The sequence below is a fragment of the Quercus robur genome, chromosome 3 (assembly GCF_932294415.1).
Source record: "Quercus robur chromosome 3, dhQueRobu3.1, whole genome shotgun sequence".
Classification (NCBI taxonomy): domain Eukaryota; kingdom Viridiplantae; phylum Streptophyta; class Magnoliopsida; order Fagales; family Fagaceae; genus Quercus; species Quercus robur.
Window position 1 is genome coordinate 57,881,367 of NC_065536.1, and position 144,179 is coordinate 58,025,545.

The 144,179-nt window shown below is 33.9% G+C and overlaps 7 protein-coding genes across 15 annotated transcripts in view; 4 read left to right on the plus strand and 3 right to left on the minus strand.

Moving 5' to 3' along the window:
- The window catches only part of LOC126718552 (probable alpha,alpha-trehalose-phosphate synthase [UDP-forming] 10), a 6,305-nt gene extending 2,937 nt beyond the window's left edge, over positions 1 to 3,368 (plus strand). For all 3 annotated transcript variants that reach the window (XM_050420814.1, XM_050420813.1, XM_050420815.1), the window contains 3 exons: positions 83 to 2,143; positions 2,231 to 2,504; positions 2,612 to 3,368. In XM_050420814.1, the coding sequence (XP_050276771.1) occupies positions 168 to 2,143; positions 2,231 to 2,504; positions 2,612 to 2,935 (2,574 nt within the window). In that variant the 5' untranslated portion in view covers positions 83 to 167 and the 3' untranslated portion in view covers positions 2,936 to 3,368. The remainder of the gene's footprint in view (positions 1 to 82; positions 2,144 to 2,230; positions 2,505 to 2,611) is intronic.
- An 11,240-nt stretch (positions 3,369 to 14,608) lies between these two features.
- On the plus strand, positions 14,609 to 18,732 carry LOC126718553 (uncharacterized). 4 transcript variants are annotated; one of them, XM_050420819.1, is made up of 8 exons: positions 14,725 to 14,947; positions 15,070 to 15,150; positions 15,270 to 15,446; positions 16,499 to 16,669; positions 16,847 to 17,059; positions 17,139 to 17,227; positions 17,752 to 18,263; positions 18,338 to 18,732. In XM_050420819.1, the coding sequence occupies exons 1-8, from the start codon at positions 14,860 to 14,862 to the stop codon at positions 18,360 to 18,362; spliced, it is 1,356 nt and encodes a 451-aa protein (XP_050276776.1). In that variant the 5' UTR covers positions 14,725 to 14,859; the 3' UTR covers positions 18,363 to 18,732. The 4 variants fall into 4 exon arrangements, with proteins under 4 accessions (XP_050276777.1, XP_050276776.1, XP_050276775.1 ...); XM_050420818.1 differs by having other exon boundaries at positions 18,343 to 18,732; XM_050420820.1 differs by having other exon boundaries at positions 14,609 to 14,947; positions 17,752 to 18,732.
- Positions 18,733 to 26,677: 7,945 nt separating this feature from the next.
- Positions 26,678 to 30,829, minus strand: LOC126718554 (uncharacterized). Of its 2 annotated transcripts, none has more exons than XM_050420821.1 (6): positions 30,653 to 30,829; positions 30,297 to 30,473; positions 29,759 to 29,935; positions 28,319 to 28,516; positions 27,467 to 27,564; positions 26,678 to 27,387 (listed from the first exon to the last, which is right to left on the minus strand). In XM_050420821.1, exons 1-6 carry the CDS (start codon positions 30,720 to 30,722, stop codon positions 26,911 to 26,913), a joined length of 1,197 nt encoding a protein of 398 aa, XP_050276778.1. In that variant the 5' UTR covers positions 30,723 to 30,829; the 3' UTR covers positions 26,678 to 26,910. The 2 variants fall into 2 exon arrangements, with proteins under 2 accessions (XP_050276778.1, XP_050276779.1); XM_050420822.1 differs by having other exon boundaries at positions 27,083 to 27,391; positions 30,653 to 30,826.
- Positions 30,830 to 36,158: 5,329 nt separating this feature from the next.
- LOC126718555 (AP-1 complex subunit gamma-2-like) lies at positions 36,159 to 58,122 on the plus strand. Of its 2 annotated transcripts, XR_007652991.1 has the most exons (19): positions 36,159 to 36,406; positions 40,066 to 40,368; positions 40,600 to 40,741; positions 41,783 to 41,956; positions 42,618 to 42,797; positions 44,569 to 44,723; positions 47,731 to 47,821; positions 48,336 to 48,499; positions 49,485 to 49,539; positions 52,546 to 52,668; positions 52,852 to 52,947; positions 53,555 to 53,682; positions 54,046 to 54,150; positions 54,279 to 54,538; positions 55,592 to 55,840; positions 55,922 to 56,097; positions 56,364 to 56,468; positions 57,597 to 57,762; positions 57,887 to 58,122. XR_007652991.1 is itself a non-coding variant. In XM_050420823.1 (18 exons), exons 1-18 carry the CDS (start codon positions 36,375 to 36,377, stop codon positions 57,690 to 57,692), a joined length of 2,634 nt encoding a protein of 877 aa, XP_050276780.1. In that variant the 5' UTR covers positions 36,159 to 36,374; the 3' UTR covers positions 57,693 to 58,122. The 2 variants fall into 2 exon arrangements, 1 of the variants encoding a protein (XP_050276780.1); XM_050420823.1 differs by having other exon boundaries at positions 57,597 to 58,122.
- Positions 58,123 to 59,515: 1,393 nt separating this feature from the next.
- Positions 59,516 to 64,273, minus strand: LOC126718556 (RING-H2 finger protein ATL47). 2 transcript variants are annotated; one of them, XM_050420825.1, is made up of 2 exons: positions 62,566 to 64,273; positions 59,516 to 59,534 (listed from the first exon to the last, which is right to left on the minus strand). In XM_050420825.1, exon 1 carries the CDS (start codon positions 63,714 to 63,716, stop codon positions 62,568 to 62,570), a length of 1,149 nt encoding a protein of 382 aa, XP_050276782.1. In that variant the 5' UTR covers positions 63,717 to 64,273; the 3' UTR covers positions 59,516 to 59,534; positions 62,566 to 62,567. The 2 variants fall into 2 exon arrangements, with proteins under 2 accessions (XP_050276782.1, XP_050276781.1); XM_050420824.1 differs by lacking the exon at positions 59,516 to 59,534 and adding an exon at positions 60,039 to 60,229 and having other exon boundaries at positions 62,566 to 64,272.
- A 42,433-nt stretch (positions 64,274 to 106,706) lies between these two features.
- LOC126718558 (threonine--tRNA ligase, mitochondrial 1) lies at positions 106,707 to 118,791 on the plus strand. Its single transcript, XM_050420826.1, has 20 exons — positions 106,707 to 106,998; positions 107,094 to 107,331; positions 107,432 to 107,491; positions 108,987 to 109,076; positions 110,048 to 110,122; positions 110,247 to 110,375; positions 110,455 to 110,544; positions 111,511 to 111,599; positions 111,675 to 111,771; positions 111,849 to 111,935; positions 112,602 to 112,686; positions 113,826 to 113,920; positions 114,246 to 114,278; positions 114,370 to 114,456; positions 115,539 to 115,631; positions 115,867 to 115,959; positions 116,053 to 116,274; positions 117,348 to 117,419; positions 117,681 to 117,752; positions 118,402 to 118,791. Exons 1-20 carry the CDS (start codon positions 106,760 to 106,762, stop codon positions 118,495 to 118,497), a joined length of 2,142 nt encoding a protein of 713 aa, XP_050276783.1. The 5' UTR covers positions 106,707 to 106,759; the 3' UTR covers positions 118,498 to 118,791.
- Positions 118,792 to 129,917: 11,126 nt separating this feature from the next.
- Positions 129,918 to 132,157, minus strand: LOC126718559 (protein RICE SALT SENSITIVE 3). Its single transcript, XM_050420827.1, has 7 exons — positions 131,909 to 132,157; positions 131,742 to 131,792; positions 131,473 to 131,649; positions 131,245 to 131,350; positions 131,068 to 131,109; positions 130,929 to 130,985; positions 129,918 to 130,641 (listed from the first exon to the last, which is right to left on the minus strand). Exons 1-7 carry the CDS (start codon positions 132,043 to 132,045, stop codon positions 130,138 to 130,140), a joined length of 1,074 nt encoding a protein of 357 aa, XP_050276784.1. The 5' UTR covers positions 132,046 to 132,157; the 3' UTR covers positions 129,918 to 130,137.
- Between the last annotated feature and the right edge of the window lie 12,022 nt (positions 132,158 to 144,179).

Sequence of the window (144,179 nt, forward strand, 5' to 3'; positions counted from 1 at the left end):
GCATTCAAATTATTTTGATGCTTTTATGGAGTTACATTTCCAACAATTTATTGATATGGTCAAAACCATTCCTCTTTTATAGGTTTGTGGACAGCTGAGCCAAAAGTTTCTGTTGGGAAGTGTTGTTCTGCATGATTAAGTAGAAAGGACTCTCTCACTTGTCATTAATGGCATCAAGATCATGTTCAAACTTTTTTGATTTGGCTTCTGGAGGCCTATTGGATATTCCTCATACCCCCAGAGTTCTTCCACGGGTAATGACTGTTCCAGGAATCATCTCTGATGTGGATGGTTATGGCAGTACTGATGGGGATTCAGATGTGTGCCATGAGAGGAAAATCATAGTAGCAAATATGCTACCTTTGCATGCCAAAAGGGATGCAGAAACTGGCAAATGGTGCTTCAGTTTGGATGAGGATTCCCCTTATTTACAGTTGAAGGATGGCTTCTCTCCTGAAACAGAGGTACTCTATGTGGGTTCTCTTAAGGTTGAAATAGATGCTACTGAACAAGATGAAGTTGCACAAAAACTGCTGGATGATTTCAAGTGTGTGCCTACATTTCTGCCCCATGAACTTCAGAAGAAGTTTTACCTTTTGTTCTGTAAACAGACACTTTGGCCTCTTTTTCATTATATGCTGCCCATGTGCCCAGACCATGGTGATCGCTTTGACCGCTCGCTTTGGCAGGCCTATGTTTCCGCAAACAAAATATTTGCTGACAAGGTTATGGAAATAATTAATCCTGAGGATGATTGTGTTTGGGTTCATGATTATCACTTAATGGTTTTACCAACATTTTTGAGAAAGCGGTCCACTCGTATCAGGCTTGGATTCTTTCTCCACAGCCCATTTCCATCATCAGAGATATACCGAACTTTGCCAGTTCGGGATGAAATTTTGAGGGGTCTGCTAAATTGTGATCTAATTGGTTTCCATACATTTGATTATGCACGCCACTTCCTCTCATGCTGCAGCAGAATGTTAGGCCTGGACTATGAATCAAAGCGGGGACACATTGGACTTGATTACTATGGCCGCACGGTTTATATTAAAATTCTTCCTGTAGGCGTTCATATGGGACGGCTTGAATCTGTGCTGAATCTTGCTTCAACATCTGCCAAAATTAAAGAAATTCAGGAACAATTTAAGGGGAAAAAGGTGATTCTTGGTGTTGATGACATGGATATATTTAAAGGCATCAGTCTGAAACTTCTTGCCTTAGAACAGCTATTGAAGCACCATACAGAGCTGCAGGGTAAGATTGTTCTGGTTCAAATAGTCAATCCTGCTAGGGGCTCTGGGAAAGATGTCCAGGAAGCAAAGAGAGAGACGTATTTAATCGCCCAAAGGATCAATAAGGATTATGGTTCGCCTAATTATGAGCCGGTGATTCTAATCGACCGTCATGTTCCACGTTTTGAGAAGTCTGCCTATTATGCTGTAGCAGAATGTTGCATAGTGAATGCTGTGAGGGACGGTATGAACTTGGTCCCTTACAAGTATATTGTTTGCAGACAAGGTACTCCAGATATGGATGAAGCTATGGGTAGAAAATCAGATTCTCCTCGAACAAGCATGCTTGTTGTGTCTGAGTTTATTGGCTGCTCACCTTCTTTAAGTGGAGCGATCAGGGTTAACCCTTGGGACATTGATGCTGTGGCTGATGCCTTGGAATCAGCCATCACCATGCGTGATTCTGAGAAGCAGTTGCGGCATGAGAAACACTATCGTTATGTCAGTTCTCATGATGTAGCTTATTGGGCTCGCAGCTTTATGCAGGATTTAGAGAGAGCATGCAAGGATCATTACACTAAACGATGCTGGGGGATTGGCTTGGGTCTAAGATTTAGAGTTGTGTCTCTTTCTCCGGGATTTAGGAAGTTGTCTATTGAACACATCGTTTCAACATATAGAAGAACAAACAGAAGAGCAATATTTCTTGACTATGATGGTACTGTTGTTCCCCAAAACTCTATTATTAAAACCCCCAGCCCTGAAGTCATCTCTGTTCTGAATGTTCTGTGCAATGATCCCAAGAACACTGTATTCATTGTTAGCGGAAGGGGGCAGGATTCTCTGAGTGAGTGGTTTGCTCCATGTGAGATGCTGGGAATAGCAGCTGAACATGGTTACTTCTTGAGGTACGTTAACAATAACATGCTTTGAATGTTCATCTTGCTTATTGACTTACTTTTCTACAGAAGCTAAGGTTCTTTTGCTTGGTGCAGGTGGAATCGATCATCCAAGTGGGAAACCAGTCCAGTGGCTGCCGATCTTGATTGGAAAAATATTGTGGAACCTGTGATGGGATTATATACGGAGGCAACTGATGGCTCGAACATAGAGATTAAAGAGAGTGCTTTGGTATGGCACCATCAAGATGCAGACCCTGACTTTGGATCTTGCCAATCGAAGGAGTTGGTGGATCATCTGGAAAATGTACTTGCTAATGAACCAGCAGTTGTTAACAGGGGAAATCTTATTGTCGAAGTCAAGCCACAGGTATATATTCCTTCCCCAACCCCAAAAAAAGAACTTCCCTTTTTCTTGATTTTTTCTCACATATGAATCTGGGGTGAAATTTCTCATTAATGTTTTGTTGAATATAGGGAGTAAGCAAAGGGTTAGCTGCGGAAAAGGTTCTTTCAAGAATGGTGCACAGTGGGAATGCACCAGATTTTGTGATGTGCATTGGAGATGATAGATCCGATGAAGATATGTTTGAGAGCATATTAAGCACGGTCTCTAGTCCATCCTTGCCTGCAGCTCCAGAGATCTTTGCTTGCACCGTTGGCCAAAAACCAAGCAAGGCTAAGTATTATCTCGAAGATAATACTGAAGTTGTGAAACTACTTCATGGGCTTGCTACTGCTTCAAGCCCAAAGCCGAGGAGTCTTCCCCATATTCAGGTTTCTTTTGAGAGTACCGTTTGAGTTAGAGCCGAGTGACTGGCATGGATATTAGAGTTCCATATACTTGAACCATTGTTTTGTTTATAGGGATTTCTTTCCTGAGAAGCAAGGAAAAAAGTTTTGGCTATTGCTCTTAAAACTTAATCCGACGCATGGTGGGACTTTGCCGATGCGGTTCTCATCCTTGCGAGCTCCTAAACTGGTTTGCTGGGTTAAAGTTGAATCTTGGTGGGCTTGTCAAGGATCACATAGAACTTGCTATACTTTTTCTCTGTATATGGTGTCAAATCTTGTATCTACGCCAGTTGCCCTCAGGATTATACTCAAGTTGTCTATAATGGCTTTTTGTTTTTGTTTTTGTTTTTTTTTTTAAATAGGGCATCATTACCTTGTATAGGCACACTGCTTTTGTCACAATACAAAATTTCAGTTTGATCAGAGATATTTATTGGTATCCTAACGGCTAAACTAATCATTTCAGTATCTTTTTTTTAGTTAAAGTTATTCATTTCAGTATATTTGGTGTATGATCTAAACTCATCTGAGTTAGGTGGCACTGAATTAGCATGTCAGGTAAATACTTGCGTTGATTTTCAATTCTGATTGGTTTTGTTTTGCATTTTTGAGGGAAATTGGTTATGTTTTCTCTAGTAAACTTGGGTGTGTGGTTTACTTTCTGATTTGTTCCAATTCCGCACGAAAAAAACGGTTTATGTATAATCCCTAGAAAGACTACCTAAAGGAAATATATTTGGTTCCTTCTTCTTCTTCTTCTTCTTCTTATGTTGTGTTTTATGTTCCTTGAATCAGTTGAACTAGTTGCAGGGCTACGTATAAACTCACATATAAGAAGGAGAGAGAGGACTTGTGATGGAAAACTCAATAAAACATTACCAAAACATATCAATCCAAAGTAGAGATCCTAAAAACATAAAAATTCAACAACCTAAAGTAGAGTTGCAAGAAATAATGAAAAATTGAGAGAGAGAGAGATGAGGGCGAATAACAAATTTATAGAATGAAAGATGATGAGAAGAATATTATTGTTATTATTATTATTATTATTTGAGAAACAATGAGAAGAATATTCAAAATAAAAGGTATAGTTGTAAACACCTAATTATTCAACTCATGTTACGTAATAGAATAACATTATATCATTATATACTATATTTATAATAAAATAAGAATATAGGATCACATCTAACAATCAAATAAAAATAGATAACAACTTAAAACAACCAAATTAAATCAATTTGCATTATAGCTCAACACAAAAAATTGAACTTAAAGTAGAGATGCAAGATTGAATTAAAAATCCACCAAAAGAAAAAAAAAATATTTAGAAAGAGAGAGATCACTTTTTTGTATGCGAGAGAAGTTCAAAATGAAAATTCATTAACATAAAGTAGAGATGTAAAAAGGAATTATAAATCCACTAAAAGGGCAAAAAATAGAGAGAGAGGTGAATCACCTTCTTTTTTGGGGAAAAATATGGATAGAATGCGAGAGAATAATATATTTATAGTAAAGAAGATGGAAATAGGAAGGATCAAAATAAAATGAAGAGGAATGGAAGGAGGAAGAGTAACGGTATGGTAGGGAGTAATGGGAAGATAAAAAGGTAAAAGAGATGAGAAAAGTTGGAGAAAGTGGAAAAATAATAAATAGAGGAAGAATTAAAAATGAGAGAGTAAGAGTTGAAGATACGTGAATGATGTGGCACAATGAAAAAGTAGCAATATTAAATACTATTCTTTGAATTTTATATATTATTAGTCGCAGATCCAGGCGATACGTGGAAATAAATAATTATATTTTGGTTATGGTATAATATATAATTTGTTCTCCCAAAAACTTAAAACAATTTCTAAAATTATTTTTCATTTATTTATCTCAAAAAATATATCATCATTTTATTATTTGGATTTATTTGATTGATATTATTCATTTTTTAAGCGGTCCATATTTTGATAAATTATGTTATTGTGCGTTATATTTTCCTAATTTGTTTTTCCTGTACAACTAAACTATTTGAGTTTCAAATATATTATTCAAAATTTTCATTCTCTTAAAAAGAGATTATTATATTTTTAAAAAAAATTTATCGTAAGAGTAGCTTCGAACTATTTATTGAATTTCGTTTACTAATATAGATACATGAAATTGGAACTGTATATTTTTTAGATATTCCTAAGAGACTATACCATATTATAATTTTAATATTTAAAATAATATGTAGGAAAAAAGTAGACTTTGTGTCTAAAATTGAACACTTTACCTATCGATATGAGGAAAAAAAAATTTTTTGTATAACATAAAGAGAACATGATCTAAATTTTTATTTATTTTTTTATTTTTTTACTACATACACTTTTATTTATTAAGATTTAATTGCCTTTAATTGGATCTTCATATCGCATTTTTGTTACTATGCTTTTGATGAGCCTTCTCATCCATCACATCATTGGCCACATCATTATTCTTATTTTTTACTTTTAACTTTTTTAAAATATTAAATATATAAATATATTGGCTTTACAAATTTATCTTAGGCAGTTTTAACTTTACATATTCATTTACTTTGATTTTGATGTTATAACTAAATAATAAATCAATGAAAAATAAAAATAAAAATATTGTCTATACATATTCATCTTGGGCGGTTTAATTTTAATAATTTTTTTTTAGGGGGTTTAATTTTAATAGTTGATAGACACATTCAAATACATAGTCAACATTGTATTTTGATATAAATTCAAAATCTCACTTCCAAAATAACTAATTAAGTATTATGTCAAAAAAAAAAAAATCAAACAAAAGCTAAAAGAGGGATAGAGAAGACTTGTGAGTTGTGACGGAAAACTTAAAAAATCCAACACACTACCAAATCATATTAAACCAAAATAGTATTATATAAAAAAATATAATGATTCATCAACTTAAAGTAAAGTTGCAAAAAAAGAATATATATATATATATATATATAGAGAGAGAGAGAGAGAGAAATCACATTTTTTGGGAGAGAAATAGAAAATAAAATGAGAAAAAGAAGTATCAAATAAAAAATATAGTCATAAGTCAAACACCAAATTATTCAAGCCATGTATATAATAGAATAACATTATTTTCTTGTAAACTATATTTATATGCAATAAAATAACATTTAACAATTATAGGAAAAAAGAAGATGATAATAACTTAAAAACACAAAACCAAATTGCAACACAAAGAAAAATTCTAAAGAACACATAAATACATGAATCTAAAATAGAGATACAAAAAATAAAAAAATTCAAACAAAAATAAAACATGAGAGAGAGAGAGAGAGAGAGTAATAACCTTTTTCATGTGAGAAAATATGTATAGATTGGGATAGAGAATATCATATTTATAGTAATAGAATGGGAATAAGAAGAGTCAAAATAAAAGACAGAGAAAGAGATAGATGAAGAGTGACATTAAGGTTGAGAGTAGTGGAGAAATGAAAAGGTAAAAGAAAAATTATGGTTGGAAGTAGTAGAGAGAAGTGAGAGAAATAGGTAGATGATGTAACTGCTGATATGACTCAACAAAAGCGTAACAACAATAAATGCTACACTTCAACTTTTTGATATATATATATATATATATATTTATATTATTACTAGTTGCAAACTCGTGCAATGCACGAAAAAAATTTCGTTTTGTTTTTTTTTTTAAGTGAAAAATGAAAATAGTATGTGAGACTTATAAATGTTAGTCTTAAACCCTTTTGCGAAATATTTTGTAAATAATGTAATGTGTGGTTGAAATTTTTTTATAGTGCTCCTTACAAATAGTTCGTCCTCTATATGTTTTGAATGGCCTCAAGACGAAGCAGATATAAGTAAATCCATCACATGTGTTAGGGGGAAAAACAACTTTAATAACATAAGAAAAATGTGATTTTATCAAGAATTTTCCAACATTACAGTGAAAATGTGACATAATTGTTAATGAAAGAGTTCATCTTTTTACACAAATTGCTCCTCCAAAGCGCATTGAAGTGGACTGAAATGAATTGAGGTGGATTGAAAATGGACCAAAGTAGACCGAAAGGGACTGAAGTGAACTAAAATTGACCAAAGTTGACTGATGTAAACTGAATTGGACCAAAGTGATCGAAAATTGACCAAAATGGACCGAAGTGCTATGCTAATGCGGTTCAATAGGAGCGTGCAACAATAAATACTACGCTTAAGTTTTAAATATTATATAGATGTGTTTGCTGTATCTATAGAAGTGTATCAAATAAGAAATAACTTGGTTGATGTATCTATAGAAGTGTATCAAATGACATGCCCAGGACTTGTCAAAAATGATTTAATAAATTGACCAAGTTTTCTTCTTAACAGGGTTGGAAGATGCTTCTACAACTTATTATATAACAGTTTATAAGACTATTCATGTGTATTAAATCACATGATTCATTAAATTATTTAAACAACTTACATGACTATTAAGTAAGTCATGTGACTAAAAATACAAGTAAATACTTTTAAAGTTGTTATATAGTGGCCATGAGCTAAATGGCTCAATTGGTTGGCTTTTTTTGGTGTGTCCATGACATGTAAGGTTTAAATCTCCCTCCCAATTGTAACTATTGAATTTTTTATACATTAATTATAAAATAAAATAAAAAAAATAAAAAGTTGTTACATAGTGATTTGAAGGAAAATTCTATCTTGAAAAAATTGGGACCAAATATTATTTTCACCTTAGTTTGGTGTTTGTGAGTAGCATTCGGATTCTAATTTCTTAATAAAGTAAATGTTGCTATGTTTTGAACTACATTTGGAGGTTCTTTTACTGAGGTAGGCTTCTTAAATCATTATTATTGGATTCAAAAATAAAATTTGCCATGTTCTAAGTGGATAGGAGATAAGATGCAGAGGGAATCCCATAATAGAGAAAAAGGAGAATGAGATGGTCATCAATATCAGAAGGTTCTCTTTCAAGTTTCAAAACAAACAGCAGACAGAAAAGTAAGCTGTTACATCATTTCCATGAGTGGTTTATTCACACTAGTAATGGAATAGACTTCAAAACATTTCTTTGAAAACATAATGGTTAGAACTTTAATACAATGCCAGTAGATGTTGGTTACTTTATTAAGTTTATTTATAGCTGCAATGTAGTAATTTTAGATGGGCAAAATAAGAAAATTGAAAAAGATTTTTTTGTAGAATAGGACCAATGGGTTACAGAATGTGTAGTTGATTTCTCAATACATCAATTATTGGAGAACACCTGGATCCTTATAGCATGTGCATGGATGAAAACCAACATTCAAATTCATCACAATAATTGGTGTACTTATTTTGGTTTTCAATATTTTCACAAAACAATATATGTAGAAAGCAAACAAATTGCATTTATCTTACTAAAAACAAACAAAACATTATACTGCATAATTCTTCCACTTGAAGACAGACTAGTTAACTAGCCATTTGTTTCCATGGACAGATTCCAAATAAAATAGTTTACTGCTAAGTTGAGCGGGGGGCGTAGTTAGAAATTTATCTTTGGTGGTTTTTTATATATATATATATATATATATATTTTTTTTTTTTTGTATGAAATGTAAAATAGTAATATACAATACTTCATAACTCAGTATGTGCTATAAACAAAAGTGTATTATTTAAAATTAAACAATCATGAGACAAGATTGATAAAACGATTTAATATCTTTAATCAACTATGAAATGAGCGGCAAAGGTCTTGTAGTTGAATTGTCATCTCTCCATGCACAAAATGCTTGGGGGTTTAGGGAGGAAAGGGCTTGAGTTACGGGATTAGCAGTATGTTGTAATTGTCTCTATAAAAAATAAAAAATAAATAAAAAAACTATGAAATGAGCAAAGTTGTAAAACATAAAATAACATAAAAGTTAAACATCTTTTTTCAAAACTATAACCTACACTCTATAAGAGATCTAAAGTCACCAAGTATTGATGACTTTTCAATTTTTCTACTACTTTGTACAAGGAAGCCATAAATGTATTGGGATGAAAATTATAATTTTTCCCCTTTTTTTGTTGAGGTAATTGTTAAAATATCTATGTGTTTATTTTAAAGATGCTGAATGTTTAATTATTGTATTTTGTTGACATATGTATTATGAATTGTATTTTATTTAAATGAAAATTATGTTTATTTTTAGACTTTCTTAAATATATATGTATATTATCAGGTATAGGGGCAAAATAATAAAATTATTTAAAAAAAATCTTCAAATTATTTAAGATATTTTCAAAAAAAAAAAAAATATTTTTTTCAAAAAATTTGGGAGAGCCCAGGCCCCCTCGGCCTTCAAGTGGCTACGCCACTGGAAATGAGATCTATTCACTCAGTTTTCAACCTTAAATCACAATTTTTCTCAATTGTCTCTAATGGAGATTTCATATAATATATATTGATGATGACCCAATTCATTTTGGAGCTATTGGTGTTGTCATGTGGCATGAATGATTAAAGTGCCAACTTGGTATGGGTTGGAAGTTGCCATTGTCAGGCCCAGACTGGCATCAGCAGTCATTATGGTTACTGGAACCGTCCTAAACTCAGACCAGGTCGACTGGTTTGCTGGGTCAGGCCCAGGCCCTGTACAGTCTTCATTTTTTATTACTATAATTTTGTAGGTACAACCTCCTACATACAGTTGCTGACCTTTTCTTCCTCTTCTTCAACAGTTGCTGACCTTTATTTCAGATTCTTTAATTAAATTTAATTATATATAAATTGATGCAGTATTTTTTTTAAAGAATTCTATTTAGGTTTTACTTACTTGTAATTTAGAATATATATTAATAAACTATTTTAAAAAACCTTTTATAGGAAAATAAAAAAGCTATAAACTTTTTTGTCGGTCTTTTCAATTTTCCATAAAAGTTTCTTAAAATTGATGGTTAATATGTACCCTAACGGCATACATTAACCAGACTCATTTTATTTTTGTTATATTAGTTAATATAACTATATATGGTTTAATTTAATAGTCTTATAATTTTGTCTTTATTTGGAAGGACTCGACTTGTCTTTTGCATAAATTTAGGATGGCAATAAATTTTATTTCAATTCCAAAATGTATTGTTGTTTTAACTTTCAATATACTCTTCTCTTACAGAACATGATCCTCTTCGTTTCAAATCATGTCTATTTTTATGATTTAGATTAAAATTTTCAAATTTGAAGTTGTACATACTGTCACATCATTTTTAAAATTTGTAAGGGTAAAATTTAAATCCAGTACCTTAAGTGATTTTGAATTTAACCATCATTTAAAAAGATAACACTATTTGTTTCTTATTAGTAAACTCAATTAATTATTTGAATTCAATTGAGAAACCTAATATACCGTACTGAATTATGAAATGAATGAAATAAATACAGTTTGTTGAAATGAAAAATTGTGGCAGTTAAAATGACAGTGTCAAAATTGAGTTTTAGTAGGAGGGGACAAATCTTACAACCTCTACTGAGTACTGAGTAGTTTTGCTGGTAAGGGGGGAAAAACACAGATCAGTTTTCTGGACCACCCACCATTTTCTGGAAAGATGTAATAAAAGGCGTCTAAATGTATTCTAGATTGCTGGTGAATGGTGCTTTTGCTCTCACTGGCCATCACATTTGTTACCCTTTCACTTCAATGGTAACTTGTTGATTTCTATATGACAAGTTGCTGTCTAGGATACAATTTTTTTAATGGTTAGGAGGCAGTTTGTTGTTGCACATTCAACTTGCTGAATGAAATTCAGGATATAAGTGTATTAGTTATACCATACATACATATTTTAAAAGGTAATATAACCTTTTTTTTCATGAAAACCATCGAGCAACCACTCCAGTAAGGGGTGTGCATTTAATCTACTAACCTGACGAATCCTTCCCAATCTAACTTGATACCTTAGGTTTGTTTTTCACGGTTGATTAATTGGGTTGGTTCTCTCAATCCTAAAAAACTTGGATTGGATTGGGTTTGAATTGACACAATTTTCAATCTAAGTAATTTGATTTGTCAGCCCAACCCATTCTATCAATAGTTTATCATCTATGACTAATACGAAGGAGGAAAAATGAAAACAAAGGGAAAAATTAATTATAATTTTAAAAACAGAACATTTAAGACTAATACTAGGCTTCGTTTGGAAGTTCATAAATGAATGAAATGGAATGTATTTAAGTAAAGGAAAAGAATGGAATGAAATAGAATTAAGTAACCTTGATTGGATGCTTTAAAATAAATGAATGGAAAGAAATAAAAATGAATGGAATGTAAGTAATCTTGTTTGGGAGTAACATGGAAGGAATGAAATGAAATCATTTTATGACAATATTACTATTAGACCCTTTTCTAAAATAAAAGATTGAATATATAGGGGTATTTTGGGAGTTTTAGTAAAAAAAATTCTTAAATCTAATTTCATTTCTTCACATTTCTCCAAATTTAAGGGGGAATGAAAAATTGAGGTTTTAAGGGAATAGAGAGAAATGAGTGTTCCCTCCTACTCATTCCATTCCCTCTCACTTAAACTTCTAAACAAGGGAATGGACTTTCTATTCCCTCCATTAAAACTCCCAAACAAGGGAAGAGAAAAATATTCTAAAATTATTCTTTTCATTCATTTCTATTTCATTTCATTCCCTCCTCCCAAACGAGGCCTAATTGTAATTGTCATCTTTTTTATTTTTATAGTTAAAACATTACTTGAAATTCAGATTCATTTATCCCCTACTCTCAAAGAAATTAATTTCTCCGCATACATCCCTTAATCTCAAACCGTTCTACTCCATTTTGCCTTCTTTATATATAAATATAAAATCCAATTCTTTTCAAGCATAATGGTTGACATCAATTACAGTAAATGAATTAAGCTATAAACTATTAAATTCTAAGATGAAACTAGATGAGTCTGAGCCTCTGAGGTCATACTATAATCAACCCACTTGTAATATATTTGGTTTGGTTTATTTTTTTAGTCAATTACGTATATTCTTTTAAAGTTTCTCTTTTTCTTGTTTCTTGTCTAATCTACTTTTTAAGCAAAATAAAGTATCGAATAAAAAATCTCAAACATATACAGATATACTTTAAAGGAGAATGTACGAATCCCTCACCTGTAATCCTTCCTTGTGGACCTATATATTCCTTTTTGTTCCACTAGGTTCGACTTTTTTTTTTTTTTTTCTTCTCAAAAAATAAAAGGTTCAGCTTATTTTTATCATAAAAGGGAATGTATAATTTTGTTTTGTTTTTTGTTTTTTGTTTTTTTTTAAGATACAAGTGTTAGTGTTATAAATTAAACAAAAGGAAAATTACACTAACTTCCACCAAAGTTTATTGAAATTATACTATCTTTTTCTTTTCTTTTTTTTTTATAGGAATTGAAATTACACTATCATCCTATTGTTTTTGATGATGTCGAAAAATCACCAGTGAGCCACACAGTCTTTGCACGCCCAAAACAGTACCTGCACAACAAAAAGAGAAGACCTAACAGAGAGCACTGGTATGGTACCGGCCAAATACCTTTCGAAGGTTAAGTAGACTGTGCACGCCTAAAACAGTACCTGCACAACAAAAAGAGAAGACCTAACAGAGAGCACTGGTGTGATGCCGGCCAAATACCTTCCGAAGGTCAAGTTAGAACTTTTCACAACTCTAGAATGCCAGAACTGGGGAAAATTATGCGTACCTTAGTTTATGAGGGTTTTGGGTTTTTATAGTAATAGAGGGTTGACTACTCTTCCTTAGTTTAGAAATTTTTTCCTTATAGGAGTCTCCATGAACGTATTTTACGGAACCCTTTCCTTATAGGAGTCCTTTTGATTAGCACTGAACATGGGGTACAAGATATTTCCATATACAGTATGCGTGGGGACCAAGTATGGCCACGTTAGAACCGTCAGTCTCGCGTACCCCCCTTCAACCTATTGGCGTTAGCTTTCCATCTTCCTCGCCAAAGGTGCTCCCGTCAACTTCGAGGTAAACCTGAAGACTTCCCACTGTCATCACTTATCAATGGACACAAGTAAGACCGACGGGTTTGCTTGGAACGTCGCCTTATGCCTTTCCATCGGTGAGTGTTAATTTTACAATTTTATCCTTATTAGTTTCAAATTATTCACATACCTCTCTAATTTTTCAAAATAAAGTACCTCGTGCCGCTTAATATGAAGATTGAAAATAATGGTTAAAAAATCTTATATTTTTGCTTTTACCTTCATTTTTTCAAGCGAAACTATTGCCACCTATATTTTCACTTTCATCCTTTCAATATTTATTCAGAATAATAATGTGTTTGTTTGTTACACAAGAGTTCGAAACGAAAATTATTAAATTTGGGAATTTGTAAAACTTTAATATGCATTTAATAAACTTAATAAGGGCCACATTTCAATAAAACTTGAGAATTCAACTCTCAAATTTTAGTTATAAAATGTTGATTATTTCATATTGTCCTTTTTTTTTTTTTTTTTTGAGAAAGATTTCATATTGTCCTTATAAGTTACCAATGTTATACTTAATTTAACTTCTCATTCAAAAAATAATTATATAATGCTCATTTTAGAAAGAAAAAAATGTCTATACTTCACAAAAAACTAAATTTATCAATGTCTAAGATTTTTTTTTTTTAATTTAAAACAATATTTACAATGGTCAAATTATTTCACACATTAGCTTGATCTTTTATTTTTGTCTTTCTTTCTTGTTATAAGTGAGGGTAAAAATGAAACAAAAAAAACGAGAAGAAGAGTGAGGTAATAGTCGTTATTTTATTTCACTTGGAAATATGAGGGCAAAAGTCGAAATATAAGATTTTAGCTAAATTGCAAGTTAGACCTCTAAAGTTTGGGATGTTTGGATTTTACACCTTAAAGTTTCAGAATTTGGATTTTATTCCTGAAGTTTTATTCCATTTGCATCTGCAACCCTTCTATCCGTATTTTCAATTAAGTGCCACATAAACTTGCTACATGTGTTTTGTTTGTCCAATAAAATGATGTCACATCATTTTTATAGCTTAAAAAAGTAAATAATTAAAAATGACATGACATAATAAAAATGATGTGACATTATTTTATTGGATGAATTAAACACGTGTGACAAAATAAGATATAGAGGTAATCAAGTGTAAACAATTCAAAATAAGAGAAATATCAGTATAATTTGAGTAAAACTCAGTAAAATTTAATTTAATTTTTCCCAAATAAAATAAACTCATCTAAGGTGAGACTCATGGAGAGTTATTATGGTTCATAGCCAGTAAAATTATATTGTTCTATCCTTTACTCTCTATTATTATTATTTTTTTTCCACTCAGGGTTAAAAAATCTAAAAGGAGAATCTTAATCTTAGTGCCTTTAAAAAAGGCCCATGTTTGAAAACCACAGCAGAATATAATATAGGTAAAGTAGTAGATACTATAGATAGAGAATAATAAATGCAGAAACATATATTCAAGACATTAATCACACAAATCAAAAAAAAGAAAAGGAATATATTAATCACAGACTCACAGCACTTGATACTCTCTTACTCTCACACTCTTACTCTCACACTCTCTCAGACTCACTCACTCAGTAGTCCCTATAAGCACTGTCCCCACTCGGCCACACTTGCTTTTCCCCCTTTCTCTTTTTCTCTCTTTTAATTTTTTCCATACTCTTTCTCTCCTTGTCTCTTTCTTCTTTCCAAATCTTTTTTTTCACACTCAAAACGCAGTGCTTTTACTGCTTTTTCATACCACACTGTACAACCTCTCTCTCTCTCTCTCTCTCTCTCTCTCTTCACACTTTCATATCAGACCCAGTGCTGGTTTTGCAGCAGGGTTTCTGGTAATGCTAAGAGCTTAGTAAATCTTTGCGCTTTTTTTATAGCTGTTTTTGTAATCTTGGGTTTCATTTTGAGCACACAAGTAATGGGCAAGAATGTGCTGGTTTTGGGTCTCACCCTTTTGGTTCTATTTGGAGCTGTATCATCAGCTTCTACCTCTGCTTCTCCAGCAAGTGAGTACTGGGTGTAGTTTGTAATGTGTGTTTTGTAAGTGTTTATGAGCTAAAAATGCTTGCTTTTATATGATCTGAATTTGATGTGTAGCTTTTCTTTTTTTTGTGTGTTGTGGGTGCAGAGATTATTCATGGGATTTTCTCAAATGTTGTGTCTTTTTTTATGAAATGGTTGTGGTCACTCAAATCAACGACCAAAACAGGTATGGTATAGATCTCTGGTACTAGGCACATTTTTCTTTGTTTTTCTGATGTGGGTTTTTCTGATTTTGTTTGATGGTAATCTGAAATGGTGGGTTTCATGGGACTTTAATGTGTGCAGCAATTTCTGGGCGTCCAATGATGAAGTTTGAAAGTGGATATACTGTGGAGACTGTGTTTGATGGAAGCAAGCTTGGTATTGAGCCTTACTCGGTTGAGGTGTTGCCCGGTGGAGAGCTTTTGGTTCTGGACTCTGCTAATAGTAACCTCTATAGGATCTCTGCCTCTCTTTCTCTATGTGAGTGTTTGTTTTGTTTTGTTTATGTAATGGATTGGAAATATTGCTTGCCTGGCTCATCTTCTCTTTATTGAGTTCCATTTCTATTTTGTTTTGAAAATTGTTGATTTGGGTTTGTTTGGCTGTTTTCTTTTAAATTTCTGCCTCTATTGGCCATTCTATTCTGAGAAGTGTAATGGGTTTGCTTTCTATGTATAAAATTAACCATAAGCCTTTCTTGTTGATTGTGGTATCTTGCCGCGTATTGTATCAACTTGTGTTTAAATTATTGTCTATTATGTAGAACACATGGTTGGTGAATTAGTTTATTTGGAAGTAGAATGTGTATAATGTGCCAAGTTCCTATTAAAATTACACTCCACTCCACTCTTCCTCAATTTGGTATTTCTATATATTTCTGAAGCCAGTTGTCTCAAGTAATACTTAAAATGCAGTTTCAATTACATTCTTTTTAGCTTCGGGAAGATGTAGCATGGAAGTTTTGTTAGCAAAGAAGAAGTATTTGCTGTGAATGCAATGCTAGCACAGGTTTATATAATCGGAAAATAAATAAAGAATTACATTCTTTTTTGGAGTATTGTAAACTTTCTTATGTAAAATTGGACAAAGTTGACCCTATAATATGTTTCTTATACTATATTTAACTTGTAATCTTGTAATTCCTACACTGTCAGACTACGCCTTAATGTATAAGACTCATACTGCAACTTCTTCAAATTTTATTTTTCTGATATCTTGAGAAAGTGAACAATTGTTAAAGCAAATGGCTATCTGGGATGTCTCATTTTTTTTTGTTGCATAATTAAAATACATAGGAAAACTGCAGACATGACCCCCTAAAGGTTACACTCCATTCTCATACTCTTTTGTTATGATTGACCTTTTCATGTGTGTGCATTTTCTTTACTTATGATCATAAATACATTGGAAAACTGCAGACATGACACCCTAAAGGTTACACTCCATTCTGACATACTCTTTTGTTATGATTTACCTTTTCATGTGTGTGCATTTTCTTTACTTATAGTCATAAATACATTGGAAAACTGCAGACAGCAGACCGAAGCTAGTCACAGGATCCCCTGAAGGTTATTCTGGACACATAGATGGGAGAACTAGAGATGCAAGGATGAACCACCCAAAGGGGCTTACAGTTGATGACAGAGGAAATATTTATATTGCAGACACTATGAATATGGCTATCAGGAAGATAAGTGAAGCTGGTAAATGCTATATGTGTTTGTTGAAGAGTTCCCTCTGCCAAAGTGAAAATTTTCATATCAACTATATATATATGATTTTTTTGTTAATAAAAAATCACTCTAAAACAATTCTTTGTGTTGGTGTTACAGTTGTGAATTTCTATTTGTTTCTAACATGGTTGGAATTTCTACCTGCAGGTGTTACAACAATTGCAGGAGGGAGATTGGGCCGTGGAGGGGGTCATGTCGATGGACCAAGTGAAGATGCAAAATTTTCTGATGACTTTGATGTGGTTTACATTGGTAGCAGTTGCTCCCTACTAGTCATAGACAGAGGAAACCAAGCTATCAGGGAGATCCAACTCCACTTTGATGATTGTGCTTATCAATATGGAAGTGGCTTTCCTCTTGGTAAACAACTTAATTCAAATTGCATCCTTTACATTTTTCTATGCCAATGATCAATATGTACTATTTTTCATCATTACAGGAATTGCAATGCTTGTCGCGGCTGGCTTCTTTGGGTACATGCTGGCATTGCTGCAACGTAGAGTGGGTACAATTTTGTCTTCCCATGATGTGAGTAATCTCTTGCCTTCTGCACTCTACAAGATAAATATCTGGTCATTTGATGTTGTATAACTTATGCTTAGTTATAGAATTACCTACCGGAATTATGTTAGAATTTAGATAAGTCTGAAATGTCATTCAAAAGAGTGAGTTATTCATCAATTCTTTTTCCATGCACGTGTTTGGAAATTGAAAAATCAGATCCAGGAATACTTTTCAGTCTAATCTTATATCTTGTACTGAAGGAATTTTTATAATTGAAAACAAATGTTGTCTGGCAAGCTGTAGCCAAGTTATTCTTTTTTTCCTTTCTTTCTAATGAAGTCATTGCATGAAAAAGCACTGGATATTCACCCTCTGTATTTTGTATTATGTATTAGCCATATGCCAAGAGCAACTTTAACATGAGATCATGCAGATATAATTTTTTGTAGTTCAAAATGCTGCCTATTTGCTGTAGCATGAATAAAATTTCTAGTGTCTTTTATGAAAAAATGAAACCTTCATTCATCTTTTATCTCATGCTTTTAAAGGATCAGGGTCCAACAAAGACAAGCATTCCATCAACCCCGTATCAGAAGCCTCCGAAGTCTGTGAGGCCTCCGTTAATCCCAGCAGAAGATGAACATGAGAAACAAGAAGAAGGCTTCCTTGGATCCATTGGAAAGCTTCTTGTCAACACTTGGGCATCAGTAGTGGAGATTCTGGGAGCAATATTTCCTGTGTTTAGAAAGAAGGAGCCACTAAACTATGAATATCAAAACCTGCAGTATCAGCTGCAACAAAAGCACTCAAATGCTTGGCCCATGCAAGAGAGCTTTGTGATACCTGATGAAGATGAGCCCCCTTCAATTGAAACCAGAACCCCGACTCCGCGTAAAACCTACCCTTTCATGTCCAAGGATGCAGATAAGATACACCAATTGCGTCAAAGTCAAGTTTTCTATAACGGGTGGGACGGCGATCTTCAGCAGCATCAGCATCAGCAGAAACAGCAGCAGCAGCAGCATCAGCATCAGCAGAAACAGCAGCAGCAGCATCATAGGTATTATTCGTCCATCCCACATACTTACTATGAGCAGAGCTTTGAGCAAACCAATGAAGTTGTTTTTGGGGCAGTTCAGGAACAGGATGGAAAGCGTGAATCAGTGGTGATAAAGCCTGTTGATTATGGAAATCCCATGTTTGATCATCACAACATTCGCTCTCGAAGTAATTATATGGGCTATCACTATGGCTATTGATCATATACACATAAAAGATCTCTTAGTTTTGACCTTGTTCCTTATTATTAGTCCTTTAAAATTTAGGTTATAGGTGGTACCAAGATTTTCTTCTTAAAAAAAAAGAAAAAAAAAAAAAAATGAGGAGTGTATGTGGGAAGCTTTGCAAATATGAGATTTACTGTTTCTGGCAAAAAACATCAGAGGCACACTGGCCCTTCTATGAATGGTATTGAAATTGAAGGATGAGCTAAGCTTTTTCCCTATATATTAATTTGCATTGAATATTTACTTCCATAGTTCCATTATCTCTTATTCGGAAAGCCAATGTGTTAAAATAGTTTCTACATTCTTCAAACAAGAGAAACACCATGCACCACAAGAAATTGTGTTGTACTGATGAGAGTGTCTCTAAGTTGTAAACATATCTCTGTGTCATCTACAATTCTACATACATCTGAGCGCACTAATGCCTCCCCAGGGTCCAATAATGTGTATTCTAGGAGATGAGGAGATGGGAGATGAGAGGACATGGAAGAGAAAGGGTGATTGTTGGAAATTTGGAATATGCTATACTAAAGTGATGGCTCAATGCCTCCCCAAGTGCCCAATGACATGTGCCCACGTTTGGAATTTTGGATGGAGACAAATGAATAGGGAATGTTGACATTTAGGAGTGATCACACCATAACGGTCAAATTACCTATTTTTTCAAAAGCTTAAGAGATGGTAAATTTACTTATTTAATCTAACAATAACAATGATGCACCCCTCACACTATATATTTCCCACTTTGACTCCTAGAAAAGTTGGTGGTAACATTTTCCATGCGGTTAGTTTCTCTAGTAGATGGACATGATTCTTACAAAGGGTTTGTTTCTATGGTTACAATCCTTCAAGAGGGTGTAACTCTTCAAGAAAGGGTATGAGGGTGGTTTTGAATAAATTCCAGAACTCCAGGCCATTTCATCCTTGCGCTCTCTCATTTTTAGACAAACTCTTTGCATGTGATTTCTATTTTTACAGGACTTTCATTTCTCTAGGACCAACAGGGAGAGAGGAAGAGTGACTGGGGGAATGTCTCTCTCTCTCTCTCTCTCTCTCTCTCCATTCCAAACATATTCCATTAGACATGTACACATTTCTGGATGAAGAGAAATGAGAGGAAGGGTAGTTGGAATAAACCATAGGCATTCTGTACCAGACGTGCAATTTATATCCAACATTTTTTTTTGAGAAAGAATTTATATCAAACATAACTCTATTACCTCCAACTTGTGCAAAACTTATCCAAAGTGGAGGTCGATCACATTATATTTTTTTACAAAGGATGATCAATGATAATTTTTGAATGCATGATGTCTCTCTTGAAAACACCAAGAGGTCTTAATTGACTTAAGGCTCTTGGCTATAAGGATTTTAACCATATTTAAATTCTTTTATCACAATATAAATTTCAATGAATTTACAAATTCTCCCACCAAATCTCCTTGCTATAGGGTTAGGCTTGACACCAATGCACAAGAGTCAACACGATTCAAACATGTGACAAAATTGGACATGTGTCTGTATTGTGTTAGGCTGTCAACTCTATTGTATTAGAGCACAAGAGGTAAACTAAGTCCTTTACTATAAGAAAATAGAGTACATATCTCTATAGGATCATGTATTCGCTTGTTCCACGTTATAAACCATGCCTCCAATCCTTGAACGGTTTGTTGCTTATGGTGGTGCTTACTACTAGAGCAAGTCACGCAATATTCACAGTCTAATTAAGAACCAAATGACAAAATCCAAAACTAGAGAGAATGGTAGAGAGGAAAATATTTTATTTTCACAAGTTACCCAAACTAGAGAGGTTACACCCTTAAGTAATCCACTCCCATTAATTGTGGCTAGCCAATAGTCATCTCGACTAATGGGTGAACCTGATTTGGGTGGCTCTAGGTATAGTCCAGGGGGCTCAAATGACCCCTCGGAGCTTGGCAAATATATATATCTAATTTTTTAGTTTCTTTCATTTGATCCTCCTAAAATAAAATTTTGAACCTCCTAGATGAAATGAACTTAAATATGATCATCTTGATAATATCTATCTTTTTTTTCTTTTTTTTTTTAAAGGATCAAGATCCTAGTACAAATTGTTTTCTTCTGCCATCAACGTCATTCATAAAACAAAAACATGTTCATTTACGTTGTCAAGGTTTTCTGGCATGAAGAATACTTTGACTTAACAAAATAAGGGATTGAGATAATGTGGGTATTGCACCTAATGCAATTCACCCACTTTCTCTCATAAATTTTTTTACATTTTTTACTTTTTAATTTTAACTTCTTCTTTTTTCTTTTCTTTTTTTTATAAAAATTTTGTCTTTAATCTTTTTTTTAATATATTTTATTTAATGGTTGAAGTTGAAAGTTGCTTTTTCAGCTTTCAATCTCACACGTTGATTATTATTACATGAGGTGCAATATAAGCCACAAAAACAAACCAGAGAAAGATGTCATGCTTCATATATAGCATCAACGTCACGTTGATTATTATTACATGAGGTGCAATATAAGCCACAAAAACAAACCAGAGAAAGATGTCATGCTTCATATATAGCATCAACGTCACATCATTTGAGAATCAGGGAAAAGCATTTTAAAGTCGCTCACTTCGTCACTTTGGTTAGTGAAAAGACACCACATTTGCTGGCTTCAATTAGGAATTTAGGTGCTATCTTTTGCATGGTTGGGCTGTAAGTGATCAAAGATGTATCATTGCATGCATATCTTTGTGGTGCCAAAGACTAATTCAGAACCTAATAGCCAACGAAGCTTTTATCAGGTGCATAATAAAGATTGAGACTATGTTTCTTGCTTTGGTTCGAGCAGCAGCTCATCTTCTTGACAGACTTTGCAAGCTTCCCATGCATATGCAAAAGTCTACTGTGTACATTACGAGGGAAAGTTACTACGGGTCTATTTGGATTGAGTTTATTTTTGCTGAAACTGAAAACTGAAACTAAAAATACTGTAGCGAAATAATTTTTAAACGTGTAAATAGTACTGTGGGATCCATTTTTAATGAAAAAATTGCTGAAAAGTGTAATTTGTAGGACCCGTGAACAGTACACGGGTGCACTATTCATGGAAGACTTAGTCAAATGTTGCGGCTGACAAAAAAAAAAAAGAAAAAAAAAAAAAGGCAAAATGCGAAAGCTGAAACGCAATCGCAGCTTTCAGTTCAATCCAAACACATACTACATTTTGTAGGAAAAAATGAATATTATGAGGAGAGTGTGTACATTTTGTGAGAAAGCTTATACATTATATGGAAAAGTGTGTATATTTTGTGAGAAAGTCTTTACGATTTATACATTATAATTATATATATTTTTTGAAAAATTGGGTACATTGAACATTCAAAATTACGTACATTCTTTGAAAAATTGTATACATTTAATATATAATTTTTTTTTGTTTTATTTAGAAATTATGTGCATTGAATATACAGAACTATGTAAATTCTTTAATTGTTTGGATATTGAATGTGCAAAGATTATACTCTATAATTTGTGCATAATAATGTCTATACATCAAAACATTTTAAACGTTAAACATACAAAATTGTGTACTTCATATGAAAAATGTGAACATTGAATATATAAAATTGTGTATTTTTTTAAAGTATTGCGCTTGATGCAATAACCCTCGTCTTTCTCACAATTTTTTATTTATCTTTTTACTTTTCAACTTTTCATTTTTTTTCAAATATTTAATATTTTTTTCATCTCTCAAACAATTGCACGAGTGAAGTGGAAAGGCCACCTGTGACTGTGCGGTAAAGAGCTAAAAAAATGTGGGGTAATTGGTCTGTAACGAGATACCGTCATAGCACACACCTCACTGCTACCCCCACAATACAAAACCAAAAATATCAATATTATCCATTATTATCACACTGAATCAAATCAAACCGACCTACTACTAATACTAGCTCTAACAAAAGACACAAACACCCCTATATTTCTCCCAAACTCTCCGCCTTTTTTTATGCTACAAATCCCTCAAGACAACGGCATCATTGTCCCATCGCCTAGTTTCGTGTCCTAACGAAACAGAATTTGTTTTTAAAAGTTCCACAAAACTCCAATTGCAGTTTCTTCTTTCACATATTCTCTCTTTGAGTGTTTTTTTTTTTTTTTTTTTTTTTGAAAGTCTCAATTACGTTTTTACGATTACGATTTTCTCTCACTTTCTCCCCACTTCCACAACTCACGTTTGCGTTTGCGTTTGCTTTGTTCTACGTTTTTGGCTTTTTTTTTTTAAGTCCATGCTTGATTGCACCGCTCATGGACATGAATAGTACAATCAGGCTAATGAACAATAAATTCATTAATGAACAGTAATTAAAATTTTTTTTAATTATTTTTAGTTTTCAGCAAAATAATCAGTATCCAAACACATGCTTTCTCTCTCTTTCTCGACCACTCTATTTCGGCCATAGGAGATTTTTTTTTTTTTTTTTTTTTTTTTTGTGTTCTGACTCTCAATTAAACCAGCCCTTTCCTAACATTCAGCAGATCCGAACTGGTACAATAATCTCTTACTTTTCTCAATCGGTTTATGTAATACATAATCAATTAATAGATTTGGTATGGATTTAGCTATCAGTGAGATTGTGTGTAATTGTGATCTTTTTCTTAATAATTGATAGTTTTGGTATGGATTTAGCTATCAGTGAGATTGTGTATAACTTGTGTAATTGTGATCTTTTAGCTATCCCGTACTTGCAGTTACCACTATCTTAAGAAGCTTGGTTGTCCAGCTAATTAATTACATCTTGTAGCCACTCATTCGGCATTCATTTGGTGACCTGAGAAAACTGTGGAAAATATATAGACTACTACTTTAAGAAGAAGTCGGTTCTGGAGCTAGGAAAGCAACTTACCATGGCTTGTTCGAGAGATTGGATGGCCTCCCTCTACCTCCTCTTCTTGTGTATGCTCATCCTGATGTTATGCCGGGGCCGGTGCGGGTCTATTTTAAAATAAAAAATGCAATGGGCCTATAATGGCCCATTTCATTTTTTTTATAAACTATAGTGGCCTATAGTTTATAGGCACCACTTTAGAGTCTATTTTTAAAAAAAAAATGAAATGGGCTTTTAGCAGCGTTTATAAATGCCACAATAGGGTCTATTTTAAAATAATAAAAAATAAAATAGGCATATAGTGGCGTTTATAAACGTCGCTATAGGGTATATTTAAAAAAAATGAAATAGGCCTATAGCCACTATAGTGTTTTTTTTTTTTTTTTTTTACAAATAAAATGGGCCTATAATGGCATTTATAAACTCTGTTATAGGTCAAAATTTTTTTTTTTTATTATTGGCTATAGTGTCGTTTATTGAATATAGGGCCTATTCTTTTTATAAATGAAATGGGCCTATAGGCACTATAGAGTTTTTTTTTTTTTTTTTTTAACAAATGAAATGAATCTATGGTGGCATTTATAAATGCTGTTATAGGTTAAATATAATTTTTTTTATTGGTTATAAGGGTATTTTGAAACTCCACTATAGGTCTATACCTAGTGTAATAGTGTGTGACCTGTGCAATTGTGATCTTTTTCTTAATACTTGATAAGTTGATAGTTTTGGTATGGATTTAGCTATTGTGTGTAACTTGTGTAATTGTGATCTTTTACATGACGGAGGCATGCAACATATGTCTGCATCTTAATTCCGCTGAAAGTGCGGTCTTGATTGTTGTTTCACAAATTTTGGTCTGGAGTTTTTGAATACAATCCATGAAACGGTAATCTATCTACCATGGTTAATTTGGTGGAAGTGAAGGAGAAGCTACGTAATATGGCTGCTAAGCAACGTCCTCGGGCACTCCGTAGGTTGCTTAGAATTGCAACCCGGCCATCCCATACTTGTAGTTACCATTATCTTAAGAAGCTTGGCTGTCCAGCTAATTGCATCTTGTTGCCACTCATTCGGCACTCAGTTGGTGACCTGAGAAAATTGTGGAAAATAGACTACGACTTTAAGATGAAGTCGGTTCTAGAGCTCCTTGGGAGTTAAGGTGAAGATGAAAGGATAGCAACTTACCATGACTTATTCGAGAGATTGGATGGCCTCCCTTTGCCTCCTCTTGTTGTGCCAGGGCTAGTGCATACTCATCCTAAAGTTATGCCGGGGCCGGTGCAACTATGGAGTCTATTTTTTTAATTAAAAAAACGCAATGGGCCTATAGTGGCTCATTGCTTTTTTTTTTTTAATAAACTATAGTGGCCTATAGTTTATAAATGCCTCTATAGGGTCTTTAAAAAATAAAAAATAAATTGAAATGGGCTTATAAGGGCGTTTATAAATGCCACTATAGGATCTATTTTAAAATAATAAAAAATGAAATAGGCCTATAGTGGCATTTATAAACATCACTACAAGGTCTATTTAAAAAAAAAAATGAAATGGACCTATAACTACTAAAGATTTTTTTTTAACTAATGAAATGGGATTATAGTGGCATTTATAAAGGCCATTATAAGGTCTATTTTAAAATAATAAAAAAGAAGTAGGCTTATAGTGGTGTTTATAAACATCACTACAGGGTCTATTTAAAAAAAAAAAAAAAAAAAGAGCCTATACCCACTAAAGAGGTTTTTTTTTTTTTTTTTTTTTTTTTTAATGAAATGAGCCTATAGTGGCGATTATAAACGCTGCTATAGGTAAATTTTTTTTTAAAATATTTGTTGGCTATAGTGTCGTTTATTGACTATAGGGTCTATTCTTTTTTATAAATGAAATAGGCCTATAGTGTTGCTTATTGCTGATTAGGGCCCACCCAAAGAAATACATCTCTTCCAGCCCAATTCAATGCTTCAAGAAATGCAAATCGATTCCTCTAAATCAACATCCCTCTCCAAACCAATGTAGCATCTTGAGGAATTTCAAGGATTGCTATTCTGTAGTCCACACCTGAGCAAAATGCTATCATTATGTGTGGCCCTGTAGCTTATTCTCATGAACTAAACTCAGCCAACCATAAGGCACCTTACTCCTTATGGGCCATGTACATACAATCAGTATTTGTCAGCCTCGAAAACAAACTACAACCACAATTGAAACTACAAGAAAATCTGTAACAAACTCCCAAGATTTCTGGCAGAGGCTCAATAAACTCGATTGACTTTACAAGGAAGGACGACGATAGTTATACAACACTTTCCTTTTACTTTATACAGATGAATACAGTAGCTATCAACACCAATCGCATATTCTGATTCAAACCGCTAGAACTTAAATGATGCCTTGTATGACAAGTGAAGATTCTTCTATAAAATCCGAGTACCTTTGAGGAGGGTTTACACAAGATCGAAATCTGGGTTTCTCAACCTTCTGTGAGGCCTCCCATTTTGAAAAATTGTATATAAGAAATTGTCTACAATATTTGAAAAATTATATATGTTAAATATATATAATTATGTACATTTTTTGAAAGTTTGAATATGAAATGTACAAACTTTACATTCTCATTCTTAATAATTTATGAAGAGAAAAGCTTGTAAATAAAAAAAGTTGTGTACTTTGAATTTACAGAATTGTGTGTAAATTTTTTCGAAAACTGTGTATTTTAAGTGAAATATTATGTATATTGAATACAAAATTGTTTACATTCTTTTAAAAATCGGGTACAATAAATATACAATGAATATACATAATTACGTACATTTTTCCCTCAACTCCTACATTCTGTATATTATGTGAAAAAGTGTGTACATTTTATCAAAATGCCTCTGCATTATATGAGAAAATGTGTATATAATGCAAGCATCTGACATAAAAATCATCCCCTATATAAAATGTGAACTCCATGGAGTACATAGTTGTAAGACCCATATACTGTGAGAAAGGTTATGCACTTACTTATGCATCATATAATTATTATACAAAATAGGGAAACGAGATCTAACACAGTACCGCAAGAGACTAAGTGTTAAATGGGAGTACATTTTCTGGCTCACGGGTTTAAGAAATAGGAGTCCATACTGCAAAATTAATAATCAATTCAACAGCTTGGCTGAAAAAGGATATATCCCCAAAATTCAAATTTGCCAAGTGCACAATTTAATCAATAATGAAACAAACAATTCTACGGTTGATCAATCAGACCAAATCTCTGTTATGAAACCTCAAATATAAAACCACGACATATCTGGCCCAGAGAGAGAGAGAGAATGAAGCATAGGAAAATTAAGTATTGCTGGCAATAGTCATCAACAAGTCACTAGTACTACATACTTATAAACCTCATAATAGAAGAACAATATATAACACGGAAAATGCCTTTTCAACAAGTCACTAGTACTAAATACTTATAAACCTCATAATAGAAGAACAAGTTATATAACAAGGAAATCGCCTTTTGATTACTTGCATCTTTGCTTAACCAAACCTGAAATGGTGGGTTATCAAAAACCCCTCCATTGTTCTTTAGCCGGCTCAGCAACACCCATGATATTAGCCTGTATCATAGCATCTACGTCTCCATGACTGTCAGTCAAAGGGTCATCACTTCCCTCCTTATCATCATCACTGTGGTTGACAATTTTGTCAGCCATGTTTAACAAATCCAGGCCTCCATCAATAGGCATCAGATCCTTCAACTGATCAGCATACATCTCTGACTTTGTTAATTTACAACTACTTAAGTCATCACAATCTATCAAAGATACATTTTCCTTACACGAAATAGGAGATTTTACTTTGTAAATTCTAAACATATGAGAAAGATGAGAGAGGCTCAACCAAAAGAGTCTCCTCAAGAGTGTGAAATACGAGGCTCTAGCAACTGCGCTTCTGATGTCGAAGCAGAGTATCAGTACTTGCTTCCCCAGACGGATTAGGCAATGCATCCATGTCTTGAAACACAGGGGGCTGAAGCCTTTCTGTCTACAAAGTTCAGTTAGAGAAGGTGCAAGCAATTGTTTGTTGTATAAAATATCAGAGAGATGAAAAGACACTTACACGACGAAAGATATAAGGCTGAACTGCAATCCCCACAATCAAGCCAAGTAAACATGAGAGTCCCAGTCCCAGAACCCAAATTGAAACTGCTCCCAATGCTGGAAAATATGTAAATGAAATCTTATTTTCTTATAACAGAATTAGAACCACTATTAAAAAGCTACTAAATACAGGTAAAGAATAAATTTCATGAGGGAAGAGACAAATGCACCAAAAGTCGTCATAATATCTTTTGGGGAGGGGGAGCAAAGATACAACTAATAAAGATAAAACCAAAAGGCACAACAGAACCTCAACCAAAGAAAAGAGAGAACTCCAAATCTGTATGACTAAAATTTGCTCAAATAATGTGAGAAATCCCAATCTGTGACTCGGAAATGGAAAATAGGCAGATATACAAACCCTTACAAAACATCATAAGAAACACTCCAGTGTTTGTAAGGGTTTTGTATAGCACATGTTTCTAGCATAAAACATTTGATGTATCCGGATTTTCTAAAGAAAAGGAAAAAAAAATAGTGTATAGAATTTTTTCTTGATAATCACACACACACACACATACACACAGTAGGTCATGAACCCAAAAATCTCACCCTCCACCTTACTCTTACAAGAGGAAATGTCATTTGAACTAAAACTTATTGGTTTTTTTTAAAGCGTTTAGAAACTTGTGCTATTAAGAGACTCAATATGCAAATATCAGGATTCAGGACCCCTGGCCCAAACCCTTCCAAATCCCCCCCTCCCCTTTCCCCCCAAAAAAAGAAAAAAAAGAAAAAAGAAAAATCATAAATGTAAAATATGTTTCTCATCCATATATTGTGCATACATTAATGATTTTCAAAAGCTCACCAAATTGAGAACCCCTGACACAATCCTCAGCCTTGAGACTAATCTGGCGGACCAATTGATTCCCATGATCTGAAATCAGTAAGGCACATTTTTCAGGAACAAAAGATATCTCAAAATCATCTGAGAATGACGCATTCTTTGCAGGTCCATCTTGATGGCCTGGATTCTTTGAGTATCCTCCAGCAATCGTCTTCACACCTAAACATGTGTCATTAAAAAAACAGAGACTGGAAGTCATAATACACCCATGGAAGATATGCCTACTGTTCTAAATAAACTAGTTCCCTCAGAGAAGATCTTTGAGTAGAATAACTAAGTGTGTCAACATCAGTTTCTGGTACAAAATAGAAAGTTTGAGTACCCACTAATCACTTAATGCAGTGAAAGGTAATTTAAGTGAATAATTAGACCCTGAAGATATACCTGCAGTATGCTTCCAACCTCCTATAGGAGAGAGAATGCAAAAACAGAAAATGAAGCACAAGAAGATATGCTACTAGTCCCTACGTATTTAACTAAAAAAAATCTTCATTTTCCCTTTTTACTACTTTTGCCTGCAGACCACGCCCAACCAAGTTTTCATGCACATACATATATATATATATATATATGTATGTACACTCACATGTATGATGTATATATCTTTGTACACACAGGTGGAAGGAAGGGGAGTGAAATTACCCCTAAAGAAAGGTCTTGCCTTGCCCCAACAAATGCCAAGAGTCATGTTGCCCCATCACCATTACCCACATTAAAATGGTCATTTAAACTTCAAAAAAAAACAGTTAAGAAAAAATAATGGAAAGAATATTTCTAATAACTTCCAGGTATATTATCATATTTTACAATTTTTATAATGATTCGTTCTTAGTTAATGAGTAATTTTTCTATGCAATAAGTTATTCTTTTCTATTTGCTCTTAAGGTTTGACCCAATTACATGTCTAAAAGATTTATAATTATATCAAATATAGATATTTGTTCATGCCCACGATTAATAAATTTAACTACTAAAGGATTATTGAGTTCATATGGAATCCTAGCACAATGAAAACCATATGAAGTCGCAATTGAACCCTAAACGATTCATATCAATGTGAAAAATACATTATGTCTTGTATCAAAATTAAATTGTACTCTTTAATTATTTTGAGTTTATATTTATAATGATCAATGTTTGCTGAATCAATTTTATGTTTCAATTTCCCCCCTCCCCAAACTAAAATTCTGGCTCGCCACTGTTTACACAAATGCAAATGTACATAACATATACATAATCAAACACATATATACATAAGTACATGGTTTATGTATGTATAAAATCACATACTACATGGCCACATGACAAGTCCGCACAAAACCAGTAGATAAAGCTTTAATTAGTTATAATTAAAACAAGAACACCAACAACAACAGCAGAAAGAGAGTTGGGAATTGGGACCTGTATTGCTAATCTTTCGAATGGCATGGTTAGTCTTATCAGCAACATAAACATTTCCTTTTAGATCAACAGCAAAGCTCCGAGGCTTATTGAACCGAGCCGAATCCAATTCCCCATCTGCATACCCGCCATTTCTATCACTAGCTCCAGCTAACCGGTTCACTTTCACCTTACTCTCTGCAATTATCAAACTAAAAGTATAACTCTTGTCCTTGAACTTTTTAAAACCAATCAATTTCTTCCCCAACAAGTATAGTGACACAAAAAAAAAATCCACGATTTTTTTCATAACTATGCATAATAACACTACTTATGTGGTAAATCCACGTAAAAGTGATGAAAAGCCAAACACAAATAGAAACCTTAGCAAATTGTTTTTTTTTTTTTTTTAATATTTATTTTAAAGTTGCATACTTAGCATTGTCAAATATTTAACCGAATCCAATGCAACTTTTTTCACATAATATCATGTTAAATTAGCGATCGAATCATAAGCATACACAAACTTTGGCCAAATAAAGGTTAGTGTTTTTAGAACCTTTGGATGTGGGAAAAGATAGAGTGTAGACGATACTACTGACGGAATCAAGGAGTAGGAGATCGGACGATCCAGGTTTAGGGAGGATCGAGCGTGGGTTGATGCCAAGCTTGTGGCCGTCGATTACTGTGGTTACTGTGTACCCTTCTTCGATTTCCACTAAGTCCCTGGCTAAAACTGAAAATACAGAACAATGTTAAGGGTTATTTCTTACTATTTAATAATAAGAAATTAGCATTAAATTTAAAAGCCGTTGGAAATAGACTATAATAAAAGGAAAAATAAATAAAAAATAAAAAATTTACTGACAAAGTGAAAAACCAGAAATGAGAGTTACTGTTATGGAATTTATTTACCGTGATGATGAAGTGAAGCGAGGTTGAAGAGGAGGAAGAAGAAGAAGGAGGTAGCGAACGCAGAGGCCATGATCGGTAAGCTTTTTGAGAGTTGCGTTTGTGAGTTGTGAGTGGATTGGGAATTTGGAAGTGTGGTTTTTTTTTTTCTTTTTTTACTTGTAATATTGCTCTTTATATTTACTGGCTATTGCAATTGCTACTTGCTTGCGAAGGCAACTTATTAAAGTTTGGTGATGGAACCGTGCACCTTCGATCTACCAACACGTGGCGGGTTAAGTATCGATAACCGTTGGATTAAAAGTTGGAAAGAATCTTCTTTTTGCTAGCTTTTTTATTTTTTATTTTTTTAAGGTCTGAGTACACATTAACCTCCAATTTTGAGGAAATTTTTTATAGAAAATTGAAAAAGCTGTCAAAATAATGAATTATTTTTTCATTTTTTTCATAAAAATTTTCTAAAATAGATTATTAATATATGCCTTAAAGCACACGTTAGTAAATCCCTTTTTAAAAAAAAAAACATTTTATTTACGCCATCATCTCGCAAACGTTTTAGAATTCCAGTGAAAAAAAAAAAAAAAGAGAAAATAGAAAAATTGAGAAATAAAAAGTATTTTAATTTTCATCATTTGCATTTGGACAGGGTGGGGAAAAATGGAGAGATAAAAATAAAATTGATATAAATTTACTCTAATGTCTCTATTACATAACTTTTTATTATATATAAATATTTTTATAAAGGGAAAAAATAATATTTTGGAATAAAATAAGTAATCCAAATGTGGAGCAAAGTACCCAGAATAAGAAAGAAAAAATAAAAGAATTTAAAGTTGAATTTTGTTTAGGAGGAGGGGAAGTGGTAGATGAGCAATTTTCATCCAACCCTTTTTCCTCCCAATTTTCTTTTCAATTTGGGGGCTAAAAAGTGGTGGTCCAGGGGAGAAAACAGTCGAACTCACTCAATTTATCTTCTTCAAAATCACTCTAACCAAATACCCCTCTCATCTAAATTTCTCTTATTTTCTCTTTCTCATTTTCCATCCTCCTTATTTTCACTCCAACCAAACGTAACCTTAAAAATGACACTTATTATTGAGGTTTTATAAATATATCAAAAAATGAAGTTTATTTCCTCCCACAACATTACTTTACTAATGAAATACTCCATTAGTTGAAATTTACTTATCAATTACATTTATAAACTTTTGATAGAAATTCTCATTTCGTGAAACTTCAAGAGAAATTGGTGTATTTTATTTAAATTTTATTTGTTAAGACATGATAGGCTCCGCTCTTTGATGATCTCCCTTTAATTTCATATCAAGAAATCAATTTATTTTTAGAGTAAGTAGAAACTCAATCCAGGTGATAAGAGGAAATATGAATAGGGCCATGGAAATGGCAAGACGCTCTAGGTTGTGGGTAATAAAGTTATCACCATATAATACATGTGTATAGTCCCAAACAACAAAAGATTGAAGACAAGCCTTTACATCCTTAATTTAAATTGGCTAATTCCCACTGAAGTTCACCTTCACTAGCCTCAATAGCTTTCACCACTCCTATGGAGTCCCCTTCAAAGAGCCAACAAAGCAACTTGAGCTTCAACCCAAATAGGAGAGCTAGATGGGAGCTGTTTTGTCCATGAAAAAGGATAATTTACCTCGTGGATCACTGCATACTGTTGCAACATACATTGCACTAAAATCTACAGCAGCATCAAAGCTGAGTATCCACCAACCTACCAGGTGGGACTTGTAAGATCTGTTGATTTGGTGGGCTAATTGAATAAGGCAACTTTGGATTTCTTCAACTAGAATGTGGGTTTTTTTAACATCATACACAATCAATAAGAATTGAAGCAAAAATGAAAATTTTCCACTCGTCATCTCTGCATTGCAAACTTGAGGGGGAGTAAAATCATGCGTAACCATTCATTGCATGGCAAGGGCTTATATGTGATACCCAAAATTATACTGGTTTTATTGTTTGGGTGTGTTGTATGAACGTGTACTAAGTCTCATAATTGATGTTTATTAGGGGATCATAAGTTTATAAATAATTACATGAAACTACAATTACAACTTTACTAATTCTTTTAGGGTGTAAGTGTAGACCTGGCTAGAATGTTCGTGGGTGGATCGTTACACGAAGTGTATTTTATGTGGATAATTAGTCAAACACATGAATGCATTTAAAATTAAACACAATTTTTATTATAAAAATAAAAATAAAAATAATTAGTCAAATTATTAAATAAAAAAAAAAATAGGACATGCATACATATGGATACATTTAAAATTAAACACAATTTTTATCATAAAAATATAAATAATTAGTCAAATTATTTTTTTGAACAAGTAAACATAATTAGTCATATATTAAAATTCTTACTTAAAGTTGATACTACTTATGAAAATTTTTTCTTCTTCTAATTTTTAGTAAGATAGAACGTGTGGTGATCTTTATTGTGTGGTGAGTTTTATTGAGCATATGTAATTGGTTTAAAAAAAAAAAATTATAGTTCATTAATATTAGATTCTTAATATTTTGTACTCATTAATTCACTTGGCACAAAAATTAAAAACACTAAGTAGATACATGACACAAACTTGGATTCTAATTTCAAATTCTAATTAAACTTTCTTTTAGCTTTACCTATATATATAAATATATATATATAGGCAAAACTTAGAGAAAATCCAATTAGATTCTACAACTGAATCCAATTTTGCATCATATGTCATAAATTATTTATTTTTAGAGAGAGTTTTATTTCTTAATTTTGGACAATATACATTTTCTACCTAATAATATTCTTACAATACTTTTTATAAAGTTATAAAAAAAATATAAGAATAACCATCAATAATATTTAAATTATATATATAAGAATTATACTATGCATCTTAATGTATATTTTTAAAATTTATCCATGCATATGCACGGAGTTACAAGCTAATTATTATATATATGTGTGTGTGTGCACGCGTGTGTGTTTCATATACCATATTTGGAGTTCAAGAACCATAACAACATAAACATCAACATCTCTTAGGTAGGGAATAAATAAATTATAAATAGGAAAGGTATAAAAAAAATTAAACTATATATATATAGGCAAAGCTCAAAGAAAATCCAATTAGACTCTACAATTGAATCCAATTTTGCGCCATATGTCCTAAATTATTTATTTTTAGAGAGAGTTTTATTTCTTAATTTTGGAGTCAAATGTGAGATTACATCATAAATATCCATCCAAGTGAGTAATTGCGTACAAAAACCAAAGAGTTTATAATTAATAAATAAATAAATAATTTAAATGGAAAATTTACATTTTCTATCTAATAATATTTTTACACGACTTTTTAAAGAGTAAAAAAAAAAAAATACAAGAATAACTATCAATAATATATATATATATATATATATGTATATGTATGTATGTATGTATGTAGATGTGTGTTTTATATACCATATTTAAATATATTTGGGGTTCAAGAAACATAACAACATAAACATCAACATCTCTTAGGTAGGGAATAAATAAATTATAAATAGGATAGGAATAAAAAAAATTAAATTGTGTGTAAATTAAATTTTATACACACACACATTTAAGCGGGACAGGACAAGATGAGGACAAGCAAAACTTGTCCCTGCCATGTCACCTATTTAAGGCGGGGAAACTTCTATGGGGAAAAGAGGGGTATGATGGGAAATTTCTGTCAACCCTACTCTTAGGGAGCAAAAAATAAAAAATAAATAAAAGAAGAAGAACATTTTAGATCATTGGTGTTTTGAATAATACATGCCTCAGTAATTTATTTTCCAAATTACACAATTGAACGGAATAGAGTTATACACACACATATATATATATATATATATTTTTATTTATTTAAGGATTTGAACATTTGATGCCCATTTCATGATAATTGATGTATATTATCATGCCAAAATACCAATTGAATTTGGTGTAAACAAGTTTTAAACCTAAGTTACTTATTTGATGGCAATACTTTTAACTTTTTTTATTTATGACGTAGAGATTTTACTAGTTTAATTATCCAAATGAATTAAAATTAACTTCATACAATATTTGGAGTAGTAAAATTACTCCGTACATATGGTAGTAAAATTATTCCATACACGTGCTATATAACATATAAGAGTGGACCTCACTTATGGGTTATGTAAATGAAATTTACCCTTTTGTTAGAGTGATGCATATTACACATGAACATAATTTTCCCCCCAAAAAATTTTACGTGGGATCCACTCTCTTGTTAAATGAAGATATTCTTATAGTAAACTTATTAGGGAATTCTTAAAATTATAGTTACTTATTTCAAATTGAATGAATTGGATTTTTCTATGTCATTAATTATTTTAATAGATATAAGCCGAATCAATATAGTGAATTTCAATTTTATAATGGATAAAATTTTAGGAACTTTATTCTGAGTTCTTTTCAAATAAGTCATTCAACTACAAATACCTATTAAGAATTTTAGTGTAACATAACACATTACTATTACTTACATGGGTTTTTGCTCTTTAGGCAATTTTTACTAACAATTGTGTTACGTGGCCCCAAAACAAACATATTAGTTAAGTAGTATCTCGAGTCTCAAAAACTCAACTTCACAAAAGGAATTTGAGTCTTTGAGTTCCAAGAGGTGGCAAAGCTAACATAGAAAAAAAATCCACCTACAACATGAGAACTAAGTAGGCAAACAAGGGTGAGAAGTGAGAACTAAGAAATAACAATAGTAGTATGTGAGGCTAGGCAATTTGCAACTGCAACGATCGATGTGCTCTCTCTCTCTCTCTCGTTTTCTTCTCCTTGTTAGCCATCCTCTTTCTCATAAATTTATGGAACAACTCAGATCTTTTCTCAAAAGTAATAATCCGATTGGGTGATATAAACCTAGCCGGGCTGAATGATTGTTCCTCACAAAATCACTAGGTTTGACTAAGTTTAGGCAAGTTACTTGCAAAACGATCTAATTAAGTACTCGAACCGGTATGTATAATGGGTTTTTGATCGAACCGACTGGTCTGATCCGATTTTAACTACATACTTAACTAATATATTTGCTTCTTGGTGACATAACAAAATTGTCAGCAAAAATTGCCTTTTTTTTTTTTTTTTTTTTTTTGTTGAGAATCCTACCCGTACTTACACTACTGCCAGTCATACACCCCCCAACCATAAGAACTAAAAAAATGTCTGTAACGAAGGGCCCTTTATTAAATGAAAAATGACTCAATCCTCCCCGCGGGTGAGATAGATCTATCCACGGACCAATACAATTGAACCTTTGCTCCACGACAACTCAAACTTTCACGTCCTCCACTCCCTTTCTATCCAATCAGCATCCGCTGTCACCCACCCCATTTCACCGCACCAGGTAATACAATCAAAATGTAGAAAAAGAAAAAGAAAATAAAAAAGAAATGTTTGTTAATTAATTAATTTTCGTTTCTTTCTTTCACATAGGAAAAAAAATACAAAACACGAGCGAACGCACTCATATAATCACCGATTGACGAAGAGTGCTTTGAAACGCAGAGACTGAGACACACTCTCTCTCTTTTCTCAGATCCAAAATCTCTCAGATCTTCGTTTTGGATCCAGCTCGGGGAATCCGAATCCACCAATCGGATCTGACCGACCGACCTTTTCCCCGGAGCTCCATCCATCACGGACCCAATCATGAATCCCTTCTCTTCCGGAACGCGTCTCAGGTAAAAGCTCCGATTCCTTTTGCTATCAGATCAATTTCACATCGAATTTTTGTTTGCGCAAATCGAAAATTAAATTTAAAGCTGATCGTAATTCGAGACGATTTTGATTGAAAATCGCGGTTTATTGTGATTGTTTGTCGTTGTAATTTGAACTGTTTGATTTTGGATAGTTAGAGACTGATATATTTAGTAAGAATTGTTGAAGCAAATGTTGAAATGTGCGAGATTTTGCATTGTATGTATGATCTTGACGCCGTGTGATCTCGTTTATATGCTGAAAAACAACGACTTGGATGTGTAGTAACTGAGAATGAATTGGAATTATTGGGGGCAATGCCTTTTCCTAGTTTAGATTAAAGAAGTGGATGCTCTCTAGTCTCTGGAACTATCTTATGATTCTAGAGAGGGACTGTAAAGTGGTTTCAGGAAATGAATGTATGAAGTTGAATTTTAACACCAAACTCAGCTTGTGTGATATCATTCCTGACAGAAAGTCAATCTTAATTCTTAACCCATGTTAAATCCTATTCCCTTTCTAATTTATTTATACTGGGTCGCACCCTTGAGTTTTGGTTGGAATCGGGTTTAAGTTTAAATCTTCCCGTAATGGCCAGTTTGGATGGAGGGGGAGGGCAGGGGAGTAGAGTAGAGTTGGCCGGAAATTAGCCTCTACACCCCTCCATCCAAATTGGCCATAAAAGTAATTAAAAAAAAGCATTCACTCGGAAGCTTAATCTTTAGGTTTTTATTTTTTTTGTTTGGGTCGAGTAAGTTATATATGTACATATTGGGTTTTGAACCCATGACCTCACTCTCCAGCCATTCTTGTGGAAGGAGGAAGTTCCATTTGAGCTAAAGCTCATTGGCAAGTATAACCTTTAACTTCAAAAAATCTACTTAGTTATTTTACCTAACAATTGAAAATCATATATATATATCTTCTAGCTAATGAGTTGTAGCACTAATGGAACTTCTTCCCCTTGTAAAAGCATGGTGGATGGTAAGTTCATGGGTTCAAGACCCAGTGGGTGGTGTTTAACTTACCAACAAAAAAGAAGATGATATTTTGGAATTGCAATCATTCAAGAGTAGTTCCTATACACTCCTTGTGTATTTGAGTTTCCTCCTGTTTCTAATAAAGTTATTTTTAGCTATTAAAAATGAGGGAAAGATTAAAACTATCTTTTATGTTATGAATTTCCCTTTTTAACCTAGCTAACAAGAACATTGAGGTCGCACTTTTTAACAAGAACGTGGTTTAAGTTATTGAATTTGGAACTGTTACTCTTTGCATCTTTTGATTCATACAATATGGTTGTTAGATTGCCATGCAATAATCAGGTTGTCATGTGTGTGACTTAATTCTACAACTTATATGGGCTTTGAGCCTTTGGCTCAAGTAGTAATGGGTAGGTTAAGATTAGCTTAGGTCTTAGATCCAGAACTTTTCAAGCCGCAGAGGGAGATGAAGGTTAAAAAAAAAGGAAAACAAAAGTTTCTACTATTTGAGAACTTCTGGTTTTAGTTTGTTACAATGCTGAAGTGGCCTGTTTAGTCCTTTGTTTGGCTCCCCTTTCTGATGAAACATGTAAGAGTCTATACCTTTTTCTAACTCTTTATTTATTTTTTTGACAAGTAATGAGGAAATTTTTATTAGATTATCAAAAAAAGAGTCACCTAAGTATAAAGGAAGTATACACTAGGGAAAAGTAACAATCAAACGCACAAATTACAAGCATCCATCAAAGAAAAAACAGAAAAAATAGAATGACTGCCTATTACCTTTTTCTAACTCTTTCATTTTTAATTTTATGGTATTTAATCTTATTTTTTTGATAAGTAATAGTGTTTTATTGAAAAAGAGGAGATACTTTATGCACACAGGTCACAGGGTGTGTACACAAAATATTCCTAAATAACACAAATGCCAATCTTTACATTCAAAGAGATATTGAATCAACAAACTCTAAAATAGAATTCAAACCACCAGGGCCTATGAGTCAGGACCACTTGAGTAATTTTATTTTAATTAATCTTGTTCATAAGAAGTGAATATGTCAATTGACATTGATGCTATTACTGTTTGTGCACTTTGTCTCTATATGTATAGATTTAGGGTCCTTTTGGTTTGGAGAATGGACAAGTGAGAGGATAGAAAATGTAGGAATGATAGGAAAGTGGTAGGATAGAAAATGTTTTAGTCTTCTTTTCCCTCATGTGTAAATGTAGGGAAGGTGTAAAAGTATAAGGATAGAAATGAGATTTTAATAAATTTACTATTATTCTTTTCTTGCATAAGGAGAGGATAGAAAAAATTGTGACTAAAAAAAGGGGTAAAATAGTAAAGTCTGTAAGACACATTTTTTACCCACTTTTCCTTCCAATTTGGGAGAATGGTTTATGGTGTGCTTGAGTAGAAAACTCCACCCACCCCTTTTACCAGCCTTCTCCTTTTTAACTCAACCAAATGGATCATTAGAAATATTTAAGTATTTTAATAAAACAAAACAATATAGGTGACAGATCTGGTTGGAATTGAACCATTGCACCTCGTAAAGTTTTTAATTATGGATAGCCCTTGAGCTTGGTACATACAGGTCACCCATGATCAGGAGCAGCAGACCTGAGTGTGGTATATGTGAGACTATGATAACTTTTGCAGTCAAATGCATCACCTGTGGATAATTTACTGATTTTACCATTTTGAGCGTATCTCATAAAAGCAAAAGGTAGAGGCAATGAGTGGCCCTATTGCTTGTAGTTCCATGAATATGTAATTCAGGGAATTCATTTCCCAGTGGGTTAAGGATGCGGTAAGGAGAACTTCGATGTAGTGTAGATATGATATGAACCCAGCCAAAAGATGCTATCTTTCAAGCAAATTGACTCTTACAAAGGGTATAATAATCCAGCAATGTAAGATTAGAACAAAGAGAAGAAAGGGTGAGTTTGGTTTAGCTTTTTGTAATTGTGCTTTTTGAAAAAAGTGGAGGCTTTAATAATTGCTTAATGAAATTGGTCCTTTTGAAAAAGAAGGGAATTTGTAAGAGTGGTTAAAAAGTGATTTTTGAAAAAGCTGAGTGTTAGTGGCACTTCTCAAAATTGTGGCTTGAGTTGTAAATTACTAAAAAAAACAAAATGTATACATGGGAAATTTTCATTCTTGTGGTTTTACCTTTGTAATAATATAATAAAAGTTGTTATTTATTACTTTTTTTTTTCAAAGAAGATTATTAATGATTTATTGTCAATAGCAAATGACTCTTTAATTTTTCTTGTAATGGAATACACAATAATTATTTTAAAACCCTATAATTTTGATAGTATGAATCTCTACAAAATAAGATTTTATAAAGAGATAGATTGGGTACTTACATCCTTTGGTATGAATAATGCGATTTGTTAAACTTTTAGTTGCTAAGTGGAAAGTCCGTTTTTGTTTTGTTCCATTTGCTTAATTTGTGGTTACTTCTGTTTTTATGATTTTTTTTTTTTTTTGGTGCATAATTCTTCATTCTGTTTGTTCATATAACCCCAATCAAAGAAATACGTAACCTATTGTCTCTATAGTTTCTTTCAGAGGTGACATTTCATCGACCTAACTCACTGGTTTTGAACATGTTAAATTTGTTATGTGATATATACCTATTTTAATGCAGGGACATGATTCGGGCTATACGTGCCTGCAAAACTGCAGCAGAGGAGCGTGGTGTTGTAAGAAAAGAGTGTGCTGCTATTCGTGCCGCCATTAATGAAAATGATAATGATTATAGGCACCGTAACCTTGCAAAGCTTATGTTCATTCACATGCTTGGCTACCCCACACATTTTGGTCAAATGGAGTGCCTGAAGTTGATTGCTTCTTCTGAATTTCCAGAGAAAAGAATAGGATATCTTGGCCTTATGTTGCTTCTTGATGAAAGACAAGAAGTTCTAATGTTGGTCACAAACTCGCTAAAACAGTATCCGACTGTTGTTGTTTTTGTTGGGTTTTTTTTGGTAAACCCTCATTTTTTCTTTCAGTTTTATCATTATCCCACATTAAGTTTAGTTAATTTTCTGTGTTTTATTGTTATCACCTATTTTTTAAAGGTTTATTTTATTGCGACTTTTTCACTGATGTGGTGTTTATACAAGAAAAGGGAAAAAGAAAAATATCCATACAGTGTTGTGCGACCTTAACCTATGTGCAGAGATCTCAATCATTCAAATCAGTATATTGTGGGACTTGCCCTTTGTGCTTTGGGAAATATTTGTTCAGCTGAGATGGCTCGTGATCTTGCACCAGAAGTAGAAAGATTGCTGCAATTTCGAGATCCAAATACACGGAAAAAAGTGAGTCTTTTTTTTTTTTTTTTTTTTTTCCCTTAATTTTGGGCCCTTTATGTTCTGGAGAATATGTTTCTAAGATGTCTGAATTAGACCCATAAGTTTGGCTTTCACCTGTGAGGAATAGATGGAAAAAGGGAAGGAAGATCATCCCACTTTATGGCTGTGTTAAAGCATGGTAACTAAATATTGATTGTATTAATACAAGGAGTAGTAAAATCTGCATTCTGTAAATGCTGTGACTAAGAAATGAAAATCAGTCATTTGCAACAATACTCAACTTTTTGACAAGGTTAACTCCACTTCTTCGTGCAGATTGAGATGTTAGTTCTGCTGAACTTGTGTCTATTTCTTGTTTGTTTGCTAATTTTTCTGAATTCCAAATATTACTCCTTCCACATAGCTCAACTAAGTTATAACTAAGAAAGAAATTTTCTAACATATAATCATTTCAAAACAGAAAAGAAAAAAAGGGGAAAATTTAGGTATATAGTATCCTTAAGTTGTTTTAGTGACTCAAGGCAAGTCTGCTGTTTTAGTCTCTGGCAAATTCTTAGTCATTGCCATTTATTCGTACAAGTACATGTTACTTGGAAAGATATCTGTGCTAAATCTGTCTTTTTTATTTTAGTTCTGTAGGATGATGGAATACTCACCGTGAAAGAATCTGGTCCTCATATTTCAATTATGAAATTAATTTTCATCAAAATGGCCCATTTTCAAATTGTTTTAGACTGACGGTGTGTGGTTTTCTCTTGTTAGAAGCTTTGCTAACCTGGTGTACTGCCAGATACGATCATTTTGTTCAGTAAAAGGTTGAGTCCAACATATTAGTCAATCCTAGATGTGTTCAACTTACCGTGATTTTATTTGTTGAGAAACTACTTTAAGTGTTGCAATTTAATATTTGGAGTTTCTTGACAAACATTTACATTTGAACTTTAATTTGCAATGTCCGATAATCTGATGTTAATCATTATTTGGTCAACTTGATTATTTTTAATCTTTCGTTCTTGTAAACTTGACCATGCACCATGTTGTATATAGGCAGCATTGTGTGCTATAAGGATTATAAGGAAAGTACCAGACCTGGCGGAAAATTTTATAAATCCTGCTGCAGCCTTACTTAAAGAAAAGCACCATGGAGTTTTAATAACTGGAGTTCAACTTTGTACAGATCTATGCAAAGCCAGTGCGGATGCCCTTGAATATTTCAGAGAGGTAACTTGACCATGGCCCATCCAATATGTTTCTCCTTACTGTTAATAGGACAGAAGCATTCTGTGTGGCACGAATTGTACTGCTGTAGCTGATTTTTTAGTTTCTATTTCTTTTAGCTCTTGATCTTCTTGTATTTGTTTCATTGTTCAAAGTGTTCACCATCGTGAACATGATGTTCAATTTTTTTAATAAAAGTCTTATTACCTATCAAAAAAAAAAAAAGTGTGGCACATGATTTAATGCGCAATTGTAAAGTTTTGTTTTTTGAGTTATTTTATTTTATTTTATTTTATTTCACTACATGAGTAGCTGCTGTTTTCATTCTTATTGGATAATCCATGCTGGAATACATATCTGGATAATTTCACGTATTATAGTCCTCAAGCAAGATTAAAGTGCTGTGTTTTGGAATACATAATGCATGGTTGAGAAACCATTGTCTCTTCTATATGTATTTGTTTTTCTTGATGACCTGATGTTACCATTCATTATATGACACTCTGAATTTATGCACAAGGTGCTACACGTTAAATCCTTATTGTGAATTTGGTTTGTATATTTTAGGAATGCAGGTTTTAATATTTTATGGTTTTATTTTACAGAAATTTTATTCAGATTGTTTGTTTATTGTAACAAGAAATGGTTTATACCATTATTGTAGAAATGCACAGAGGGTTTGGTTAAAACACTCAAGGATGTCGCAAACAGTCCATATGCACCTGAGTATGACATTGCTGGCATCACCGACCCTTTCCTCCATATCAGATTGCTTAAGCTCTTGCGTGTGTTAGGCCAAGGAGATGCAGATGCCAGTGACTTGATGAATGACATACTTGCTCAGGTAAGTTGTCACTTAAATTTTATCTCATGCTATCATTTAAAAAAAACTATCAGTCAAGATTTACAGATTATTGACAATTTGCGTTGCAGTATTGTTTACCTTACCAATCGGTATGTTTTGTGAGTTTGTATTTTATGGGTAGTAGATATTATGTCAAAGATGATACACTAAATTTTTGCCTACAGTAGATTTGGATCTTCAGTTTTTTTTCTTAAAAAAGGTAAAACTATGCAATTTTTGAGATGGTGTTTTGTTGGTAGAAAGCAGGCAAAGCCGTATAAGATGCCAAATTACAGAATCATAATGTAAGTATAGTTAAGAAGGAAGAATATTCTGTGGTTATGCTAGAGGCTAAGGTCCTTTGGGTGGTTGATCGTGATTTTGAGAACATGAAGGATTTAGTGGTTGTGGGGGGTCATTTGTGATGCCTTTGCCTCAGCAGTCTTAGACTCTTAGGAGCGTTTGGCCTTCATTTGAATATCTTCTATAACTTATGGGAGATCTAAAGGGGTTGAAAGGAAATTAAGGCTTCAATGTGTATAGGGTAGGCTTGTGATTATGATGAAATTAAATTTCATGTTTAGGAAGGGATGAGGTAGGAAATCTGCAAAATAGGACTTTACAAATGAGGTCAATCTGATGCCATGTCATTTTGCCTTTAGTTATGCATGCTTGTCTGGGCTTCCATTTTGGTTTCATGGTGGCATGTATGTTTGTTGATAGTGTAGTTGTCAACCTGTCATTGATGGGAGAATGTTAGAACAAGAGGGAGATGCTTTAGAATAAATGGATCCTAAGAAAAGTAGGACATGCATGATTATAATTAGAATAGAAATAGTACTTGAGATTGACCCCCCAGGGAAGCACAGTTGGTTGGGGACCATGCTTTAGGAAGTGGAGGTCACTGGTTTGAAACTTTCATTTGGCACAAATTATTGCCTAAGCAAAATGGATTTTCTTAATGTATATCGGTTGTTTAGAGATGAGGATTTTACAAGAGAGTTGGCATAAAGTAGGCTTTTATTTTATATAGTACTTTGGAAAATTTATTCATGATGTTTGATTGGACTTTTTTATCTGATGGTTTTTGGACCAATTGGCATCTTCTCTTCATAAAACATGGGGTGAAAAAGTTAGGAGTTAAATCTTTTATGGATGAGTGAGTTATCTATTAGAAATTTTCATAGGATTTCTTATTTATCAAAAAAAAAAAAAATCATAGGATTTCTTTTTCTTTTTAAGTTTCTTTTATACAGACAGTGAGTAATGACTGGGTCCATAAACTCCAGTTTTTCTAAGACCATCTTTAAGATTATATGCTTATGTCACCTGTATCATGCGTCTACAAATGTAAATGTATCTATGTATGTTTATGTTGAGTTGACTGATTAGGATTAGATGACTATGCAGAATTAAATGCTAAGCATGTCTTTGACCCAAAAAAGGGACAAAAAAAGGTGCAACATATGTCTTCAAAACCTTGCAATTGTGCCCTCCTTCCACGTGTAAATTTTGCGTGCTATAATTTTATTCCTATCCCTAAATCTAATTCTTTGATTCCAGTCATATAATTTGAAGGACCCCTTTGTTGTGATTCCTTGTAACCTTGTCAAAGTGGATTTACGAGATTTGTTGCTTTTACATTAAACCCTTTTGGACAGTTGCAATTGTGCATTATTCTTGAAACTCATCTAGCTTCATCATGACTTGACAAAATATGATAAAGTTTACTCTTTTATCTTTATTGTTTAACATGGCATATTTTTCCTAGGTGGCAACGAAAACTGAGTCAAACAAGAATGCTGGCAATGCAATTCTATATGAATGCGTTGAAACTATCATGAGCATTGAAGATAATGGTGGCTTACGTGTGCTTGCGATCAATATCTTGGGAAGATTCTTGTCAAATCGTGACAACAATATCAGGTTTTCTCTCATATTTTAACCTGGGCTACCTTTGTGGTCAATTATAGATTCAGAAACAATTTCAAATCATGAATTTATCAACCAAAAAAAAAAAAGTACTTAAAAAAAAAAAATTTTTTTCAGGTTTTACCTGATTTTTTTTGCCACTAACGTATGTATCTTTTTCTTTTTCATATTATGTATTATCTGATCCTGATTTTTTTTTTAAATTTTAATTTAAAATTTTAAAGATGTATATCTATATATATATATATATATATATTTATATGTTATTTTTAAAGTATAAGTAAAGAATTCATTAGGGCGCTCATATCAGTCGGTGTATAATAGAAAAAAGTGTAAAATTTACACATTTTTTGCATAAAAATGACCCACATCCGTTAGTGTTTAATTGTGTAAATTAACAAGTTTGCTATAGTAACCATGTAAATTTACACTGACACTATTTATTTTGCATTTAGTTTTTTATTATTTTTTTAAGTATCCCGAGGATGAAAGAAGAGAGTGAATAGTGGTTGTTATATGTGAAGAAAGAGAAAAAATAAAAAAAAATTCAAGAAAAATTGATATTTTAATGAAATGTAGTGTAAATAGATAATATGATGTGGAGTATTTTGAGAAGTATGTAAAATAGAAAAAAAAAATGTTCTTATGCTAAAGTAGACATGAATTTTTGCACGAGCTGATGCAAATGCTCCTAAAATATGCAAAAACCCATATACAAGAGAAGTATACAAGAGATACACCACAATTATTATCTAAAATTACAAAGATCTATCATTTCAAATAAATTAGAAAAGGTACGCATTTGGAGAATACTATTTCTGAGTATTAGTTCCAAATGGAGATGTGATGTTCCCTGGAAAGACATTTGGAAGCCTAAGCTCCCAAAAAGAGTTGCATTCTTCTTGTTGACAGCAGCTTTGGGGAGAATTTTTACAATTAACAACTTGAAAAAAAGGAATATTATTGTGGTAGAATGGTGTTGTATGTGTAAAAGGAGTGGGAAGACAATTGATCATTACATATTAAAAAAAAGGAGTGGGAAGACAGCTAATCGTTTACTCTTATATATATATATATATATATACATAAAGAACAGTTGATCATGTACTTCTTCATTGTTCTATTTCTAGAGTCATGGGCTATGTTTTTCAACATCTTTGGAGCTAAGTGGGTTATGCCTATAAAGGTAATAGATTTAACAGCTTTGTTAGCTTGTTAGCGAGGCTGTTTTGGATGACTTCTGAATGTAGGAATCTAGAAGGTGATTCCTCATTATTTAATATGGTACGTTTGGAGAGAGGAATGCTAGAAGCTTCGGAATTGTGAATGACCAATTTTAGATCTTCAATTGTTGTTTCTTAGATCCTTGTTTGAATGAATGATAGTGTCAGAATTATATTCATTTTCAAATTTATTAGATTTGATTAGAGCTTAATTGTTGGTGTACCTATTTAATACTTCCTATGTACTTGGGCTACAAAAAAAGAAGGAAAGATGTCCTGATGCTGATGACCACTCATATAAGGGTCTAAGAAATGTGGACTAAACCAAGCTTTCTTGACCTTCAAAACACCAAGCATTGCTTTCCTGAGGCAATGAGGGATCGCATTCCAAATGCCTATGCTACGATGTCTACCAAAGAGAGCTTTTCAACAAGCTTGTAAACTAATTAATTTGCTAGGCATTACCCACTGAATACTGAAAAGGCTCAAAACCAAGGACCAAATTGCGCTAGCAAACTCACAATGAAAAGGAAGTGATCAGTCTTCTCCTCTCTGTTCTTCACATACAACACCAATCAACCACAAAGACACAGTGCTTCCTAAGATATTCTATAGTGTCTACCAATGAGAGCTTTTCAACAAGCTAGTAAACCAATTACATTGCTAGGCATTACCCACTGAATACTGAAAAGGCTAAAAGACAAGGACCAAAGTGCCCTAGCAAACTCACAATGAAAAGCAAGTGATCAGTTGTCTCCTCACTCTTCTTCATACACAACACCAATCAACCACAAAGATACGGTGCTTCCTAAGATATTCTATAGTAAGGATTCTCCCTGAAGCCGCCATTCAAATGAAAAGTGCCACTCTAGCTAGAATCTTAGGTATGTTGATGTCTCTAAACGAGTTGTGGGATCTATTATTTACCAATGTATTCTTTCACATAAACATTATGCACATAAAAGTCATGGGTAGCTGATTAGTAATTTAAACCATTGTTTGAGGTTGTAGAAATTCATGCTAGTGTGATAGTCTTATGTTTTTTATCAAATGGTAATTGCAAGTTTTACAATGAAGGTGATCCTTGACATCCTAAATCTCTCCCCTCCAATTACTCAAGGAGATCGCCTATTATGTGCCTCTCATATGCATATGAACTAGAAGGAAGATTTGGGGTGTCCATTTGAAGGTCAAGAAAATGAAAAATCTAGCAAAGATGTCAATTCCTATCCAGTATATAATTCCTGTTCTACTATAACTTGCTGGAAATAATTTAGTTGTCTCTACAAGTACTAAACAAATATCTATAGATGACAATTAATCTATGTCGGATATTACATCCCTAAAAAATAACAGAATTGACATTAGATGTATTTGTAGAGAGTATGTATCCCTTTTTCCGGCTTCAATTACTGCTTAGGCAGTCACCAAGGTCTACTCGACTGCGTTAGTATCTGGCAATTCTCTCTTTGAAATTTCTGACCACCTAAAAGTTCTTCACTGTTTGTCTTATAAGCCATTTTGGGTAAGTGTGTCATAAGCTGTCCATTGACTCTGTGCAGACTCTTGTTTTGTTTTGTTTTTTTGGTTTTATTATCCTGGCATTTTTGAAAGCTGAGACTAAATTATATTCTATTATTCTTCAAGCCAGTAGCTGTTTTAGTCCTTGAAAGAAATTATTTTCTTTGCTTAATATTCCAGATGCTTTGTCCTCTTCTCCATCCCTCTGTCAACTACTTACTGAGCTATATTGTAAAAGTAAAACTTTTGTTTTTCAGATATGTTGCACTAAACATGCTGATGAAGGCTATAACCGTAGATGCTCAAGCAGTGCAGAGGCATCGGGCAACAATCTTGGAATGTGTTAAGGTATTACATGGGCTACTTATGTTTTTTTGCTTGATATTAATGAAAAAGTTGGGTTCGAGCATTAGCCTAGCTGTATTGGCATCCTTTGTGGTGCCCCATGTCTGGGGTTCAAACCCCACCTTCCCCCTCCCGCACCATTTACTTTAGCAATAAAAAATAATAATAAAAAAAAAAAGTTGTTGATATATTGTTGCAACCTTCTTCTTTCTTTTTCTTCATGATTGAAATTTACACAATTGCTTTTTATGTAGTCTTTTTGCCCATGATATTCTAGTTGTCTAGGTGCCGCTGCTCTAGGGGAATGTGATTCAATCCTCTTCCTGTGCACTTGCTGAGCAGAAAATATTACTGTTTTAAGCATTATTTTTGACTTTGCTCTCATAAATATTGTGACTTTGGATTGAAAATGCAGTGTAGAATTGATGCATTTCCTTGTCGTTTGACTCTTCTGTACTGTTACTGACAAAAACTGAGTCTTCTAGTGTACTATGTCATTTGATCGTTCCCCTTTCAGGATTCAGATGCTTCAATTAGGAAAAGGGCTCTTGAACTTGTTTATCTTCTAATAAATGAGAGCAATGTGAAACCTTTAACAAAAGAGCTGATTGATTATCTGGAAGTAAGTGATCAGGAATTCAAGGGAGACCTTACTGCGAAAATTTGCTCCTTAATTGCAAAGTAAGTTACGTGGTCAAGTGAATTTAAAATTATTGAGACAAGAATTTAAAATTAAAGTCTTCCTTTTTTTTTCTATCTTCCTTTGAGATGCCAGATAATGTTTTCCTCGTATCTGCTGTATGATTTGTAACAAACATGAATATTGATTCTAAAAGAAAAAACAAAAGTTACGCTGCTACTAGTGGTAAGAGTAGGACTTGCATTCATATGGTAATATCTGTAGCCTCTAGATGTAGTTGTTCACTTATCAAATCTTGCAGTCGCCAATACCATTATATATCCTTTACTTTTGAAGCAACTTAAGCAGCTGATTCTCCATCCAAGCAAGGCAGTTCTGCAAGGAGGGGGAAGTAAATCAGTCTCCTTATTGTTTTTAGATTACTAGTGTTTATGTTTTTGTGAGCTTTTGCACTTCCTAATTGCTTTTGCTTTTGGGATTGTTGTTTCTAAGATGGTATCAGAGCCTTGTTTATCTAAAAGGTCCTCACTTCAAGTCTTGATGATCTCCATTCTTTTAATTTCTTCTATTTTGCACTTGTAATGCCCAAGCGGCCAGTTAGTTGTTATTTGGTGGGCCTACATGAAAGGGGGAGCTTGATATTTGTTGTTGGCCCACTTTCTAATAGCTTACTATTTGGGACTGATGTTTTTCAACTTAGGTATTCGGTTCAGTTTTTTTTTTTTTTTTGGGGGGGGTGGGTTTGGGGGGTGGTTTTACATGGAAGAGTCTCTCTTTCAATAAAATTGATTACTAATCCAAAATTATTTTAATCTTGTTTTTGTGGGGTATCTGTATGTTTATATATATGCTTCCGTGTAGTTATATATGCATGCAATTTTGTATGTGCACGTGTTCATACTCCATTTTTGGGTCATGATATGGATCCATACAGTTGGATTAGTTGAGCATGGTCCACTTCATTAATTAATTGGAATTTCATCCTGCAATGTATAGTCAGTTAACATTCACTTTTTGGTGCTTTAGGTTTTCACCAGAGAAGATATGGTACATTGATCAGATGCTCAAGGTTCTCTCTGAGGTATGCATCTTAATAACATACTCTTTGTCTATTTTAATATATTTTATGCTTTGATGTTTTGCTGGAAAATTTCATCATGTTGATGAGTCCGTGTCACTAGTCACTACCCAAGGTTGATTTCTGCTGTATCAATAAATGTCTAAACCCCATTTTGATTTAATGATATTTGACTGTTGATAAATTATTGAGTTTCCTAAAAGCTTAGGCTGTTAGGAAATAATGAATTTAATTGATTTTTTAATAAAATTATTCGATAGTTGGGGGATGGGGGATTTGAACCTTGGATGTCTCTGTTGGAAATACCAAGAGATGCTAGTTGAGTTACAAGGCTCTTGGCTAATCATTTAACCATTATTCTAACACCCCACTCAAGTGTGGGCCCAAACTTCCTTTTAATAAGTGGGGCCCATCATGTGAGATTTATAACTTTTTAAATGGAAGGTAGAACTTTCAAGATCACCTATTTTGATACCATGATAAATTACCAATTTTCCCAAAAGGTCAATGTTAGGAAATGATGAATTCAGTCATTTAACTATTAATTTAATTATTATTTTAACAACTGTATTTATAATTCTATGAAGGTATTAATGAACTGTTTGGAGAATAGTTAGACCGATGTTATTGTGTGATTTTGCTTCCACTTAGGGTCATATGTACTATTAAGTTATGGGCTACCATTTTCTCTTTTAACCTTCTGTGATTACTTGCCCTTCTTAAGTTATAGTTGCTGCTTTGTGTAATGTGGATTAGGGGTGATCACTGGTCGGTTGGGCTTGGGTTTGGGGTCAACTTGTCATTCGAACTGACTCTTTTGGGTGAAGGATGCCTTCACTAGTTGTCGATTGAAGGGTTGAGAGAATCCATCTGCAAATCACTTTTGGGTGGGTGGTCGGGTGGCTTTTCTCATCTTGTATGATTGCTTCACAAATAGAGAAGCATTAATGGAGTCCTTATTGGTGAGACTTACTGAGGGGAAGAGGAGGATTTGGGCAGGTCTTGAATGATTGGGAATTAGAATTGGTAGCCTTGTTTCTCCATCCTCTTTATTCTAATATTCCTCATATAGAGGTTTGTGCTTGTGATAGAATGAGGTGGAGGTTGAGGAGGAGTGGGGAATTTGATCTTCGTTCTTTCTATACAGATCTAAGGGGCTCATGTGCGGTACTCTCCCTTGGAAAGGCTTTTGGGGTGTTAAAGGCCCCACGGTGAATTTCCTTCTTTGTTTGGATGGCAGCATGGGGGAAGAACCTCACTTGGGAGAACCTACATTAGTAGGCTGGTGTTGTATGTGCCAGTGTAGTGGGGAGATGATGAATCGTATATTTCTATATTGCACTATTGCATTTGATATGTGGAGCTTTGTTTTTAGATCCTTTGGGATTCAGTGGGTGTTATTGGGTGTTACTACAACAGGGACGGACCCAAGATTTTAAGCTAGCGGGGGCTGGAGTATAAAGAAAAAAAAAACTCCAAGCATCCATATAGTATTAAAAATTACACAAAATCATTGTTTCTAAATACATTAAGATACAATCATTTACTAACAAAAACAAAAGCAAAAACAAAATAATGGTTTTATTTAATACTAGGCTGACTAGGATTTTTTTTGCTGAAGTTAGAACATTCGTAGTGGTGGTGTTAAAAATTTTAGCTTTTAGCATCTCAAAAAACTACTTTATTTACTTTACCACCTCACTTTACAATACACTCAATATCAAATGTTCTATTTTTTTATCTCTTCATTTAAAATAATAAAGGAAGAGAGAGAATTTGAGTTTTTTAATTGAAGGAAGAGATATAATCTTAATAAAATATTGTATTCTATTTTTAACAACTTGTTACAATCAACTAGTATTTATACCAGTTTACTGTAGTTGTAAAAAATTTAGCTTTAGCTTCTCCAATAACACATGATTTTTTGGTTCTTTCGTGGTAAAATATATATATATATATATATGTATATATTTTGCTAAAATATAATCACCATTGTGAATGTTTTTATTGTTTTTGTTAAGTTTTTGGGTTTGATAGTTGTTATTTGGGTTAGGCATAGTTCTGATATATGGGATTTGGTCCTAGGCTGTTTAATGTGGACTATTTGGTCTGAACGGAATCGGCGGGCCTTTGAGGATGAGGAGAAAACTGTGGTTCAGTTATTAGAGTTTTGCCAGAGGACCCTCTTTGATTGGTCTCGTTGTTAGGTTTTCTCGGATTGTTTTTCCCTTAACGGATTTTATTTCTTCTATTCGAATAGTTTAGGGGCTGCTTTTTGTCTTGCTGTTTCGTTTTTCCTTTGTTCACTACCGTGAACTCTTTGTGTTTCTCTTGCTTTTCTTTTATTAATAATATTCTCTTCTTACTTATCAAAAAAAAAAATATTTGGGTTAGGTTAGCTAGGTTGATTGGGGAGAAGGGGGCCTAAGGTTTTGGAAGGGGGCCCAACTACAAAAATGAAATATAGAATAACTCTTAAAAAAAAAAAAATTGGACCCGGGGGTGCCGGGCCCTTTTGGGCCCCACCTGGGTCTGTCTCTGCTACAAAAGGTCACTGACCTTTTGTTGGATGGAGAAATTGGGTTGGTAAGTTTTTTGTTGGATATTTGGAACATATTTTCTTTATGTTTGACATGAACGGGAACACATTCAACGTATATTCAAGAAAGCGGAAAGTACAGGGACTCAATTATCAGCTACATTTACTAGTTCTTTATTTGATTGGTCTCATGCATGTGGTTTCACTAATAGTAATTCCATCATGGTCTCGTGCATGGGGTTTCTATATAGAATATGATCTCGTTATAATTCTTTAGGTTTCTTTGCATCCATTGTACATGTAGTAGTGTTTTTCTAATAAATTTATCTTTACCTATCAACAAAAGAAAAAAAGAGTAAAGAAAGTACCACATCTGACATCTGTTAATCTTTTCATTTGTATTTTTCTCAGCATTCTCAATTATATATTTTGTTTTTAGGAGGTACTTATCTTTATGCTATGCTTAGTAGGCTGGAAATTTTGTTAAAGATGAAGTCTGGCATGCCCTTATTGTTGTGATAAGCAATGCTTCTGACCTCCATGGATATACTGTGAGGGCATTATACAGAGCACTCCAAACATCAGTTGAACAGGTACTTGGCTTTTCTTTTTTGGTTTTTGAGTGTTAAGTGCTCAATATACTTTTCAAAAATGGAAAGAAAAAAGGGGATAAGATAAATGCTCAATATGGAGCTCTATCATCTTGAGTATTTAAGCTTACATACCATTTATAACATTTTTTCTTCATGAGGGGATTGTTTCAATATTTTCATCAGGAAAGTCTTGTGCGAGTGGCTGTTTGGTGCATTGGAGAATATGGTGACATGTTGGTCAAGAATGTTGGAATGCTTGATATAGAGGATCCAATAACTGTGAGTTCAACCTCTTCCATATGTTTGTTTGTATGAACTTCCAGTGGTCATCTTAGTTTTTTTATTTCAGAACTTAGAAAGTAGGATAAAGCATATCTGTAGATAATGTCTTTAACAAATAAGCACCCATGTCTTATGCAATGTTGTTCGAATAAGTCATTCTTTTTTCTTTGTTCTTTTTGTTTATTTTTGCCTTTTGGGGGCAGGGATTGGGTTGTCTTTCTTATGCAGCATGTTGCTGAGACATGGGCAAAATAGTTTCAGTTTTTCTTTCTTATGGCTCTTCCCAAAAAGTTTCAGCAACTGAAGTATCTTTTGCTTGTCCCCCTATTGTTTTCTGTAATTATACAGGTTCAAATTGAAATTATAAGTAAAATAGTTTCATAGACCAATGTATAATTAGTCGTCCAGATTCCACTAGGTCATCTGCTTAATGACAAACTTGTGGGCTAAAACTCACAATAAGGCTGTCAAGTGACCTCTGCTTTTAGTATAAAATTGATCCTGTAACTACAGCATCTGAGTAACAATGTGCAACAAATGGATGTTTAGACCCTTTAGTTTGTCATCCTTTTTTCTTCCGTTTAACTGGAGTTCATCTAAACAGGTAACAGAATCTGATGCTGTGGACATCATAGAACTTGCTATTAAGCGCCATACATCAGACCTCACCACAAAAGCAATGTCTTTGATTGCTCTGCTAAAGCTCTCTTCCCGTTTTCCTTCTTGTTCAGAGTACGTGATGCATTGTCAAATTCTCTTTTCACTTTAATTACATTTATTTTCTGCCATACTTTAGATATATTTTTGTCTAGTGCCCTACTGTTTTATCAGAGGTATTTAAATCTAGTAACATGCCTAGTGTGCATAGCTGAATTGGGTTTTCTCTCTCTGTTGCTGAACTTAATATGAACTATTAGCTATTCATATTGCTGGCTAGGTATGCAGTTGGTCTTGTGATTTGATTATGTTTGAATGTGTGTGTGGTACAGACACACGTGAAATGTATGTGAAATATTTCTTTTATTGATTTGTGGATCTGTTAGGAAATCATCTTATGGTGTGGAAGTGTGATTGTTCTCTAAATAATGTCTATAGGAGGATCCAAGATATCATCATTCAAAACAGAGGAAACCTTGTGCTTGAATTGCAGCAGAGATCCATCGAATTCAATTCCATTATTCAGAAGCATCAGAATATTAGGTATGCAGTCTAATGTTTTTGGGATTTAAATCATTAAGTGCTTCAGTTACTTTCTTCACCCCTCCTTCCCTTGGGAAGGATTCCCTTAATTTAGCAAATTTGTGTATTAGATAGATGAATTTGTGCAGGTCTGCACTGGTGGAAAGGATGCCTGTTTTGGATGAGGCAACTTTCATTGGAAGGAGGGCTGGTTCAATGCCAGCAACAGTTTCAACTTCCAGTGGCGCGTCACTTAATCTTCCAAATGGAGTTGCTAAACCTTCTGCGGCTCCTCTTGTAGATTTACTTGATCTAAGTTTAGATGACGCTCCTGCACCTAGCTCTTCTGGTGGTGATTTTCTTCAGGATCTCCTTGGTGTTGATTTGTCGCCAGCATCAAATCAATCTGGTTAGTATTGGAATGTATTATGGCATAATTTGTCATTATTGAATTATTCTATTTTTCTAAGCATTTGCTCTCTCTCTCTCTCTCTCTCTCGGCTTGACCATATGCTTATTCTTATAAACCTTTTGGCCTTCAAAGCATTAGGGTAGAAGTCAGTATTTTCCAAGATCTGTAAAATTTTCCTTTATGCATGATTAAGTGATGTCCTTTGATGTATCATTTCTGGAGGCCCATTGTTGATGATCATTCTGGAGCATTAGCCAAGGTTTAACCCAGTTCCTATTGGTCAGATTTGAGTGGACTCTGAACCATGCCCACTCATCTACCTGAAAAAAATAATATATAACGGAATATTATGTTAAATATAATTATAAATACTGCTCCCTCTGTTCCAAATTTTGTTCATGTTTAGAAAAATCCAACTTTTTGACGGAATATCATTTTATGCTTCGTCTTTCAAATATAAAGATATGCTTCCAAAACTACTGTCTTTAACGTAAACTACTGTGAAAGAGGGGCATTGACTTTTTATCTAAAGTAAAGGATAAGTTAGGAAAGTTAATATTGTGTATAAACATTTAGATTATATGATAGGTTGTTGCCTGTGAAATTTTCTAGAATCTTTAACTAACCTTTGTTTCTTGGAAAGCATTATGTTTGGTCAATTCCAATTTCAATGACTAGGTTGTTTTCATAATTATTTAAGTTCTTCAGTCTTTTCTCCATATGAGAACATTTGAAACAAGAATACTAGATTGTACCAGAGAATTTACTGGCACCATGCTTGTGATCACACAATGTATATTTGTTTCTCTGTAAAAATAATTTCTTTTTTACTTAAACAAGAAGGCAAGAGAAAATTTGTGTAGGATCCTCTTGCAGAGTCTGCATCTTAAATGTGACTTAAAGTTTCTATTTGTGCTCTGTTTCTTAATTTGACTTATAATGGTCTTCTGTTGTATAAGGATATAGATATATACAGACAAACGTATGCATTTGTGTGCATGTGAGAATACACATCTTATCTGCCAGGAATTTATCTTTCTGCAATTTCAGGTACAAATCAGGCTTCAAAAACCGGCACAGATGTTCTACTGGATCTTTTGTCTATTGAAACACCTCCTGTTCAAAGTAGTTCATCCCCACCTGATGTATTATCTAGCATTCAACATAACAAATCTCCAGTTGCATCATTGGAGGAACTTGCATTGCCATCTTCACTTTCTGGACAAGCCACTACTCCTGTAGCAGCTGCTCCTATGATGGATTTGTTGGATGGCTTTGTCTCCAATCCACCAAAGCCTGGTAAAATTTGGTCTCACTTGGAGTTCTTTTTAGGAAAATATAGTTTTTGTCAAAAGTAGTGACAGCCTTTTTCTTGAACAGAAAACAATGGTTCAGTTTATCCATCTGTTGTTGCATTTGAGAGCGGCGCCTTGAGAATAACGTTTGACTTCTCTAAGCCTCCTGGAAACCCACAAACAACATCGATCCAGGCTACTTTTACAAATTTGTCACCAAGTGTCTATTCAGATTTTATTTTCCAGGCAGCAGTTCCAAAGGTAGGACCAGATAACAGGCTATAGAATATTTTGTGTTATACTATTTTTTTGATATGTGTCAACTTATCATTGGACTTTCCCACCCTCTTTCAGAGATATTTTGCTTGCTTTTTTAAATCAATTCTCATGCAGCCTTTTGTTTTCTTTTGTGATATTGTTGTCTGTCAATGTAGATCCATAACTCATGTTCTCTGGTTGATTTAGGTCTATTTTCTCCATGTTTCCTTCGAGATGTAGTCCTGACATTTGTCATTTTAAATTCACAGTTTCTTCAACTGCACCTTGATCCCGCTAGCAGCAATACTCTCCCTGCAACTGGTAATGGGTCTATCACACAAAATTTGAGAGTTACCAACAGCCAACATGGAAAGGTATTTGCAAGTCTAGAACCTGGACTACATGACAATGCATATTATTCTTCAGTTTGCTGTCTGAATAACCTACTATTTTCTTAACCATTCTCTAATTTTTTAGATTTAAAAATTTTAAAAAAATAAATAAATAAATAAAAGTGTTTGTGCATTTGTTATCAAAGTGGTTCACTAAAACAAAAACAGTGCTTCAACGATCAATAAAAATCTTGGTGATCATTTCTATCCTTAAATGAAATAATTTCTTTTATTCAATATTTAAGCTTCCTTGAGTACAAGGATATTTGAACAAGAGGTTAAGAGCTAATTAGATCTACTGGTAGATTTGTACTTCACTGATTTAGAGAGATTGTTAGGAGCTGAGTCAATGTATAAGAGGCAGGCATTTAAGGGCCTAATTAGATCTACTGGTACAGTGATTCATGATGGCTGTTGTTTTCTATTTGTTTTAATGGATGAAGTGGAGTTTTTTACTTCATTATCATCTAGATTAACAACTTACTAAAACTTGAAGCCTTACTTTTATCATTTATGTTGTCTCATCATAGGTGCTTCTTGGATGTAGATACCATCAAAGTAAATAATTGTACTGTGGGTTTATATGTTTAACAGAAAATATACCGAAAATTGGCCACAATTATAAAATTCACATTATAGTTTGTGGTTTACCAAAGAAGACAAAACAACCAACAATGTTAGTGAAATTTGTGACTGGTGATAAGGAAATCATTTTTTTTTTTTTTTAAATAAAACCACTCTCTAACAGGGCCTTTTTTTTTTTTTTTTCTGAGGCAGCTTTGAATATGTCATTTCAACTTGTAAATTGACTAAAATTGTGATGTAAATGCCAACCTGTCATGTAATGTTTGAGATGAATTAATAAAGTAGGTCCTTATTGCTTTAGGGTAATTTTCTGGAAGAGTTGTAAGTATTTGTTTATATAATTTAGTAAGCTCTACTCAAAAAAGACATTCCCTACTACTTGGTGTTGGATACATGACCTTTTTTATGTAGTCCAGGAACCTATGGCTTATGTTGTTCGGCTGAATCATGACAGAAATTTTATGACCTTTTTTTCTTTCTTTTGGGTGAGATACTAGATAGTTACAAAATTCATTTCATTTTCAGAAATCTCTTGTGATGCGAATAAGAATAGCTTACAAGATCAACGACAAAGATGTACTGGAGGAAGGACAAATTAGCAATTTCCCTCGTGGTTTGTGAGGTTGGTTGTCCTTTGGATGTGTTAAAGATGGTAGTGCACTATCACCGATCTTTCTTGCTGCATGGGGTGGTATGATTTATAGCATTTTGGACTGATTTTGCTTTAGTTTGGAATATGTCCGAAGGCTTTTACACTTTCACTTCTTCTTTTTTTCTTTTCTTTTTTCCCTTTTAAAATTTTCTTCCTCTTGTAGGTGTTCTGTGTACATTATTACATTATATTCCTGTTAGGGATTCTTGTAATTGAATTTTTGCCCTAGAGGCACAGATTGGAGGGAGCTCATGTGTCATATTGAGTACTTGAGGTGCTGTTGTTATTTTGTAGTTTGAATTTACTCACAAAGCCTTATTGTTTGAGATCCAAGTCTCTTGACTTTAAACAGTGATTAGTATATTTCAATATGATTTTTATGTAATATTTCTTCATCAATATCAGTGAAATATCAGCTTCTAATATTTTTAGTGATAGGGAAAGATCAGCTTTGTTTGTTTGGTATATTGTGAATTTTCTTGACTCTAGCTATTATGATGATTATTTCTATTCTAACTATTTGTTTAGGTGACAATTTGGTGTTTTTTTCTTCTTCCTTTGAGGACAATTTAACTAACATAAACGTTATTGTGAGAGTTGGCCTTGTCATCCTCACATTTTTCAACTCTCTTCGGTTGTCCAACTGGCGAAAAGTCATCTCAAAGTTCATATTTGATCACCGGTCAAATTTAGCGAAGCTCTAGCAATCATATATATACACAGTCAAACCTTTTCATCCATCGATGCATGCCAGTTATTACGAAACTTTGGCTGTGATATAATAATAATAATATGGTCATAAATAAAAAATAAAAAATAAAAAAACGTTCTATTTTAATGATAAGTCTTTCATTGGTTTTCGCATTAGACCACAGGTTAACCTTTTTATTTTTTGCTGGGAAAGATCATAGATTTGACCTAAACTACGCTGAGCTTTGCAACACTCATGATTCATGAATAGCGAAAAAAGGAACCTCCTATCTTATTTTTTTGAAACCCAGATGGGGAAACTCATGAAAGCGATGTAGCTTCTGTTAATGCCTTGGATACCACCCTTAAATCAATCAATGAATGCCAAGTTTCACTGTTTGATACTGTGACTCTCTCTCTCTCTCTGTGTGACTGTGTGGACTGTGGAGGCATAATATTGCATAATTACATCGGCTTGATAAAGATGGTTACATTTAAAAAAGCATGACTTTATATAGAGAGCCCGTGTGAGCGGGTCTTGCGGAGTCGGTATTTATTATGATCTCACATTTACCAACTACCAGTATATGACTCTGACTTTATAGCTTACTTTCTGTCACTTTTGCTTAGCTCCAGTATCTGATTCTGAAGGATTTGGCATGTGAGTGACCAACTCCTCTCAAACCCAGTTTCTATTCTTATTATTAGACCCTCCCTTTATCTCTCATATGCCCCACAACTTAAAATCATGTATTAAGGAAGTCGATTAAAGTTGGGGGTGAAAAAACAATAGAAAAAGAAAATTTTCTCATTGAACAGGGAAAGATATTGCCAAAAGAACCATACACCATTTTGCCCAATCATTTCCCTAATCCAATGCACAAAGGAAGTGGTATAGTTTTATTCTTATTTACCGTTACAAGTGCAAGAACTGTGGTGTGGCCTTTCTTAAAAGGTCATCTTTTTTCGATTGGATTTAGGTCCTAAAAGAAAATGTTACACTATGTGAAATGCCATCATAAGATATGGGGAACACACTCTGTGAACCCCACTAGCACCATCTTTTGTCAACGTTTGAAATAATAGCTCTTCATAACAAGGCTCCCTTGAACAACTTTTCGCTGATCCCACCCCATCATGTATCCAACCAAAAAAAGTGGGGCTCCATTAGAAGATCAAAAGAAAAGAAAAGAATTTTATTTTTGAAAAAAGCAAAAAAAGTTCTAGAGAAACCCAAAGCATCCAAAAAGCAACATGTGATTTGACTCCCAAAGTAAAATTCTATTCTCATAAAATTTTGCATGTAACAAAAACTCCTTTGTCTGTCGAAGAAGGGGAATAGAAATGATCACAGATATTGTGATGGTCCCCACATTCCCAAACAAAATTACAAAATTTGCTAATAGCTACCATCCCAAGAAACTATTATGAAACTTGTGTTTCCGTATGGAATTAATGAATTGTAGTGGTGTTATTGATGTTAATTTGAGTTATTAAACATATTCATCGATTTAACAAGGACATTTGAGGTATTAAAATAGTTTTTACTAGCAATTTTTATGATATTGATTACATCAAGTTTCGCATTACATTACTATTATACATATAATTTTGAAGATCACTATTAAATACTACATATACAATATCAATTTACAATTATTGTCTGTGAAATTCAACTTAATACAACACAAAATAAAATAATAAATTGATCAAATAGTATCTCCTAAATTGAATGAGGATAGGTACATGGGATCGTTCAGCTCAATTATAGTTTGTTACGTCCAATATCTTCGCATACAAAATATCTGAATAGAAACTGTATAAAAAATATGCTCATTAGTTCAAAAAAAAAAAATAAATAATAATAGCAAAAATTTAAACAATTTAATTTGTATGGAAAGCTAACAAAAGCAAAATGCAATTTCGATTCTAATTGAATTTTTTCTAAACTTTGGCTTGTATATATATAACCTAATTAGTAATGGACTATACATAGTCATAGTATATTACATAAATGACTTATAAATTTGAATTGTTTTTAGTTACATGATTAGTTTTTTTTATGGTTTACTTATATTGAACTCCGTTTTCTACACTAAATTAAATCATTTGACACAAAAATTTAAAAAACTTAGATTAGATGGGACACATGATATAAAATTAAATTCTAATTTTTACACTGAATTAACTCACTTAGTACAAAATTTTAAAATTTAGATTAAATAGGACACGTGGCACAAAATTTGACTGTAATTGTATTCAAGTTTGAAACCTAATTGGATTTTCTCGTCTTTACCTATTAATATATATATATATGTCAAAGATGTCAAGGGATACGGAGTTTAGAAACTAATTTAAGAAATATTTTATGAAAAAAAAAAAAGGAGCAACTTATTGTTGACGGCTTTATATATTTGTTATAAAAATTATGTCAAAATTTTTTGAAAAAAATTTATTAATAATTCCTTTAAAGACATCCATTTATTATATATTTGTAAATGCTTGATCTATGGTCAAATTACAAAAAAAAAAAAAAAAAAAAAAAAGGGGGAAAAATGTAATCAAGAAGGGCGGTTCAAATGGGGAAGCGTGCAAAGCTACTATAATGTTGTTGGAGAAATTAAGCTAATTCTAGTCGCACAAAAGTTATGACTTGTGTTTTCTCACCCCAAAAAAAAAAAAAAAAAAAAAAAAGTTGTGACTTGTGAATACACGTGAAGCTCAACCATAGCAGCTTGTTGGTCCCATCTCAAACAAGGAGAAAAATTAGCACAAGTTGAAGGAAAAAAAAAAAAGGGTGAGGACTGATGCATTAGCAACATGGTATAAAGTTGAAAACAGGAAGTATCAACCACCCACCGTTATGATTTGTGAATTTGGAATTTGGCTACAATACTAGTTTATTTGTTGATAGTTTAATTAAGATATAATTATAATTTTAAAAATATGAGATATAAAGAAAATTATACATAACCAAAATAAATTTAAAAACTAAATAAAAAATTAATGTCAAACATATACTTAAAAGTTAGTTAGTAGAATTCACATCCACAAGTGGAAAAGCAAAAAAAAAAACATTTTGTATCACCAAAGAGTCATTCTATATATTTTATAATAACAACTTTAACAACACACCCTACATTTTACTTTCATTAAAATAATATTATATTTTATACATACCAACAAAAAAGAAAACCATGTTTTTGTACTTTTTGGTGACAGTAGAGGGAGAATAAAAAGCTTTTAAATGTTGCTACAGTGAAAATGTACGTTTACATTTTTTTCAAGATGCCTCACCCAACGTGGGAATCTATTTGTGGATTTGGTGTTAATAAAAGCGAAAATGGATAGAATGCATTTTTCAATTTGTATCACTGGATGCTAATGATCTTCTGAGTTTGTCACATCTCAACGACAAAGTGATGTCAATTCAACTACGGATTTTATTTTTATTTGTATGTATGTAGGTAGGGTAAGATTCAAACGCAAGTATTTTAATCAAAGATTTAAGATTTATTCAGTTGAACTAATTGAAACACACACCATTAAGATTTACAACTCTTTTTGCTTGAAACCCCATACATTGGTTTGCCAATGAATAGAGAAGTTTCTATGATCACATCTTGACTGAATAAACTAAATGACTCCCCCATAAAGAGGAGGAATTTAAAAAATAAAACAAAACTTATGTCTAATTCCATAAGTTTATTCCAATAGTTTTTTCAATTATATTCAAATGCATGGCTGTATTAAGTCTAATTGTTATTAAAAAGGGAAACACTGTTAGTTGATCGTGAATGCAACAATGTCTATGAATAGAATTGGATACCCAATATTCCTAAATTTTGCCCCAAAAAGAAAAAGTAATAAGGAAGAGGAAAGCATCAAATTGTAGATGTATGGAGTAAGGAATTTTACTGAAAAGATAAAGTGCAAGAGCCATTTGCCATAAAGTTAAAAAAAAAATGAGTACCATTCACATAAGTTAGCATTTAGGTAAGGAATTAACCATTCATTAATAAGAAAAGAAGAAAATTCAGCAAAAAAAATAAAGAAAGAAGAAAAGGAAAAAGCTGAGAGAAAAAGCTTTTGAGAAATGAATCCATTGGCAATTTGACATAATGAAAAAAAAGTACAAAGCACATTGAATACCTTCATGATGAACCCTGTGGTCTATCAGACCATGGCAAACCCACAGTAAGAGAAGATGTACCAGTACCACCCATATGTGTTTCTGCAGAACTTGTGAATTTACTCTTCTTGGACCATTGCCAGATCTTAGAAACAGAAAAACTATCACCTTTACTTCCAATGTTAATCTTCTTCCCCTCACCATCCCCATCAATTGTGGGAGTCCCATTTTGTTCACCTCTCCCTTTCACAATTCTCATGCTACCACCAACTCTATTGGGACATAGAGCAACTTGCAGCTCTGAATCAGCGACCACATATTGATATGATCCCAATGAGTAACATCTTCTTGCATCCAAACTACTACTACTGGTCTCTCCCATTCCTTTCTCTACTACAACTCCTACTCCTTCATCATTTGAGCTTCTAAATTTGCCAAGTCTCACCGAAAATACCCTCTTTTCACTAATAATGGCATTTTCTGCAGGCTTTTGACCAGAAACGAACCCACTTGCCCCATTGCTTGAAAATTCATCTTCTTCCCTTGGGTCCTCAAAACAAAAAACTGGGTTTTCAATGGAAAGCCCAGCAAGCCCAGGTGTGTAAAGGTTCCCTCTACAAAGAGGGCAAGTTGAATTAGATAGTAACCATGTGTCTATACAATCAATATGAAAAGCATGGCTACACATTGGAAGCAACCTCAACTTGTCTTGTTCTGTAAACTCACAAAGACAAACTGCACAATCAAATGGCTCTTTCAGACCCATTATTTCTTTATAGAGGAAAACTGGGAGAGCATCTATGAAAGCTTGATCTAGGCCAGAATCATGAAGTTGAAAGAGTTGTTGCAATTGTCTCTGAAAAGAATCAGACTCAGAAATTTCTGGGTGTCTGTTTGATTCACTGTTTGATGATGAAGATCTATGCTTTGTGAGAAATCTAATAAGCAAGTGAAGTAGACCAGATATGAAAAAGATGACAGCTAGAATAATTATGATAAAAAGGATTGCTGGGCTTATTTTACTTCCAGATGATGATGATGGGCTTGGTTGTTTCTGGTAATCAGTATTATACGGCAATGAAGGAGAAGAAGAAGGTGAAAGTAGATGAGAAAGAGGAGGGCTGGTGAGAAAACCATTTCTCAGTCTGACTTGAGATTGAACCAAAGACATTTTAGGATATTGGCATACTAAATTCACCACCACTTTTCTCTGCTGAATTGCAACAAACACTCAGTTATCAATATGTGTTTAAGTGTTGTGTAACCCTCAAGAAACAATTTATCCTTGCTTCCTTTGACACCAAAGAATCAAACCCCAACTCATGTAATGTGGTAAACAAGCAAATAGTCACTTTTACTTCTTGCACTCCCACAAGAAACCCAAACACACAGTTTGGTCAAATAATATGCAGAAAGAATCTACTTTTATTTTGACTCAGATTTGTAAAACCAAACTGGTTAAAAGGACAATATTTTACTGTTACCAGAAACTCCACCTCTTATCTTTTGCATTGGCAAGAAAGAAGAGAAAGAATATTGAAAAAGAAACAGCCTTTCATAGATGTCTAAGTTGCAGTTTACCTACCTCAGCTCTGTGAAAAACCTGCCATTAAGGGTGCCATTTTCCATGTGCTTGGCGAGTCTTGTCTTGGACAGTGTTTGTTGCAGTGAGAACAGAAAAAAAATGAAAAAAAAAAACCCTGATAAAAAAAATGGTACCCTCTTTTCAGGGGTTTAAATTTCTTTTTATAATGGAAGGTACAGACTACAGAGGTCATAGGGAATGAGAAAAAGGTCGCATCTTTAAAAAAAATACAAAGAACCACAGACAGGGGCAAAATTGTCATTTAGAATGACAGGGCCAAATCTTTATAGGTGTCACGACTATCCTTTTCATTGGTAGATTAGGCGTGCACACACTTATATTTTTTTGCCTTACAAATGTTAACAGTTAGATCAAATAATAAAGGCAAAATGGGTAAATATTTTTTATTTTGAAGTATGTAGTAAAATACTTGTTTGTCTAAAATATCTAACAAAATATTCTTGCTCATGGAAATCGATATTTCTGAGGTTGAGTTTTAGGTGAAACTGGACATCAATAATGTTAAGTTTAGTAACGTTGAGTTTCATGTATATTGTCAAAATATACATTAGTTCTACTTAAAAAAAAAACACATCTATATATAATATAAAACCAAAATATTTGACTTTTTGTTGACCGCTCATTATTACGCCACATGGTTACATAAATTAATGTCATGTATATATTTAAAAATACCTAACAGTTGTGACTTTTCATTTTCAATAAGTTCATTTTCAGTCAATAGGCATTTTTTGGTATATCCAATATGAAGTATTATGACTTTTCAATAGACACATTTTTATTCAATGGGCACATTTTCAGCCAATAGACACATTTTCGGGGTCAATAAGCACCTTTTGATATATCCAATATGAAGGGTTGTGACCTTTCAATAGATACATTTTGGTAGACACATTTTTATTCAATATGAACATTTTTAGTCAATAGGCACATTTTCGACCAATTGACATTTTTGACATATATATCACAACCTATCTTATATATATCTATATATAAAACACAAACCAAACTAAAGACACAACATTCTGTCTGTTTTTTATTCCCACAAAAAACTAATAAATAAAACAACATTACTTTCTTTTGCTTAACTAATAAAACTTTCTGTTATTTCGTTCAATATATATATATATATATATATTTTTTTTTTTAAATTTTATGCATTTTTGCTAACTACTCCAACTCAAAAATAATGGTTTTTTTTTTTTTTTTTCCTGAAACTCATTCAGTAGATATTCCTGTACATCGCACGGATTAGCGATTAGTAGAATTAGATTTTGAGGATATAGAGTTTTACACAGAACTCGACATTGTTAAATTTGAGTTCTAAAATAGTGGCATTTTGCCATATACTTTGGAAAGATGGGTGTAGCTACATACTTAAAAATAAATGACATTTAGTCATTTTCTCTATATAAAAATTGGGTCAATTGACGAGTACCTAAGAACATTTGAAAATATATTATTTTAAAAAAGTTTAAAACTATTTTAATGGCAAATATATATAAATATATATATATATATATATATAAAGTATTAAAAAAGAAGAGTCAAATGCTTTTTTTTTCTTTTCCTTAAAAAGGTTTCTAAAAGTATTTTATAAACTAAGAATCTTAGGACATCTGTTAATTTTTTCTATAATAATAATAACTTTCTTAAAAAAGATAATAATAATAATAATAAATAATGATGGTGGTTAATGAGTTTCAAGTGTACTAATTAAGGTTGATTTTTTTTTTTTTTGTTTTTTTTTTTGTTTTTTTTTTTTTTTATTGCAATGAATTATGTTGGAGACAAGTAACTTTCAGTTAAATGGGTATTTTTTTATTAGCTTTTTCTTTTCTTTTTTATTATCTTTTTCTAACTTCCAATGCAATGGGATATTGGGTTCTACTCTTCTATGTTATTCATAGGCTGTCTCATTATCATAGAGATAATGGTCTACTTCTTCAAATTTACTGTGCAATGCATATTGTTATTGATCAAGAGAAAAATAATGGTTGATCCTCCTGGTTCCTAGCATTCATATTAGTTTGGCTAAAATACCATAAACCCCAAAATTTGGCCAATGAACCCAAAAAAAAAAAAAAAAAAAAAAAAAAAAAAAAAAAAACTCACAAACTCATATATTCATTATGCAAAAATAGATTTTGCTACGATACTTGTCCAAATTTAGGAGGTGCTATAGCTTATGCAAAACAAACTTATATTATTTCTTTACTTTACCAAGATAAAAGAAGGTAATGGATGTTGGTTGTTGACTTGTGATGAGAGATAAATGATTTAAAAAATCAAAAAATTTTGATATTTTAATAAAATAAAATATATAAAATATAATAAATAATATGATGAAAGTATTTTGAAAAATGGTTAGTTGAAATAGAATAAATAATTCTTATTCTAAAATTTAAAAAAAAATTATTTTTATATAAACTGGCGTGAATACTCTTAAGGGGTGCACCTGGACATCGGTTAACATGCTCCCAATAATAATAATAATAATCATAATAATCAATTAATCACCTTAATTACAATTATTACATATTTGCACAATTATTGTACTTTCAACTACTAGGGACATTAGCCAGGTCATGGAGTGTTGTTAGTAGACTACACTTTGTTGCAAGTATTGGACAATATTGGGTTAGGAATACATGGCCCAATAGTAATTTGGTCCATGGATCCTTGGGGTGTTAGAAAAGGCCGAATTTTTTTTTTTTTTTTTTTTGAAAGCCGAAAAGGCCGAAAATTTGATGTAGTGCTATTTTATGAAACACAAGCCAAGACTCAATAGGCACAAAGGCTTTGAGAAGATTTTTGTGTTTTTTTTTTTTCCTTGGGTTATTAATTAATTAATGAGCAAGAAGTTGAAAATTGACTTTGTCATGAAAAAATATTTTATGTTTGGTAGAGCAAAAACAATTTTTATTTTAATTAGGTTCTTAGTTAGATGTTTGGTAGACACAAATAAATCAATAAGTCAACAAATAATTATCGCCAAGACTCAATAGGCACAAAGGCTTTGAGAAGATTTTTGTGTTTTTTTTTTTTCCTTGGGTTATTAATTAATTAATGAGCAAGAAGTTGAAAATTGACTTTGTCATGAAAAAATATTTTATGTTTGGTAGAGCAAAAACAATTTTTTTTTTAATTAGGTTCTTAGTTAGATGTTTGGTAGACACAAATAAATCAATAAGTCAACAAATAATTATCTATATGGCGGTGACCTTTGGCAACCAAAGTAAGAAAAAGAAGGTGATAACTAGTAACGAGGGAGGTGGCCAATTAATCAGCAACTAACAACTACTTGGGTGGTATCAACTATCAACGATGTTGCTGTAAAGTGAGAGTTTGGATTTATTTTATCTTTTACGTTTTCAATTTATTTGCGTATACATATTTTTATTTTTAAGTCAACTGTAATATTGTCAACCTTCAATAAATAAATAAATAATTTTTTAATAAAAAAAAAACCAAATTCAAATGCACATATTTAATTTTATCAATCAAATAAATATTTTATTTTTTAATGCTTCGGTTATATGCCTTAAAGAAAAGTGAAAAAGAAAAAGAAAAAAAAGCATGGATCTACGGTTTAGCAGTAAATCCAAGACTAAATGTGTTTAGCAACATTAGACAAGAATATCTAGCAATAAATAAAGAGTAAAATATAAAGGGAGAAAAATTGGTGCACACCAACAAAGATACAAAATAACCAATCTTTTTATCTTCTTTGCTGAATAAATGTGAGGGATTCAAGAAGTCAAGCTCACGTATCAAAAAAAAAAAAAAAAAAAGAAGTCAAGCTCAAGAATTCACACCAATAGGCATGATTCGCAGCAACTACAAGTGGACACTCTGTTCCTTGTCACATTAGAAATGCACAAATGAAAATATAAGAGAAATATATATATATCATAAATGTGAAATTGTCTCTTATAAGAGAAAGGGTACTCAAATAATGTTGTTAAATAAAAGGAAACTTGGTTTCAGACTTTGCTGGATTAGAGAAACCTTGTTGTTGGAAATTTTGGAGTGGAATTAGCTTGGGATGTTTTGGTTACAGAGAGTTAATGTTTAAGTTATCAATTTATCGTTCATTTTTCTTCTCCTTGCCTTCATCTATATATGCCCAAAACATTTGTGGTATTTAGCATTGATTTTTTTTTTAATATATAAAAAGGCTTGTAAAGAGTGATTTTATCATAACCCAACAATATTAAATAATAGGTTTTTTTTTAATACTTTTTGCATGGGGAAGTGGGATTTCTGGGTGTTTGAGCCAATCATATTTCGCGTTCAATAGGGAATGTTAATTTGTTTATCTAACTACTTAAGAATGTGATTTAGTGGTAAGAAACTCTTGTGAACCATTATAATTTATACTCGTGAGTCTAAAGTTGTGGGTTCGAATAACCCAGATAATCTCATGTTATAAGTCATAACATGAGAGTATAATTGTAATCAAGCCAACATTAAATGCAACTTTGAAGTTGCAGGTGTGAGCTTTCTCTCTTTTTTTTTTTTTTCATCATCACCCCTATAGGCCATGGAGCTGCATTGAGTTACTCAGCTTATTGCATTGTGTACTTGCCATGGACTCTCATGAGCATGCAAGTATTCTAAGCTTATCAACAACACCACTCATGGAATGGATCAATGGAACTTTAAGACAATTTGTCAAAATGTCATTTTATTCCTCCGAACCACAACTCACATTTCTTCCTAAAATACAAGAGTTTGATACATGTGTTTAATATGGCCCGTTTGAACACTCAGTACAAAAACTACAAATCAACTCTGAATTCAAGATGATGCCCTCTTAGATTGGAACTTACTAGGTATGTGTAGAAGGATTGGGCAGTCTAAATTGGCCAATTGATGTGATTGTGCAAGAATTGGAGCAATCTAGGGAGAGAAAGTATATATATTTTTCTTTAGAGATGAAAGTTGAGCTTTAAGGGAAGAGTAACCCAAAAACCTTCACTTCATAATATATGTGCTAGTTGAAATTGAAATTGTTTCAATATGTTTTGGATTAACTTAATTAAATTTAAAATCTTAATTTTCACTTTTATAATCTATATACAAATTTTTAATGTATTTTGTAAACAAAATTAGCCAATGAATACATTTGCCACTCCCTAGCTAACCGACCCTAAACGTACCCTTTGAAATTAAGTCAACAAATTTTGTCATTTTCAACCATAAAATTCAACATTCTAGACCAGCTTTCCATTGAAAACTTGTCAATGAGCTTCGAAAATTCCAGCTTTTATGGGTGGGAAAGCACATATCCATTGAGAAAAGAAGTAGAAGAAAGAAGAGAAGGAAGGAATCTACGTACATAAGCAACCAGAAAGGGCTCATGGTTTGATGGTCCAATGCGTGAGATTTCCGACCATGAAATTTTGAAGAAAAGGTATCAACATGTGCTGTGCAGCAGGAGTTTCAAAGATTGGGCCCATATCCACTAAAAGCTTTTCCATACAAGTCGTATGACATGGAAGCAACGGTCCACTTCAGTTTTTGTAAAAAAAATTCTATATATTTTAGTATAATAACTTATTTTTCCTATTTTTATCTAATTATTTTTCAAAATATACGCATCAAATTATCTATTTTAAACTCCATTTTATTGAAATATCAAACATTATTTATTTATTTTTAATTGTTTCTCTTTCCACACATCACAACCATTATTCTCAATTTCTCACTCTCTCTCTCCATTTAATTTTTGAGGTCAGTTGACCAAATTTTGACCCTCGTGTCATTTTACCATAGCTAATGTGAGTGTTTAGATTCATTTGTTATTTGAAAACTTTTTTTTTTCCTGCTTCGGTTAACCAAGTCAAAGGCTCACAATTTGGCGGTGTTGGCTGCCTTTTCGGTAGAGAGATGGTCGGAGAATATATTATCTATTTTTTTCTTGATTAATGAATCTTAATTTAGCAAAAAAATTTAAATAAAAAATGAAGAAGTAGAAGCAACGGTTGTGATTAGTTTCCATAGCCATTGGATCTTAGTGTGAAGCTAGAAAACCAATATTAAGGCATGCACAATTAGAAAATAGTTATAACTTCTCTTCAATTTCATGCAGGCATGCATACATATATATATATATATATATATATGGGTTGGGGTAATGTATATCTTTAAAGCACACATTAATCATCTATTTTAGGAAAGTTTTTATAAACAATTAAAAAAATTGTCAAAACAATCAATCACTTTTACATTTTTCTATAAAAAGTTTCTTAAAATGGTTTACTACTGTATGCTCTAAGGGTATAAGTTACTAGTGACAGCTTTTTCAATTTTTAATAAAAATTTTCTTATAATGGATTGTTAATATATGCCCTAATATACATTAACCGGACCCAGGATTTTACTAACGTATGCTCTTAAAACATATGTTAGTAAACTATTTTAGGAAAATTTTTGACAGTTTTTTCAATTTTTGATAAATTTTTTTTTTTAAAATGCATACATTAACCGGACCCATATATATATATATATATATATATAATTAAGTGTCTGCCATATGTGTCCTAATTTGGCTAATACTGCATGTACTTTAAGATTAGCTCAAAAGACAAAAAAGAGAGAGATTCAGTAAGGAAAACCTGGTCTTGATAGCTGGGTATGACATTTTGAAATTTTGTAAGTATATGGCCGACGAAGTCGAAGATAATAAAGCTTTGAAAGGATGGTGGGTCATTGGTTTCACGTTCTTTGGTCCAAAGAATGGTTTAGAAATATTTTTAAAACCAGTACAAATTAACTAAGTCATTTTTGGCTTGAGCTGTTGTTCTTTTGAATTTATGTGACAAATAGTGACTGGTCCTCCTTCCTGCGTACAGGTAGTCTCTGCGAGCTTGATTTCGATTAGACTCTTTGTTTTCAGTGCTCAGCTTTCGTGGTGTGGCCAAAAAATATGATTCTTTCTTTGTACTAATGCAATTTCTGGTACATGTAGACATGGAACCATTTAGTCCACATGAAAGTCACAAAGTAGAGATGAATTTTGGGATTCAGGCTAGCTCAATTATTATTCTTTGTCATTGGAAAAACATAAAAAGAGGTATATAGAAAACATTTTCATTTATTCCATTTTTAGTGTTCCACAATCCACGTTATCTTATGTTTTTATTTTTTTGTGTTCCACAATCCATTTAGACATTGTACCAGTTAGTTCACATGAAAGTCACAAAGTAGAGATGAATTTTGGGATTCAGGCTCAATTATTATTCTTGTCTTTGGAAAAACATAAAAAGAGGTACATAGAAATCATTTGTTCCATTCTTAGTGTTCCACCATCCACATTATGTTATATTTTTATTTTTTTGGTAAAATATAAAGTGAAACACTGGGTATACGATTTCTATTCAGAATGTTGAAACAATCGATTGAGCGAGAGAGTACAGCTTACCATCCAAATTCTAAATGAAAATGATGAAAAATAGAACTATATATGCGTACTCACCCAAAAAGCAAAATAGGACATGCTCAAGGGTTTACAAAAATAAGAAAACATAGCAAATTAAGAAACTCTTTTTTAGAAAAGTGGGAAAGAGACTCGTGAAATGTGAAAACGCAACCCACAACTTAGCAAATAAATGTACAGAACTAGTTTTGAGGTGTGAACTGTGAAGTGGGTTCTTGACTTATACATATGTGCACATCTATCAACTTCATTTATCATGTGAAATTCAGTTGAATACTTCCAATTTTCATATAAACCAAAACATTTGGAAGACAAGTATATATCAGTATCACATTCACATTCACATGTATCATTTTCATTAAATCAGTACCCTTCTGACATTGCTTTTTTCACGAGTGCCTTTAACTTCAGGTCGGTCCAATTCGATCCTCCAATAGAATTTCTTTCAGTAAAACCTGGTCCAACTTGGTAGGAATTTATTGCTCCAACCGACAATCCTGTTTTCCCCACTTTGCCAACACATGTTTAGGAATATTGCTTAAGTTGAATTTAAAGAGCAGCTAAGATTAATTCATCTTCTTGGTCAAGTCTAGTAATGTGGAATATTGTATCAGCTAAATTAGGTTGTGTTGGAAAATTTGAGCTATCTCATCCAACTCATTTTACTATTTGCATAGATTCTAATCTTTAAGAAAACCAAGTGGGAATATAAGAGATCCATGGAATTGGAGAGAGAGAGAGAGAGAGAGAGAGCAACTTCCCAACTGCTTTCGATTTTTCTCTTACAAGTTGCATATTAAATGTACAGGCTAGTCTTTATTCTTGACCATGTGCATTGACTGGCGGACAATTAATATGGACAAAACTCAATTTTTGATAGAACATAAATTTTTTTTATTCAAATTTTCAAATTTAATCTAAGTGTATATGTGTGACTTTTCAAAAAAAAAAAAAGTGTATGTGTGTAAGAAACTCTTTTCCAGAGACTTGAACTCCAATTCTTGTGATTTCCACTCCACAAGAATTTTGTATGTGTGGAGTGACTATCGTGTCAATGATGCGTAATGAATGGACAAAACCTAATTACAATTGCCCTCGTAGCATTTGTTAATGGACAATTTTAAGAAAGTTTAATTTGACATAATTTTTATGAGAAATAAAAAAAATTGTCAAAATAATCAGCTACTTTTTTCTTTTTCCATTAAAAGTTTATAAAAATATTTCTTGAACTAATACTCTTAGCAATTGTATCTCAAATTACCTAATTGAATTCAATTATGTGATTGCATTGATTAATGCAATACAATTTTTTTTTTTTTAATAATTGAATTCAACTATGTAGTTCATTAGTCATTTTAAACATATGGTTGAATTTAATTGGAAAACATAAAGTGTAAAATTTTAGCAGTATGTTGTAATTATCTTTATAAAAAAAAAAGTTTTGTCCATATTAAATAGCCTCAAAATTTTGTTTTACAGCTTTGGCCCCTTGGACAAGAGTATAAGCCATTCAGGTTCTTTTATTGATCTTCTCAAAAAAAAAAAAAAAAAAAAAAGAAGGTTCTTTTATTGGTGTTTTAAGTTTGACAGAAATTTTATGGAACTCTCTGCAGTGCAAAATGATGGTTTGAGCCTGCATTCATTTTAATTCCTTACTTTTTCCGCCATTACCAAAATCTTCCATTCTTTTATTTCATTTTATTTTATTTTTTGAAGAGAAGAAAGGGGGACCATAGTGCATAAGCAGAAACTTGTATATGGTACCAAGGAAGATATAAGTCTGAGAAATGATGAAGGCATTAAAAATCCTACACCACTCATTGTTTTCCAAATTTAAATTATTAAGGCATGGCAGTAGCAGTGAATTTCATGTGATTGTTTTTAAAATTTGTTTATATATATTGAATCTTTTATCTTTCTTCTTCTTCATTTTTCCCCCTAGCTAGCTAGAGTAGCAAAAAAATTAAAATTAAAAAAAAAAAAAAAAAGTTTGGAGGAAAAAATTTAAGCAAAAATGCAGGATCATTTTCCAAAAGCAAATCTATAATATGTAGATGGTGTAAATATGACTCACACATTTATAATGTGAACGTATGTATAAAAGACTTAGCATCATTATCACCCCACCCCCCCCCCCCCCCCCCCAAAAAAAAAAAAAAAAAACTTTGCATTCATGTCATTCATACTGTATTTATGTTGAGTATTCTTTAGTAAATTAAAAGATAAGTCCTTACCCCAAGAAGTTAAGAAGCTGTTTAAAATAAAATGGTAAGTCTCAAAAGGTGTTGCCTATGGCCAAAAATGTTCATTGAAAATCAAAGAGAGAGAAAGAGAGAGAGAGGGGACAAAATTATAGGACCAAGTATCAAACTTTAAAAAACCCTAAAAGAAAAACTTTAACTTTCTCTTGCGGTTGAAGACAAATGAAAAGGAACAAACAAACCATAGAAAAAGAGAGAGCTAGATAAAGAAGGAATGCAGGAAAAGAAATGAAACTTAATTACAATTACCCTTCCCTTGAATTTGGAACTTTCTAAATTCTCAAAGCTTTCAATATTGTAATAGCATAGAAAAGTAAGATACTCAACTCAGCAGAATATATATAGAAACTACTCAATAAGCCAACAGAATTTTCAAGAACTTACATATAACCCAAAAATAAATAAATAAAAAAGAGAGAGGAACTTACATTATAACCAATACAGAAGCCATAATAAGCTAGTCTATAACTTATAACATAAGATATAACATATAAACTCATGGTTTGGAAATCTTGGAAAGAGTTTGCAAAACATCTACTTGCAACCTCAAATGTAGTATGTAATCTGCAGTCCTAAGAAAAAGCCGATCCGGGTTCAAGCCTTCCCCGCCTGGAACCAGCCTTTGCAGCTTCTTCACCTTCATTTTCACCGCCCCGCGAGCCGCTTGTCTCCGCCTTCTCCTACATTTCACCTTAGCAAACTCTTTGCAACCATTAGAGCACATTGTTAAGAACAAAAGAAAGAGGCCAAGATCCTTTCTAAAGAGAAAGAAAGAAAGAAAAAATTTTAAATTAATAATGGATGATATAATGTTCAAAGTTATAAAGAGAAAATGAGAAATGAGAGAGCTATAAATAATGAAAAGGGTAGGGTGTGGGAGTTGGAGTTATAGGACGGACGAGGCCATGTGAGCCGAGCTATATATTTTTGTTGCTTTGGCTTTTGGACAATTGGACGTGTACCCCATTGAGGCTATAGTGAGTAATAAAAAACAAAAACACACTCATTTCCACCCTATTTCGTATCTTGTTAACTTGTGAGTTTGACCCATCAACAAAAAAGAAACGCTGAATTAATATATAATTAGAAATATATAAAAATATTATGTCTACAATATTTTCACAACAAATTTTAAGTGGTAAGTTGTTATTTGCAGTTTCTGGTAGGCCAAAAAGTAATTTCAGTAATAAATTCAAATTAAAACCAATAACAATTTATTACCTGTAATTTGTTGTGAAAATATTGTGAGCATAGTAGCACTTTTCTAAAAATAAAGATATGATTTTAAGATAGTTTTAGGGCCCGTTTGGTAGAGGAGTTTGAGTAGTATTGTTTGTAGTTTTTCGAAATACGTGTAGATGAAAAAGTGTATAAAAAAGTGTATAATATTGTTTAAAAATTGAAAATGAGTGTTTGAAATACCCTCCCAAACGGGCTCTTAATATCACTTTCATGAAAAATTGTATAAAAAAAAAAAGTCAATTTTTTTCTTTTTTCACAAAAACATTTCTAAAACAATCCATTAACTTTTTTCTTAAAAATAATTTAAAATTTTCACTCAACAAGTTCAAGTTTATTATGGTGGGTGTCGTCTTTAGAGAGAGTTGGACTTGGTGGGTGGCCCATATTGATTACCTATTGTGGGCCCAAGCACGTGTCTGACAGCTTGCTCCTACGCTCACGCCAGCCACTACTTCTTCTGTTACATTTACACTTTACAGTATCTCTCCTCGTAATCCCCGAATCCCGACACTTTGCCCTCTCCCACACGTCCTGATCCCATCATCTAAGTCTTCTCTTGTCATCAGACGGCTATTGATCAATCACATTTCTGAGGTTTTTTTTCACTTGGTCCCACTAGTACACGAGGGTTTCATCTTTCACCAATACTATAAACACACTCAATTTTACATGGATTGTGTCTACAAAAAAAAATAGTCGGTATAAAAAGTTAGGTGGTGTTCATCACTCACAGTCGTATAAAATTAACAATTTTTAAAATTAGTCGTATAAAATTAACAATTTTTAAAATTAGACGTGTCCGTGAATGCATATGTATAAGCTTATAGACGTGGTATTGGTGATGTCCAACGAGGTTGCTAGAGTGGGGAGACAGCTTGGTTGCCACTTCGTGGGTGATGTGTGATCAAATCTTTGAGAATGGCCCACTAACTAGAAGGGAAAGGTTTTGACTATTTGATTCGTATGATATGTTTCTGTAGAGCCTTAAATAGTTTCCTCTATACTCTATAGATAGTCCATTAAATATGTATACTTAATTATTAAAGTTATTAGTATTTGTTTCAAAAAAAAAACAAAGTTATTAGTATTCTATATCATGTTTTGGCAATACATGTATTGTTTGTGTTAGAATTTTGGTTGGTGATGATTGAACAAATTAACATGTACTGTATTGTAGAGTTTATTGTTTTATTTTTCCTATTTTGGTTTGTAGTAATTGAACTCACCCATGATTGTAATTTTATAATTATATAATATAATTGAAAAAGACGTGCAGTATGGGCAATTTTTTCCTAATAGTCCAATGATATAAATAACGAGGAAAGATTATTTATAAATATTATATGTATTATTAGGATAATTGTTTTTTGGATATCCCAGACTCCTGTACTCTAATTGCTATGGGGATCTTAGTTTTTGTTCATATCTCGACACGCATGGTTGAATATATCTTGATAGGTCAAGATGACTTTTTAATTGAAATTTGTTAAGTAATTATATGGTTGTTCAAGCATGGCTTATTTATTTATTTAATCCCTCAAGTATGATTAATTCTATTTAATGTAAAATGGTTATAACTTCAGGCAATCAATATTTTCTGAATCTAGACTCATGGCTTTGTTGAGACTTGTCGATGATTCCATGATCAGTCCCTTAATCGAATCAAACACACGATTTTCTGTTGTTGGATAGGTCAAACCAAATCATTCCTGGCTGTTGAAAAATGGGTACAAACATGTTTCAGACTCAATAGTTTATCAAATAATATAATCATGTGAGGATCATATCAAGTATCACAAGTCACAACTTTCAATTAGGTAGCTAGCTAACGTGCTGATTGCTATATACTTGATTTGTCGAAGTAAGATATGGTACTATTCACCACCAATGCGTACAAATGATCCCACAAAAATAAATGAATTTTTTTCTTAAAATCCTCCATTCTCCGATGATATCTACTAATCCTTGTTAAAACATGCTCATAATAATATTAGGGAACAATTAGTCTATTACAAAGAAGGTCGGCTTTATCATTAGCTAGCAAACTTTCCGCCACAGGTGGTGGGTCATTCAAAAAATAAAGAAGTTTATTATAAGATCAGCTCCCATTTTAGTTAGATTATCAACACAGTTGTTAGCTTCCTTTTATATATGCGCTCTTGTGCAATTAGAGAAGGCCCTTGTCAGGTTCCTGCAATCACTTTAGAGGGGTTCTAACATAAGGTTTATAATTGACAAATCTTGAGCTACTACTTTTTGATGCCTAATATATCAAGGCATTTATTTATCACTATTTGATTGTGAGATAGGAAATTACTTGGAGTGGCATTATCTAGAAGTTTGATCTCTTCCTACTACATAGGTAAGTAACCATAATTAGTGGAAATATACAATTGATTCCTAAAATTTGAGATAAGTTTTATTAGAAGTCTTCGAAAATTTATTATTATTTTTTTGCCTCAAATTATAAACATACCAAGTCAATGCCAAGAATTTTATAATTCAACTAGCACATGTTATTGTTTTTAACAGAAATGTTTAGGGTTCAAATTCTCTTTTAGAGTGTGTTTGGACAGCACTTATTTACTGAAAACTGAAAATTTATTACTAAAAACACTGTAACAAAATAATTTTTAAATGTATAAATAGTGCTGTGAGATTCAAATTTACCTAAAAATCCGTATTTTGCTGAGTTTGGTGGAAAAATAAACAGTACTCATAGGACCCACTAAAAAATGCAAAACACGCAAATTGGGCAAAACATCCAATCCAAATGCAGGCTTATTGATCATTACAACAATCAAATTATAAAAATAATAAATAAATGAATAAATAAAATGTACATGTTAGCTTTTTCTTTTTCTTTTTTTTTTCCACATAAAGAATTTGATCTATAAAAACAATGCTACAAAATGACTACTTTGATACATTTACAAATTTTTATTTATTTTAAATTTGTACTAAACTTTTCAAATTTTATGATATGTACACTCATATATGTGTATATATATATATATATATATATGGCTTTTTCAATTAGACTCATCAAAGAAGAAAATATATGATGACATCTCCGTATATTTCTTGACAATCATTTAAAAGGTAGAAACTTTCAAAGCCAAGGATGGTAAACCCTAATGAACAATCACACAGAAGCTATAGCACAAGTGTGTATAATAGATATTAGCAGAAGCAAGGTGTTATATATAGAATGTATGAACAGCAAGGCGGTCCCCTACGTACCTTTCAACATATATGCCTCTCAGAAAGTTCCAGGGGTTCACGAGGACATTAAAAACCCCATGCCCATGTGAGGTATGATAATGCCTCTGATAGATGTGTAAAATCACATAATAACATCAAAAAAAATTGACATGTATATATATGTACACATGTACGTTGTAGATATGAACATTAATGCCGCATTTTACCATTCAGAGGCTAGAGCAATGGTGTGTGTTAGCTTTGCTGGCTATATCTAGCTGGTATGTGTTCGTATATATTTGTACATTTGCATGATACATAGCTCGTGGGTTGAGTTAATGCACACAGAAAAAGGTTGAAGAAGATAGCTAGAACTCACGTGCATATACTGGCACCTGTGGCGTAGGGCTTTCATATGCAATTATTGCAAGAATTTTTTTTTAAAAAAATTTGAATTTCTAATCAGATTTTGGTTTCATTTCCTTAATTTGCAGGGTTTGTATGGCTTTTTGATTAGTCAAAAAATAGCTGTTATATGACAGAATATCGATTAGAGTTTGTGTAAGAATGTTTTTGCTTGGAAATTAAAGCTTCTGGAGCCTTTAAGTTTGGTTGGGAATTTGTAAAATTGAATAAGCTAATTATCAATAATAGATCTTCAATCTCTTGTTCTCTACTTTATAATGGATTACAGATCTCTACTTTGTGGATTCAAAGGTATTTTAAAGTCTAGTTAATTATAATGCACTAACTCTTCCTACCTAGTACCCTACTTCAAATGGGTATGACTAGCTAGGTCTAGTGAGAAGAAGTTGATAAAACCATTTGTTGCAATCAAGATTTTGAACCAGATCTAGAAAGTTATAAAATCCTACTAACTCATTTCAAAGATGGTTATAAAATCCAACTAATTCATTTTTAAATGAGCGGATTAAATTTTAGCATGTCATCAACATTCACAAAAAGTCAACTATCATCATTTTGGTATTTATTTAAATAGGTATAAGAAACCTTGACTAGCCTGGTCTAGCATTGAGGAAGCTGATAAAGACCACCTTGTTCCAATCAATAGACGTAGGCCAATTGAACTTGGTGTAGTTAGTTATAAAATATTACCAATTTCTTTAGAAATAAGTGGATTAAATTTTACCATGTCATCATTTTTTTTTTTTTTTAAAGTTGACCATCACCATTTTGGTACCTATTTAAATTATTGATGATATTAAAAAAAAAAAAATCCTTTAGTCATTTCAAAAATGGATTAATAAGATTTTAAAAACTTTATTGGAGGAGTTACCATAAGAATTCTAGAGAGTACTAATACTAAGAGAAATAATGTATTGAATAAAAAGACAAGAAAAATGGAAGTAACCTACATGATTGAGTTTCCCGTTTTTTTTTTTTTTTTTTGAAAACTATGCATCAACATATGTTTGATTATATAATGATTGAGATTTCAAATTTCACTATCAATTGTCAATTTTTTTTTTTTTTTTTTGAGTATGTAGCATTTCTATGTAAATTTATGGTAGTTTAGAGTTTAGTCATTTACCAACTCTTGATATTCCATCAAGCCACAGTCACAATATTTACTTGTTCCACCATACAGTGATGGACAATAACCTTAAACCTATTATCCTTGTCTTAATTAACCAAATTCAAGCTCGCCCACCTAAATGAACAATCATGTAGCTAATTGGACCAGAAAAGAAAAGCATAACTAATGGAATACATTTAATATGCCATTAATTCATAACCATTCCCAACGGTCATTCATGAATTCCAAAGATCCTGTGGCTGTTATGAATAGTATAATTCCGGCATTCCAATTATAGAATGAAACATTTATAAAGGCAACGGTCACTTAAAGTGCCTTTATATATAAAGGCAGCATTGCCCCATTTGCTAGATATATGAGAAAGATCTCACTCTCTAAATTCATACACAATTATCTAAGTTTTAAGAAGTTTATGACTTAAAAATCAGAGACAATTAAGCTGATACTACACCGGTGCCCTTCAACAGACTTTCTTTATTGCAAAACTTCCAACACTTTGTGTTTGGACGAGTAGCTCACTCAGAATTTTTGCATCAGTTTCAAACATATTATTTTTGTTAACTAATTTAATTACATATTTGAAATTTATTACTCTAACGAACTCAGTACATTAAAAAACAGAGTCTTGAAAACACTCGTACGTGGAGGGACACTTGGTGAAAGCGTGTCCCGGAGGCTACCCTGGCTCATATGGCATATGGCCATCAAATTAGATATTGGCTGGTCATGTTAAGTCAATTTCTATGGCAGTTTCAAGTGCCGGTGGGCTTTATGCATTGTCTCCTTCGTGGCTGTCACATTTAGTTCTTGAAGCATGAATCAAATGCATACAATAAGAAAGGACAATGACTTGATAGTTGATACTTCCATTATGCAGAAACAAGCTATGATCAACTTGTTTGTAGGGGTTTCTAATATGAAGATATGATCATATGATATGAGGGCCCTTAGGTCCAATAGCCTGCAATGGTAGATTGCACCCTACACCCCATACCGTGCATGTGATTTGCCAACTCATTGATCTCGACCATTCATTAGATTGACATGGTCACATAAATTTGGTTTGTAGTCATCATAAAATTCTAGGATAAGCCACTATTTCAGGTTTCGCTGTTTCAGTCTCTTTAATTACCAATATTTTTTTTCCCTCTGATCTTTTTCTGGTTTAGTCTCTCTTTTTAAGTTTAATAGGATAGAGGGAGTTTTGGGCTTTACCTTATAATGCAACCACATCGAGCACAGGCCTGGCCTGGACTTAATTGCTACTAATATAATCTAACAACTAAAGATGTTACAGCTTTTCCAGCTTTCTATGGTCTCCCCAAGTTGGAAGCAGCTTTGCTTTTCATAATACACAGAAAGTGATATATGTAGGTTCCATTCTCAAATCTTAATGTCTAAATAATCTCTTTTCTTGGGAATACGTGTGAGAGTAAAGTTCAACATTGAATAAAAATGATAAGAGATGGTGATTAATATAACATAGCCCCTAACTTTCTGTTATACTAATCACTAAATTGGAGTCTCTCTAAGATGTTCTCTCCCAAACATGTTCTCTTAGCTAGAACCAAGTATTTAGAATGGATCAAAAATCAAACTCTGCCTTTTCTTCAAATGGTGATGATATATAAGAATGGGAAGTCTGCATATAGATATGAAGAATTAGTTAATTTCTGAATTTATTAGCATAAGTGGAGCTAGGCTATTTTGATGAAGAATTTACGCATGTATAAGCATGAGTAGGGGGGTAAAAATACATCTTAATTGAAAAGTATGACCCACAATTTTGTTGGGATTTGGTGAAGAATAAAATCACTAACTCTGGTTTTTCCCCATGGACATGATAGTGGTAGGCTTATCAGTGAAAGTTATAACATTGGAAGTGAAAAGTAATAGATTTACCCCAAGTTAGAAAATTTTATTAAGCATTGGCAGTAGCATTTAATAAGTAGCTCCCACTTCTCCACATGCACTTTTCCCTCTCTTTTGTAAAAGCCTAGGATCATGGTTGAGCTGTGTATATATGCTGCATAATTGGTTCGTACTAATCAAAGTGAGGTGTTATTGTGGGGATATCAACATTATTATCAGTTAAAAAAACAGAAGCCTTCTTTCTTCTTTTCAAGATGAATAGTGACAAAGAACAGATATGGTTTATACTTTATACGTCCCATAAATAATGAGAAGCAACCTCATTATATATGCTGAATTACTTTTCATAATATACAAAGGAGAGGTATATATAGATATTCTAATATACATAATCATGATATTTGTACCATATCTCTTATATAATTTATTGATGGAAGATATTTCTCTCATTATTCAACAGTTTCCTGCCACGATATTAGCTAGTTGCCGTAACCAATGCTTTTATGCATGATAAGTAATGCACATTCTTTTGTCTCTTGCCACCAAATACGAAAATGAAACCCCATGTTTGCCAACGAAACGAGAAAGAAATGGACAGTGAGACCTTTGTGGAATGTAAACGGTATAGCAAATAGATCGAATTTAATTAATTAATTAGTACTTCCAAACTCCCTACACTTGGGGATTATATATTACTATCAAATAACAAACACCATTTTATAAAATATAAACCAGTCAATAATCCACGCATTAGTGACCAAGAGTCTTATAGTTCAACCGACATCTTTTATTATTTTCAATAGAGACGTTTAGGATTCAAATTTCTTCTTATTTTCTGTTATGACTTTTGAATCATCAGACAAATTTGATAACGAGTGCACATACATATGAAATGAGTGAGGAGAGTTGTGCTCTTTTCTTGTCTAGGTAGCTAGGAAAGAGCACGTTGATGGTGGGAGGCCAAAGTGGTGAGAAGCAAGCAGAGATAGAGTGATATGTGTTGAAATAAGTGTCATGTGGTTCCGTTTTGTTCTTAGCTGGACCCTTGGTGGTGGTGGGAACGGAACGCACATGGTTGCACATGTTCACAAGTTTTTTTTTTTTCTTTTTAGTTTTAACCATTACAACACAGTCCCACACCCAACTTGCTGGTTTTGCATTTGTGATGCCCTAACAGCAAAGTTATTATAACAGGTCCCCACGTAGCCCCTACTATATATTATTATTCCCATTCTTGTTGTGATTTCGTACCCTTGTTCTTTGTGAGCATTTGTAGAAATGAAGTACTACCTAATCAGAATTTTGCTAATGGTTACATAATATTGAATAGCTTACTCGACCAACAACCATGCTCCAATAAAGCTCATTAGTTCCAATCTTTCTCTTTTCATCTTCTTTGAGACCATTCACTCGAAAAAGAAAGAGAAATGTGACCTGCTTATTAACATCGTCCATTAATTTTGTCATCATGATTGAATTAAAATTTTAGTCATATTGCAACTAGATCATCTTAACTAGCGGTTAGAGACAATTCAAGATAGTCAAGGGCTCAAGATATGTAGTTTAACTTGTACTTCTTAGTATTTCTAATAGAATCGTTTTGAATTCAAATTCTCTCATATTTCCTATTATAACTATTGAATTATTCAAAAAAAAAAAGGGCAAAAAAATTGTGGAATATGTACTATTATGGAATTAGTGCTTTAATTCCCCTCTTTTTTTACTCAGATGCTCTTATAGCAAGTCTTTTTGTCCATTATTCTTTGGCAATCCACTACTTTTAACTAGTTGGTTGGGGCATGATTGAAAAGTTTTTTTTAGCTATTCGTTATTTTTCTTTTGATCTTGTTGGATGTTGATTGGATTTATAAACGAGATAGCTAGGGAGGGAAGTACTTTCTCACAACGCCGTGATTCTAATCTTAGAGTAATTTTTAGATACTTCCGGAATACAAAGAATAAGGCATCTTCCTCTCACATTCATGGTGGGGTTTACTCATTAAATTTATAGTAGGATCCATCATGAATGTAAGAAGAATGAGCATCATTTCTTCATACTCTGAGAATATTTAATAATTTTCCCTAATCTTGGAGAAAAACTCTTTTACATAATTTACTGTGTTTTTTTTAAGAGCAAAATTTATTGTGTTTTAATATGACGTTTTTAGTTTATAAAAACATTCTGTGCGAATTAGGGTCTGTTTGGTATGTGTGTTTAAAGAACATTTTTCAATTTTTTTAGAAATACGGGTGAGTGAAAAAGTGTATAAAAATACATATAATGCTATTTAAAAACTAAAAACATGTATTTAATACATGTACCAAACGAGCCTTTAATATCACCTTTTAACCTTTACTTTCTTTTGTCACACACAGATTATATACCCACTGAATAAAGTGGCATCTTCTAAAGTTCAATCGCTTTCGCTAAAAGGCAAAAACGAAATACGGTCACGATGATAGATAGGGCCGTTGGGGGTGACAGAGTTGTTTGAATCACTGGAGCCATGATTTGGGCTTTCTGGACCTAAGAAAGGAACTCATAATTTACTTTGCTATTCGGTTTACCAATTGTCGCCCATTCAAAGAGTAACAAGCGATCAATGGCTGAAATATTCTTTAACATGTAGGGCCATTTACAGTCCAGCAAGTTCGGGCTCGTTTTGCAAAAACAAGAAGGTTGAATTATGGGCTTAGCACGATGGGAAAATGATTCTTTCTATTTCAAAACGATCCATTTGGTCTATTTCATAGGCCAATTATATTTTACTACAAATTTAAAAGAGTAGCATGCCATGTTATTTAAAATTTTAAATGATGTAATAGTTTGTACATGGTTAGATTCAAAAAATCTATTTTGAATCATGAAATGGGTGAAATAAACAGTTTTTGAAATGGTGAGGAATGCGATGACGGTTGTGTTAAACTCATGTGTTAGAGCTTGTTTGAATATTGATACTAAACATACATTTTTTTTAATGATAATAAAGATAATTTTATTTTATACACACACATATGCACACATGATTGAATTTCAACCTATGATATTCGTTTCATTATGATTACTTGTTATTACAGATCACAACATCAATCGATTTTCAGTGTAAGCAAAATTTGAATCTTAAATCTCCTATTCAACAACAAGAGATTTTACTAGTTGAGCTAATAAAAACCTACAAAAATACTTTTTTGTTTTGTTTTTTTGTTTTAATGAGACCACAAAGATACTTTTATTACATACATCAGTTACAACTTTCAACATTTATTTGCTTGAAAGAGAGTAGCCTTATCAACATAGTTAAAACCAGTTCTGAACAATGCTAGGGACACATTCATTCTTACACCCAATTTTATACCCTTCTTATATGTCAACTGTTGATTGAATTTTAACATTTTCAAGTGTTGGAGTATGTGTGTTTCAAACTCTTAAATTATGCTTGTGTCCCACATTGATTAGAGATGAGTTTGCATATATGTTTATAAACCTTTGCACCTCTTAAGTGATAGCTTGAAAGACAATAGGCTAAGAGTTGAAGTTGGGCTTGTGTTGGACTTAAGCTTGTCTCTCTTGGGCCTCATTCCATTTCCTTATCTTTTGCTTTCAGCCCATCTTAGTTCTGCCCGTTGGGCATTAAATGTGTAGCCCGTTGGCTTGCACAGTGACTATTACATGCAGCCCTTCAGCCCTCACATTAGTTAGTATATAAAACCCTATATTCCTCTCTTCAGCTCTTAAGTTTTTCAGCTACAGCAGCCACCTCTTCCCTCTGTTTTTGCTCTGTTTTCTTGCTCATCTCCACTAAAAATTTCAGCATCAATTTTTAGTTTTAAGGAAAGGCAAATTAAGGTTGTTCCTAGTTCTTCTTGCTTGAGTGTGTGATCAACTTGAAGAAATTACTATAGTCTAATCTTGGGGGGTTGTTCGGCCAAGAGAGCCATTCACATCGAGTTCTACTCCGGGTGGCACAAATCAACCTTTAAAAACAACGCATTTGCGTGATTCTATAGTTTGTGAGATCTTTCTAACTCTATCTATTTATTTTTGTCATTGCTAATTTTTTAGGATTTGTATTGTTGAATCAAAACTTGTTTATTTAGCCATATTTTCCAACAATTTTAAAGGTTGATTTTTGTGTTTTAAAAATGAAGAAACAAGTTGTTGATTCTTTTAAGGTCATTTCAGAAATTACAAACCTTGAGGCTTGTGATGGAAATAATTTTAAACGTTGGAAAGAAAGGGTTTTGCCCATCTTGGAATTTACCGAACTTGACCGGGTTCTTTATGAGCCTAAACCCGAAGAAGATCCTAAAAATATAGCAAAATGGGAAAAAACAAATAAATTCTGTGTTCATACTATTAAATGTGGTTTATCTAACAAGTTGTTTAATAATTATTGTCATTTTACTTATGCTAAAGATTTATGGGATGAACTTAATGGTCGTTATGGGTTTGACGATGATGGTGCTAAAAAATTTGCTACGGCTAAATTTATGTCTTTTCAAATGGTTGAGGAAAAAAGTGTTTTTAGCCAAAAAATTGAAGATTTTCAAAAATTAGTATTCGACCTAGCTAAAGAGGGTGATGTTTTACCCGAGAGGTTTGTGGCTCATGGCCTAGTGTTTAAGTTGCCGGACTCTTGGAAAGAGTATAAACACCGGTATAGCCACTATAGAACCTATTCAAATCTTCAACAAACTATCGTTGAAATTCAAATTGAAGAAATGAATAGGATGTTGGAAAAAGTTTCTAGAGCTAAGGAATTTACGTCCAAGGCTAATGTTGTAGAGGAAGGAACCTTTAGACCTCCACAACATAATAAGAAACATGATTTTAAGGGAAAAGGAAAATTTTATAATAAAAATGGCCCAAATCCTCAAATCCAAAAGAAAAAGGGTAATTGTTTTATTTGTGGCAAGGTAGGTCATTATGCGGCAACATGTAGGGCGAGGGGCAACTTCAACAACAATAAGAACAACAACAAAGGCTCTACATCAAATAAGGCAAATGTGGTGCAAACTAAAGAGATCATTGCGGCAGTGGTGTGAGAGGCACACTTGGTGACAAAAGTGAAGGGGTGGGTAGTTGACTCGGCTTGCACAAGACACATTGGTGCATTCAAAGAAGAGTTTATCTCCTACACTCCTATGGTGGAAGGCACCGAATGTGTCTATGTTGGAGACAATAGGTCCGTGCCGGTGAGTGGTAAAGGGAAGATACTCTTGAAGCTAACTTCTGATAAAACCTTTTCACTCAATAATGTCCTTCATGTACCTCACTTTCGACACAATCTCATTTCGGTACATTTGCTTGGTAAGGCCGGTATTAAAGTTTTATTTGATGGTGGCATAGTTACTTTAACTAAGAATGAAGTCTTTGCTGGTAAAGGCTATGATGATGAAGGTCTCTTTGTACTTAATGTTGATCAAGTTATTAATGAAAAATGTTCATCTTCTTGTGCTTACTTAGTTGATTCCATTGATGTTTGGCATGGTAGACTTGAACATGTTAATTTTGGCTATATAAAGAAAATGAAAGAATGTGGAATTATTAACTCACTAAGTGAAGCTAATATGGAAAAATGTGAAATTTGTGCCGAAACTAAAATCACCAAGAAACCTTGTAAATCCATAACAAGAGAAATCGAGCTTCTTGGATTGGTACATAGTGACTTGGGTGATTTAAAATACACTATGACTAGAGGTGGTAAAAGATTTTATGTGATCTTTGTTGATGACCACTCTAGATTTACTAAACTTTATTTACTAAGAACCAAAGATGAAGCTTTGGAGATGTTTATAAAGTATAAAAGTGAAGTTGAGAACCAAAAGAATAAAATGATTAAAAGACTTAGAACCAATAGAGGTGGTGAATATAAGTTTAATCCTTTTAAGGAATTTTGTGAACAAAATGGCATAATACATGAAGTAACTCCACCTTATTCATCGGAATCTAATAGAATAGCCGAAAGGAAAAATATAACTCTTAAAGAGATGATGAATGCTATGCCTGTTAGTTCCGGGCTATCTTCCAACATATGGGAGGAGGCCATTCTTTCGGCTTGCCATATTCAAAATAAAGTACCTCATAAGAAAACCGATAAAACTCCTTATGAACTTTGGGAAGGGCGTAAGCCTAACTTGGAATATCTAAAAGTGTAAGGGTGTTTGGCCAAGGTCATGCTACCCGAGCCTAAAAGGAGAAAGCTTGGTTTTAGAACATGTGATTGTGTGTTTATTGGCTATGCTTGTAATAGTTCATGCTACAGATTTCTTGTCATCAAAAGTGATATATTAGAATCATACACTATTATTGAATCCAAAAATGCCATATTCTTTGAGCATGTGTTTCCTTTGAAAAATAAGGAAAAAGAATTGTATGATTCTATTAAAATTTCTAATGACTTTGTTGATGATGTGCAAGAAATAAGAAGGAGCAAGCGAGCTAGGAAGGAAAAGGATTACGGTAAAGATTTCCTTGCCTATGTCGTTGAAAATGAACCTGTAAGTTACTATGATGCAATTAAATCCATAGATGCACCTTTTTGGTTGGAAGCAATTAATAATGAATTAGAATCTATTATGTCTAATCATTCTTGGGAATTAGTTGAGCTTCCACCTAAGGTTAAACTTATTGGTTGCAAATGGGTGTTTAAAAGGAAATTAAAACCGGATGGTACAATTGATAAGTTTAAAACTCGTTTAGTAGCCAAGGGCTATAAGCAAAAACATAATGTGAATTATTTTGATACTTATTCTCCGGTTACTAGAATTGCATCTATTAGAATTTTATTTGCTATTACTTCTATTTTCAAACTTGTAGTACATCAAATGGATGTTAAAACTGCTTTTTTAAATGGTAATTTAGAAGAAGAGATTTATATGGAGCAACCCGAGGGTTATGTAGTTTTTGGACAATAACATAAAATTTGTAAGTTAGTTAAATCTTTATATGGTTTAAAACAAACACCTAAACAATGGCATGAAAAATTTGATAAAGTTATGCTTACACATGGGTATGTGATTAATGGTGCCGATAAGTGCATATATAGCAAGTTTATTAATAATGAAGGTGTTATTATATGTTTATATGTTGATGACTTGCTTATATTTGGAACTAGTCTTGATGTTGTGCATGATGCTAAACACTTTCTTACCTCTAATTTTGATATGAAAGATTTGGATGAGGCAAATATAATTTTGGGCATCAAGATCCTTAGGGATAATGATTGCATTACACTATCACAATCTCACTATGTAGAGAAAATTTTTAAAAAGTTTAAACACTTTGATATGTCACCTATGTCTACTCCTTTTGACTCAAAGGTGCACTTGTTTAAAAATCGTAGTGATAGTGTTTCACAAGATAAATGGCATGAAAAATTTGATAATGTTATGCTTAGAGCATCTGCAGCCCAAATGCTATATGACATATGTTGAGATATTTTAGCATTTCAGCCTTCAAATGTTGCTCCAGTCGGACTTGCAAAATGTGTCAATTGTAAAAAATTTTACAATACTGCTACAGTACCATCTTATTTGTAAGATGGTACTGTAGCAACATTGTATAATTATAAATTATTATTATATTATCTGATTCTTCCCTCTCTTCCTTTCTCATTTTGTCATTTCCCTCTCTCTTGTCTTCTTCTCTCTTGTTTGTTCTCTCCTTTTCAGACCCAAAACTATGGTGGACATGAATGCCATCAGCAAACCACCATGGCCGGACTCATTGTCACAGGCCCCACCGTCAAGGCCACCGCAAGCCACCTGACCAAGCCTCTCTCTTCTCTCTCATCCCCTCTCTCTCTCTCGCCATGGCTGCCAACGCCAAGCTTCTCGTCTTCTCCGTGGATCGTGGTGGATCGTCTTCTCATTGGATCGTCTTCTCTGAGTTCTAGATTGGGTTTTTTTTTTTTTTTTTTTTTTTGTGGGTTCATGGTGGTGGAGTTGGGGGTTGTCGTGGTTTGGTTTGATTTTGATTTTAATTTTGTGGGTTACCGTGGTTGCCGGAGTTTGTGGCTGGGGTTTCAAGTAATGGTTTGGGTATGTTCTAGTAGCAGGTGGTTGTGATTTGGGTCTTGGGTTTTGGGTTTTTGTTTTTATTTGGGTTTAGGAATATATTATTATATTGTGTGAAAATATTATTTTAATGAGTAGAATAGGAAAATAAAAGTTGGGATGTTGGAGGTATTGTAAAATTGTATTGTATAATTGATAAAGTGACTTTTTGGGATGGTTAAATAGGATGAGATGAGAATTCCGGCTGCGGATGCTCTTACACATGGGTATGTGATCAATGATGCCGATAAATGCTGTAGGGACACAATTATTCACGACCCAAGAATAACATTGGGCTCGTATGTAAAGGGCCTGAACAATATAATTTGTAGAGTGTGGGTTTAAAAGGCTTGGCCTTGGTCACTGGACAGCAGTGTAATCGTGGTTTTTTTTTTTATGGAAACTCATATGAAGATGGGCCTGGCGTGAAGGACAAAACCTTTCTTCAGTGTGACCTATAGGGTTTTTGTCCTCGGACTCCGTCCGAGGAGCTTATTGTTCTTCCCCTTCTCCATTTTTTAGGACCTCTCCCTCTGGGGGGGGGGGGGGGGGAGCCCCCTCCTCCTTGATTCTTCTTCCCTTTTATACTAGTATTTACTTCCCTTTCAATGTTCACGTATAAGTTTTACTTTCTGGGATGGAGACTTGTCCTATTAGCCCATACCTAAAGTGATTGGGAGTAGACGTAAAAGTTGACTAGTATGGTGAAGAGCATGGGCCTGTCAGACGTAGAGTTCTTTATTACAGTATTGGCAGCTTTTTCACTTGTCTTGTCCCTGCATTAAACTCGTCCTTCTTCTTTAGGTGTCTTGTGGAATGCCGAGCATGAGATCGTCCTCAACCACATCCTTGGGCCTTTTTGGGGCTTTCATTACGCGTTCTCGGCAATAGGTCTCCTCGGCCTGGGCCTTGGGCCCTAATATAAAGTGGGCTGGGACCACAAATTCCCCGGCCCCACAATAGCCCCTCAAAATCCTACTGCCCGACCTCGTGGTTGGGGAGGAGGGTTTTGGTGATGTTAGGCCCAAACCATGGCTTGCCCAGTTCTGCACTTCATTAATGTTGGGGTTTATCCATTTGTATGGGAGGCGCGCCGGATTATGAGACATCCTTCTAGATTTACTCACGCGGCGTCCTCGATGTTTCAGTGCTCGAGGCGCGCCATTAATATGTCCCCTTCACGAGGCTATCTAAACTTTATGGTTGCAGACGGCGCTGGGAGTTGAGCAAAATCCGTCTCGTCTGTAGCATTTCTTGGGAACATGCGTGGATTAAATGCCTCCAACTTGCCTTCTATATAGAAAGCAGGATAGGAGGTTACTCCCTTCACGTACAAAATCCTCTGTCCCCTTCAAATTCTCAACCCTTCAGCTGTGCTCCTAGTCTTCGTCTCCAGCGCAGTCAAGCCTTAGAGTAATATGTTCGAGGCACGAGTGGGGGTGAAGGAACCACACCCGCTCCAGAGGCACTGGGTCTTTCCGAGTCTCAGGATGGCTCGGTCAGGGCAGGAGAGACAGAGACTCAAGACTGTTCTCCGTTTTCACAAGGTGGGAGCGATTCCTCCGCCTCTTTCAGTCAAAATCCGAAGTAGGTACTGGTCGCGTCAGATTTTTGGTGCGACAGCAGTGAGATTTTCTGTCATCAGCATTATCCGCTCCATCACGAGCGCTGCTAATATGAAGGCTCATCAACTTCCTGGGTGGCCACCTACAAACACCCCGCTCCCTGCACCTTTTCTTCAAAGGTGTTAATCCCATGTCAAGTTCTTTTGCTGCCTGAGTTATGGGCATGGAAAAGTATTGAGAAATGGTTTCCTTAGACAACATCTTAGAACTGCTGCATCTCTCTTCTCTGCACCTCTTCTTCAGCTTCTTCCTCTCTCCTTTGTATCTTTTCTTTTTGTTTATGTGGTTAGCCTTTAGTATAGGTTTACTTGAGCTCCTTCATTGTACGTTGTACCATTTCTTTGTCTTAATAAAAGATAATTCTGTTTCCTTCTAAATATTTTTCTTTTTTGCAGTAATTATTTCGTGAATGGATGTATTTCATGTATATTTTTCTTTAATAATGCTTAGGGCAGAAAACCTTGTAACAAAAAGCTATTAATCTGAACTTATTGAGACTATCAAATATAATAATACCAACCAATAGGGGACTAAACTTATGAGACTAACCGAGACAACAACTGAGTGTTTTGTAATGCGCATGAGGTAGTCATCCGAGAATGAGAAACCCAAAATAAGCCATCCGAGAGGGTTGCCGAGTAGTGGGGAACTTTGGCCGTATTTTGATAACACCTTTTTCTTTTAAGTAGTTGGTTTCCCCATAGGCTTGAGTCCGAAGACCATACAAGGCCTTGGTTCTGTCCAAAACTTATATTTTTTCTTTTAAGTAGTTGGTTTCCCCATAGGCTTGAGTTCGAGGACTATACAAGGCCTTGGTTCTGTCCAAAACTTGTAGTTTTTCTTTTAAGTAGTTGGTTTCCCCATAGGCTTGAGTCCGAGGACCATACAAGGCCTTAGTTCTGTCCAAAACTTGTACTTTTTCTTTTAAGTAGTTGGTTTCCCCATATGCTTGAGTCCGAGGACCATACAAGGCCTTGGTTCTGTCCAAAACTTGTATTTTTTCTTTTAAGTAGTTGGTTTCCCCATAGGCTTAAGTCTGAGGACCATACAAGGCCTTGGTTCTGTCCAAAACTTGTACTTTTTCTTTTAAGTAGTTGGTTTCCCCATAGGCTTGAGTCCGAGGACCACACAAGGCCTTGGTTCTGTCCAAAACTTGTATTTTTTCTTTTTAAGTAGTTGGTTTCCCCATATGCTTGAGTTCGAGGACCATACAAGGCCTTGGTTCTGTCCAAAACTTGTACTTTTTCTTTTAAGTAGTTGGTTTCCCCATAGGCTTGAGTCCGAGGACCATACAAGACCTTGGTTCTGTCCAAAACTTGTATTTTTTCTTTTAAGTAGTTGGTTTCCCCATAGGCTTAAGTCCGAAGACCATACAAGGCCTTGGTTCTGTCCAAAACTTGTACCTTTTCTTTTAAGTAGTTGGTTTCCCCATAGGCTTGAGTCCGAGGACCATACAAGGCCTTGGTTCTGTCCAAAACTTGTATTTTTTCTTTTAAGTAGTTGGTTTCCCCATAGGCTTAAGTCCGAGGACCATACAAGGTCTTGGTTCTATCCAAAACTTGTACCTTTTCTTTTAAGTAGTTGGTTTCCCCATATGCTTGAGTCCGAGGACCATACAAGGCCTTGGTTCTGTCCAAAACTTGTAATTTTTCTTTTATATCGGTTTCTTTTATTTTCGAAGATTAGCCCCTTGTCCAAGGTGGGGGGCGTTAGCTTGATGTTGGAAACCCCTGGAGCTGCCTGCACCATTGGCATTGCGAGGCGTAGCCCCTAGCGGAAATTTATGTCGGGACAACAACAGCATGTTGCTGGAAATGGAGGAGCTTTCGCAGACCCTCGTTCGACAGAGGCTTGACTCCGCCACCACCTGTGTCAACGCGCAAGCCTCCCCATAGACGGCACCAATTGTAGGGACATGATTATTCACGACCCAAGAATAACATTGGGCTCGTATGTAAAGGGCCCGAACAATATAATTTGTAGAGTGTGGGCTTGAAAGGCTTGGCCTTGGTCACTGGACAGCAGTGTAATCGTGGTTTTTTTTATGGAAACTCATATGAAGATGGGCCTGGCGTGAATGACAAAACCGTTCTTCAGTGTGACCTATAGGGTTTTTGTCCTCAGATGGAGTTCGAGGAGCTTATTGTTTTTCCCCTTCTCCATTTTTTAGGACCTCTCCCTCTTGGGGGGGGGGGGGGGGAGCCCCCTCCTCCTTGGTTCTTCTTCCCTTTTATACTAGTATTTACTTTCCTTTCAATGTCCACGTATAAGTTTTACTTTCTGGGATGAAGACTTGTCCTATCAGCCCATACCTAAAGTGGTTGGGAGTAGACATAAAAGTTGACTAGCATGGTGAAGAGTATGGGCCTGTTAGACGCAGAGTTCTTTATTACAGTATTGACAGCTTTTTCACTTGTTTTGTCCCTGCATTAAACTCGTCTTTCTTCTTTAGGTGTCTTGTGGGATGTTGAGCGTGAGATCGTCCTCGGCCACATCCTTGGGCCTTTTTGGGGCTTTCATTACGCGTCCTCGGCAATAGGTCTCCTCGGCCTGAGCCTTGGGCCCTAATATAAAGTGGGCCGGGACCACAAATTCCCCGGCCCCACAAATGCATATATAGCAAGTTTATTAATAATGAAGGTGTTATTATATGTTTATATGTTGATGACTTGCTTATATTTGGAACTAGCCTTGATGTTGTGCATGATGTTAAACATTTTCTTACCTCTAATTTTGATATGAAAGATTTGAGTGAGGCAAATATAATCTTGGGCATCAAGATTCTTAGGGATAATGATTGCATTACACTATCACAATCTCACTATGTAGAGAAAATTCTTAAAAAGTTTGAACACTTTGATATGTCACCTATGTCTACTCCTTTTGACTTAAAGGTGCACTTGTTTAAAAATCGTGGTGATAGTGTTTCACAAGATAAATATGCACAAATCATTGGTAGTTTGATATTTTTGACAAACTGTACTCGCCCAGATATTGCATATGCTGTTGGTAGATTAAGTAGATATACTCATAATCCTAGTATTGAACATTGGGATGCAATATCTAGATTGTTGAGATATTTAAAGGGTACTTTTGATTATGGTTTGTCATATTGTGGTTATCTTGCTATATTAGAAGGATATTGTGATACTAATTGGATCTCTGATACAGATGAGGTAAAGCCCACTAATGAATATGTGTTCACACTAGCTGGAGGGGCTGTCTCTTGGAAATCGTCTAAGCAGACTTGCATAGTGAGATCCACCATGGAATCAGAGTTAGTAGCCTTAGAAAAGGCTAGGTCCAAAGTTGAGTGGCTTAGGAGTTTGTTAATTGATATACCATTGTATACTAACTCTATTGCCTCTATTTGCATGCATTGTGATTGCCAGATTACCATAGCACGTGCTAAGAACAAAATTTATAATGGGAAAAGTCGACATATCCGATGAAGGCACAATATTATGAGGCAACTCATTGATAATGGTGTAATGTCCTTGGACTTTGTGAGGTCAGAAAGGAATTTGGCCTATCCTTTGACCAAGCCACTAGTAAGAAGGCTGGTGAGTGAGACATCGAGGGGGATAGGATTGATGCCCAAATTGTGACACTATGGCCAATACCCAACCTCTATGATGGATGATTCCACGCCTGGGGTTAAATGGGTAGAGGTCATCTGTGGTCCATATGGGCACTGTCAGTTATTATGTATTCCGCTATCTCATTGAGGAGATTAGTGATGAGTCCATCCCTATGGTGTGAGACAGTGCTAAGTTGCAAATTGTTGGAGGTTGAGCTCTAGCTCTTAATGGATCCATAGTCCCTACCTGTTGGGATGGGGTGTACTGCACACACTCTTGATGGATGCCACCTATGTGGGAGTGGAAGTTGTGCCGCTTCCTATGAGACTTGGGTAGGTTTCTAGAGCTCTCATGAAACCCAATGGCGGATGGCCTGTGTAAGGCGCCAACCCGCTTATGGAACAATCTTGGTAAAGAAAGGTATGTGGGTGGTAAGTTTGGTTATCTAATAGCTTGGTTAAAAGAGTCTAACTCTGCCATTGTCTAGTGGTTCCTACTTATTTACCCTAAGTATGGTTAAAATCTTAAGGTTCCATATTGATGCATGCCTTCTTGAGTTTATTTTCTTTCCTAGTTTAGTGTTTGTAACATGTGGGGGATTGTTGGAGTATGTGTGTTTCAAACTCTTAAACTATGCTTGTGTCCCACATTAGTTAGAGATGAGTTTGCATATATGTTTATAAACATTTGCACCTCTTAACTGATAGTTTGAAAGTCAATAGGCTAAGGGTTGAAGTTGGGCTTGGGTTAGACTTAAGCTTGTCTCTCTTAGGCCTCATTCCATTTTCTTATCTTTTGCTTTCAGCCCATCTTAGTTCTGCCCGTTGGGCATTAAATGAGCAGCCCATTGGGGCATTAAATGTGCAGCCCGTTGGCTTGCACAGTGACTATTACATGCAGCCCTTCAGCCTTCACATTAGTTAGTATATAAAACCCTATATTCCCCTATTTAGTTCTTAAGTTTTTCAGCTACAGCAGTCACCTCTTCCCTTTGTTTTTGCTCTGTCTTTTTGCTCATCTCCACTAAAAATTTCAGCATCAATTTTTAGTTTTAAGGAAAGGCAATTTAAGGTTGTTCCTAGTTCTTCTTACTTGAGTGTGTGATTAACTTGAAGAAATTACTATAATCTAATCTTGGGGGGTTGTTTGGCTAAGAGAGCCATTTACACCGAGTTCTACTCCAGGTGGCACGAATCAACCTTTAAAGACAATGCATTTGCGTGATTCTATAGTTTGTGAGATATTTCTAACTCTATCTATTTATTTTTGTCATTGCTAATTTTTTAGGGTTTGTATTGTTGAATCAAAACTTGTTTATTTAGCCATATTTTCCAACATCAAGTACATGTAGTAGACCTATGTAAAAGTGTTGAAATCCAACTAGGAATTAACACATAAATAGAATGTAAATTTGAGTGTAGAGAGGGTGTCCCTAACATTACTCTCACAAATGGCATGTCATTCCACTAAGCAATCCAAAATTCACACACCCCTATAGGTTTATATCATTCCACCTCCACCCTGTCCCTATCATCATTCATCAGAATTAGCACTGCAAGGTGACCCAAAATGTGGAAACAGATGAAATCACTATCAAAATGTCGCAAATCCCCACAAGAAGCCACAATTTCCCACCATTAAAACCACGGTCAAAATGTTGCAAATTGATTCATGAACTTAAACCCCCACTATGTAAAGTGTTTATTTTTTTTGTTTGTGTTTGTGTTGACTTGTTGTAGCTTTTGGTTTTGAGAATTCCATACCAAATACTCATATCCAGCCCTCAAATAGGGTTTAGAAATGACGGGTAATTTTTGTCAAACAATTCCTACAAAAAAAAAAAAAAAAACTCTATTTGGCTAAACAATAGATGATGTTACCATTTTAGTCTAATTGCTAGCTTTTTTAGTGACTGTTTAACAGGAAAAAAAAAAATTGTTAGTTTATCTGTTTGATTTAATAGTTGTAGGGGCCTTACTAATGAAGGAAAAACTAGAGTCGATAACACATCTATTTCAAATTTTTTTGCTGGAATAGTTTGGTTTGGAATTAGGCATGATATGAGGTGGGATGAACACCAAGCTAATTCAAGCAAAGAATGAAAATTTTGTTTTAGAGCCCTATGTATGTTCTAAATGTCCTGGCATCACTTGAAAAAATATATATATTTAGAACCCTCTGTGTTTTATTCAACAAAATTATTATTAGGGATAATTATACTTTACCCACCTGTGGTTTGCCTCTAATTCTATGTGCCTACCTGTGGTTTCAATTTTGACACTTTACCCACCTGTGATTCTCACCGTGAGTGTGCCGTAACCCACCTCTCCGCTTTCCGTTACTCTAACACAGAATAAGTAAAAAACAAACCCCAAAACAGATCAAAACACTCTCACTCAAATCTGGAACATGAAGGACATGAAGAACATACCAAAAATCTGAAAAATTACAGGAAGTTGAACCCAAAATAAAACATCTAAATCATCAATAATAAAACATCTAAATCATCCAAAATAACCAATAAAGCTATAAACTTCACAATCAAAGCCACCTTTTGCGTCGAATCACAACTAGCACACCCCAACGACTATTTGGTTTGTTTCCTGTGGCCATGAGTGACTCCAAATCCAATCAATCATTCATCACCTTCACCGGCCACTCCCTGAACTTCTTCCCGATCCAAACCCAAGAACAGATCTCCATCCAATTCCCGCAACCAAACATGTCATCTTCATTCGGATTCAACAGCGACGAAACCGCACCCTTCTTCAGGTTCCTGGGAGTGGTGTGGGTCAATTGCTTGGAGTTCGGCGTGGGTTTCATTGCCTGTCGTCGACCAATCAATTCTGTTCTTCGTGGGTCTGAGTATGTAAAATTTTTGCTTTGTGGGTCTGAGTTTGTGAAATTTTTTTGTTCATCGTGGGTCTGGGTTTGTGAAATTTGTTCTTGGTGGTTCAGCAGTTGTGGTGGCTATGGCAGTGGGTTATGGTGGCTGGTGGCAGGGGCTAGGCTTCTACCCCTGATGCTCGCTGCGCCACCTTTTTTTTACTTAGAATCTGTACTCTCTCTCTCTCTCTCTGCTTAGTGTTTTTTTTTTTTTTGGTGCAAGACATTTGGTTACTTTGAATTCTCAGTAGAGTTTGAATCGTTGAAATTTGATTGCTTGTTGTGGGTCAAATTTGATTGCTTGTTGAGTTTTGGGTCAAATAAATGTGAAGTTTTGATTTTGGTTGAGTTTCACCATATGGGTATTTGTGCTTCGTGTTTGATTGCTGTAAATTTGTTATCTTCTTATGTTTTTATGGGGTTTGGGCAACTGGGTTTTCTGTCATGGGTTTAGTTTTTGGGTATGTTCTTCTACTTTTCTTCAGACTCACTAAACCCAGAACATGATTGTGGGTTTAGTTTGGGTACAATTAGTTTGAACATGAAAAACAGAAAAATCTGGGTTTAGTTTTTAGTTAATCTTCATGTTTTGGGTTTAGTGAACCAACTCAAGTTTCAAAATTTGGGTATGTTCATCATGTTCTTCGTGTTTAAGATTTGAGTGAGTGCGTTTTGATCTGTTTGAGCTTTTGTTTTTTACATAATATGTGTTAGAGTAACGGTGAGGGAGAGGTGGGTTACGGCACACTCACGGTGAGAATCACAGGTGGGCAAAGAGTCAAAATTGAAACCACGGGTAGGCACATAAAATTAGAGGCAAACCACAAGTGGGTAAAGTGTAATTATTCCTTATTATTAAAACATCGCGTTATTAAGCAATCCACACAAATTTATATTTCACCACAATTATAAACACCAAATCTTGAAATAAATAAATATAAAAAGTAATAAAGCACAAGACAATACATAGGATTTGGTATTGAAGTGGAAAACTTAAGAAAAACCTCTTTAATGGAAAACCACCCTAGAGAACAGTCCTGTGGAAAGTTCATTGAGGAAGAACAATTATAATAATCTAGTAATAAGACTCTTGTACGACTAGAATAGACCCTTTATCGTAACCTCTTCAAACATCTTGCTTGCTTTCTTATCAAAGCAGTCGTAGAATCTCTAAAATCTTCATTCAGCAAATTTCCTCTTCGTGCACACATTGTTTGCACGAACTAGAACCTTTGGCACTCCATAAAAATATCCTTAAAGATTTTGCTGCAGTGAACCTCGCTAGATAAAAAGATATAAGTAGTTTTCAAAGAAAGGTATAAGGCGCTATGTGTTATCAAGAACATACACTTTTCTTTTTATTTTTGCTTTGGGTACAAGGATCAATTTTCTTTATTTATGCTAAGGTAGAAAGGAACAAATTAAAGTTAGATATGTTTAGATTTAGTGTTGCCTCTTTATTCACTCTAAAATTCTTGCAACAAGTGGTTTGTACAAGTTTATAAAGCAGGGTTAAAACCTGATAAAAGCCATTTTTTTCTAGTAAAATTTTGAATGATGAACTCGACATTTTTGCTTGAGTGAAAAATGAGCAAACTTTCTGCTCAATCTAGCATTATTGACTTTAATGATTTGCTCAAGCTCGTTTGATTTTGTGTGAGTGAAGTATGTTTTTTGCTCGAGCTAACCTCCTAGAGATTGCATAGTTGTTTCAACTTCAAACAATCATACTTTTCTTATTTCAAATCTAAATTAGGTAAAATTTGTGTCCATTTTTAAGATTCAAGTGTCAATTTTCCAAAGGAACAAGTTTCACTGATAAATTTATTATGATGCAAAAGATACGGAGTAGACAAAAGATCATGATATATATATATATATATATATATATATATATATATAATGAAATACTAATTTTGAGTAGTTCAAAACTTTGTCCTTCTTGAGCATCTTTAAACCCAAGCTCAGCCTCAATACAATATTATTGAGAACCAAATTTTGACATGATTTGACACTACGATTTGCCTAACAAAGAGCTAGAATATGTTCTTAAAATCATCAATGAGACTAGCGGGCAAAAAGAAAAGGAGGAATTTACTTTACTAGCAATAGTTCATAGTTGCATGCAGATGCAGTACGGAATTGGGATTTCGATTGATAAGTATAGAGACTCGATCATATTTACAAGTATCCCTCTTATTATAAAAGTAAAAGAGTCCAATAATGTGAAACACATTATGAAAATTGATAAGTTAAATAAATAGTAAAATAGATATATATGAACAAACACACAAGGGTCTTATATGAAAAAAATACACCATGCATGTGTGGGATCCATCTCTATGTGAGAGAGAGAAAACATGTATTTGATGCATGGTATACCTCCTCTATATATGACCTATATTGTTTAGTTATGTTATTTGGCTTTGTGATTTAGAGGAAAAAAAAAAAAAACCCACTATTGTTTGTTGGGTCCAAGTCCAACATCAAGATTTCTCCAACTCAAAAAGTCAGAACGCATTCCATTAGACCTATGCTTAATGCCCACGCCACATAATTTCTTGGAATCCAAGCTAATAACAACTAAAAAAAACTCCCCTCTTTCTATGAGGGTGGTTTCTCAAAAAAAAAAAAAAAAAACTAAAAAAAACTAAATTTAGGTTAAGTTGGCAAACGTGTACAATACCCAATATTGTATTAAGTTATCCACAATTAAAGTCTTTTTTTTATCTACCATTAACAATATGTCATGTTAGTAAAGATGAGTGTTACTTTTACAACAATTTTACAACATTTTAACAACAAATTCTATGTGGTACAACCTAGAATCTTGTAGTTGAATTGATATCTCCACATATACAAAGTGCTTTGGGGTCTAGGGATAAAAAGTTCGATGTGTGGGGTTAGTAATTACATATTGTAATTGCTCTTAAAAAAAAAAAAAAACCCTAGGTGGTACTAAATCCACAACTAAATTTAATTTTTGGCCCATTAGTAGCTGACAACAATAATTGACACTTAAGATTTGTTATGAAATTCTATGTGGTACTGTGGGCACGATTGTCCGGAAGTCTGAGACGGAGATGCATGGAGGGAGTTTCATGAGGGTAAGAGTCAATGTGGATGTGACTCGTCCACTAAGTCGAGGAAGAATGGTATCAGTCGGCCAAGGTAGAGAAAAGTGGGTCTCTTTCAAGTATGAGCGCCTACCTAATATTTGCTATTGGTGCGGCTGTCTTAATCACGATGATAGGGATTGTGAGGTGTGGCTTGATAGTGAAGGCTCCCTAAAAGCTGAAGAACAGAAATTTGGCCCTTGGCTTCGTGCTCCACCTGTAAGACGAGTACAAAAAAACGTTATCACAGTGCCTGGAATTTTTCACAACAAGAAAGGGAGCTCGTCTACTCCAAGAGCTCCGGTGCAGTCAAGGCAAGTCCCGGCAAAGTCCACGGTGTCCTCGGCAGCTCCCACAACTCCAGCTGACGTGGACCAATGCAGTGTGGATCAATCAATGGGCCATTTAAGTGGATCGGTTACAACTGATGCACTTAAGTCTCCCACGGTTTTTGAGCAGGAAAATATTCAGGCTGGTCCGTTGGAGAATGAATTAGAGAAAGTGGCAGGTGAAGTAAAGAGGGTTGATAAGCCATCTGTAGGGGAACGGTCAGCTAGCTTATCAGAAATTAATTCACATTTATTCCCTTCTAATAATGACCCGGATCAAGTGATGAAATTAAGGGAATCGGTGCAAAAGGAAACTTTCCTTTCTGAGCTTGCTGAAATGAATGTGGGGCTATCTAAATTAAAGGCCGGTCCAAATACAGCTACTGACTCATTGATTGCAGTAACTCCAATCAAGGTGCACGTGAATTGTGAGGAAGTAAAGGAGGCGGCTAGGGTTTCTCAAGTCTTAGAGGGTGTCAATTATGCATTCCCACGTGCAGAAAGTAATGAAGCACAGAATAGTTCATCTCCACGACAACAAAGGTCATGGAAAAGGTTGAACAAAGCAGGCGGACCCAGCAAGCAGACCGGAAAATCCAGCACCACTGAGTCTGTGCTATCAACCAAAAGAGAGTGTGAGGATCTATCCAATCCCAATGGTTTACCAAGTAAAAAACGCGCGGTTTCTATTGAGATTATTTCTTCAGAGTTGGCGGAGGCTGATGCTCAGCCCCGCCCTACACAATGAGTCTCTTAGTTTGGAACTGTCGTGGGCTTGGGAACCCACGTACAGTGAGAGAGCTTGGAGATTACATCCGGGCAAAAGATCCTGCTGTTGTGTTTTTAGCCGAGACATGGACAGACGATGCAAGGCTAGATGAAGTATTACGAAATTTTAGTTTCAGAAATAAATGGTCAGTTCCTAGTGGCCATAGAGGTGGTGGTTTGGTGTTGCTGTGGAAGGAAGATCTTCGAGTCTCAGTGGAAGATTCATCAAAGTATTGTATTGATGCACTTATTGAGAAAAACACACCTCAAGAATGGCGGTTCACAGGTTTCTATGGCGAACTAGTGACACATAGAAGGCATGAGGCATGGACAAAGCTTCGAACCCTTAATGATAAGCCACACATTCCGTGGCTGTGTGCAGGGGACTTCAATGAAATCACAAGACAGGAAGAAAAGAGAGGAGGTGTACGACGGGATAACAGTCAAATGCAAGCTTTTCGGGATATTATAGATGAGTGCAGTTTTATGGACTTGGGTTTTGTTGGCCCAAATTTCACTTGGGCAAAGCATTACAATGATGGACATTCGATTTGGGAAAGACTAGACCGTGGATTAGCAACAAATCCGTGGTTCTTGCGGTTTCCAGGCACTAAAGTGCACCATCTACCTTGTCTTTCCTCAGATCATTGCCCATTGTTTATCAACCCTTCAGGCATTGAAATTCCATCTTTTAAAAAACCCTTCAGGTTTGAGGAGATGTGGCTAGCAGATAGTAGGTGTGGGGAGGTGGTTGAAGCAGCATGGAGGTCATGTGTATCCTTAGATCCTAATAAGGAAATCCTTGAAAAAATAGAAAAATGTGGCAAAGACCTTACATGGTGGAATTACAATGTATTTGGAAATGTGAGGAGGGAGCTAAAAAAGAAGAGAGATATGCTAGTTGAAGAGGAAGCAGTTGCTTTGAGAACTGGAAGCAATGTACGGATCAAACAATTGCAAAAAGAAATAAATGAGTTACTGGACCGAGAAACAAGGATGTGGAATCAACGCTCTCGAATTCTTTGGCTAAAAAATGGAGATGGAAATACAAAATTTTCCCATAGTCGAGCCTCTCACCGGTTTAGGAAAAATGTGATATTGGGGCTGAATGATAGTCATGGAGTTTGGAAGGATGGTCCAAGTGAAGTAGCAGCTATCCTCATTCACTACTACAGTGAATTGTTCACTACCTCAAATCCGCCCACTCAACATGAAGCTCTAAGCCACATTCCTCAAGTGATCACCGAGGATATGAACAGTGAATTGACTAGTAGTTTTGAGGAGTGGGAAGTACACCAAGCATTGAAACAAATGGCACCTATGAAGGCACCAGGACCAGATGGAATGCCCCCCATGTTTTTTCAGCATTTTTGGCCCATGATTGAAGGTGATGTTACTCACTCGGTGCTATCCTGGTTAAATTCAGGTACTATCCCACACCCACTGAATCACACTTTCATTACTTTAATCCCAAAAAAGAAAAACCCAAACGTAGTGTCAGATTATCGTCCCATTAGTTTATGCAATGTGCTTTACAAAATTTTTGCCAAAGTCCTTGCCAATAGACTAAAAAAATTCCTCAATTCAGTTATAAATGAAAACCAATCTGCTTTTACAAAAGGCCGCCTCATATCAGATAATATCCTTATTGCCTTCGAAACTTTACATTGCATGAAAAATTATAATTCAAGTGCACCGGGTTTTATGGTTGAAGCTTGACATGAGTAAAGCCTATGATAGGGTTGAATGGGTGTTTTTAGAAAATGTGATGAGAAAAATGGGATTTTCAGAAAGGTGGATTGGGCTTATTATGGTGTGTGTGCGATCAGTCACCTATTCTATACTTGTGAACGGAGAACCAAAGGGTATGATTCACCCCTCAAGAGGGCTTAGACAAGGAGATCCTCTCTCTCCTTTTCTCTTTCTCCTTTGCACCGAGGGCCTTCACGGCCTTATAAATAAAGCAGCAATAAACGGTGACATCCACAGATTCAGCTTGTGCAAAAGAGGACCCAAACTAACACATTTATTTTTGCAGATGATAGCCTTCTATTTTGTAGGGCCAACTCTGAAGAATGCAGTAAAGTATTGGAGTTGCTATCAGCATATGAAGAGGTCTCTGGCCAAAAATTGAATAGGGAGAAGACAGCCTTATTCTTCAGCAAAGCAGTTACAGAAGCAAACCGCCAAATTATCAAAGGCATTCTGGGAGTCCGTGAAATCCATCACTATGAAAAATACTTAGGGCTGCCGTCTTTGACTGGAAGGGGAAAAAAGGCAAGCTTTAATTACATCAAAGAGAGAGTTTGGAGGAAGTTGCAAGGATGGGAAGGAAAACTCCTTTCCCAAGCCGGAAGGGAGGTGCTCATTAAGGCAGTCATTCAAGCAATACCTACATATGCAATGGGTTGCTTCAAGCTACCTTTGGGGTTGTGCAATGAACTTGAGGTGATGGTTAGGAAGTTTTGGTGGGGACAACGAGGGGAGAAGAGAAAGGTTCATTGGCTAAAATGGGATGAATTGAAAAAAGTTAAAAAGGAAGGGGGTATGGGCTTTCGTGATCTAGCCTTACACAATGACTCCCTCTTGGCCAAACAAGCGTGGAGGTTGTTGGAGGATAAAACTTCCCTATTTTACAAGGTTTTCAAACCTCGTTTCTTCCCTAATTGCACAATTATGGAGGCGCCACAATCTAGCCGAGGTTCTTATGCTTGGAAAAGCTTACTTCAAGGAAGAGATGTGATTAAAAGGGGTGCAAGTTGGAGAATAGGCGATGGGCAGAAGGTTAAGGTGTGGCAACATGTTTGGTTACCATCCATACCACCGGTTACAATTTCATCACCCGTTCTTGAAGGTTGGGAGGAAGCCACAGTGGACAAACTCATCAAAGAAGATTCAAGGACTTGGGATGAGGATCTTATCGATGGCCTTTTTGTTCCTGGGGAAGCTGCCATCATAAAATCAATCCCGCTCTCAAGATTCCCCACTGAAGATAAACTGTTTTGGCCATGGACTCAAACAGGGAAGTACAGCTGCAAATCGGGTTACAGATTTTTAAAGAGTGAAGATGAAGTTTCAGGGGAGACGGGTGCACTGGCAGAGGACAGAACTTTCTGGCGCAACATTTGGGACTTGCGTGTTCCTAATAAGATAAAAAATTTCCTGTGGAGAGCATGTCGTGAGGCAGTCCCAACAAAAGCAAACTTGAAGCGACGCCATATTCTGGAAAACGGAAGGTGCGAACGTTGTATGATGGAGGATGAAACCACATTACACGTTCTGTGGTCTTGCAGCAAAAACAAATCTGCCTGGACGTCATCAGAGTGGAATGGCTGCCAGAACATAAACCCGGTAAACTTTAAGGAGCTATTATCGTGGATTTTTAAAAATCATGGTAACCCGGAGCTCTTTGCAATGGTGACGTGGAGCTTATGGAACCAGAGGAATCAGGTTCGGCTCCGTAAGCCTTGCTGCCCATCGGACTTGATTGAAGCACAGGCGAAGGAAAAATTGGAGGAGTTCATGGCTACACTCCCAGACAAACCAGCAACCTTACCTCGACAGAGAACGCACTGGAAACCACCTGGTGCGGGAAGCTTCAAAATAAATTTCGACGGCGCAATCTTCAAGCAGGAAAACAAGAGTGGGATTGGGGTGGTTATTCGTGATCATACAGGGGCTGTTATGGCCTCTCTCGCTCAAACCGTTGCACCTGCCATGCAGCCCATCGAGATTGAGGCAGTAGCTGTGGCTCGGGCGCTGGAGTTTGGGGAAGAAATTGGCATAACAGAGGCTGTACTTGAAGGTGACTCAGAGCTGGTTATGAACTCACTTAAAGGAGGAGGACACTCAATAGCTTCAGTGGAGCCGTTACTGCATGATGCCATGGTTTTCTCTAGCCGTTATGAAAAATTGCTATACTCTCATTGTAGAAGAGATGGTAATAGATTAGCACATAGTCTAGCAAGACATTCTATTAATGTCTCAAGCTATGTAGTTTGGATGGAGGGAGTCCCCGATACACTAGACACAATTGTTCAACAAGATGTAGCCAATTTGGCAAGCTATTTTTAATAAAGTATCAATCTGGTTTCTCAAAAAAAAAAAAAAAAAAATTTACAACTAAAATTACTTTTTTGTCTATCAGTAATAGTCAATAATAACCGGCCATTTAAGATTTGTTGTGAAATCCTAGGTGGTACCAAATACACAACTAAAATTACTATTTTACCCATCAGTAACGATCAATAACAACAAATTAATTAAAATTTGTTATGAAAATATTGTGAAAATAACATTTATATATCATTTCTTAGTCAACAAATGTCAATTTTTTTGTCTTGAATATTAAATTTGGTCTTAATTTAAATGAAAATAGAAGATAAAATGCTATATTCACAAAATTTTCACAATAAATTTTGAGTGACGGATTGTTACGGGTTATTATTGGTGGATAAATAAATAATTTTAGTAGTAAGTTTAAATTAAAATTAATAAAAGCTTAACACCTATGATTTAACAAGAAAATATTGTGAAAATATAATTATAAATTATATATTTTTTTGGGTAATAAAATATTAAGACGAATTTACCGTAAAGCCCATAGAACACAAAAACCTCCAATCTCCAAACAACGCAAAGGCAAAACCCAAAAACCTCCCCATATGCTATGCGGCTCTAAACTCAGGGCTGCACTTTCCTCTCATCTCCGCCGCCACTCCTCAGCTTTCTCTCTTCCTCTCCGCCGTTTCTCTTCCACGGTCGCCGCCACCATGGCCTCCAATAATCAACCCAAAGACGAATCCTACCTGAACCAAGTCATCCCCAAGCGCATCCAGCTCTTCCAATCCATCCAAGCCAAACTCCTCACCGAACGCCTCTCTCTCTCCTCCGATCCCATCAAGTACATCTCTCCAAAAAAACCCTAACCCTAACCCTAGAATTTTTCACTCACTCAATTCTGATTTGAAATTTTCTTGTTTTTTTTTTTTTTTGAAGGATTACGTTGCCGGATGGGACTGTGAAGGAAGGGAAGAAGTGGGTGACATCGCCATTGGACGTTGCGAGAGAGATTTCGAAGAGTTTGGCTGCCAACGCTTTGATTTCTGAGGTCAATGGGGTTCTCTGGGACATGTCTAGGCCTTTGGAGTCTGATTGTGAGCTCAAGCTCTTCACTTTTGAATCCGACGAAGGCCGTGACACTTTCTGGCACTCCAGCGCTCACATTCTCGGCCAGGTATGACCTCTGCATTGTCGATTTTTTGCATTTGGGTTTTTTTTTTTTTTTTTTTTTTCTGAAGAGAAAGTTTGAATCTTTGGCTTAATTTTGGATGCAGTCGCTTGAGCAAGAGTATGGGTGCAAGTTGTGTATTGGACCCTGTACTACAAGGGGAGAGGTAAATTTTTGCTATGATTTTTGTGAATCAAAATGTTGTTTTGGAAAGTTTTGGTTATTGTTTGTTTTTTGTAGATGTGGGGAAAAGTGTTGTGGTTTTTTGGTGTTTTAGTTTGAATTGAGTGAATTACTTATACCATGATTGAAGATTTTATTTTTGAGCAATAATATGTGTATGTTTGATAATGTTTAGCTAATGGTTGTTGTGTTTAGTATGCTAATCACCATTATTAATTTTAAGTTTCCTTGGAACCCTCTTGTTGTGGAATCTAACTTGTATTTGGATATTTGCACTTTGCACGGTGATCAAGATTTGATCATCTTTGTTCTCCGGTTCAGCCCGTGATTGGTCTGATTTACAAGTCTCAGCTGGTGGCTTGTTGTTGCTGCAATGGTCATGTTTGATATAATTCCACTTTTCTCTTATGGATTTTTGACTTAATTGTAGTTATTTGGTCATTATGGGTGATAGCAACCAAGCCTTACCTCCCAAATTTTTTAAGTAGGCATGGAACCTTTTTTTTTGCGTAGGTAATAAGACTTTTATTGAAAAAATTGAACATTATGTTCACAAAGGTGAACACTTTGAACAAGAAACAAATACAACAAGTTCTAGAACTAAAGCTAACAGATTGTAAGAATTCAGAAATTGAAATACAATGCGTAAAACCCCAAATATGAGCCCGTTGAAACAAAGAGAAGAGATTTTCAGAGGTCTAAGGGTCTCTCATAGTCTTCAAAGGTGCGGGTTTATGTTCTTGCCAAACTAATCACATTAAACATGCTTGGACCATATTCCATCTGGTTGACAGGTGCTTTCCAAACCAGTTTCTCCCAGCAAAGAGAAGAGCTAACCATCTTCGGCATTGCCCACTGAATCCTGAACACCTCAAAAACTTTAATAGATAGATTAACTAGGGTTAGTCAGACGTATTCCTTCCTGCCAATCTATTCTATCTGAAGTTAGACTTCAATTAATTTCTTAATTGAAACGTCATTTTTTACTATGCTTAGACCATTCTCGATGACATAGAATAAAATCCTTCATTGTTTGATTGGCTCGACTAGACTAGAGTCTCCTATTTGATAGGTATTGGTAGACATTCAGATTGACATGACTACAGGAAAATACTTAAGTATTTGCAATCAAAATATGGCTAACAGAGGTTAATGATTCCTATGTCTATAATGATGTTTTATTAGCATTCTTTTTGTTATTATCATTTAAAAAAAATTAGAAACATATGACTTTAGATGGCTACATGTGACAACTGAATAAGAGTTACAGCATGAGGTACTTATTGAGCGACAAACATGTAATAACTGTTTCTGTACATTTAAAAAAAAAAAACTGTTTGAAGGTATTTTACTGCTCATTTTTGTTTTTATAATCATGTGGAATTGTATATGTTTTGTATATCTTGTTTCTTTGTGTAACTATGTTACAAGTAGTTACAATTTAAGTTTTCTTATGAATTAGTGCAATGCTATGACAGGGTTTCTATTATGATGCATTTTATGGTGATTTGGGCTTGAATGATGATCACTTCAAGAAAATTGAATCAGGGGCAATGAAGGCTGTTACGGTATTTTTGATTCTTTTGTCCAAAATATGATGTATACTCCATTTATATACTTTTTATTTTTGCGTCTGTTAACATTTATGGAACTGTTGCTCCTGCTCTTGATGAACAGAAATACTTTTTTCTATTTTATTCTTGATATATCTACAATATAAGTGAAGAAATTTGTTAAAGGTAAATGGCTAAAAATTATCATATAGTCGAGAGGGAGGCAAAGGATTGACCTTGACTAAGCTTGAGTCCCTCCACTCCAAAACTGTTGGATGCTGCACATGCACAGCCCACACCTTTTAGCCCTATGTTGGAAATGCTTTTGATGCTGATTACTATTATAAATGTAATTTAAATAATGGTGGTGGCATAGTTTTTCATGCCTCCCATTGCTTTTTCACCTGATTCAAGGAGTGTGATGGACATAATAGCTAAATTTATCATACAATGAAATTTCCCAAAGTTGCAATGTGTTGGGTTACTTAAGCATGGACTGAACCTGATGATCTAATCACAGAAACCTTTTAAAGAAGTAGTGGTGCAAAATATTAGAAATTATGAGGTGAAGGCCAACCATCTTAGAAAAAAGTGGTGTTTTGGATACCAAAATCAAAGCCAAAATTTTTTCTGGTAAGCTTTGGTTCTGAACAATTTAAGACTAAGTTGAAATACTAGTCAAAAGATGTTATATTACCAATGCTAATTATTAGAAAAGCAAATTACATTAGAATGCTGAATAGCTTAAAAAAAATCAGGTTTGGTTTTGTTTATGAAATGTCGAAATTAAATGTAAATCAGTCTACTGCACTCCAGGTGGGTTGCCTCTTGGCATGGTCATACTTGTGCCATCTTTGATGAACTGATGAACAGTGGGACTGTCACTGCTCACCAGTCTTGTCACACACATGCTAGTACCTCTCTCTCCTCATTAAGAAGGATGCATATTGATGACAGTAAATCATATGGGCCTTTTAATGTTTCAGGAGAAACAGCCTTTTGAGCGCATTGAAGTATCAAGGGATGAGGCACTTGAAATGTTTTCTGACAATAATTTTAAGGCAAGTGAATCTGTCAATTTTTTCACCATAAACACCCATATTATGATTAGCTAGTTTTCCTATTTGCATTTCATGATTATACAATTCTCACATGGATTGTTTTTTCTTCCATTGATTTAATCAGATTGAAATCATCAAAGATTTGCCTGCAGACAAGACAATAACGGTATATAGATGTGGGCCCTTGGTTGATTTGTGTCGTGGACCACATATACCAAACACATCCTTTGTCAAAGCATTGGCTTGCTTGAAGGTGATATGATTCATTATGTGTTAGTGCTATGCTTGTAGATACATGCATGCAATATTTTTCTAATATACTGGAATTCCAGGCTTCATCAGCTTACTGGAGGGGGAATAAAGACCGTGAGAGTTTACAGAGGGTCTATGGAATTTCTTATCCTGATCAAAAACGCCTGAAGGTGGATTCTTTTAAGGCCTTTTCGTAAATGTGGTTTTTTTTTTCCCATTTGCCTATGATATAAAGCTGCTTTGTCTAGGCTGCTGAGTATATAGTTGTCTTTACATTTTCTTTAATTTTAGAGTGTATGATACATTTGATTGGGTTAAATATCTAAGACATTCTTGTTTCAATTTGAAGGTATTCTAGTAGTGATGTTCAAATTTTGGTTGGCCAACATTTTGTATCCATTGATATTGTCACTTTAGTGTTGAGGCTTTTTGTACACCATTTTGTGTTATAATATTACTATTAAAATTGGTGGGCCCCAAATTTTATCCAAAAAAGCAGATGTACCTTTGCATGTGCCAAGGATTAAAAGTTCCTTTTAGACACCACTGCATTAGTTCATCACATCTTTTACATTGTACTCATGTTTGAAACTTCAATATGATTAGAGACATGATTGATTAGGTAGGAATGTCTTTGTTAAACCATCTTGGATATATGAATAGGTGAGTGTCTTACTGAAACCAACAAAGATTTGCAATTTTGCATTTGTGGGAAATTTGAAGAAACCATTTGTGGAAAACGAACAGAAAATGAAATTCAATTAATCTGAGTGGTTAACTATATTGTCAGTAATTTATGGGGTATATTATTGACCTAGGGACTGAGACCTGATGAAACTAAACAAAATGCGATGCACCTCATTTTGCATAGAATGTGTGAGAGAATAGTGCATTAAATGTGGAAAATTCCATCTTTCATTCAAAAAACAACTATTCCATGTCTAAATTTATTGTACTTTTCTACACTGTGTTACTTATTATAAAAAAAAAAAAAAAATCTAAACTGTCATGGTCAATAACTATAGCTGTGGTAGAGGAATTAATGTATAGAGGGAAGTCCTGTATCAAGATGATGGAAGTGGTGTTTATCTATATCAATATGCAACTTTTTTACTGAACATTAATCTTTTGTGCAGGAATACTTGCATAATCTGGAAGAAGCAAAGAAATATGACCATAGATTGTTGGGTACAAAGCAAGACCTTTTCTTTTGTCACCCACTCAGGTACAGTACCGATTGATATTCTTGGTTTGGTTGTTGTGATCATGATTGCTCATGATAGTCTTTTGTGAATTTCAGCCCAGGAAGTTGGTTCTTCCTACCGCATGGGACACGAATATACAACAAATTGGTGGACTTTATAAAAAGTCAATATAGGGAGAGAGGATACCAAGAGGTTGGTTCATATTGAAGGATTATTTTCATGATAATTGACTATTATAAATGCGTATGTAATTCACTTGATTTTGGCAGGTTGTGTCACCAAATATGTACAATATGCAACTTTGGGAAACATCTGGTCATGCTGCAAATTACAAGGAGAATATGTTTTTAATTGAGGTGAGGTTTGTTTGTTTGTTGTCTGACCAAAACAAATCATCATCTCTCTCCTTATTAGGGATTATCAGGAATAGGGAAGCAAAGACTAGCAGGGCAAAAAGAAAAAAAAAAGATTAATAAGGAAGGAATTCTGTAATTTGCATGTGTTTTTTCCAATGGGTTTAGTGAAAAGAAATTTTGCCCCCCCTTCCCTTTTCCCCACAACACACACACACTATCTGCCCAGTAGTCTGGGCACCTACACTTGTCTTGTTGATTAACATTATGATGACTAAATCTTGTCTCAACTATGTATCATTTTGGAAAGTGGGTATATGTGATAGCCAATGAGCTCTAGCTTAAATGACACCTCCTCCCCTTATAAGAGCAAGGTGGAGGGTGAGATTGTGGTTCATGACCCACCACGTGTATTGTACCGCACAAGAAATGTGGGAATGTGATGACATGGAAGAAAGAAGGACATTGAATGATTTTAAAGTGATTAGGAAAATAGAATATAATGTATTTATTTGAGTATGCAAGTTGCTTTTTTGTAAGAAAGGGGGATTATATTTACAAATTTCTTGTAACTTTTAACATTATTAAATATTGATTGCTAGAGAAAAAATATTATAGTTAACCATATCCCATGCTCTTTGATATGATGATATTGTGTTTCTTGTACAGATAGAAAAACAAGAGTTTGGACTGAAACCAATGAATTGCCCTGGGCACTGTTTAATGTTTCAACATAGAGTTCGTTCATATAGAGGTAAATTCATTTGCACCGATATCAATATCTACTGTAGCATCTTGTGTTTTTCCTCTTGTGGACGCTTCATCTATGAGCAAAGTTACCATCTGTTTCCGGATTTTGTTGAGCTTTGAGATTAAGTTTTAAGTTGCTGATTGATTGAAACAGTCTTAGTCAATGAGATATAAGTTGGTCGTTTACAACTACATAACTAAGTGAACATGGCTGCCGACCACTATAATTTTTAAATGCGATTCAATTTAGTCATGTGGGGTGTTCTTTGCATGCATGATGAGTTGAGTTGTAAAAGGCTAATATTATAACCATCTTGCCTAAAGGTGAGCCTTGAAGCTTTTAGAACTATGAATCAATTATCCTTCTGTTTTCCAATTTTAATAAATTACAATTACTTTTATAAAAAATTCTATTATCCTTCTGTTTAATGTCATGTTACTATGTAAATGGGAAATTATTTTTACATATATAAAAATGTGAAATGGGAAAGTCGTACTTTATTGGTTGGTTGAATATGATTGGCCTTATGAGGATTGGTTGGTAAAAATTGGCCTGTACCATAATTGTGGAATCATATGATTAAACTCAATAAAAGTGATGATATTTGTAGTTCATGCCTTTTCTGTTATAGCTGCTCCCATACATCCTCTTGGTACAGTTTCATATGACAGTAGCTGTAAGGATACGTATTAAAGAAACATAGACACTTATGAATATGTATATACAAGGCAGAAGTAATACAATTTAGTCAATGTATATTATATTATTGTTTTTTTATATATATAGTAAATTACTGATTGTCCCAAATTCTTTAGCTTTTAGGATATGGTGAATATAATTATTTAACCATTATTCTAACGTTGCCCTTCACGTGTAGGCCCATGCTCCCCCTTAATAAGTGGGGTGCAACATGTGTGTTTTAACTTTTTAATGGGAGGTAGTGAGATAGGTTTTGAACTTAGGACCACTTGCTCTAATACCATGATAAATTTAGGATGTTATGAATTTTATCATTTAACCATTATTCTAACAATTACCTTAAAAGTTTGTGATCCTATTTTTTTTCTCTCTTTAAGCCCATCCAACTGTTCGTTACCTTTATCTTGCTTCTTTGGATATTCATGATCCTGATTGTTTTGCAGAACTTCCTCTTCGGCTTGCTGATTTTGGGGTTCTTCACCGAAATGAGGCCAGTGGTGCACTCACTGGATTGACTCGTGTCAGGAGATTTCAGCAGGTACTTAATGTGGTTGTTTATCAACATTGTATTCTTGGATGATAAATATACTAGCCTGGTCCACTCTATATGATTTGGGCCTTTCTGTGCTTTTTTTACCAAAATTTTTTTTCTGACACTTTTTTGTTAATTTAGGGTTTTCGTTCTAATCATGAACCCTTTTATATATGGGCTTGGAAGTGCCCTTGTCCAAGAATTTATCTTTTATTGGACAGTCATCCTAGTTGAACATTTTATATTAGTAATTTGTATCCTTAATCATCATTTGAGGAGACTGGTAAAATCTGCTGTAATGTAACAAATTTTACTTCAATTATTGGTACAGGATGATGCTCATATCTTCTGCCGGGAATCCCAGGTGATTTTTAATTTTAATTGACTTGTGAGAGGGCTGTCAAATCTCTTTTTTCTGCCAATACCTATTATTTTTGACGTTTTCCATTTTACAGATAAAAGATGAAGTGCGGGGTGTCCTAGAATTCATCAAATATGTGTATGGTATATTTGGGTTCACCTTTGACTTGAAGCTATCCACAGTATGTTATTTGCTCCTTGTTCATGCTTCTAGTATAGAACTTTTTTTTTTTTTTTTTTTAATTTTTAATTTTTTACATTGTTTTTAACTTGAGTTTAATATGCTGCAATGATTTCCCCTTGATTAGTGGTTTGTTCTCTTATCAGTGTTGACTTTGTGTAATATCCTTTCTGAAGTTCACAAGACATTTAAGTAAATGTTTCTGTGGCCTTCAAAAACCAACTAGGAGTTTCTCGTTAATGAATCTTTTCTCAATAATGATTGGCTGGTGGATACAATGTTCTTTGATTGAATTTGAATAGTTTATAATTTCAACAATGGTTTACTACCTGTAAGAAAAAGATCTCTATTATCACAAATCTTTTTATAAAGTTGCTAGTCAAGAATTATTGTTCAAAATATAAGCACAGTATTTCTTGCTGGGATATAGCAAATTTCTTCAAAATATGAATGAAACTTTAAATTTCGAAGGGTTTTCTTTTGAGGAGGAACTTTATACATGTACCACCTTTCAATGAATTTGTAATGAACTAGATGCAGATTGTGCATCAAAGGTTTCTTGTTTCTCAATGGAGCAGCACCACTAATATGAAAATCTTTTCTTGTCTGTCTAGCCATAATTTGAATTTTTTGTTGGACGCCTCTTTTTATTTGCTTTTCTGTAAGTTTCTATGCCTGCAGTTCTTTTACTTGATGATTAGAAGTCCTTGATTTTTAACCCAAAGGTTGGGATATGCACGGTTCATCGGGTGTGGATATATGGCTATGTGATGCTTTATCTGTTAGGTGCGAGATATGGTGGCAGTTTATTTTGTTGCATGTACTCTTTCTCCTTTGAAACTCTCTTCCTCTGGGTCTGTGTGGATGTGTATAGTGCAGATGACTTTATTTGTTTGGTGTGGATATATGGCTATGTGATGCTTTATCTGTGAGGTGCGAGATATCTTGGCAGTTTATTTTTGTTGCATGTACTCTTTCTCCTTTGAAACTCTCTTCCTCTGGGTTTGTGCGTAGATGTGTATAGTGGAGATGACTTTATTTATACTATGATTGACAATATCTCTATTGGTATCAATCCTGTAGAGGCCTGAGAAATACTTAGGAGACTTGGCTACATGGGAGAAAGCTGAGACTGCTCTTGGAGAAGCATTGGATGAGTTTGGGAAGCCATGGCAGGTAGTTTTCTACTTACACTATAAATGCACCTAAGCATCTAGCTGCTCTTTTTTGGTGTTTTCAAATATAACATGACTAATTTTCATTCACAAAAACCGTACTATAGAACATCTGATCTGTTACAGATTTGACGTTGGTTATTATCTCTTGATCTTTGTTTTAAGCATACCCTTCATATCCCCCTTTTCTGTTCACTTTAACTCTGAATGCTTATGCTGTGAGTCATGTTGTGCAGAAAAATGAAGGAGACGGTGCATTTTATGGTCCAAAGATAGATATTAGTGTATCTGATGCATTGAATAGGAAATTCCAGTGTGCAACATTACAGGTTTATGGTGTTCACTTTTATTTGTATTGTCTTTCCTGCAGCTATGTTATAATGCAGAATTATCACTAAATAGATGAATGTCTATGTTTGCAGCTTGACTTCCAGCTTCCTGCTCGTTTTGAATTGTATTACTCTGCAGAGGATGAAGCCAAGAGGGAGACACCTGTTATGATACACAGAGCCATTCTAGGGTCTGTTGAGCGTATGTTTGCTATATTGTTGGAGCACTACAAAGGAAAATGGCCTTTCTGGCTTAGTCCACGCCAAGCAATTGTTTGCCCTGTGTCAGAGAAATCTCAGCCATATGCACTAAAGGTAGTTTTTCTGTATTCTTTTCAGTAGTAATTATTTTTTTGGATATTTTGTGTAGTGGTTGAATACCCATGCGAACAAGCTGGGTTGTGCTTAGTGGTGATGAGCTCAGACTCAAGTTATCACATCTGTCCATATTGTCAGTCCTTGTTAGAAAACCCCCTTTTTCTGTTTTTATTTTATTTTATGGAACATCATATAATACGTTGTCTTTTAGTTAAAAAAGTTCAAGTTTCCAAAAGTACCCTCATTAATTTAAATTCTAGTGGAAGAATGGTCTTGACTTTTTTTGAATAAAGTAAATGGTAAGTTAGGAAATCACTTATTGTCTTTTGAAAGAGGACTACATTTTGGAACATCCCAAAATGGAATAGGGGTTCAATAATTTGTGATGGAAGTAGAATTTAGACTGCTATTTTGCACCTTTTAATGGTCCAATCTCATATCAAACTTGAGTTGCTGGAAATCTTATGGTAGAAGGTCCAGTTGAGTTAAGTAGTATGTTGCTTTAGTTTTGTTCATGTGCCCTACAAATGAGCAGTAGGTTGCTGGATTATGATTGAGATCAGACGCAAAAACTGTGAATGGCTGAGATTTAAAGTTGAAAAAAGCAACTTTAAATCTCAGCCATTATAAAAAAAAGTGAAAAAAAGTAAAAATTTAAAGTTAAAAATGAGAATGGTAAAAAAAATTGTGAGGGGGATGGAGGTAATTGCACTGCGATCCAAACCCGCTGGATCATATGGATGTTAAATAATATTGATCTCTGGGCTATTTTGTTTTCCATGTTTGTCAGAGATCTTGAAATGACAGTCTGGGTTAGTTTGTTATGGATTTCCTCAGTTTTTTGGCAGTAGGTTTAATTATTTTTCGGTCTATTATAGTGTGTCCACATTACTAAGGGTAATGGCTTTCAGAAAAAAACTTGCTACTTGGTTATATTAAGTAGCTGTGTTATATTTAATATTTAGAGTTGTAAATTGTTCACTTGCTTGAGTGGGAGATGCACTCATGAGTAAAATATTTGAGGCTCTCTTTTGCTTTTATCTATAATTTCTTTTGTTGTGTTTCTGCAGGTGCAAGATGAGATATTTAAAGCTGGTTATCATGTTGATGTTGATACAACTGATAGAAAGATCCAGAAAAAGGTGCAACTAATCTCCTGTCTTGCTTTGTTTTATTTATTTATTTGGATTCCTATATCCAACAACTGTTTTGCCTGTAAATGGTGTTTGCTTAAAATTTTTACTAGCTTTGTTTTCCCTTCTTAGCTTCCCTATTATGGTTTTGAGTGGGGCCTGCCTTAAAAAAAAAAAACCGCCTATTTTATTTTACTTGTTTGCTTCTCTACAATGAGGGTAAAAGTAAGAGAATGCTATTCATTTACTGATAGTTTTGGTTTCCTGCAGGTACGAGAAGCTCAGTTAGCGCAGTACAACTATATATTGGTTGTTGGTGAGGATGAAGCCAACAATGGAAAGGTTCCTACCCATACACTTATCATGTTATTTTTTGTAATTTACCCTATTGATAGTTGTGATCTGAAAAGATTTTGCCATGAAAATCAGTCTGTGTAACATGTTGGTGCGTGCATATGCTTGGGCTTTTTATATGAATTTTGTGTTAATTCTGGACTAATAAAAGAAGAAGATCAGAAGAAAGTTGTGGGGATTCCATTATGTAAGCTCTTGGTAAATTACCTGTAATTTGAACTAGAGCAGTCCTCTTATGGAATTTCTAATAAAAAAAATTATACTTGCTAAAAAGTGTCAAATCACAAGATTAGAAATCTGCAAATCTGATAAATTATCCATTGCCCATTTTCCTGTGAAGCTATGATACAAATACAATTCAATTGTATTTTGATTCCCATGATTTGCTGTAAACATCATTAGGTCATGAGGCTTTAAATTTTTCAGGGTTTACCAATTTGTAATATAACTAAATTTGACTTTTTTTTTTGGTGTTTTGAGGGGGGGGGGGGGGGGGGGGAGCAGTTTGCCATTGTATATCAAGAAATGGCTTATAGTTTACCACACTGAGCACACCCACTGTGTTTGCTAAATGGTTTATTATCATTAGTCATGCTGGGTTTCAGGTAGCATATTAATCATTGTATCGTTTTTCCAGGTGAGCGTACGAGTGAGAGACAAGGCAGATCACTCAGCAATGAGCATTGAACACCTACTGAAACACTTCGTGGAAGAAGTTGCAGCATTCCATTAGGTTTTTGTTTATCATACTATTATTAACAGTTACATTTATCCTCATTCTTATTGGTACCATGCCCCTGTACTATTATTTATATTTTGTTGCTTAGTATAGATTGTTCCTTTGGGCTTTAGTCTCTCCATTAAACCAAAGGGAAAAAAAAAGAAAAAGAAAAGAGAAGCAAAGGGTATGTAAATCATTTTTGCTGTCTTGCTTCCAGTTTATGCATGTGGCTGCGGCAATGTTTTAAATCTTTTCTTGTGATATTCAGTTTTTCTATTGTAATGGAATATTTTAATAGCAGTTTAATTTTGTTTGTACTTGTATATATAACGAAAACACAACAATCCCTTCGTTATATACATACTATAGGTTCATATAATCTCTTTTCAAAGTCAAATATTGGGTAATCCTAACATCATCCCCCAAAAGGAAAAATCATCATTAAAGGTGTTAGTATCGTACAAAATATTTCTTATTGTAAGGACATATTAGAAGTGTTAATGAATCGTACCGAATATTAGTGTGTATACTATCATATGGTATAATTGGACATATCGTACAATATAGAGACAAGGGGGTTTAAAATGAGGGTTTTTTTTTTTTTTTTTTTTTTTTTTTTTTTTTTTTTTTTTTTTTTTTTTTTGGAGTCTACAAGTTGTTAGGCTTGTTTAATAAGCTAGAATGTCCCTGATTTTATTATTTGAGTCCAACAAATTATTGGGTTACTTAATCGAATTCTTTTCCCCTCTTTTCTCTTTCTTCTACGAAGTTTGGATTATACACTTGATTTTTATATTTACAAATTTCTTTTCTATGCTATGAATAATGTATTAATTGTCAATATAATTATTTTTTATTTTTGTTATTATTGTTGAGTCTAAGAAGCCGGAATAAGAAAATATAGTAAATCTCGACGAAGAAACAACTTCGTAAAATGATGAGCATTATGATAACATTTATTGAGATAGAGTTGACCAGGTAAGGAGATGAATATGATAAAAAAATTATTATTTTGGCCTTATTTTGAAATAAGGGAAATAAGCAAAACTAAGTGAGAAGAGAATAAGGAATATATATATATATATATATATATATTTATAACCTTAGGATGCTTGTACAGTAGGTTATAATAATGAGCACAATTATGAATATATATCCTCCTTACAAATTTTATACATTCTAGACTTTCATATTCCAAGTAACCTTTTCATTGTTCAAATTTTACACATTTCAATAAGACTTTATTTATAATAGGTTCATATATTATGTATTATCACTTTTAAGTTTAATAAATTTGAATGTATATGTTATAAACATGTGTTAATTTAATTAATTTATTTTTTTAAAGAAAATGTTAATTTAATTAATTAATTTTTTAAAGAAAATGTTAATTTAATTTAATTAAATTAACAAAGCTAATGTTAATTTAATTTATTTAGTTAGTTTTGTTGAATATTATGACATAAGTAATGATTAAATTAGTCATTAATTAAATATATTTTAAACTTATAATGAATATTTTATATGTATATCTATAATATACAACTATGATTAAAGGGTTATAAAACCTTGTAACGTAATAACACAATCAAACACCAAAAAGGTATACTACAAAAAGAGGTATGGAGAAATCTGAAATTAAATAATCAATATTTATCTATATAGGTGAAGTTGAGAGAAATTCAAATTAGAATTCTAAATTAGAGTTTTAATTTTGTGTCATGTGTCATAAATTATTTATTCTTAAAAAGTTTTATTTCTTAATTTTAGAATCAAATATGAGATCACACCATAAATATTCATCAAAGTGAGTTATTAAGTACAAAAATTAAAGAGTCTAGAATAAATGAATCGTAAAAAACAAAAAGTGCTTCACAATAATTAAAAAAAAAAAGAGAACAATTTACATTTAATACCTAACAATATCTTTAGAATTTTCTTTTTAAAAAGTTAATAAAATATAAAAATGACTATCAATAGTATTTTTTTTTTTGTGGAAACAACTATCAATAGCATTTAAATTATATACATGTATACATATGAATTATATTATGTATCTTATTGTATATCTTTAAGTATATTTATGTATATGTATGAAGTTACAAGTTAGTTATATATAAAAGCAAAAATCTCATGTGAGAGAGTATTAAATTCTGCCATATGACGCATTTCTTGAAATTTTCCTTATTTAAACTTTTACCTTAACAAAGTTTGCATTATATTAAAGGCAAAACTACACTATTGGTCCATGAAGTTTGTCCTGTGTGTGCAATTGGTTCCTTAAGTTTGAAGTGAGCATAATTGGTCCCTCAAGTTTTAAAACTGAGTTGTATTAGTCTTTTTACTAACTATTATTAGTGTGTTGCTTACGTGACTAATAGAATAATAATTTGACATTTTTTTTTAATGATGTGGCATATTTTTAATTAAAAAATTAAAAAAATAGTTTCCAAGTTAGATGAAATTGAAATCATATTGACTTGCATAACCACTGAACCGCTACCGCCTCCCTCTGCTGGCGATGGTTGCCTCTTGCCTCCTAGCGGCGCTTCCTTCTCGGCCACTTTTGTGTCTTCGTGCTAGCACAGCCACCGATACCTCGTCCTCGCTGCTCCTCCTCCCCTTATCGAAAACCCTCTCAGGTATTGCTGTTTTTTGTCTTCGTCGGTGTGTTGTCATATTGTTGGGTGGGTGTTCAATGCATATAAGGAGCGCTTCTATTTATTGCTTGCATCTTTCTTTTTAAAATCTTGTTAGGAAAAATGGTTTTGACGAATTATGAGCATCTGCATTTGCTTTTTGTTTCAGATTCTTGTACCTATTGCTAATGGCACTGAGGAAATGGAAGCTGTGATGATCATTGATATTCTTCGACGAGCGAAAGCAAATGTTGTGGTGGCCTCTGTTGAGGATAAACTAGAAATTCTTGCTTCTCATAACGTAAAACTAGTGGCAGATGTGCTCCTTGATGAGGCCGCTAATCTTTCATATAATCTAATAGTCTTGCCAGTAAGTTGGGGGATTTAGCTTCTAATTGGCGATAAACAATTGTTTAGCATAACTACATTGTGCATATTTGTAGGCTGGACTTGGTGGTGCCCAAGCATTTGCAAATTCTGAAAAACTGATGAACCTGCTAAAGCAGCAGAGGGAATCAGTGAATTTTTAATTTGGTATCAGTGAATTTTTTTCTCACGTGTAAATTTAGTTTGTAATTGATTAATTAAAAACATGCCACGCTATTAAAAAAAATATCAAGTCATTGTTCCGTTAGTCACGTAAGTAACACCGTTAACAGCAGTTAGTAAAAGGATCAATACAACTCAGTTTTAAAACTTAAGGGACTAATTGTACTCGCTTCAAACTTAAGGAACCAATTGCGCACATAGGGTAAACTTAATAGACCAATATATTAGTTTCGCCTATATTAAAGTAGTAGTGCATTGAATTAGTCAATGGAGTAAATGCATATATTAATTATTTATAATTGTGCATTAATTATTTTTATTAGTGGGATTTATATTATTACTTTTATAAAATTTATATAATAAGAAAAAGGTTTTATTTGGAATAATAATAATAATAATTGAAATATGATATTTTTTATTTTTATTTTTAATGTTATATTAAAAGGATTATTTTATGCAATTATTCTTCGTGTTAATAGGACGACATTCTTCTTCATGTAACATATTAAAAAGAATATTCCATGCAATTAAAAAGATTATTAATAGGAAACATATATTAATTATTTTAAGCGGTGCATTAATTATGTAATTATAATGAAATTTTGATGTCAGTTTTATAAGATTTATATGAGAAACAATTGATTTGAAATATGACATTCTTGATCAAATATCGTTACTTTTGCAACAGTTAAAACATAGTTCAACAAAAGAAGGAGAAAAATTTAATAGCTTACAATTAAGAATGTAAAAAAAATTATTGAAGAATATTGCATTTTTATTTATTAAAATGATATTTGCATTCTTAGGTAGGCATGAAACATGCCTATTTATATTAGTCTATATATCATTCAATTTTCAAATTTGTTAATATATATATAGTATGATCAAATCACTACACTATTCTTATTGTCTTTCTATTTTGCTTATAAAAATAGAATGCTAAATATTACAAATTCTTACAAGAAATATTGAAGGAAACTAATAACAAAATGTACCACAAAATAGCCTATGATCATATGCTTCTGTTTGGCATTTTAGATTGTATAAGAAAGAGTTTCTAGTTAATCCCTCACTACTCGCTTTACCTGGTTGCTTAAAAAAGAGTCATTGTTGTATGGTTTAAAGTTTTAATTCTGCCAATAGGTTAATTTGAAAAATTCCAAGGCTTTGGGTGCAAGTATTGGCTAAATCAAGAATAGTGTTTTTGGTAACAAAATAAAATATTTTCTAGTTATTATAATAAAAATAAAAATTGGGGCATAAGAAAAAAAATAAAATCAGAGAACATTAATAAGACTGAGATGTTAACAAAATTTGAAAAAAATAAAAACTTACGAATTTGGTATAGATCTGGTGGATCTCTGGCACCGCTTTGAATTTAAGATGCCTACAGTGCAAGGGATTTGCCTAAAGAGACCTTTGGAGGTGCAATTTTTATATAATTATGTAGGTAGAGGTGAGGAAAAGTATTCAATGCAATTCACTAAGATTATGAAAGACATATTGTTATGGCAATAGAGCCAAAGAAATGAGAGGCAGTTAGAGAAGCTTCTTTGAGATAGAAATCTCCATTGGTGCTTGATCATTAGCTAGGAATGAGTCTTGCTAAGTATCCCAGAAAGAGAAAGATGATGATATAATCGCATCTAGGATAGTGAAAGAAGTTGGAAAGAGAAGTTGACAAAAGACCAATTATTGGTAGGAAAGGGCAACATATTTAATGCAAAGTTCTTAATCATGGAAAGTAATGGTCTATATATGAGATTTACAAGGGCTAGATTAGGGATGGCAATGGGGCGGGGCGGGGCCGAAGGATGGGGTCTTCGTCTCTGCCCCGCATGGTTTTGTCTTGCCCCATCCCCGCCCCGCCCTACATGACAGGGAATACTTTCTCACCCCATCCCCACCTCTTGAGGCCCCGCAAAGCTCCACCCCACCCCGTAAAACTCTACTTTTTGTTAATTTGCTCTACAACTAGTACAATTTTTTTAATGAAACTTATTTCATTTATAAAAATATACTTGAAATTACAAATTTATCCCATTAAATCAAATAAGTTTTTAGAAAAAATTGAATAATATATTTAAGTGTTTAACAAGACAATCATAAAAATAAAATAAAAATCTCATAGTATAATACATAACAAAATAAAGATAGAGAATCACATTGGGTAGAATAAAATATGCTAATATTAATATGTTAGTTTAAATAGTAGGGTTTTAGGGTATGAAAAATTTACTATTATAACCCTTAGTAATGCGGGGCGGGACGAGGATGGGGAGGGGCGGGGCGGGGCGGGGAAAACCCGCGCGGGGAGGGACAGGTTAAACGGGGCGGGAAAAAATTGCCATTCCTAGGCAGATACATATGTAGTGTGATAACGGAAAAGCCAATTTTTAGGAAAAATCGGAAGAAATTATGGCAACCATATTTGGAGGAGATAACTTTGAAGGAGGGCGACACTAAATCAAAACAATGGAAAGAACAAATGAAATACTAATGATGTATCACAACCGTGATCTATCCCTCAACATTTGGTGCCACAAAGTGGAGGTTGAAGAATATTAGTTTGTTGATTTTTTCCTTGATAATGAATAGAGGTCATACAAATTAAGTGGGAAGATATCAACAATCTTACTATTTAACATATTTTAATATTTTGTTTGTATTTTCCTATTATATAATCAATGAATTATAATATCTGATATTTAATAATAAAAACATCCCTCAATTTAGTAATAGTTTATTAATAAATAATCTCCTAAACTAGATTTTGACTAAAATTTCTTGTAGTCAAATAAGAGATTTGAGGCTTGAACTGCTTACAACAAAAACTAATTAGTGTTTTTGGTATAATAATAAAAAAAATCATCATGGAGTGGATATAATAGGTTGAATTTTTTTTTTTAAAATAAAAAAAAATCTAGATTTTGACAACTATCAAGGGTATGTTATACACTATAAGAAACCAGAACATATATAACTTGTAAATTATCCAGGGCATCCTCATTTGAATTTCGTTTCTCTTCTTTACATAAGTCCTTGTAAACTTTAATTAATCATTGCGACACCATCAATATTAAAGAACTTATTCATTTGGAGTAAGGTTTCACATCCCCTCGATTGACTGATTACTCAGTGCAATGTCGCATCCGTTTGTAATTATGTGAGTCGTTACTCATTATTGTGTGATATGCTTGCCTCCTGTTATGCTGTGCTAGACATTATTACCTTATGATTTCATTCTTCAAAGTTCAAACTCAGACAAGAGTTGGGGTAATGCATCAACAAGTTCCACTTTCGTATGCAGTTTTTATGGGATCAATTAACTCAGAGCCAGTGATGGAGCCAAAATTTTACTATATACTATGTTAACTTCCTACTATGTATAGTAGAATAAATAGTACCAGAAAAATTTAATGAAAATTAAGTATTTTATAACCCTAATATATGTAATACAATATGAAAGTTCAAAAACGTGTACAAAAACACTTTTGAACGTTTAGACCCCCAAAAACCAACTTAACCAACACAAGCAATATGTCAAACAACAAGTGTGCGGAAACTTAACATATGCTATAATATGAAATTGGTTAAACAACTATCTAAGCCATAACAAAATAAACCAAAGCAGATAATGTAAAGGCAGAGATAGAGAGGAAGGAAGATACAAACACAAAGATAACACCCGATGTGTTATCGAAGAGGAAACCAAAGACCTCGGCGAAAAACCTCTCCGCCGCCCTCCAAGTGGTAATCAATTCACTAGAAAATACAATTGGGATACAAGGACAGCAATAGACCCTCCAAGCCTAATCTACCCAGTGCACCTAAGCCCTCCAAGCTTCTTGCTCCAACGAGGTTGCGCCGAACCTTTTTCTTTTCTAGCTTTCCAGATTCCGCTACTACACCGTAGCATCAACTAATGAAGATTGGCTCCTTCCTAACTGCTTCCCATAACTCCAAACGACTGTCTCACAGAGATGATAATGGTGAGAACCAGGTTTGGTATAATGCCTCTCAAGGATTTGACAATGGAGAGGAAGAGAGTGAGGGAATTTGATGAGACTCTAAGGTAGAGATTGTGGGTGAAACAATCTGGTTTTTCTTTAGGGTTTCTCTCTCAAAATTCTCTCTGGAAGCTCTCTTTCAATCGTGGGTTAAAAGGGTATTTATACTGGAGTGAAGAGGAATGCGAAACGTCAGGTTTTTCCAAAACAGGGGTGGCTCGCGGCTTGACTAAGTCGCGAGATCCAGTCGCGAGTTAACCGTATGGCCAGTTGTCCTGTTTTGTCCTGTAGTGCTCCAGCTAGCATGACTGTTCATCTTCCAGCATGCTTGGCACGTGTGCATCTTCTGGCGGGTTGAAGCCGCGAGTCCACCCGCGAGTCCCAGCCGCGACACTCTGTTTTCTTGCACACTCTTGAGCAATCTTCACTCTATCTCACTCACTACCCTTACAACAATCCCACCTAAATACAGGGTTACTAAATGCTGAATTACAAGCAAATTTGGCACGGAATAAAGCCAATTAGATGGTTGAATAAATTCAACCTTACACAATATATATAAATATATATATATATATATATATATATATTACACTTGATAAATTATATAAATATTGACCAAAAAAAAAATTGGAATTTTTAACTTGTTTTTAATTAATAATATTTAGGCATTAGAAAAGTATAGAAATAAACAATAATTAAAAAGCTAAGGATCTTAATTAAAATTACAAATCATAAAGTGCATGCACTTATAAAACCCTTATTTGTTTATAAGAAAACCAAACTACATTAATCTTAACTTGTTTCATCTTAATATTTTAATTGATCAAAAATTAATATATAGAATAAGATTGTGAGTCCATTTGTCATTATAGGAGAAGGTTTATGACTCTTACAAAATTTTTTCAACTTTAGGGGGTCATGGGAGGACTCTTATCTTTAGTAATTTCATCATTAAGATATAAGATATAAAATTTATAGGATATTTAAAAAAATAATAATAATTTGCCCCGGTAGATCCACCATTGCTTTGAGCCATCATGGGCATGCCCTTCAGAGGCTAAGAAATTTCACGAGTATCAAGAAAACTTCATCTTAATTAGTTCTTGAAGGGTCTTTGTGACAACTTTGAGTTCATTCGTAAACAGTTACTTCATCTTTCTCTTTTGACCCAATGAGCTTGTTTAGGAGAAGACTAGTTTATAATTTACATACATATATTGTTCATAGGATAGTCACACCATCTCCACCTGCTCACTCATCCGGGCCTCCTAGACAAAATGGACATATTCCTATTTGGCTCTAAGTGATCCAACTCTAGCACTGGTCACCTTTTTTACTCTAGCACCTATGATTGTCTCCTTTAGTCCTTTGCAGTTGAGGCCTATTCAAACCTTTGCCTTATCCAACACCTCCATTGAAGCTTCTTCTTCCATCAAACCTGCATTCTCAGTAGCTGAACTAGAGACACTTCTCAATCGGGTCTCATTCGGTTCTCAAGGTGAATCCTCTTCTACCCTCTAAATTACTAAACTTGGTTTTTGAACTCTTATTTTTCATACGATGGATTTTGTAAGCTCTAGGCATTTCCTCCTCAACATCAATTCCTATCTACTGCCATAATAGGAGTGCAATTTAAATTGTCGCACAATGAAATCTTCCATGAATGAACCCAATCACATGTAGATCAATTGTCACATTGTTCGTCACTAATTGTTTTGGGGGCACCTTGCAATTGAATCTATTTCATTTTATGATCAGGTGGCTAACATCTTTACGAAGTTTCAAACATTTGGCCGCTTGTATTGAAACTCAAATTGGTCTTTCTTGGTGTCTAGATTCAATGTTCTAGTACGACTGTGTGCACTACACCTATACTTTGCGCTGAAATTGTACTTTGTACCATTAGACCTTGGACTTTTTAGTATTAGATGTGTAATAAAAGTAATATAATATGTTCATCTTTTCATTTATAAACTTTTTATTTTTATTTTTTATCTTTTTGGTAAGTAAGGTCATGAATATTAAGTGTGTTTCGAATTTTAGTTAATTTTTTTTCATGAAATCTACATATTAAAGCACACTTTTGACCCTCAAAGACTAGAGTTATTTTCATTTTGAGCCTTCATGTTTGATTTCGTTTCATATTGGCCATCCCATCTATCTTTGTTAGTAATCTAGCGTTAAGGACAGATAGGTGCTTAATAATCTGGCCCTTAATTAACTGTTAGACTACCAACAAAGATGGATAGCATGACTAATATAAAAATGGAATTAAATATAGAGGGTTAAAATTTTAAAACGTAAAAGATAAAATAAAAATAGTACCAAACTTTAAGAACCAAAAATGTATTTTAATCAAATCTACATGAAAGAATTTCTAGTTAACATGCAAGAGAAAAGGGTTTTCTAGTTAATCAAATCTACATTGTTGCACTTTTTAGTATTATAGCTTTAAAAGGAATTAGTATGCCCGTAAAATGTACGGATTAATTAAAATTTATATATAAATAAAAATATAAATTTTGTGTAAAATAAAAAAAATATTTTACTGATATCACTCAAATTATCTTAATATTTAGTTAATCACTTGAAATTTTAATAGAATTTTCACTTAGAGTAAATTATTTGTCTTAATAATTAATGAATTACATGAAAAAAAAAATGTTAATTTTACATGTAATAAGTAGATATATTGAGCCATTAGATATAAGAATGACATGTAGTATGCAAGTTTTACTTTATTAGAACACAATACTATGATATATAATCAAAATAAATTTTAAATTATTTGAAATTTTTTGTACCAGAATTTTAGTTGAAGTAAAAATTTTATATTTTTTTGAAAATTAGATAATAGAGTTTTACCTAGAGTAAATTATCCTAACAATCAATAAGCCACTTGATATATTGGTATTACAATTTAATTTAAGATAAAACATATAAATAATTAATGAGATTATAGCCATTTCACAAAACCACGATTTTTAAGATCCAATTTTATAATATAGTTAATGATCAATAGTATTGCTTAATAATGATTATCTTCTGATATTTAGCCCATAATTTCTAATACATTAACCAATGGACATAACCTTTTTGAGATGAAGAAAAGACAATTGGCCTCGTCTCTTACATATCCCTTCTTCCTACTTGCAGATTTTAAAAACTTTTATCACTTTCAAGCTTAATTAACCTACATTTTGTTTATTAGTTACCCTTCAACACTTAAGTAGCTATGCAATTCATGCTGGCTATTTGAGATTGCGTAAAATTTGGATAAAAACCATGTTTTTTTTTTTTTTTTTTTCAATTTATTATTGAAGGGGATGCATAATGGGTAATAGATGATTACCTCTACCATTTTAAGCGATAAATGAACGAAGGAAATGAGATGTTTGAGATTTCAATGTATGCCAAAGAATGGAAGAGAAATTGCTTAGGGATAGTATGGGGAGGGGAGGGGAGGGGATGGAGTGGGACTAAGAGAGAAGTTAAGATAAGTATTTTGAAGATAGCAATAAAATATGTATAAAAATACATATTATAATTAGATATGTATAGGAAAAAAATTACACTATATGTATAAATAAGTTAAATGTATGTTAAATAAAATATGTATATATACATTTAGAATGGGGTAGCGTAAAACATGGTTGTGTGAGCAAATCTTGTTCTTGTTTTGTCACTTCTTTGGGATAGGGAGAAATCCACACAGGATGGAGTGTGATAATACTAGTGATGTGGGGTAGGTCTTTTTTGTCATCCCTATTTGTGAGCCATTTATTGGGTAGATTAAAGACTCTTCTAGTTGAATTTGTCCAACATACTACTTGTTTTTCATTATGCAAAAAATAGACACGTAACAAGATCTTGAATGGTTTAGTGCACGGGATCCAAGCCAAGTCCTATGCTCTCTCTCTCTCTCTCTCTCTCTCTCTCTCTCTCTCTCTCTCTCTCACACACACACACACACACACACTCTATATATATATATATATATATATATAGCTGGAAGATTCTTCAAATTATATCATACTAGGACTAAGAGGGCATTCACGTACAACAAGGAAATATAAAAGCCGCTTATCAAAAAAGAAGAAGGAAAGATAAAAGCCTAGCTAGCCTACTAGAAACACCAAACTGAAACTAAGCATTCTAAAATCGTTAGGAAGCAACCCCCTAATCTTATATACACACACACACTATATAGCTGGAAGACACACACACTATATAGCTGGAAGATTCTTCAAATTATATCATACTAGGACTAAGAGGGCATTCACGTACAACAAGGAAAGATAAAAGCCGCTTATCAAAAAAGAAGAAGGAAAGATAAAAGCCTAGCTAGCCTACTAGAAACACCAAACTGAAACTAAGCATTCTAAAATCGTTAGGAAGCAACCCCCTAATCTTATATATATAATCTCTAATAAATTTTTAAGCAGTACCACTTAAAATCCATTGTTGAGTCCGCTGCTAGTTACATTCTCATCATGCTGGTTCTGATGGAAATGTTGTTGACGCCTATATGCAGAACTGCTGCTCTCACCCACATCATGTTCTGGCCTATATATCTCTTCATCAATCTCCTCTTTGGCCACTTTTTCAATTCCCATAAACTCCAATGGCCTTAAACATGGCATAAACTGTACTGGCTGCTGTGAAGGTGTAGTGGGTGGAACAACTGAGGGAAGCTTTGAAAGAAGGGCTTCAAGGCTGCTCATGGAAGGTGTTATTTTCAAAGGCAGGTTGTATTGGTCAAAGAATTCGGCTCCTGAAGGTGCAACAGTAGTAGTTGAAGTGCCTTGGAAATGCCATGCTTCTGGGGTGCTGTATCCATCAACTTTGAAAGGGTATGCTGTGGAAGATGGGTGAGGTAAAAGCACACCTGGGATGCTTTCAATGTAGCCGAATTTCTTTCTTAGTAGAACAACGTAGTTCAGGTCTTCAATCACCTTGAATATACCAAGAAAAAGCAATGAAAAGAACTTTGAAGTACGTATTATATACAATAAAATAAGTTCCAAAGACCCAATAAATTTCACAAAATTTTCATAACTTTTGATGCAGAAGGTTGTGATTAGTGTATAAGTGATGTCAGGGATGATTCTATATGAAAATGATGTTACACTAATCACAATATATCATTTCAACTAATCGTAAAAAAAAGTTTTATTTCTAACATTAGTCACAATTGTCTAAAAATTGTAACCTAATTGAGAGAGAGAGAGAGAGAGAGGACCTTGTGAATGGCTCCTAACTGGACAACACCTTCTCTAACTGCAATCAAAGCTATGGTCTGCAATATATACTTTTTGAATCAAACCAAGAAAGTAGGACTACCTAAAATACTTTGAAGCTGTCAGTTTTAAATGTAATACCTTTATACCAGATTGGAACTGTGCTTCCCATGTCCTAGGGTGCTGTAAGAATGGAAGTGAAACACAAACTTAATATATAACATGAAATAACAAGCTATCTAGTTCAAGTATGGCTTGAAATCACAAATTTATGTAAGCTCTAAGGGTAAATAATAAATATATGAAGTACACGCTTACTGAGTCCGCTGAGTTGTGCCATGCTGACAAGAAATTAATTTCTTGGTCACTTGGCTCTTTCTGTATCCACTTGTGACTATGATCTGCAGCGACTTTTCCTATCAAACTGATCCATTTAACCAAATCAACTCTATTTCTATCTAAAAGGGTTTTTACGGCTAATTGAATTGAAGCCAATACCACAAAAGGTAATGAGAATACAATTATTTAGGAAAAAAACTCACTTACCCTTCTCCATAGTTGTAGATCTCATGGGACATCTTGAAAAACAGCTCTGGTTGCAGACCTTGGTATTGTTGAAACTCACAGTTCCCATAAACTGATGAGCCAGGGCAATCTACTGAATTTATATCAGCTGCTGATGAAGCAGCAAAATTGCAGAAACCATCTTCCCAAACCAATATCCTGACAATCAAAATATATCATAATAATCCCAAAGAAGCAATATGCACTGCTAATTATACACAATATATAACTTGTTAAAGTAAAGGAAATACCAATTTCTCCTGTTTCCTCTTGACCTATCATAAGCTCCTTGTCCATCCCATCTGTTATAGCATGACATTTAAAAATCATATGATTAGTCAATATATGCAAGGAATAGATTGATATGATGGCATGAATGTATGTAATTAGTTTTAATATGTGAAAGTATTCTCCTTACTTGGGTGGGGGGTAATTTCTTGGTAGGATCCTCCAGAAGACTGCATAAACCCACTGAGAATTTTCATGGAGGCATAGACTTCTGAGGGTGTGTTGTAGGAGATGAGTAACAGCTAATGGGTTGAGATGTTCATCCATTGGCTCACAACACTAATACCCTCCCTCTCTCTCTCTCTCTCTCTCTCTCTCTCTCCTATATTAATCTCTATCTTCAAGAGAAGGAAAACCACAACATTCTAGCCTCCTTATATATGAGAGTGTCAACTTAAAAGTCTCAAGTTTATACCTTTACTGAGTTTAAGTAATTATTAAATACTCTCAGACCATAATTGATGCGTTACTTCAAAGTATGTATTTGTGTGTGTGCGCGTTTGGAAATGTATTATATCACACTTTAACTTTTATCAAATTAATTTTGATTTCACTGAGGCCCACAAGTTATTTCCCTTCCCGATTCCCAACGACCTCTTTTTCAATCCTCCATTCAAGACTAGCTACTCTCCCAGTACCAACCCTTTCTTCCCTGCCCTCATACCAATTATGAATTATCAGAGAGGGCCAAACCTTATTATTCTCAGAATACATCATGAGTATTGAGTAGCTCCATTTCTTCCCAACCCCAATGTACATGTTTTTTTTTTTTTTTTTTTTTTTATAAATTTTTATTTTTATTTTTAATACCATTTTGATTTCTGACACACCAAGGCAGGCATTACCGTTCATTATTTCAGTCCCATGAAAACTTCTTTTCCCCCTCTCCTTCATTTATTTTGCCAATATAAAGAACAAACTGCACAACTACCGGTTTTTATCAGAGCATCTTTAATTATTAATCTGCAGCTACTTAAGGGGGAAAATAAAAAAAACAAACACACACATTTTAGCATTGGAAGGACATATCATGTTTATTTTTTTTTTTTTTTTTAATTTGATAATGTACGACGTATCACTTTATTCAAATCTTTAATAACGTGAAACTGAATTCAATTATAGATTTGTACTATTTACTTTGAACTATGATAAATGATATCCACACTTTTGTTTTTTTAAGTGAAATTAATATCCATACTTGGCAAAGTGTCTTAGGGTAAGTGTCCAAAAGTATCAGAGTGTGCATTAAGTCCATAAACAATTACATTAACTAATATTTAGTAAATAGTTACTGATCAAAAGAGATATAATTTACATTGACACACACACATTAGTTACTCAAACAAGAAGTGCTTATGCTCAAACCTGCATGAGATTAGCTTAGATACCACATGTCACTTTCAGCTTTGACGCTTATAGGGTATAGACTAAGACTATCCACGAGGCCAATTTTCATGTGTAGTGTAATAATTAAAAAGAAAAAAAGGGCGTCCGAAGCTTTTGTACAACCAAAAGTCTAAAAGTTTGTGCATGCATAGTGGAAAAAGAAAAAAGAAAAAAGGAAAGTGTAAACTCTGCTGTAATGACAAAATAAAAGAGTTTGCTGTCACTTATCTGGATGCCTTCTGTAAGTGTGAATCCAACTATAAAAAATTTTGTTTATAAATTTCTTACAATGTAAATACACACAGGACCTGGTGCACCATAATACCATATCATTGATTGTGTATATGAAAAATGCCAAGCATTTTATTTTATACCTTATTATTGACTATGTGGACAAGCTGTGCCTGCATGTACCTTACAATTTGAATCTTCAGTAGTTTGTTCAAATGGCAACCCCAAACCAATCCAACAAGTCTTTTTCCTTTCTTTTCTTTTAAAAAAATAAAAAATAAAAAATAAAAACCTAAAATAAAATTGTTTTCATGAATGGTTTTTGTGTGTGAGAGAGAGAGAGAGAGAGAGAGAGACGGAGCACAAACATGCATATAGTTTGCATTGCAATCAACGAGGACCCCTAGCTAGAAGAGCTAGAGCACAATAATTACATTACTCTTAACTGACTTTTTGACTGATGCAACTCTGCTTCTCTTATATGGATGGAGAAATATAGATGCAAAGTACCTCTACTATATATGGTTAACGGTTTTACTTATAAAAATGTAATATTTAGTGCACTTTATATGACAAACTTACACCTTTGGCATACATGCACAGACAAACACAAACAGAAAGGTGGGTGAATATATGCATAAAACCCACAATATAGTTCAAAGATCATATTTTGAGAACTAAAGGATCAAGTATGATATGATATTTAGGTTTTAAGGCTGAGAGAGAGAGAGAGAGAGAGACTGTGAGTGAGTCTATGATGACTAACAGGAGATTCTAGTGCTTTCATTTCCCCACCCTGACACACAGAAAGTTTGACAGATCATTATGCATACTCTATCTTTGACCGTCTCTTAACAAATTAATATTGTCCTCTCAATAGCAACATGTATAGTAAATGAATTAATATTTCTATGTGCACCGGCATTTGCCACCTTCAATTTTTGATAGTGACAGACCTTGCTATTCTATTACACTTTGGCTTCTTCTTTTGAAGGCAACCCCATTGTGTGTCCTTGTCTGTCTGTGAGAAAGAAACAGACTCAGAATTTTAAATGGGGTTCTCTATTATTTTACACTTATAGTATACATTGTATATGGCAGAGTAAAACTGTAAAAATAAAATGAGCTTGCGACAAATTCTGATAGTATAGTGATGTAAGCTAAAAGAAGGGCGTTGGAGCTAGAATTGGATGGGGTTTGGATTTTCTTGATGGTGGCAATGGTAGTAGTGGTAGACATATATATTTTATGTTGGATTTTTGTTCTGTTTTAATAACACTTCCAAAACTTTTTTTTATATATATTTGTGATGGAATTGGAAAGAAGTTGGTATGGGAGGAAAGAATGGCACAAGAGTCTTGGTCAAGATAACAGGTGTTGAACAATGCCCCATCCCTTTCTTGCAATAAAGGAAGTGGGAATCTCTGCTCTTCCCATCCTTCCCAATGTCCCATTTGATATTCAAAATTCTTCAAATCTAAGAAAGAACCAAATGAAATTGATTTTATTGAAAAAAGTATGTCTTTATGGTATGTATTATGGCTTTAAATTAAGATGGTGTAATCAGACAATAAAACACCTTATGTACTAATGCATGGTGCAAAGCAGGCAAATATCCCTCCCCAAAATATAAAAACAAATCTATTTATAATATTTTATGAAAAGAGCAATATTAAGGATACAAATTTTGTTTCATAATAACTTGTTAAATTGGAAAGTTTGTTATTGAAACAATATTATTTAATTTGAGTCTACCATTAATTGGGATCCTCCACAACTGAAATGGGTCTCTATTAGAAATCATAAGATATTTTTGGGACACAATTTTTTTCATAACTTGTTAAGTTAACAAGTTGTAATTAGAATGACATATTTTTCATTTGATTGATATCACTTTCATTTATATTAGGATCATCTATATTTGAATTAGATCTATTGCATGGTTTATATTAAATATTATAAATTTAAAAATGTATCTAGTGATACATCATTTAAAATTTTAAATTATGTAGTACTTTGTACACTGGTATGTCTAGAAAATAAATTCTTTACCGTTAAATTGACCCTCTCAATTTCAAAGAAAATGAAGAGGATTATGTTCTTTTTATGGATGGCCAACCAACAACTCATGTGAGTAGTTATGAAAATATTGTGTGGCTATAAATTTATTGTTACATGTTGGTATAAGTGCAAAGAAATTAAGGGAGGAGAGTCTAAATTTAATATTATTTTGGAATGTTTGAAATTGTATTATATTGAAATGAGACGTAGGGTTAGATTGCCATTTTTGTCTTAAGCAAACACAAACACAAACTACAGCTCAATTACCTGGTTTTGTTTGAAAGGGTTGGTGATTAGGTATCTATGTGATGTCCGAAGATCTAAAATTCAGTGTTTCTTGGAGTTAATGAAATATATCTTACCCATTTAGCAAAAAAATGATTTGTTTTCATCAATATAAATTGGGATCCACATTTCCCAATGGCAACATATGTCTTAATAGGGCTTTTAAAATTTGTACTATTTTTCTAGGGGGTGTAGCTAGCAAATGATGTACTCCATTTAGTTTACTAAGTCATGCATGCATGCATACTTAAATCATATTTATGCATGTCATGGAATCATGCATGCATGTGTAAGCACTTAATGCATGCTGGACATGGCTAACAAAGAATAGAAGTGTGTAAGTATTATTTTTTTTGTAAAAATAGATGAAGTTTGCTTTTATGTTTGACTCAAGTTGTATATATATTCCTTGGCTTCTTGGATATGCTGGCCTTATTTTTGTTTGTACAAGTTGTGGGTTGTGTTACATAAAAAGTGAAAAGGCACTATAAGAAAGAGCTGGATGCCACGACTTTCCAAGAATCTAGCTAGCTCTCACCGGTCACCAATAACAAGTGTAGGGTAAGGTTGGAAAAGAAATGCAATGGAAAAATAAATAAATCATAGAGATTTTGAACTTACAATACAAAATGGCCTACAGCACGTTTTCCACGATTGGATTTGGGATGCCCTAGAGTACTACAACTACAATTTCATTGTGGGAAGAGAGAGAGAGAGAGAGAGAGAGAGTGCCTTAAAAAATTGAGAAGAAAAGTGTCCTGAAGAAGGGTTTTGGGTTTAGCTATCCTTTGGGGGTGTGGGTGAGAGAAGTGGTCAAATGCCTCAAATCAAAACACTGCAAAAAAAAAAAAAAAAAAAAATTGGTTACATAAAAAAACTGCAATGCATCACGTGAAGGCATTGCTGCTTGTCACAATCTTAGCCAAAAAAAGCTTGTGTACCCATCCAAAACCCAAAAGAAAAGGGGAAAAAAAAGAAGGGAAAGCAAGAAAGACCTTTTAATTCACTTTTCAATTTTTATTTTATTTTATTTTAAATTAATGATATAAATATGTAAAAAATCTGAGTATTTGGAAAAATATCTAAGCACACTTTCTAAATAAAACCTTGCTCTTATTGAATGAAAAACAGAGAAATGAAAGTGATAAGTTACAAGATACAACCTTTACGCTATATATACCACTAATAACCGGCAAAATATGCCAAATATCATGTTCTTTTTATAAAAAAATTTAGGAAAGTAGCACATGGACGAAGTTAATTAATTAAGTAGATTGTTTTTGGAACTCAAGTTTGACAAACTCAAGTTCCAATTAGTGTTGGTGTATATTGCTTGGAACTCAAGTTTGTCAAACTCGAGTTCTAACTCAAACTCAAGTTTTAAAAACAGTCTACTTAACTAATTAATTTTAGCCACATGCTATTCACCAAATTTTTTTCTAAAATGGTACTATTCAACAAATTTTGCCCTATTAACCAGTAAACTAACAACGCGTGTCCATTATTAACAAACTAAAACAGGGAAAGAAATCTGCTAAGTGAGACGACATCGTTTGCATCAAGTCATTGTGGAAGGAGTAGCAAAATGGCGTCGTATCCATTAAGTTCAACAACTCATCATTTACACAAAACACTATCGTATCTTGAGCTTCATTTAGTTGCAACTAAAACGATCCCGTTTTGCTCTGCTGTGCTTCTTTCTTATTTTCAACAAAATACAATAAAATTTTTAGTTTTTTTCACAATTTTTTTAGATATCAAATCGTAATTAGTTACATGACCACCACTAATATGGGCTTTAGCGTACATCAATTACAGCTTACTAATTCAATAATTATAAACAAAATAATGAAATTGTCATTTAATTTAGATCTATGTTTCTTTCCTTTTCTCTTTCAAATTAAACAAAAACATGAGTAAACCTTGACTCCCACATCACCTCAAATTTTCCGCGTCATCAATGTAGCAAAAAGGCTCCCCACATTACCTCAACATGGGGATAACTTCAACCTGTCATGAAAAATGATGGCTGCTCTTTCAATCTGGGCCATCATTAGGATTACCAAACTTTTATTCTGTACTAATGGGATACGGCTCAGTGGGAGGTCCCATACACACAATAATTAATCATTATTGAATATGGATTTACATGTTGATTGTTGAGTATACACATGTGAGTGAAATTGGATACTTCTAATGTGTTCTGATGATACCTTTCCTATGACAATCCAAGTTCATGATGCAATTCTCCTCTTATCAACTATCATGAGAACATGACTTTGGATAGAATATAATGACAAAAAAGAACATATTATTGACCTTGATTAGTTTGATGAAAATCTACGGCCCATCTCAAAATTTTGAAACTAAGATCTGGTTCTTGTTACATAATCAAAGGAATTAAGATACCTAGTTTGGCTTCCATTTGTCAAATATTAGAGGCTATTAATCAAACTCTCAAGATGATGCACTAGCTTATTAAGGGCCAATCTATTAAACAATCCAGATCAGATGAGGATCCACTGGCTACCCTTGTTGTGGACACAGATTTTCAACACAAACTCCACTATAAGGCTTAGAAATATTTCCCCTCACTGTCATCATCCATCGACATCATAAATAAAGTAGATAGATCCTTAGAAAACAAGGATGCAATTAGTTATTCTGGTCCACTTTCTTGCTGTACGTAATCATATCCTTAAACCTAAGGTTTGTCTAGCTACATTATTTGCGTGTACCATATGTATGCAACTGCTATTATTATTGAATGGACTCATTAAATATGGATTATAGCTTATAGATTTTTGTTAGAGACTGTCCTTAAAGATAAGGTGTATTTAATATCTTGCTATATGATATTTTTATATATGTTAAATAAAAAAGTTAAACTATATACAAATATTAGGAGAAAGGCACACAACTACAATAAATTTGTCTGTGCAAACCAATAAATTTGTTATGAAGGTTTTTATTATTTATTATTTATTTTTTTTTTCAAATAAAAGAGGATCAGTCCCTAATTATGTGACAAAACATCTTGTCACAAACATAAAGACAATTTGAAAGTGGGTTGTGTTTCGGAAACCAAAAATAAATCCAACCTTAAAGCTTAAATGCAAGCCTTGATGGAAACATGCAAAACGGATTACTAATTTGTCTCTCATTTGGGCTTAAGTTGACACTTAGATAAGACTCATGATTAGATGATTATATATATTACGCAGACACATACATCTAATCATGAGGGGGTTGTTTTTCAAAAACCAATTTTAAAGCTCAAATATACAAGACTTGATGTGGCTTCTTAATTTGTCTCTCATTTGGGCATAAGTCGGCAATTAGATTAGAACCATGATTAGCTATGACAATATATATACACGCACGTATATAGAGATATATATTGGTTAGCCAGGTGAGATAGCTATGATTGCAACACTTGGGTGGGGTGGGGGGAAGCTTTTGATGATGCTGGCTTCTTTAGCCAACAGAACACTGAAAGAGACTCACAATCTCAGAGAGATGGAATGGGCATCTAACAGCTATGTGGTTGAGGACAACATGACTGAGATATGTGGGGTACCAAGAGATAGAGACATTTGATCTAATCACGCAGAAAGTGGCCCTCCCCTTTTCTTCTGTGTTGAGAGAGAGAGAGAGATGCTAAGTGCTAACAAATCAAAGACACTTTGGATCTTCGCCCTAGCTACCAACCATAGTATATGTCTAAAAAGTTTTACAATTATTTTCATAATTTTCTTTCACGAATTTAGCCAACAAAATAATTAATTAATGCTATTCCTTACTGTCAAACATTAGGAACAATAATTTGATATTGTATTTCTACCCCCCACCACTCCCAAAAAAAAAAAAAGGTTTAGTTGTACCTTTAAAAAAAAAAAAATTATTTTGCAATTATAATGCCCATTATAAACTTCAAAGCCTAAACTATCGTTAATAAGAACTTTACCACCTACCCTTGGGATTTATGTGAAATTCAAAGGGAAAAAAATAAAAAATAAAAAAGCATGTCTAACGTAAATTTGAATTTTCCATTTGATGACGTGAGTGGCTTGAATGGCCACTGAAGCCTAGGCCCAATATTTGTATGTCGGTCAAGTATGACCGAATATAACTAGGAATATAATTCCTAGTACAGCCGACCTATAACATATATATATATATATATATTAGTTTTGAGATGAACGGCAATATAGAGAGAGAATTAGAGAATTCTTAAAACCTAGCAGTAGCTGCATAAGAAGAAGAATAGAGCTTTTTTATCTTGTGGGTGAGAGAGAGTTAGGGTGTAATTGGGATTTGGGTTTCTTGAGAGTGTTCTTGTGCACTATTGTATCTCCCTATTTTTTTATAGTGAAATTTCTCCGTCGTCTTTGTGGAGGTAGGCAGTTTGCCGAACCATGTAAATTCTTGTGTTTTTTTGTGTGTGCTTGTTATTTGATTTCCGCTTATTTACTGTTATTGATTTGAGTCCTGGGGTGCTATCTGCACAACAAGTTGTATCAGAGCCAGGTTAGGATTCAATCCTTTGAATACAGTAAAAATGTTAAGCACAAAGTATGATGTAGAGAAGTTTTGTGGTAAGGGAAATTTTTCTCTTTGGCAAAGGCGGATGAAGGATCTCCTAATTCAACAAGGAGTTCACAAGGCCTTACTTGGGAAGGAGAAGAAATCGGAAACGATGAAGGATGTAGAATGGGTAGAGATGGATGAGAAAGCAGCTACCGCTATTCGTCTCAACTTAGGTGATGAGGTCATTCACAACATTCTAGAAGCAAAGACCGCAAAGGAGGTTTGGAAAAAAACTAGAAGGTCTTTATATGAGAAAGAATCTGACGAACAAGTTGTACGTGAAGAAGCAACTGTATAGTTTGCATATGAAGGAGGGTTCTGATCTGTTGGAGCATCTCAACACGTTTAACAGTTGAACACCAAACTGTCGAGTTTTGGGGTGCATTATGAGGACGAAGATAAAGCGATAGGGTTCTGATCTGTTGGAGCATCTCAACACGTTTGACATGTTGAACACCCAACTGTCGAGTTTTGGGGTGAATTATGAGGACGAAGATAAAGCATTACTCTTATTAGCGTCGCTTCCTGCTTCTTTTGATCATCTAGTGACTACGTTGATGTACGGGAAAGAGACTATAGTACTCGAGGAGGTGACTAGTGTTCTCTTATCACACATAAAGATGAAGTAAGATGGTGATGGTTCTTAGGCTGATAGACTTATTGTAAAGTCTGAGTCAAGCAATAGGGGCAGAAGCAGGTTAAGAGGACGGAACTCCAACAGGAATAGATCACAGTTTAAATCACGTGCAAAGAAAGACGTAGAGTGCTTTTATTGTCACAAGAAAGGGAAGAAAGGGCACTACAAGAATCAGTGTAAAGAGTTGAAAGAGCATTTAGAGGAGAAAAAGAATAGAAAGAAGCCCCTAGAATTAGCTAGTGTTGCTGAAGAAACATCAGATGACAGTGAAGTTGGTGCAGATTTACTTTCAGTTTCATCAAGTAACAATGTTCTATTGGAATCTTGGGTTTTAGATTCAGCATGCTCGCATCATATGACTCCAAAGAAAGATTGGTTTGACACGTAGAAGCCTTACAACGATGGTATGGTCCAAATGGGTAATGATGCTACATGCCCGGTTGTTGGAATTGGTACCGTGAAGATCAAGATGTTTGATGGAGTTGTGAGAGTTCTTAGTAATGTCAGACATGTTCCAGATCTTAGAAAGAATTTAATTTCTTTAGGAGTATTGGATGATTTGGCCTATTCATACTCATCAAAGGGTGGAATCATGAAGAATACCAAAGGTGCTTTGATGGTGACGAAGGGACAGAAAGTAAGCACGCTTTACAGATTGATTGGGAACACAGTTGTGGGAAGAGTTGCAGTCACCACTCTGGTGGAGTCCAGCACTGATGACATAAAATTATGGCATATGCGACTTGGCCATATTGGTTAAGGTGGTATGTTAGAGTTGCACAAGAGAATTTTATTGAAAGGGGTGAAGACATGCAAACTAGACTTCTGCAAGTATTGTGTGTATGGAAAGCAGCATAGAGTCAGTTTCAAGACAGACTCTCATACAAGTAAGTGTGTTCTTGACTACATTCATTCAGATGTTTGGGGTCCAGTATCAGTTGCTTCTCATAGCGGTGCTCAGTATTTCGTTAGTTTCATTGATGACTACTCTAGAAAGGTATGGATTTATTTTATGAAGTATAAGTCTGATGTGTTTGGCATATTTAAAAAGTGGAAAGCACAGGTTGAGAATCAAACTGGCAGGAAAATAAAATACCTTAGAACAGATAATGGACTAGAGTATAGAGATAAAGAATTCATAAGATTTTGCGAATTAGAAGGCATTACTTGTCACTTCACAGTTAAAGGAACTCCACAGCAGAATGGGGTTGTAGAGAGAATGAACAGAACCTTAGCAGAAAGAGCTAGATGCATGAAATTGAATGCAGGGTTGCCTAAGGTGTTTTGGGCAGAGACAGTTAACACAGCAAGCTTCATTATTAATAGATCTCCATCATCAGCCATTGATTTCAAGATTCCAGAAGAGGTTTGGTCAGGTAGACTAGTTGATTATTCGAGTCTAAAAATCTTTGGTTGTTACAGGCTTTGGGATCCAATCTCAAAGAAAACGGTGACTAGCAGAGATGTCATATTTGATGAAGCCTTTATGTTGAAACAGAATGAAGCAGAGACATGTGATGATAGTCCACAAGAGAAATTAATTGTTGAGGTGGAGTTTGACGAGAATAGTTCACCCAGTGATAAGGGTGATGTTGAGATTGATCCACAGCAGCAACAAGAAGAGCCTTATTCAATTGCTAAAGGTAGAAAGAAGCGGGTTCATAAAGCACCACAGAGATATGGCTTTGAAGACATGGTTAGTTTTGCTCTCGTAACTAGTGGTGGAGATCCATTCACTTTCAAGGAGGCTACAAATAGGAAAGACAATGATAAATGACTTGTAGCAATGTTAGAGGAGATGGAGTCACTACAAAAGAATAAGACTTGGGAATTAGTGAAATTGCCCAAGGAAAAGAAGGCTATTGATTGCAAATGGATATTCCGCAAGAAATAAGCATTGTCAAAAAAGGAAGGTGAAAAATTTAAGGCACGGTTAGTGGCTAAGGGTTACTCACAGAGAGAAGGAATTGATTATAATGAGATTTTTTCACCAGTTGTGAAGCACACCTAAATTCGAGTAATCCTAGGATTTGTGACAATGCATGACATGGAGTTAGAGTAGCTAGATGTGAAGACCGCATTCCTTCATGGAGATTTAGAAGAATGCAACAGCCTAAAGGCTTCAAAGAACCTGGCAAGGAAGATTATGTTTGTCTGTTGAAGAGATCATTATATGGCTTGAAGCAGTCTCCCAGGCAATGGTACAAATGGTTTGATTCATTCATGGTCACACATGGGTACATGTGTTGTAAGTATGACTGTTGTGTTTATTTTAGAGTACTTGCTGATGGCTCTTATATATTTCTTGCTCTATATGTTGATGACATGTTAGTAGCTGCAAAGAGTAAGCAAGAAATTGTGAAGTTGAAGTCTTTGTTGAGTAGTGAATTTGACATGAATGATCTTGGAGCTTCCAAGAAGATCCTTGGGATAGAAATTCACCAAGATAGAGGGGATGGTAAATTATGGTTATCTCAGAAGGGATATCTTAAGAAGGAGTTAGAGATGTTTAGTATGCTTGATGCAAAACCTGTTAGTACACCGCTTTCTGCCCATTTTAAATTGTCCTCACAGTTGTGTCCAAGTTTAGATGAGGAGTCAAAGTATATGTCTAAAGTGCCATATGCGAATGTAGTTAGGTGTCTCATGTATTTAATGGTGTGCACTAGGCCTGATATTTCTCATGCATTTAGTGTGGTCAGTAGGTAAATGGCAGATCCAGGCAAAGAGCATTGGAATGCAGTAAAGTGGATCTTTAGATATCTTACAAGCACTCGTGATTTCGGTATCCTATTTGATAAGAGAGCTAGTACAGAAGTTGTGGGTTATTTGGAATATATGGCAATGACAGAGGCAGGAAAAGAAGCCGTTTGGCTTAGTAGACTGGTTAATGAGCTGGGTTTCAAGTAGGATATCATGGTGCTACATTGTGATAGTCAGAGTGCAATTCATTTGGCGAAGAATCAGGTTTATCATGCAAGAACAAAGCATATTGCTGTGCGGTATCACAAGATCAGAGAATTGGTTTCGTCTGGTGATATTTCTTTGTTGAAGATTCTCACTAGTGAGAATGCCTCTAATATGTTAACAAAGCCAGTTCCAACAGACAAGTTCAAGCACTGCTTGGACTTGATTGGTGTTTGCAGCTTGTGAGCCCTTAAAGGCTAAAGTGGAGGCGATGGAGGAGTTTGCTCGTGTTGCTTGATCAATT

Bases quoted from the DNA above. Each gene is read 5' to 3' on its own strand.
- LOC126718555 (XM_050420823.1), top strand. From the start codon at position 36,375: ATGAATCCCTTCTCTTCCGGAACGCGTCTCAG. The intron at 52,948-53,554 runs GTGAGTTCAACC...TCATCTAAACAG, and splicing joins ATATAGAGGATCCAATAACT to GTAACAGAATCTGATGCTGT. The intron at 54,151-54,278 runs GTATGCAGTCTA...GAATTTGTGCAG, and splicing joins CAGAAGCATCAGAATATTAG to GTCTGCACTGGTGGAAAGGA.
- LOC126718556 (XM_050420825.1), bottom strand. From the start codon at position 63,716: ATGTCTTTGGTTCAATCTCAAGTCAGACTGAGAAATGGTTTTCTCACC.
- LOC126718558 (XM_050420826.1), top strand. From the start codon at position 106,760: ATGCTATGCGGCTCTAAACTCAGGGCTGCACTTTCCTCTCATCTCCGC. The intron at 111,600-111,674 runs GTACAGTACCGA...TGTGAATTTCAG, and splicing joins TTCTTTTGTCACCCACTCAG to CCCAGGAAGTTGGTTCTTCC. The intron at 115,632-115,866 runs GTAGTTTTCTAC...CATGTTGTGCAG, and splicing joins AGTTTGGGAAGCCATGGCAG to AAAAATGAAGGAGACGGTGC.
- LOC126718559 (XM_050420827.1), bottom strand. From the start codon at position 132,045: ATGGATGAACATCTCAACCCATTAGCTGTTACTCATCTCCTACAACAC. The intron at 131,650-131,741 runs GTATTTCCTTTA...TTTGATTGTCAG, and splicing joins AGAGGAAACAGGAGAAATTG to GATATTGGTTTGGGAAGATG. The intron at 130,642-130,928 runs GTCCTCTCTCTC...GGTATATTCAAG, and splicing joins AGTTAGGAGCCATTCACAAG to GTGATTGAAGACCTGAACTA.
- LOC126718554 (XM_050420821.1), bottom strand. From the start codon at position 30,722: ATGGCCTCTGCGTTCGCTACCTCCTTCTTCTTCTTCCTCCTCTTCAAC. The intron at 29,936-30,296 runs GTTCTAAAAACA...TGATAATTGCAG, and splicing joins ATCTTTTCCCACATCCAAAG to AGAGTAAGGTGAAAGTGAAC. The intron at 27,388-27,466 runs GTAAGTGTCTTT...CTTTGTAGACAG, and splicing joins AGCCTTATATCTTTCGTCGT to AAAGGCTTCAGCCCCCTGTG.
- LOC126718553 (XM_050420820.1), top strand. From the start codon at position 14,860: ATGGGCAAGAATGTGCTGGTTTTGGGTCTCACCCTTTTGGTTCTATTT. The intron at 15,447-16,498 runs GTGAGTGTTTGT...GGAAAACTGCAG, and splicing joins CTCTGCCTCTCTTTCTCTAT to ACAGCAGACCGAAGCTAGTC. The intron at 16,670-16,846 runs GTAAATGCTATA...TTCTACCTGCAG, and splicing joins CAGGAAGATAAGTGAAGCTG to GTGTTACAACAATTGCAGGA.